A 144,179-nucleotide genomic window follows, 5' to 3' on the forward strand; every position below is an offset into this window, starting at 1 on the left:
ACCTTCCTCAGTTTGGCAGCATTGCGTTACAACTTCCTTGGTTTACCACAGGACATGGACAGCACAAGAATGACAGGTGTGGGCTCCTCCGACCTTGGTGGAGACGACTATGGCTTGGTGTTGGATATGGGATTGGAAGACCACGATCTGGTGGGAGGAGTAACGGCAAATCTTGGAGGTATCAGATTTCAAGGTGGAAGGGATCAGCTCTTCTTCTAATACTATTCCTTCATTTGTTTGGATACAACACAGGATGATCAAAGTAACTAATGTTTAGATGTAGTGTTCATGATCTGGAAGGTTCATCGATGATTTGTATACAGAAGATTTGACATTGTTTGTACATCTCAGTAATGTATTTTTCAGAAGATTATGGCATAGTTGCATAAAATCTCTGGAGATCGATCTACAATGGCCTAAAAGTATCTGCAATCCTCCAAAATTTTAGATAATGTTTAGACAACCAGATTAAGAGATAAAAGTTGCCTTCTAAAAGGATCCAATGCTGTGGAATTGTAGCGTGCCTGCAAGAAAAAGAAACAAATCCAACGTAATGAAGGACGGAAGAAACAAATTAAGAACAAAAACAGTAAGTCATTATGAGGAATAAGATTTGTGATCTAAAGTATGCAGTTTATGGATACCTTAAGAAAAAAGTGGAACAAAATAACTGCATAAATGTTTAGAAATTAATATTTGGCATTCATTAACTCTAGTTCTTTCCTCGCATTACTTCATTAAATCACTACTCAATTTAGTAACAGCTCCTTGAGTTGTTTCTACATGTGAATCTCATGCCTTATGTTAAGTGGCTATGTGGCCAAGAGGAAGATGGGAATATGTCAAGGAACTATAATTAAGTTCTTTTTATTACAATCGAAAGCTGAAAGAAAGTAAACAATCAATGTATATGAAAAAGTAGGTTTCATCCCATTTTGTTCACCAAAATATATCTCGGATTGAGGCATCTAATAGTGAGATATGCTTGAAACATATTAAGTCCGTTTGAATTGTCTTAAAATATTGAAGTATTCACAATAGAAAATGTGACTGCCAAAATTAGATGTGTCCTAGTATCTAATTTCACAAAAGAATAGAATGATCAAAGAAGCCTTTTAGGAACATGATTGCGTGGATCCAAGTAATGTAATTGGAAAATAGAATACACTGATATGGGCATTAGAACCTCTGAGACACATGCATCTAATGTAGAAAGAAGAAACATGAACTGCATCTATCTTAGTTTAAGCTATGGGTTCTCATGCTTTCTCCCTCTTTCTACGTGTTTGTTGGAGAGCGAAACTAACACATTCTAAAGCTTCATCTGTCTTTCACTAGTTAACCTGAAAGTATACATGTCTATCAACTGTGAATGATGACGACATAATAATCAAATTATATGAATCAAATGGAGTGCAACAAAAATAAATTCATCCTTAGATTCATTATTTTATCTAAAACGGCATATCACATCCAGTGAGAGGTGTCTTTATGGCTTTCTTGTAAGATTAACTTTTAGAAGGACCACATCAATGATGCAAATGGTATATGCACCATTTTTTCTTTCTGCGGAAAAGAGTTTTTTATCCATTGAATCCTGAAATATCATGTTTTTCTAACTGATCTGCACTCGGTCACAATGGATGATGCTGTACCTGTCTTCTTAACAGCGCTGTCCTTCTTCTTACGTGCCTTTGTTGTTTTATTGCATCCAGTATAATCAATGCAGTAGTCCTTGTTTCCTCTTCAAGGACCACTCTCAATTATATAGACCGAATGGTCATTGTTGATCACTCGTTAGCTTGCTTCATTTGAGGGCCATCGCAATTGTTTTTCCTTTCGGTTTTTATCCATTTTCCAAGCCAATTTAATCAGGACTTCAACATGTAGTGCAGGAGATCAGTGTTTCCGGTAAAATAAATAAATTGATTAAGAAAATCTTATTTCTCCTCTTTGTCATTTTAAATAATTCACTTTTATTATAAAAATAATTTTTAATAAATACAGTAGAGTAATTTTGCAGTTAGGGGTTGTTAGGGCATATTTCTTTTGTACTATAGCGTCATAGTTATGTCCTGCAATAATTTGGGTAAAGCCATTTGTATGTTTATGCCTATGCAATATTGATTGGTTCACATAACTAAAAAAAAAAAACAAAATAGTAAGGAATTATGTTACTATTTCTCCTTTCACTATTGTCAACTTTGTTTAAAGAATATCTTTTTAAAGCTTTCGTTTTTATAAGTGCTTTAATTTTGCTAACGAGAATCACTATAATTATTATGATATGACTTGATGGGATAATTATCTATTATATTTCTTAAATGTGAATCATCGGGACTAGTTTCAAGTTCAAGTCCCGAGCAATCTTTATGAAAACTAGAAAAAGAAAGATTTTTTATATTTTAAAATATTTCATTTATATTTTTTTGACTCAACATGCTTCAATTAAAGTTAATAATAATACAATCTTACAAGTCAATCCATATCTTATTTCACATTTAATGTGAGATTCAACTGAGGTGTGATAATGTTATGTCGATGTTCTAAAAAATTATGTCATTAAATCTCAGAAAAATAAATTCAACTAGAGCATAGACGATATCCTAATAGAGACAATGGAGAAATAGAATGTCAACAAACTTGCTCAATGGCTACTCTAAAGTTTGTTGAGAAGATGTGAGTAAAATCTATGAGATAATTTAGTGGTTTAATTTAGTCATACATTGGAACTGTGAGGTGCTTGCTAAAAGGTGCACAAATTAAAGTAAAAAATGTATAAAATGAGGTTCGAGTATTTATCACATTAAAAGGATAGTACCAGACTTAGACATGTTCACGATTAGTCAATTTCATTCATTTATTTTGTGAAAGGAAGTGTTTAGACAGTTTTGTATTGTAGTTATTAATAGGATATATATATATATATATATATATATATATATATATATATATATATATATATATATGTATGTATATGTATATATGTATATATGTATATATATATATATATATGTATATATATATATATGTAAATATGTATATATATATATATGTATATATATGTATATATATTTGTGTGTGTAAATATTATAAAGTTGCAAGTATATGAAGGATGTCTATACAAATAAAAAATTATTAGTCACACCTTCAGCATAGCTTATTAGCCGCATGTAAGCTAATTAAGTGCAAAATAACCAAAAATAAGAAAAGAATGTAAGAATTAAAAAAAAACTATATATATATATATATATATATATATATATATATATATATATATATATATACTCCATAATTGCATGATTAAAAAAATATTTGAATTATATTTTTATTTAAAAATTTGTTGAATCTGTCATTATGAATATTTTTTGTTAGACGTTCTGTTTGTCAAGGTAAAAAAAAAAAAATTACCCTTATCAGACAATATATATAATGTATGTATTGATGTCCGAGAAAGAATAATATAATGACAACACGACCTATTCACGATCCTAGATAAGAAGGTTTACGTTTGGCTGCTGTGAGATCCGCTTGCGAAGCTTCAAGTTGCGGTATCGAGGAAGCATTATAGTCGGGGGGGGCACGTTGATGTGATGTTGCCACAGAAGTGCAGACACACTGTAGGACTCCCGTAAAGAAGCACCAGTAATGACAATACTTGGCCCATCTTTATGACACACTTAGGTGGTCAATGGAACACTGAATAGGCCATGCCTGAGGTTGATAACCAAGTTAATGACGCTATATATGGGCCTCCTCCTTTGGTAAAAGAGTGGCTGCTACTTGGGATGTGATAGTAGTGGATGCTGTTGTAGATGCTCGCTTGATGTAACTGTGGATGTTCAGACATCCTTTTCTGACTAACAGCAAAAGCTTCATGGAGGAGCTTGCACTAATCATGGTAGAAGAGAGATTTGCGGTACCAGCGCATATGGAGGTCAGAAAAAGGTGGAGGGAGTTGTGATCCCAGCCATCGAAACTTTTCCTTCGCTATATCTTCTCCAAAAGAAGCTTTTCCTTCTCTGCTCGCCTTCATTGTTTCATTTTGCACGGCAACAACCTCTCGACGTGGATACTCCAACTCTTGACGTGACGATGCAAAAAAGCTTTAGTTTCATTGCCATTTAAATTTTAGATATGGTTGGCTGCGTAGCTAAAGAAAGTTTAGTAATTGTTGATTTGTGGCCAAAACATATATAGGATCATATACACATGCTTTGTATGTATGCTTTTCTATTCTTGATCTTAAGTAATCAATTGTTTTGGGTTTGAGGGGAGGATTGATAGCTTGGATGGTCACATTCCAAAATCTTTAGGAATAGTGTTAAATTTTAATTGCTCACATCAAATGTGAATGCTATGTGGATGACTAACTCTTAAGATTCCAAATTTAGTTGCTAGTATCTATTATATGTTTTTGTTGAGATATCCTAATCATATTACACAATTAATAGATGGCATGTTTAGTATAACAAAAGGATATATTTATTAAATAGCTAGTACTGAAGAATAACTACTTGCAGATCGAAAAATACTAAAAGTAAAAAATATATATCTTCCTTTAAATAAAAAGATGTATGCTTAATTAGTTAAAGAGTTGGGAGAGAGAGAATTTGTTTCATGTTATTCTAATTATTATACTTGTTTTACAAGATAAAAATAATCATTTTGTGATTGAAAATGATTTTGGGCATTACAAGTTTCTCTTGTTCCTTTGAGTACCTACTTGTTTCATCTGATGCTACTCAATTATTATACTAGGTTTATCAGCAGTTTGCCAGGGTATAAAATTTCTTCTTGGCACAACTCAATATTTGCTAAGATTTAGTCTTTATTTTAGTTTTAAAAAACAGTAATAATTAGAAGAAGTTCATTGAGTACTTGATATCAAGGATGTTATTATGCACTCTCTTATTCACAAGTTAGGTCATTTAAGAAAGAAATTAGGACAGAACTTGCATTTAAAAAAAGTAAAAAATGAAGACAACTCAAAAGCATTTGCACATGATTATTTTCCTTGATATAACTAAACACTAGTTTCTTCCTTAGGGTTGCTAATAAGAAAGAAAAAAAGAAGGATGAAGCTTAGACAAGAAATAATCTAGCTTTTTACAATGAAAACAAATTTCCTTACTCAGTTAGACGAAAATAATCTATTTTGGTATTAAGTTATGGGGTGATGTGAGAAGGGTTTTGAATGATGTGGAATAAGATGTTATTAACTGTTTACTCAACCATGCATAATTGATATGGCCCATGGGCTCTCTTCCTTTTCCACCTAATGAAGGCTTGGGCATCCAACACCTCTGAACTCTTTGTTGAGGGTTGACTTTGACAGCATAAAGCAAATGAGACCGATGGCAAAACGTTAGGGTTTCTGACCTAATCACCCTTTTCCAATTTTGGAATTAGTAATACAATCTCTACTTGTTACCAAGTGTAACATCATAAAAGATAATTAAATTTTATAAGTGTTAGGGAAAAAAACCAAGATTTGGACATAGTTATTACAGTTTTATCAAATAAAAGAGAATGAGAATAGGCAAAGAGAAAAATATAAAATATAATATCTTTGTAAACTTAAGATTCAAATTAATTATATATATACTTTTAAAATTAATCTTTATCGAATTATAAAATATACTAAGTTTACTATTACTAAAAGGAAGAAAATATCCTAACTCATTAATTTTAAATAAAAAACTAAATTTCTAAAAATTATAGGAACATAGTATATATTCTCAAGATCTATTAGATAATTCGTTTCTATGTGTAAGTGATAAGTTCTTAGTATTTTCACTTTTGATGATTTCTTAAAATGATAAATCCTTCATATTTTTTTGATATTTTAGTTGAAAGGAATCCTTAGATATTATTGATAATATGAGTTGAAGCACTAAAATTAATCTGTCAAAGTATTAGAAGAAACTTTTGTAGTATATAATTGGAAACATATAAAGATTAGGTTTATACATTTCTTTTCAAACCAAGCCTTCCTTTTAATGTAATCTTTATTCACATATCATTTTATTTATCACAAAAGTAGCATTTTACTACGAAAGCTTCTTTTTTTTTCATGAGTTTGCTTAGCACTTTTAGATCTAGTTGATTTATTTGTTAGATGCTGCTTCAACTTTTTTTTCTTGTTACTAAGTCTTTGACCAGTAACCAAAAAGTTTTTTACTTTAATCTTAATTCTTCTTAAACACATATTACTTAACTCATTTAAGCCTTATTTATCCTTATCTATATTGTAGTGGATCTTAAATGAGTTAAACTAAGAACAAAGAGAAATAAGAATGAGTTGCACAAGAAAAGATATCAACTATATGAGGCTTGATATCATTGAAGAGATGTGTGAGGCTTGTAATGTTTGTCTCTTAAACCCATGAAAAGAAGAAAGTGTTGTAACAGGATAGTTGGTCTTTGCCTATTGAAGGAAGACGAGTATTGGAAGCCGGTGGCCTCGAGTGAAGAGGAATTGAGAGTGGATATAGGTCATAACGACTGAACCACTATAAATCTACTTTATATTTTTTTTTAGCTTTTTATTTTCATTGCAAACTGATTTCTTACTTTTACTATGCTTAAGAATGCGTTTTTAAGTTAACATCTTTCCGATATCGATTTTCATCGTACGAAGTTTCAAACCGACATAATTTTTCGTAAGTAATAATTCACACCCCTTCTTAGTGCCGACTCGATCCTAACAATTGGTATTAGAGCTAGGCTACTCTCAGTTGGTATCAGAGCTACATATCTCTCCGTTGGATTAACACCTAAGAAAGATAGCTTTTTTTGGCTTTCAAGAGAGTCTTTCTATCACTCGTCCTCTCATGCTCAATGGGACGAACTACATTTATTGGAAAACTCGGATGAGAGTTTTCTTACTTTCTTTGAACTTTGATTTATGAAATATCGTTAAACTTGATTTTCAAACCCTCTTTAAACCTATGAATGAATGGAATGACTTTGAGAAAAAATTATTTTCTTGAAATGTGAAAGCTATAAATGCTTTATTTTGCACTTTAGATAAAAACGAGTTTAATCATATTTCGACTTGCGAAACTATACATGAGATTTGACACACTCTTGAAATCACACACAAAGGCACTAGTAGAGCTAAAGATTCGAAAATTAATCTTTTGATGCATGATTTTGAATTCTTCCGAATGAAGCTAAGCAAAACTATCATTGACATGTACACCCATTTTACGGATGTCATCAATAGTTTGAAAGCACTTAGTAAATATTTTTCTAATTTTAAATTTGTTAACAAAATACTAAGATCCCTTTCAAAGAGTTACGATCCGAAAGTAATTGCAATACAAGAGACAAAGAACTTAAATAATTTTCCATTGGAAGAACATATTAGTTCATTGATGACATATGAAATGATGTGTAAGACATATGATGAACATGATGGACTTGGGAATAACCTTCCAAAGAACAGGAAAGAATTTACACTTAGAACAAAAGAAGGCCAATCGAGCAAAAGCTCAAGTGATGATAACTTTGAACTCCTAACAACAAAGGTTAAAAAGCTTATAAAACAAGAATCAAAAAATAAAAATAAACTTAAAAAGAAGAGGTTGCCAAAGAAGAAGAAGACACTCAAGGAGACTTGGGACAAATCGAGTACATCAGAAGACGAGAAGCAAAACAACAAAGATAAAGTGGCGATCTTAGCTTTGATGACTCTCGACCATGAGGTAAACAACTCAAATGAATCTTCTTTACTTTACTATGAAATTACTTAATGCTTTTCATGAGTTATTTTTTAATTAGTATAAAATATATATAAAAAAAGAGGGATCTGTTAGAACCCTAGCAGATTCTAAGCTTGGGATTGATCTCTTTAGGCGATCGGCCCCCTTGGAACTCTATATGGGTTCTCTCCTCTAAGTTGCTGCTCAAAGACTGCTAAAAAGATTTATTTATTCCTTATGAAAAGAGGATGAATACATGACTATTTATAGGGCTTCTAAACCCTAACTCCTAATAGGACTTTTACTAAAGACTCATACTTCTAACCAACTCATAATAAGACTCCTACTCTAAGAAGCAACATCCCAACTAACCCTAACCCTACCCGGCCTTTTCACCTCTTTAATAAGGGTTGGCTAGGTAGGTTTTACATGAATGCCCCTTTCAATAAAATTCAATTAGGACTCTCCTAACTAGAGTCCTAACAGACCCGCCCTCTTCAAATCAGCCTTGTCCTCGAGGCTGACGATCCATGAATTATGGGAATTTGATATTCAAGTCATCATAGTTCTCCCAAGTGGCATCTTCTGCTAGTAGGTTCGCCCACTGTATTAGCACTTCAGTAGTGGGTTGTCGTCGTCGAGTCATGATCCGTCGATCAATAATGACACTCAGTTGGGTCTGGATTCCTCCTTGGGTAGTCATATTTGGTAGATGGCTTTGGGTTGTCTCGTTTTGTCCCAACTTGAGCTTGAAACATGACATATGGAAGATTGGATGGATTTGGGAGCTAGGAGTAAGTCCAATCTGTATGCTACTGCTCCGATACGCTCCAAAATTTGGTAGGGTCGATAGAACCAAGGTGAAAGCTTCATAGATACTCTGGTCTGGATTGATGTTTGCTTGTATGGCTGGAGCCGTAGGAAGACCCAATCTCCTACTGAAAATTCTCTTTCGCCTTTGTGTTGATCATATTACTGTTTCATTCTTACTTGGGCTGTAGTGAGATTATCTTTTAGTAACTTCAGCATTTTGTCTTTGTCCTATAGTTCCCGATCTACTTGTTCCACTTTAGAGATGCTCAACACATATTTTGGGATCACAAGGGGAGGTCGGCTATACATAGCCTCATAGGGAGTACATTTTGTAGATGAATGATAAGTTGTATTATACCACCACTCGGCCCAGGGAAGCCGCTTTGTCCACTCTTTTGGCCAGTCACTAGTGAAGCATTTGAGGTATGTCTCCAAGCACCTATTCACCACTTCAGTCTGGCCGTCGATTTGTGGGTGATATGCCATACTCATTTTCAATTTAGTGCCCTACATCCGGAATACTCACTTACAGTAGATCTTGGCATCCTATGTAATTTTATAATATTCTCCATAAATATTCGAGTAATACTAGAAGCAGTGTAGGGATTATGAACAACGCAAAAGTGAGCATACTTTGTAAGGCGATCAACCACAACAAGAATTATACTTTTTCCTTGTGATGAGGGAAGCCCTTCGATAAAGTCCATTGATATATTAGTCCATATTGAGTCTAGGATGGGTAGAGGTTGCAGCTTTTTGGGGCTTGCCACTGTCTCACCTTTATGTCGTTGACATACATCATATTATGCCACAAATTTAACAATAATATTTTTCATCCCTACCTAATAAAAATTTTGCTTAATTCTCTTATAGGTTCTAAGGAACCTAGAGTGCCCGGCCGTAGGTGTGGAATGCATCTCTTAAAGGATGGTCTTTATGCAAGTAGAATTTAGCATAAGCACAATACGTTCCTTATAGTGCAATTCTTTTGAGTCCCAACCGTAATGAGCCACGGAGCTTGGTGCGTCCTCCAATTTTTTTTTATCTTACTAGTCTCCAGATCTTTCTGCCATTCCCTCTTAATATCCTCAAGGAAGTAGCTGGTCGGAAGTGAAATGACCAAAAATTTAACTTGCTTCGATAGCCGTGACAGCACATATGCAATAACATTCTCTTTCCTCTTTTTATAAGTTATTTCATAATCATATCCAAGAAGTTTTATTACCTATTTTTACTGCTCAGGGAAAGATATCTTCTGCTCTAAGAAATATTTTAGGCTTTTATAGTCGATCTTGATTTGAAAGCATCGCCCGATCAAGTACGGTCTCCATTTGGTCTCCGCATGCATAATCGCGAGCATCTCCTTGTCATAAATAGTCATCTTCAGATGGGAAGGAGATAATGCCTTACTAGTATAAGCGAGGGGGTGGCCATCTTGAATTAGTACAGCACTAATTCTGACTCCGGAGGTATCGACTTCAATAACAAAAGTCTTGCCGAAGTCGGGTAGCGTTAGTATGGGCGTTGTCGTCATTATGGCTTTAAGTTCGTCAAAGGCGGTGGTAGCTTTATTTGACTATTGGAAAGCATCTTTTTTCAGCAAGAAAGTAAGGGGTGCACTGATCTTTCCATAGTTTTTCACGAACTTGTGGTAGTAGCCTATTAAACCGAGAAAGCCGCATAGCGATTTTATGTTCCTCGGGGTCAGCTAGTTTTGCATTGCTTCAATTTTGGAGGGGTCCACCGCCACACTTTTCTCTAATATGATATGCCTAAGATATTTCACCTTCTGTTGAAGAAAGCTGCACTTTAATTTTTTGACAAAAAAAACATGTTCTCGTAAAATCGTTAAAACAAGTCGTAAGTGCTGAAAATTGTTAGGATCAGGGTTGGCACTAGGGGGGGGGGGGGTGTATGAATTAGTGCAGTGGATACAAATTACATCTTCAAAAACTTCGTTGCGATAAAACCATTTCCGACAAAAAATCGATTTTGGAAACTTAACTTGAAAGCGTACGTAAATGTATTGAAGGCTTTTTCAAATCGATGATATCTTGACCCTCTTATTATCACATTCTGATTCATTTCTAATCTTTTTTTTTTTGTAAACTTGTCCTTGCTATTCCTGTCCTTGATCTCCAGAAATTCTTTTGATCATCAGAACAATTTCATACATCAAAAATCTTCTCCAATTGCATTATCTATTTTTTCTGCTACCAATGTATTAGGTTCAACATGCTTCTACTGCGCCACTCTGATTTAATATCTCCGATCAACCCTTTTATCGCACTTCATTAATCAAAAGCAGATGAAGTAGGAGGACTAAATGTCCTCGTCATCCTAGATTCCTAAAATGCATAAAAAAAATTTCCACTAATCACTATAGTTCACTAGACCTCAATATATTTTACATGTCAACATATCAAATATTTCAGTGATCCTCAAACCATGCTATGATACCACTCTGTCTCGCCCCCCTGAATTTAATTTTCATTCAGGAGGTGTGAACCTAACTCAAAATTGATAATATTATAATTCAACAAACAATCCAGGATCCAATCACACATTTGAGGTCACTAAGAAAAACATTCAAGTCATTCACCTTTACAATCCACAATTCACAAAAGCAGTGCAGTTTGTAATCATACATCATATCACTGTTGAATCTCGGATTTTGATGATGAAGTCAATTGTCATTTGTTATCTAATCTATGTGTTGAGATAAGTGTGCAGGATTAACTACGATGAGAGTAAGACAAGCAGCAGGAGTTGCGCCGGAGTCAAGATCATGATCACGTTGGGAGTTCGAGAGTTCGACGGAAGTTCGGACGGTCGTCGGAGGTTCAGAGAGAACAGATCCGAGAAGTCCAGAAGCTTGCCAAGCGAAGCTCGTCGGAACTCGCCAAGTGGATCGTCGCAAAGTCCAGGAGTATGCCGGATGTCCGCAGAAGGATCACCGAGGGTTATCGGTTGATCGACGGAAGTTGGCAGGAAACTCGCCGGAAGAAGCGATTGACGCATCGGAGCAAAGCTGCAGAAGTTGTCTTAGAGTTAATCGTAGTTAGCATGATGATTAAGCATGAAAATGGGAGGTGATCCCATTAGCTTAATCTTGGGGCAAATGGGCCCCTGAAAAGATTCAAAGTGGGCCGAATGGAGTGAACCATTCGGACCCTGATTGCACCAGGAGGTGCAACCGCCCCAGCCAGGAGGTGCAACCGCCTGGGCTGTGGGGTTGGGAGGTGCAACCGCCCCAGCCAGGAGGTGCAACCGCCTGGGCTGTGGGGTTGGGAGGTGCAACCGCCCCAGCCAGGAGGTGCAACCGCCAGGGCTGCGAGGCTGGGAGGTGCAACCGCCCCAGCCAAGAGGTTGCACCGCCAGAGCTCAAGTTCCGAGCTCTGCCAGGCGATGCAACCACAGAGCTCAGTCTTCGAGCTCTGGCAGAGTGGTGCATCAGCCTGAGCTCAGTCTCGAGCTTTGCCAGGTGATGCATTCACCAAGCTCAGTCTTCGAGCTCTGGCAGAGAGGTGGATCAGCCTGAGCTCAGTTTCGAGCTCTGGCAGGTGATGCAACCACCGAGCTCAGATTTCGAGCTCTGCCAGGTGATGCAACCACCAAGCTCAGTCTTCGAGCTCTGCCAGGTGATGCAACCATCGAGCTCAGTCTTCGAGCTCTGGCAGAGAGAAGCAATCGGCAGAGCTCAGTCTTCGAGCTCTGCCAGGCGGTGCCACCTCTCCAGTCGAGAGGTGCAACCGCCTGATCCCAGAATTCTGGGATTTGATCGATTTGATCGTTTTGAGCTCGAATTTTGAATTGGGCTGGGGCCTATAAATACCCCACCCATTCAGCACTGAAAAGATACAGACCTATACCGAAATCGTGATCTTTTCTGTGATTCTAAAGAGCTCAAAAGTGTTGTAAAGCCTTTAAGTCTCCTCCTTCTGTTCTTCAAGTTTTTGATTGTAAAGTGAGGAGAGAAAGGTCTGTAAAGGTTGTCTCCTAAGCCTGTCAAAAGGAGAGAAATTGTAAGAGGGAAGTTTGGCCTTCGCCCATTGAAGGAAGGCACCTAGTTGACGTCGGCAACCTCATCGGTGGAGGAAGCCAAAAGTGGAGTAGGTCAAGGCTGACCGAACCACTCTAAATCTCTGGTTTGCGTTTATTTTCGAGCACTTTATCATTACCGCAAACCTCCCTCATCACTACTGCTCTCTGCGCTTTCACGAACAAGTTCTAAGTGCTGTTCTTCCAAATCTGCATTCAGACGTAAACTCGTATTTTCATACATTACAGTTTACGTTTACGTTTGATTCTGCAGAACTGTTTTCCGTGCTTTTACGAACGAGCTTCTTTGTAGTTTACGCTTACATTTTAATCCTATTAATAACTGCAATCTGTCCTCTACGATTTTACGAACGAGTTTCAACATTTAGACGTAAAACTGCATTCAGACGTAAATCGGCTTTCTTCGCTCAATCATCAGATTTCAGTTCACGTTTACGTCTTGATTTCAACTGCATACTGCCTTCTGCGAGTATACAAACGAGTTTCAAAGTTTAGACGTAAATCTGCGTCTAGACGTAAAACTGCGTTTAGACGTAAATCTGCGTTTAGACGTAAAACTGCGTTTAGACGTAAAACTGCGTTTAGACGTAAAACTGCATTTAGACGTAAATCTGCGTTTAGACGTAAAATTGCGTTTAGACGTAAAACTGCGTTTAGACGTAAATCTGCGTTTAGACGTAAATCTGCATTTAGACGCAAAACTGCGCTTAGACGCAAAACTGCGCTTAGACGCAAAACTGCGCTTAAACGCAATCTGCGCTTAGACGCAAACTGCACTTAGATACAAACTGAGAATTTGCATTTGCATCATAATAGTTTTTGAACGAACGCAGCTTTTGGTTTTTAAATTATTATAAGATTTCCGCTGCACTAATGTTGAATCTCATATTTTGATGATGAAACTACTTGATATATGTTTATGATTTAATCTGCGTTTTGAGTGACGCAGGATGCTTCGATCAGGATGAGACAATTAAAGCAGGAAAATCATGTTGTGCCGAAGGAACATGTCAGAAGATTGGACGTCGGGCCGGTGGATCGGTCGGCGTTTCGACAGAAGGCTTCGGGCCGTGGACTCGGGCATCGGGCCAAGAAGAGCGGGTATTGTGCCAAGGATATCGGAGTTGCGGAGTCAACTGGCCGATTGGGCAATAGGCTGCAGGAGAGGACGATGCGCCGAAGAATCGGACGAAGCGTCGAGAGACCAATGACATGTCGGACAACTTGGTTAATTGCTTAGGATTAATTGTCTCGATCGAAGTTTTGTTTTGTTGTGCAGGATTAACTACGATGAGAGTAAGACAAGCAGCAGGAATTGCGCCGGAGTCAAGATCATGATCACGTTGGGAGTTCGAGAGTTCGACGGAAGTTCGGACGGTCGTCGGAGGTTCAGAGAGAACAGATCCGAGAAGTCCAGAAGCTTGCCAAGCGAAGCTCGTCGGAACTCGCCAAGTGGATCGTCGCAGTCCAGGAGTATGCCGGATGTCCGCAGAAGGATCACCGAGGGTTATCGGTTGATCGACGGAAGTTGGCCGGAAACTCGCCGGAAGAAGCGATTGACGCATCGGAGCAAGCTGCAGAAGTTGTCTTAGAGATAATCGTAGTTAGCACGATGATTAAGCATGAAAATGGGAGGTGATCCCATTAGCTTAATCTTGGGGCAATTGGGCCCCTGAAAAGATTCAAAGTGGGTCGAATGGAGTGAACCATTCGGACCCTGATTGCACCAGGAGGTGCAACCGCCCCAGCCAGGAGGTGCAACCGCCTGGGCTGAGGGGTTGAGAGGTGCAACCGCCCCAGCCAGGAGGTGCAACCGCCTGGGCTGAGGGGTTGAGAGGTGCAACCGCCCCAGCCAGGAGGTGCAACCGCCTGGGCTGAGGGGCTGGGAGGTGCAACCGCCCCAGCCAGGAGGTGCAACCGCCAGGGCTGCACGGCTGGGAGGTGCAACCGCTCCAGCCAAGAGGTTGCACCGCCAGAGCTCAAGTTCCGAGCTCTGCCAGGCGATGCAACCACAGAGCTCAGTCTTCGAGCTCTGGCAGAGTGGTGCATCAGCCTGAGCTCAGTCTCGAGCTTTGCCAGGTGATGAATTCACCAAGCTCAGTCTTCGAGCTATGGCAGAATGGTGCATCAGCTTGAGCTCAGTTTGGAGCTCTGCCAAGTGATGCAACCACCGAGCTCAGATTTCGAGCTCTGCCAGGTGATGCAACCACCAAGCTCAGTCTTCGAGCTCTGCCAGGTGATGCTACCATCGAGCTCAGTCTTCGAGCTCTGGCAGAGAAGAAGCAATCGGCAGAGCTCAGTCTTCGAGCTCTGCCAGGCGGTGCCACCTCTCCAGTCGAGAGGTGCAACCGCCTGATCCCAGAAATTCTGGGATTAGATCGATTTGATCGTTTTGAGCTCGAATTTTGAATTGGGTTGGGGGCCTATAAATACCCCACCCATTCAGCACTGAAAAGACACAGACCTATACCGAAATTGTGATCTTTTCTGTGATTCTAAAGAGCTCAAAAGTGTTGTAAAGCCTTGAGTCTCCTCCTTCTGTTCTTCAAGTTTTCAACTGTAAAGTGAGGAGAGAAAGGTCTGTAAAGGTTGTCTCCTAAGCCTGTCAAAAGGAGAGAAATTGTAAGAGGGAAGTTTGGCCTTCGCCCATTGAAGGAAGGCAGCTAGTTGACGTCGGCAACCTCATCGGTGGAGGAAGCCAAAAGTGGAGTAGGTCAAGGCTGACCGAACCACTCTAAATCTCTGGTTTGCGTTTAATTTCGAGCACTTTATCATTACTGCAAACCTCCCTCATCACTACTGCTCTCTGCGCTTTCACGAACAAGTTCTAAGTGCTGTTCTTCCAAATCTGGATTCAGACGTAAACTCGTATTTTCATACATTACAGTTTACGTTTACGTTTGATTCTGCAGAACTGTTTTCCGCGCTTTTACGAACGAGCTTCCTTGCAGTTTACGCTTACATTTTAATCCTATTAATAACTGCAATCTGTCCTCTACGATTTTACGAACGAGTTTCAACATTTAGACGTAAAACTGCATTCAAACGTAAATCGGCTTTCTTCGCTCAATCATCAGATTTTAGTTCACGTTTACGTCTTGGTTTCAACTGCATACTGCCTTCTGCGAGTATACAAACGAGTTTCAAAGTTTAGACGTAAATCTGCGTCTAACTGCGTTTAGACGTAAATCTGCGTTTAGACGTAAAACTGCGTTTAGACGTAAAACTGCGTTTAGACGTAAATCTGCGTTTAGACGTAAAACTGCGTTTAGACGTAAATCTGCGTTTAGACGTAAATCTGCATTTAGACGTAAATCTGAGTTTAGACGCAAAACTGCGCTTAGACGCAAAACTGCGCTTAGACGCAAAACTGCGCTTAAACGCAATCTGCGCTTAGACGCAAACTGCACTTAGATACAAACTGAGAATTTGCTTTTGCATCATAATAGTTTTTGAACGAACGCAGCTTTTGGTTTTTAAATTATTATAAGATTTCCGCTGCACTAATTCACCCCCCCCCCTCTTAGTGCTCTTGATCCTAACAATTGGTATCAGAGCGGGGTTTTTCTCATTTCGGATTTACACCCGAGAGAAATGACTTTTCAAGAGGGCTGTTCGGTCTTTCGTCCACCGTTCTTTAACGGATTGGACTACACTTATTGGAAAACTCGAATGAGAGTTTTCTTAATTTCTCTAAATCTGGATTTATGGAATATCATTGAAAACGGTTTTCAACTTCCCTCCAAACCGATGAACGAATGGTCGGTTTTGGAGAAGAAGAATTTTTCTTTAAACGCAAAGGCTATGAATGCCTTATTTTGCGCATTGGACAAAAATGAGTTCAATCGGATTTCTACGTGTGAAACAGCTTTCGATATTTGGCGCACTCTTGAAATCACGCACGAGGGAACTAGTAGAGTCAAAGACTCGAAAGTTAATATTCTACTGCTTGATTTCGAGCTTTTTCATATGAAACCAAGCGAAACCGTTGTTGACATGTACACCCGTTTTACGGATGTCGTCAATGGTTTAAAATCACTTGGTAAAAGCTTTTCGGATTTTGAACTCGTTAACAAAGTTTTGCGCTCACTTTCTAAAACTTGGGATTCAAAAGTAACTGCTATTCAAGAATCGAAAAACTTGAACCATTTTCCACTTGAAGAACTAATTGGTTCATTGATCACATATGAAATGACGTGCAATGCACGTGAAGAACTTGAGAACCACCTTCCAAAGAACAGGAAGGATTTGGAACTTTGGACAAATGAATGCCACTTGAGCGATGACTCAAGTGATGAGGACAATGATGAACAAACCAACCTTCCAAAGAACAGGAAGGATTTGGGACATAGATCATTTGAAGACCACTCGAGCATAAGCTCAAGTGATGGTGAACTTAAAATGAAACGAAAATTAAAAAGCAAAAGGAATGGAACTACTTGCTTTAAACGCAAGAAGAAGAACAAAAATTGGGATGAATCGAGCTCCTCCGAAGAAGAGAAAGTCAACAAAAGCAAGGCGGCAAACTATGCCTTAACAGCCTACAATGATGAGGTAATCGAAATCCCCCTAATTTACTTCGAAATTACATGATGCTTTTCATGATGCACTTTTCTTTTTCTTTAAATTTTGTTGAAAATTATATTTTTAATAATTTAACCATGAAAATGCAAAAATATGATCATGCTTGTAATCTTGAAAATGATAATGAAAATTGCATGTCTTATGTTAATGCAAGATAGAAATCTAATGATTTTACACCTAGTGAGATTAATCTTATGTGCTTGAGAAGCAAGAATGTATATTTTGATGATTTTCATATTGCTTTTCAATGACGATACATGGCCTTTGTCTGGAAGGCTTGATATTTTTTGTCTTTGTTTATTAAATATAATGTATGGTTTTGACATAAAAATAAAGATTTGAGCATGCTATTATAAAGTCAATCATAAATTAAAACTAAAGAAGTTTTAGGCATTTATAAGAATCATTCAAAATTATGTTCAATGAAACCTTGCTTAATGTTGCAATGAAAATATTAAAGTTATACTTGATGATTTCAGATTTGACAAATGCTACACTTTAAATATGAATCATTCTTCAATCAGATTAAATGCTTCAATCATTTTCTATCTCTAAGAGTTCTCGATTTTGGTGAAATACAAGTGATAAATTCATTTATGATATCTTGTAAATCACTTGAATTATGAATGAGTTTTTCTTTTTTATGATGTGATGTATTGCATATGATGTAAATCATGATTTAAAGTGCTATGAGTGCCAAGTTACACATTTTGAGAAAAAAATTGTTATATTGAAATATTAATGTAATTATGAATGGTGATATGATATCATGCATGTAATACTTCAATTTATGATAATGATGCATGCTATGATAAAATATTCATGATGAAAAATTATCTTGACATTCATAACTTGATTATTCATCATTTGTCATGATTTTGAAATCGTTGTAAAAGGAAAAGAGAACTACAAAACTGTATTCTCTCTTTCTTTTTTTTACAATGACAAAGGGGGAGATAGCTAGCTTGTACAAGTCAAGAAGATGCAAAAACTTGATTTGCTAGCTTACCTATTTTAAGAAGCAAAGATTGCTAACTTGCTTATTTCAAGAAGAAAAATTGTCTTCTTGAACATCACTATCTTGAATATCTCAAGAAGCAAAACTTGCAATTTGCACATTGCAATAGGAAGCAAGAATCATGAGCTTACACAAGAAATTTATCTTGCATTTGCTTTCGAAATTTTTGCTAGCTTATATATTGTGAAACTTGTATATCGTAAAAATTGCTAGCTTGTTGGTCTAAAGAGAAGCAAAAAGTTGCTATCTCAAAAGAAGCAAATGTGCTATCTTGCCTATCTCAAGAGGCAAAAATGCTAACTTGTGCATCTAGCAAAGTGAGCAAAATTTTCAAGAAGCAAGAGTTGCCTTCTTGAACATCTCTAATTTGCTAGCTTGCATGATGTAGAACTTGCTATCTTGAACATTACCAAAAGTGCTATCTTATATGCTATAAAACTTGCATATCTAAAACTTGATAGCATGAATGTTCTAAGCATGATGTAACACTTGCTAAATCTTCTAGCTCCAAGATTGCATGATGATAAAACTTGATACTATGATTTTCATGCAATGAGTTGAACCAATATCACACACACTTGATTGTAGTACTTCTCCTTTTTGTTGATGACAAAGGGGGAGAAGTATGTTGATGACATAACATGTGATGCATAAGTTTATGCATAAGTTCATGTTGACGTGTTGCAAGTATTCATGATGAATATTGCAATGACTTGAATTCAGTTTGAATTCAAGGTTCTATCAATATGGCATATTGATAGGGGGAGTTTGTTTAAACTCCGGGAGTTAAGTTTAACTCCGTCATCAAGTGGTTGTCATCATCAAAAAGGGGGAGATTGTTGAATCTCATATTTTGATGATGAAACTACTTGATATATGTTTATGATTTAATCTGCGTTTTGAGTGACGCAGGATGCTTCGATCAGGATGAGACAATTAAAGCAGGAAAATCATGTTGTGCCGAAGGAACATGTCAGAAGATTGGACGTCGGGCCGGTGGATCGGTCGGCGTTTCGACAGAAGGCTTCGGGCCGTGGACTCGGGCATCGGGCCAAGAAGAGCGGGTATTGTGCCAAGGATATCGGAGTTGCGGAGTCAACTGGCCGATTGGGCAATAGGCTGCAGGAGAGGACGATGCGCCGAAGAATCGGACGAAGCGTCGAGAGACCAATGACATGTCGGACAACTTGGTTAATTGCTTAGGATTAATTGTCTCGATCGAAGTTTTGTTTTGTTGTGCAGGATTAACTACGATGAGAGTAAGACAAGCAGCAGGAATTGCGCCGGAGTCAAGATCATGATCACGTTGGGAGTTCGAGAGTTCGACGGAAGTTCGGACGGTCGTCGGAGGTTCAGAGAGAACAGATCCGAGAAGTCCAGAAGCTTGCCAAGCGAAGCTCGTCGGAACTCGCCAAGTGGATCGTCGCAGTCCAGGAGTATGCCGGATGTCCGCAGAAGGATCACCGAGGGTTATCGGTTGATCGACGGAAGTTGGCCGGAAACTCGTCGGAAGAAGCGATTGACGCATCGGAGCAAGCTGCAGAAGTTGTCTTAGAGATAATCGTAGTTAGCACGATGATTAAGCATGAAAATGGGAGGTGATCCCATTAGCTTAATCTTGGGGCAATTGGGCCCCTGAAAAGATTCAAAGTGGGTCGAATGGAGTGAACCATTCGGACCCTGATTGCACCAGGAGGTGCAACCGCCCCAGCCAGGAGGTGCAACCGCCTGGGCTGAGGGGTTGAGAGGTGCAACCGCCCCAGCCAGGAGGTGCAACCGCCTGGGCTGAGGGGCTGGGAGGTGCAACCGCCCCAGCTAGGAGGTGCAACCGCCAGGGCTGCACGGCTGGGAGGTGCAACCGCTCCAGCCAAGAGGTTGCACCGCCAGAGCTCAAGTTCCGAGCTCTGCCAGGCGATGCAACCACAGAGCTCAGTCTTCGAGCTCTGGCAGAGTGGTGCATCAGCCTGAGCTCAGTCTCGAGCTTTGCCAGGTGATGAATTCACCAAGCTCAGTCTTCGAGCTATGGCAGAATGGTGCATCAGCTTGAGCTCAGTTTGGAGCTCTGCCAAGTGATGCAACCACCGAGCTCAGATTTCGAGCTCTGCCAGGTGATGCAACCACCAAGCTCAGTCTTCGAGCTCTGCCAGGTGATGCTACCATCGAGCTCAGTCTTCGAGCTCTGGCAGAGAAGAAGCAATCGGCAGAGCTCAGTCTTCGAGCTCTGCCAGGCGGTGCCACCTCTCCAGTCGAGAGGTGCAACCGCCTGATCCCAGAAATTCTGGGATTAGATCGATTTGATCGTTTTGAGCTCGAATTTTGAATTGGGTTGGGGGCCTATAAATACCCCACCCATTCAGCACTGAAAAGACACAGACCTATACCGAAATTGTGATCTTTTCTGTGATTCTAAAGAGCTCAAAAGTGTTGTAAAGCCTTGAGTCTCCTCCTTCTGTTCTTCAAGTTTTCAACTGTAAAGTGAGGAGAGAAAGGTCTGTAAAGGTTGTCTCCTAAGCCTGTCAAAAGTAGAGAAATTGTAAGAGGGAAGTTTGGCCTTCGCCCATTGAAGGAAGGCAGCTAGTTGACGTCGGCAACCTCATCGGTGGAGGAAGCCAAAAGTGGAGTAGGTCAAGGCTGACCGAACCACTCTAAATCTCTGGTTTGCGTTTAATTTCGAGCACTTTATCATTACTGCAAACCTCCCTCATCACTACTGCTCTCTGCGCTTTCACGAACAAGTTCTAAGTGCTGTTCTTCCAAATCTGGATTCAGACGTAAACTCGTATTTTCATACATTACAGTTTACGTTTACGTTTGATTCTGCAGAACTGTTTTCCGCGCTTTTACGAACGAGCTTCCTTGCAGTTTACGCTTACATTTTAATCCTATTAATAACTGCAATCTGTCCTCTACGATTTTACGAACGAGTTTCAACATTTAGACGTAAAACTGCATTCAAACGTAAATCGGCTTTCTTCGCTCAATCATCAAATTTCAGTTCACGTTTACGTCTTGGTTTCAACTGCATACTGCCTTCTGCGAGTATACAAACGAGTTTCAAAGTTTAGACGTAAATCTGCGTCTAACTGCGTTTAGACGTAAATCTGCGTTTAGACGTAAAACTGCGTTTAGACGTAAAACTGCGTTTAGACGTAAAACTGCGTTTAGACGTAAATCTGCGTTTAGACGTAAAACTGCGTTTAGACGTAAATCTGCGTTTAGACGTAAATCTGCATTTAGACGTAAATCTGAGTTTAGACGCAAAACTGCGCTTAGACGCAAAACTGCGCTTAGACGCAAAACTGCGCTTAAACGCAATCTGCGCTTAGACGCAAACTGCACTTAGATACAAACTGAGAATTTGCTTTTGCATCATAATAGTTTTTGAACGAACGCAGCTTTTGGTTTTTAAATTATTATAAGATTTCCGCTGCACTAATTCACCCCCCCCCCTCTTAGTGCTCTTGATCCTAACAATTGGTATCAGAGCGGGGTTTTTCTCATTTCGGATTTACACCCGAGAGAAATGACTTTTCAAGAGGGCTGTTCGGTCTTTCGTCCACCGTTCTTTAACGGATTGGACTACACTTATTGGAAAACTCGAATGAGAGTTTTCTTAATTTCTCTAAATCTGGATTTATGGAATATCATTGAAAACGGTTTTCAACTTCCCTCCAAACCGATGAACGAATGGTCGGTTTTGGAGAAGAAGAATTTTTCTTTAAACGCAAAGGCTATGAATGCCTTATTTTGCGCATTGGACAAAAATGAGTTCAATCGGATTTCTACGTGTGAAACAGCTTTCGATATTTGGCGCACTCTTGAAATCACGCACGAGGGAACTAGTAGAGTCAAAGACTCGAAAGTTAATATTCTACTGCTTGATTTCGAGCTTTTTCATATGAAACCAAGCGAAACCGTTGTTGACATGTACACCCGTTTTACGGATGTCGTCAATGGTTTAAAATCACTTGGTAAAAGCTTTTCGGATTTTGAACTCGTTAACAAAGTTTTGCGCTCACTTTCTAAAACTTGGGATTCAAAAGTAACTGCTATTCAAGAATCGAAAAACTTGAACCATTTTCCACTTGAAGAACTAATTGGTTCATTGATCACATATGAAATGACGTGCAATGCACGTGAAGAACTTGAGAACCACCTTCCAAAGAACAGGAAGGATTTGGAACTTTGGACAAATGAATGCCACTTGAGCGATGACTCAAGTGATGAGGACAATGATGAACAAACCAACCTTCCAAAGAACAGGAAGGATTTGGGACATAGATCATTTGAAGACCACTCGAGCATAAGCTCAAGTGATGGTGAACTTAAAATGAAACGAAAATTAAAAAGCAAAAGGAATGGAACTACTTGCTTTAAACGCAAGAAGAAGAACAAAAATTGGGATGAATCGAGCTCCTCCGAAGAAGACAAAGTCAACAAAAGCAAGGCGGCAAACTATGCCTTAACAGCCTACAATGATGAGGTAATCGAAATCCCCCTAATTTACTTCGAAATTACATGATGCTTTTCATGATGCACTTTTCTTTTTCTTTAAATTTTGTTGAAAATTATATTTTTAATAATTTAACCATGAAAATGCAAAAATATGATCATGCTTGTAATCTTGAAAATGATAATGAAAATTGCATGTCTTATGTTAATGCAAGATAGAAATCTAATGATTTTACACCTAGTGAGATTAATCTTATGTGCTTGAGAAGCAAGAATGTATATTTTGATGATTTTCATATTGCTTTTCAATGACGATACATGGCCTTTGTCTGGAAGGCTTGATATTTTTTGTCTTTGTTTATTAAATATAATGTATGGTTTTGACATAAAAATAAAGATTTGAGCATGCTATTATAAAGTCAATCATAAATTAAAACTAAAGAAGTTTTAGGCATTTATAAGAATCATTCAAAATTATGTTCAATGAAACCTTGCTTAATGTTGCAATGAAAATATTAAAGTTATACTTGATGATTTCAGATTTGACAAATGCTACACTTTAAATATGAATCATTCTTCAATCAGATTAAATGCTTCAATCATTTTCTATCTCTAAGAGTTCTCGATTTTGGTGAAATACAAGTGATAAATTCATTTATGATATCTTGTAAATCACTTGAATTATGAATGAGTTTTTCTTTTTTATGATGTGATGTATTGCATATGATGTAAATCATGATTTAAAGTGCTATGAGTGCCAAGTTACACATTTTGAGAAAAAAATTGTTATATTGAAATATTAATGTAATTATGAATGGTGATATGATATCATGCATGTAATACTTCAATTTATGATAATGATGCATGCTATGATAAAATATTCATGATGAAAAATTATCTTGACATTCATAACTTGATTATTCATCATTTGTCATGATTTTGAAATCGTTGTAAAAGGAAAAGAGAACTACAAAACTGTATTCTCTCTTTCTTTTTTTTACAATGACAAAGGGGGAGATAGCTAGCTTGTACAAGTCAAGAAGATGCAAAAACTTGATTTGCTAGCTTACCTATTTTAAGAAGCAAAGATTGCTAACTTGCTTATTTCAAGAAGAAAAATTGTCTTCTTGAACATCACTATCTTGAATATCTCAAGAAGCAAAACTTGCAATTTGCACATTGCAATAGGAAGCAAGAATCATGAGCTTACACAAGAAATTTATCTTGCATTTGCTTTCGAAATTTTTGCTAGCTTATATATTGTGAAACTTGTATATCGTAAAAATTGCTAGCTTGTTGGTCTAAAGAGAAGCAAAAAGTTGCTATCTCAAAAGAAGCAAATGTGCTATCTTGCCTATCTCAAGAGGCAAAAATGCTAACTTGTGCATCTAGCAAAGTGAGCAAAATTTTCAAGAAGCAAGAGTTGCCTTCTTGAACATCTCTAATTTGCTAGCTTGCATGATGTAGAACTTGCTATCTTGAACATTACCAAAAGTGCTATCTTATATGCTATAAAACTTGCATATCTAAAACTTGATAGCATGAATGTTCTAAGCATGATGTAACACTTGCTAAATCTTCTAGCTCCAAGATTGCATGATGATAAAACTTGATACTATGATTTTCATGCAATGAGTTGAACCAATATCACACACACTTGATTGTAGTACTTCTCCTTTTTGTTGATGACAAAGGGGGAGAAGTATGTTGATGACATAACATGTGATGCATAAGTTTATGCATAAGTTCATGTTGACGTGTTGCAAGTATTCATGATGAATATTGCAATGACTTGAATTCAGTTTGAATTCAAGGTTCTATCAATATGGCATATTGATAGGGGGAGTTTGTTTAAACTCCGGGAGTTAAGTTTAACTCCGTCATCAAGTGGTTGTCATCATCAAAAAGGGGGAGATTGTTGAATCTCATATTTTGATGATGAAACTACTTGATATATGTTTATGATTTAATCTGCGTTTTGAGTGACGCAGGATGCTTCGATCAGGATGAGACAATTAAAGCAGGAAAATCATGTTGTGCCGAAGGAACATGTCAGAAGATTGGACGTCGGGCCGGTGGATCGGTCGGCGTTTCGACAGAAGGCTTCGGGCCGTGGACTCGGGCATCGGGCCAAGAAGAGCGGGTATTGTGCCAAGGATATCGGAGTTGCGGAGTCAACTGGCCGATTGGGCAATAGGCTGCAGGAGAGGACGATGCGCCGAAGAATCGGACGAAGCGTCGAGAGACCAATGACATGTCGGACAACTTGGTTAATTGCTTAGGATTAATTGTCTCGATCGAAGTTTTGTTTTGTTGTGCAGGATTAACTACGATGAGAGTAAGACAAGCAGCAGGAATTGCGCCGGAGTCAAGATCATGATCACGTTGGGAGTTCGAGAGTTCGACGGAAGTTCGGACGGTCGTCGGAGGTTCAGAGAGAACAGATCCGAGAAGTCCAGAAGCTTGCCAAGCGAAGCTCGTCGGAACTCGCCAAGTGGATCGTCGCAGTCCAGGAGTATGCCGGATGTCCGCAGAAGGATCACCGAGGGTTATCGGTTGATCGACGGAAGTTGGCCGGAAACTCGTCGGAAGAAGCGATTGACGCATCAGAGCAAGCTGCAGAAGTTGTCTTAGAGATAATCGTAGTTAGCACGATGATTAAGCATGAAAATGGGAGGTGATCCCATTAGCTTAATCTTGGGGCAATTGGGCCCCTGAAAAGATTCAAAGTGGGTCGAATGGAGTGAACCATTCGGACCCTGATTGCACCAGGAGGTGCAACCGCCCCAGCCAGGAGGTGCAACCGCCTGGGCTGAGGGGTTGAGAGGTGCAACCGCCCCAGCCAGGAGGTGCAACCGCCTGGGCTGAGGGGCTGGGAGGTGCAACCGCCCCAGCCAGGAGGTGCAACCGCCAGGGCTGCACGGCTGGGAGGTGCAACCGCTCCAGCCAAGAGGTTGCACCGCCAGAGCTCAAGTTCCGAGCTCTGCCAGGCGATGCAACCACAGAGCTCAGTCTTCGAGCTCTGGCAGAGTGGTGCATCAGCCTGAGCTCAGTCTCGAGCTTTGCCAGGTGATGAATTCACCAAGCTCAGTCTTCGAGCTATGGCAGAATGGTGCATCAGCTTGAGCTCAGTTTGGAGCTCTGCCAAGTGATGCAACCACCGAGCTCAGATTTCGAGCTCTGCCAGGTGATGCAACCACCAAGCTCAGTCTTCGAGCTCTGCCAGGTGATGCTACCATCGAGCTCAGTCTTCGAGCTCTGGCAGAGAAGAAGCAATCGGCAGAGCTCAGTCTTCGAGCTCTGCCAGGCGGTGCCACCTCTCCAGTCGAGAGGTGCAACCGCCTGATCCCAGAAATTCTGGGATTAGATCGATTTGATCGTTTTGAGCTCGAATTTTGAATTGGGTTGGGGGCCTATAAATACCCCACCCATTCAGCACTGAAAAGACACAGACCTATACCGAAATTGTGATCTTTTCTGTGATTCTAAAGAGCTCAAAAGTGTTGTAAAGCCTTGAGTCTCCTCCTTCTGTTCTTCAAGTTTTCAACTGTAAAGTGAGGAGAGAAAGGTCTGTAAAGGTTGTCTCCTAAGCCTGTCAAAAGGAGAGAAATTGTAAGAGGGAAGTTTGGCCTTCGCCCATTGAAGGAAGGCAGCTAGTTGACGTCGGCAACCTCATCGGTGGAGGAAGCCAAAAGTGGAGTAGGTCAAGGCTGACCGAACCACTCTAAATCTCTGGTTTGCGTTTAATTTCGAGCACTTTATCATTACTGCAAACCTCCCTCATCACTACTGCTCTCTGCGCTTTCACGAACAAGTTCTAAGTGCTGTTCTTCCAAATCTGGATTCAGACGTAAACTCGTATTTTCATACATTACAGTTTACGTTTACGTTTGATTCTGCAGAACTGTTTTCCGCGCTTTTACGAACGAGCTTCCTTGCAGTTTACGCTTACATTTTAATCCTATTAATAACTGCAATCTGTCCTCTACGATTTTACGAACGAGTTTCAACATTTAGACGTAAAACTGCATTCAAACGTAAATCGGCTTTCTTCGCTCAATCATCAGATTTCAGTTCACGTTTACGTCTTGGTTTCAACTGCATACTGCCTTCTGCGAGTATACAAACGAGTTTCAAAGTTTAGACGTAAATCTGCGTCTAACTGCGTTTAGACGTAAATCTGCGTTTAGACGTAAAACTGCGTTTAGACGTAAAACTGCGTTTAGACGTAAATCTGCGTTTAGACGTAAAACTGCGTTTAGACGTAAATCTGCGTTTAGACGTAAATCTGCGTTTAGACGTAAATCTGCATTTAGACGCAAATCTGAGTTTAGACGCAAAACTGCGCTTAGACGCAAAACTGCGCTTAGACGCAAAACTGCGCTTAAACGCAATCTGCGCTTAGACGCAAACTGCACTTAGATACAAACTGAGAATTTGCTTTTGCATCATAATAGTTTTTGAACGAACGCAGCTTTTGGTTTTTAAATTATTATAAGATTTCCGCTGCACTAATTCACCCCCCCCCCTCTTAGTGCTCTTGATCCTAACAACTAATTCACCCCCCCCCCCTCTTAGTACTCTTGATCCTAACAATTGGTATCAGAGCAAGGTTAACTCTCTAAAGGATTAAAACCCAAGAGAGATGGCATACGCCGGAAACCAAGAGGGGCATTCGATTACACGTCCACCCATGTTCAGTGGAACGGACTACACTTACTGGAAGACCCGAATGAGGATCTTTCTTATTTCTATGGATTTTGAACTATGGAACCTTGTTGAAAATGGATTTTCAAAATCTTCTCTTCCAATGATCGATTGGAACGATTTGGAAAAGAAGGCTTTCGCTCTTAATGCAAAGGCTATGAATGCCTTATTTTGCGCACTTGATAAAAACGAGTTTAATCGTGTTTCAACTTGCGAAACTGCTTTTGATATTTGGCACACACTTGAAGTGACCCACGAGGGCACAAGTAGAGTGAAAGAGTCAAAAATCAATCTGTTGCTACATTCTTTTGAACTTTTTCGAATGAAACCGAGTGAAACCATTGGCGATATGTTTACCCGTTTCACGGATGTCGTCAACGGTCTAAAAGGACTCGGAAAGAGCTTTTCGGATTTTGAGCTTGTTAATAAGATACTAAGATCCCTTCCTAAGAGTTGGGATCCTAAAGTCACCGCCATTCAAGAGGCAAAAGATCTGCGAAATTTCCCTCTTGAAGAACTAATCGGGTCATTAATGACCTACGAAATGACTTGCAAAGCTCATGAAGAGCAAGAAGACATCCTTCCAAAGAACAGGAAGGATATGGCACTTAAAACTTCTGAATGCCACTTGAGAGAAAACTCAAGTGATGAGGACTGTGATGATGACTTGGCACTTTTGACAAGAAAGTTTAAAAAATTCTTCAAAAGAAACAAGTTTAAAAACGATGTGAAAAATAAACTTGAACCTAAGAAGGACCAAGTGATCTGCTATGAATGTAAAAAGCCGGGACATTACAAAAGTGATTGTCCCCAAGTCAAGAAAAGAACAACAAAGAAGAAGGCGCTCCAAGCAACATGGGATGATTCGAGCGCATCTGAGGAAGAAGAATCCAACACCGAGCAAGTTGCTCATTACGCCTTTATGACCATCGAAGAGGAGGTAACGGATTTATTAGATGCTGATTTATCTTTCGATGAATTATTAAATGCCTTCCATGATTTATTTGATGAATGCAAAGTTATAAATAGAAAATACAAGTTGCTAAAAAGGGTACATGATAATCTTACTTGTGAGTTTGATAAGTTAAAAGTCGAACATCATGATAGTTTAAACTCATGTATCAAATGTCATGATTTAGAAACTATACAAAAAGAAAACTTGCTGCTTAAGGACACCTTGAAGAAATTCGAGGTTGGTAGCAAGTCATTAAACATGATCCTTACAAACAAGGGTCATGCTCCCAAAAGAAGTGGGATTGGATTTGTGAGGAGTCCTCACCGAAATCCAACTACCTTTGTAAAAGGCCCCATCTTACACGTTCAACACCAAACCAAGTGCAACTTTTGTTGCAAATCTGGACACAAGACACATTGTTGTCCATTCAAGAAAATAAGTCCAAACAAATTGATTTGGGTTCCTAAAGGAACCATGATAAACTCTATGCAACATGATAGAAAATGTAGATCTATTTATGAGGCACCCAAAAGCAAATGGGTTCCTAAAGATCATCCGTTCCTATAAAAACATTAAAAGTCTAGGCCGGAGCAAGAAATAATGTTCTGCTCCTTGACTCTCAATGGTCATAAACCAAGAATCAAAAAGGAACTCGCAATGCTTAAGTAACAAGTGGAAGCTATGAAATCACAAATACGATACAATTAGAAACATATGATATCCAAATTCACATACCCCCCTGATCTTCAAAACTTGTTCATCTACGAATTAATTCTTGTAGAAACTAAACATGTCATGATCTTAAAAGGGACACCAAACAAACATTCGTATGCACGTTAAAAAATCTATCTTACAAAGAGCTTCTACCTTAAATAAAAACTCATACGAAATCATGTAACAAACATCAATTGCTCTGAAACTCTCCTCAAGGCAAAGGCTCCCTAATCAAATCATCCTAAGTGATCACCTGCTGCAGGCGGTGGCACCTCTCCAGCTGGCGGTTGCACCTCCAGCCATCACGGGTTGCCAGAGGTTGCACCGCTCCAGCCAGAGGTGCAACCGCCAGCAGCTCTGCCCTTTAAAATCACGCTAGGGCCGGCTGAGGAACCGACCCCAACTCACCCCCATTTCCTCCTCTACTCTTCCAAGTCTCCTCCATTCCCATTTCACTCCTCTAAGCCTTCCAAATACCTCTTATTTCGGAGCAAAACATCAAGAATCCTTCCTTCTCTTGAAGATTTCACAAAGGTACTCTCTAAGAAGCTCTTAAATTCTATTTTGTTCTTCATTTACTTTAGCTCATCATCATCCCTCTAAAACAGCAGTAGTAATGGGATCTAGAAGATCCTCAAGGGACAAGGGAAAGAGGAGAGTAGTAGAAGAGTTTGATCTCACTCTTTTTGATTCCAAAAACCATGCTGAAAAATTTCTCTCCTTCGAACTAAGAAGCATCAATAAGGGAAAATACGTAGATCTGAATGAACTAAGAGATGTAGAGACTATCCATTGGTTTGCAAACCTAAATCTACTTCCCATTTTGCAGATCAACGAACCCATTTATCCTAGACTAGTTAGATTATTTTACAACAACATGCAAAAAGATGATGAAGAAAGGATATCAACCTATCTCTTAGGACAACACATTTCAATCACTGATAGATTCATTTGTGATATAATAGGTATTCCCATGAAAAGCATAGGACTTTACTTTAAAGGATCATGGGATGAAAAAACTATTGAAACATCCTACGTTGAAGCCTTAGGAACAATCCTTGCCAATCCTAACGTAGAATCTATTCCTAAAAGTTGTGAACATCTAATGCCCTTTAACACTAAGATACTTCATCATATCATGACTAGTATAATTCTTCCTAAGCAATACCATCATGATGAAGTGAGTCAATTGGAATTAGGAATTATGTACCTAATTATGAAAGAACGTGACATTTGTCTTGGCTATCTGATCCAACAAAACATGTTGGAATTATCTACGAAAGATATGATGCTCCCATATGGTGGAATTATTACTAGAATAATGAAAGCTTACGACATTCAAATACCACTAGAAGAAGAAGTAATGAAATCAGATAGATTCAGCATAATAAACAAAAATCTACTTCACCGACTAAGATGTCACTATAGAAACGGTAACTGGGTTAGAATGCCTAGAAGAACTGATCCCCCTCAGCCTGAACCTGAACCTGAACCAGAGCCGGAAACCCCAGTCTTTAGGAGTACCCACTCTCCTCCGATCTGTCCCTTTGAGGAAACACATCCGGTTGAGCAAACTCACACATCATCCATCGAAGATATCGGGATTCGGATGGACCAATTTGAGCAACGACAATAACGGCTTGAACTTCGACAAGATCAAATCCTAACCGAGCTACAACAAATCCATCGACAATTTGACTCTTTACTTAGGCACTTTAATCTTCCACCTCATGAATAAGCTTGTATAAACATCTGATGTTTTTGAAATGACATGTTGTAAACTCCTTATGTTATTCATGAAGGACTTTGTCTTTATGGTTACCTGATATGCTGTACATATGTTACCCTGATATGGTTATCTTTGTCTGTGTAAGCATATTTGCAAACATCTCTTGTTGTTTATCTCCGTTTTTGCACTGAAACGGTTTAAAAGCCTATGCCTTGAAAATATGAAGCAACATACCAATGTAAGTTGATAAGTCAGCAGTATGACATTGATATGGTTGCTATTGTTAATATGATTGCTATCATGCCATGTATCAAACAAAAATTTGCATCATACGAGCTGATATCTTACCATGTGATGCTACACTTGCTGAAATAAAAATCCTGCTATGCAATATGATATAATGCTGCACTTGAAATAATTGTGTTACTACATCAAAATTATTTTTCGAATGTTATTACTATTACATGCCTTGACAACGCTTGATCAAATAACATGTTATGTGACAAATATTTTTAACCAAATGCATGTAAGAAGTTCATTTTTCGGGTTGTATGCTAAAAATGGGATGTTCCCGTACACTCTTATGAAAACTCTTTGGAAAATGACTTTCCTCCGTCAAGCAAAAACAATAAAGAGATATATGTGTCATGACTTCCTTTATATGCTTGATAATGCTATCATGCTTTTTGTTAATGACAAAGGGGGAGAAAAATATGAATTGATAAATACTATGTCATAGCTGAACTGCCATAATCATATCTATGTCATAGTTGCAAATACTTGAGTGATGCTATAAACAATGATATGCCATCCTTGCATCACCAAGAGATATGTGAACATGTACTATAGTTTGCATCATATCGTGATTTGATATTGTGAAGAAAATGCAAACTTACTAGAAAATCTCAAATGTGAGCATCATGTAAAAAGTCCTTCGTTGCTTTATATGATTACATGATGAATGGTTACAAACACTATCATACAAACTTGATGATGTATGTCATGCCTTGACATAATTCTTGAAGAGATACATCATGATAGGCATCATGATGGGAGCATTGATAAGTTTAATTGATCTAACTTATCAATACGTCACTTGAATTCTTAGGTCTTGAATTCAAGGTTGACTTATCTCAACTATGGCATATAGATAGGGGGAGTTAAGGACAACTCCTTTATCAATTGATTGTCATCATCAAAAAGGGGGAGATTGTTGAATCTCGGATTTTGATGATGAAGTCAATTGTCATTTGTTATCTAATCTATGTGTTGAGATAAGTGTGCAGGATTAACTACGATGAGAGTAAGACAAGCAGCAGGAGTTGCGCCGGAGTCAAGATCATGATCACGTTGGGAGTTCGAGAGTTCGACGGAAGTTCGGACGGTCGTCGGAGGTTCAGAGAGAACAGATCCGAGAAGTCCAGAAGCTTGCCAAGCGAAGCTCGTCGGAACTCGCCAAGTGGATCGTCGCAAAGTCCAGGAGTATGCCGGATGTCCGCAGAAGGATCACCGAGGGTTATCGGTTGATCGACGGAAGTTGGCAGGAAACTCGCCGGAAGAAGCGATTGACGCATCGGAGCAAAGCTGCAGAAGTTGTCTTAGAGTTAATCGTAGTTAGCATGATGATTAAGCATGAAAATGGGAGGTGATCCCATTAGCTTAATCTTGGGGCAAATGGGCCCCTGAAAAGATTCAAAGTGGGCCGAATGGAGTGAACCATTCGGACCCTGATTGCACCAGGAGGTGCAACCGCCCCAGCCAGGAGGTGCAACCGCCTGGGCTGTGGGGTTGGGAGGTGCAACCGCCCCAGCCAGGAGGTGCAACCGCCAGGGCTGCGAGGCTGGGAGGTGCAACCGCCCCAGCCAAGAGGTTGCACCGCCAGAGCTCAAGTTCCGAGCTCTGCCAGGCGATGCAACCACAGAGCTCAGTCTTCGAGCTCTGGCAGAGTGGTGCATCAGCCTGAGCTCAGTCTCGAGCTTTGCCAGGTGATGCATTCACCAAGCTCAGTCTTCGAGCTCTGGCAGAGAGGTGGATCAGCCTGAGCTCAGTTTCGAGCTCTGGCAGGTGATGCAACCACCGAGCTCAGATTTCGAGCTCTGCCAGGTGATGCAACCACCAAGCTCAGTCTTCGAGCTCTGCCAGGTGATACAACCATCGAGCTCAGTCTTCGAGCTCTGGCAGAGAGAAGCAATCGGCAGAGCTCAGTCTTCGAGCTCTGCCAGGCGGTGCCACCTCTCCAGTCGAGAGGTGCAACCGCCTGATCCCAGAATTCTGGGATTTGATCGATTTGATCGTTTTGAGCTCGAATTTTGAATTGGGTTGGGGCCTATAAATACCCCACCCATTCAGCACTGAAAAGATACAGACCTATACCGAAATCGTGATCTTTTCTGTGATTCTAAAGAGCTCAAAAGTGTTGTAAAGCCTTTAAGTCTCCTCCTTCTGTTCTTCAAGTTTTTGATTGTAAAGTGAGGAGAGAAAGGTCTGTAAAGGTTGTCTCCTAAGCCTGTCAAAAGGAGAGAAATTGTAAGAGGGAAGTTTGGCCTTCGCCCATTGAAGGAAGGCACCTAGTTGACGTCGGCAACCTCATCGGTGGAGGAAGCCAAAAGTGGAGTAGGTCAAGGCTGACCGAACCACTCTAAATCTCTGGTTTGCGTTTATTTTCGAGCACTTTATCATTACTGCAAACCTCCCTCATCACTACTGCTCTCTGCGCTTTCACGAACAAGTTCTAAGTGCTGTTCTTCCAAATCTGCATTCAGACGTAAACTCGTATTTTCATACATTACAGTTTACGTTTACGTTTGATTCTGCAGAACTGTTTTCCGTGCTTTTACGAACGAGCTTCTTTGCAGTTTACGCTTACATTTTAATCCTATTAATAACTGCAATCTGTCCTCTACGATTTTACGAACGAGTTTCAACATTTAGACGTAAAACTGCATTCAGACGTAAATCGGCTTTCTTCGCTCAATCATCAGATTTCAGTTCACGTTTACGTCTTGATTTCAACTGCATACTGCCTTCTGCGAGTATACAAACGAGTTTCAAAGTTTAGACGTAAATCTGCGTCTAGACGTAAAACTGCGTTTAGACGTAAATCTGCGTTTAGACGTAAAACTGCGTTTAGACGTAAAACTGCGTTTAGACGTAAAACTGCGTTTAGACGTAAAACTGCATTTAGACGTAAAACTGCGTTTAGACGTAAATCTGCGTTTAGACGTAAATCTGCATTTAGACGCAAAACTGCGCTTAGACGCAAAACTGCGCTTAGACGCAAAACTGCGCTTAAACGCAATCTGCGCTTAGACGCAAACTGCACTTAGATACAAACTGAGAATTTGTGTTTGCATCATAATAGTTTTTGAACGAACGCAGCTTTTGGTTTTTAAATTATTATAAGATTTCCGCTGCACTAATTCACCCCCCCCCCCTCTTAGTGCTCTTGATCCTAACAATCACTAGATGATTCTTAAAATCCAAAGGCAACTTAACTAAACCATAACCACATCATAAATCCATAGTTGTGAGAATATATACATTTACAAAACCAACATGTACCACATGTTTATATCATTCATTATATAAATTTAACTTAACATTCCTAAAATCATAACATAAGAGGTACTTTTCAAATATTTACAGGATACATCAATCTAGATTCGTCATTGATACACACAAAAGGAACTTATACAACATCAACATATCAAGTACGAAAGATTTGCCCCAAAATCTTCTAGCTTCCCATTGCCTCAACCCAAACTATATATTTTAGCGAGCGATAAGCTATCCTGAAAAATTTATAAATCAACGGGGTGAACATATAAAGCTCAGCAAGCAACTAACATATCCATAGCGAAGACGACAATTTTTTCAAACAAATAAGGTATCAAAAATACAAAGCAGAGATACAAGATGAAACAGAAGCATGTGTTGTTTGAATGCAGAATTTTGATGTCATTTCGTTCGAAGCATGTTTTGTTCATATAATCGAGGAAGGGTAATTGGAGCATATCATTGATATAAGGAGCATATCCATGACATTTGATAATTTCAAGGTATAATAAAGACTTATAACATTTCGGAAATATATCAAAGAACAAAAAATGAATAGAAGCTCAAATGTCACATGACGATGCATTCATTTCATTCTTATCCAAAGCATGCATAGAAACATAGCCAAAGCTTTGGATATCATATCAAACACATAGAAGGTGAAGTGGGATCATAACATAATATGGTCATTCATTTCTGAATGACCACCAAACATAAGTCTCCCACGTTTGGGAGCTTCATCCACTCACGTCTGAGTGAAGTCATAGGGGTCCGGCAAAGCATCGTGGACTCTAAGCATAACTCCCTTTACCATTTTTGGCAAAGGTTCACATATTTCCCACAAACACCAGAGTACAAAGGGACAGTATGAATAATGAAATTAGCAAATATCGGAAGAATATGCGGAACAACGAAATGTACATATGTCTTTCGAGTCAACACGATACAAACATAATCTTTCATAAATGTAATCAGATTTGAAAGGAAACAAAAGCAAGAGCATACAAGGATTTCAAGAAATCACATATAGCTCAATTGAGATAAAAAAGTTAGATGAATTCAATGTCCAAAGAAATGAAACTGGAAGAGGCACATATCGAAAGCAAATGCGGAACAATGGGATGCATGTGTCGAATCATTACGATGCAAACATGAACTTTAGATGATATCTGCAGATGTACAAATAAATAAAGGACAAAAGTATACAGGAATTTCAGGTAATAATGTAAAGCTTAACTGAAGTAAGAGTTTTTTGCCGAAATCGACTTCCAAAGAGAAGAAACAAGAAAAGCTGAAATCGACCAAAGCTCGATTCTGGCAGAATTTGATAGGAACATTGTATGAACTATTCAGATGACTAATTATATTCCAATTTATACAAAATAGGGGTCATTAGAAAGCTTTGTTAATATAGTATTAGGCAAATTAATTTTTACAAGAATTGGAATTTACAATAGGGAGTTACAGATAATTTCGTATCGAAAGGTCTGAAAATATTAGCTATGTTTTACTGAATCCATAGGGTTGATAAAAGCAGATGTTTTAGTTTGCAATTGTGCTCCAAAAATTTCAAATGAGGTATATACAGAAAGAATTTGGAGTCTAGCTTCGAATAAATCATACTTTGTATGAATCTGAGTTCACAGCAGAAAGTTATAAGCAGTTAAGCAACAAGAGGTCAGAAATTTTAGTCCCTGTTTTGCAGAATCTATAGGGTTAATTTAAATAGAAGTCTTAGTAGGCATTTAAACTCCAAATCATTCAATCTTAGTATCAAAATAAAGATTCTTTTGTCTACTTTCAAATGGAATAGTTTTGTCTAAATCATAGATTATTACAAAATGTTATGACCGAAACATTGCATAGAGGTCAGATTACCGAAAAATTACAGATTCATGGCTTTGTATCAAAATGAAAGGTCTAGTTCTCTATTGAAATCTCTCAAATTTTGCAGAATAAAAATGGAAACAGAGACTAAGGTTACTGTGGGATGTGCTTAGTATACTTGCCTTAAAATTATTTGAATCCCAAATGTAGAAAATGGATGAAAAACCTCAAGCTCTTCTTCTTCCCTTCTCTTCTCAAACTCACGTTAGCTGCAACTCTTCAGGTTTGTTTTCTTTAACCTTTCATCTAGTTCTTTTTTTTTTTTGGGTTTTGGCTAATGCAAAAGTTGCAAGGTGTCATGCATGCATGAAAGGGGCTTGGTGTCATCTTTAAAGTAAACATAAGTAGCACATTTAGGTTAGTTAGTGACACATGTCCAATATTTTTTTTAAACTTAAATCTGAATCTTTCATAAATTATATCAAACTTCTAATATTTACTCATAGGTCTCTAGCCATAAACTTTTAATATAATATCATTTAATATAAAATAATTATTAAATAATCCTTATTTTTACAAACAAACCTGGTACTAAATTTTAAAAAATGGGGGATGTTACAATAGGCTTCAAGTTGATTCAAACTTGGAGCCTAAAAAGGTCTCATCCTAGGTTTTCTGGGTACTGGCGGTACCATTGCCGTTCTTGGATGGTACTATCATCGTAGGATCTGCTACTAGGTGGTACTACCATCGAACAGGGTGGTGCCACCGCTGGCAGCATTACTATCGGTGGTACCACCGCCCAGCCTGATCGGTGCCACCACCGGCCAGTGTTTCAGCACCCTGGTTGGGCCTTGAATTCGGTCCAAACCAGCCCAACTTCGGGCCCAATTAGTTTCTAACAAAGTTTATGAGATTATCTCCTAATCTCAACTCTAATTATGTGCTAACTATGATTTCTAAGATATATTTTAAGCAAAATAAGTCTGGTTTTATCCGGTGAGCTTTCGGCGATCTTTCGACGAACTTCTGATGATCTCTTGGCAAAGTTCCAACGGACTCCCGGTAAGCTCCTGGACTTCATGACGATCTTCTTGGCGAGTTCCGATGAGCTTCTTTGGCAAGCTCCAAGACTTCCTGGTCAATTCCGGTAGAACTACCGACGAACATCCGGACTTTCGACGAACTCTCGAACTCACAACGAAATCGTGTTCTAGACTTTGGGACTTCATTTTGCTTTATGCCTTATTATCATCATTAATCCTGCACACATAAAAACATACTTCAATCTAGCCAATTATTACAAAGCATGAGTCATGTCATCCGGCATGTCATTGGTCCATCGATGTTTCGTTCGATTCTTCAGCGTATCGTCCTCTCTCGTGACCTATTGCCCAATCGATTCTTTAGCGCATCGTCCTCTCTTGTGGCCTATTGCCCAATAGGCTAATTGACCTCCACAACTCCAATATCCTTGGTGCAATATTTGCTCTTCTTGGCCCGATGCCCAAATCTATGGCCCGAAGCCTTCTATCGATACGTCGACCGATCCAACGTCTAATCTTTAGACATGTTTTCCTCCGGCCCAACATGATTCTTCCTGTTTTAATTATCTCTCCCTGATCGAAGCATCCTATGTTACTCAAAATGTAGCTCAAATCATAAATACTATCAATTGGTTTCATCATCAAAATCCGAGATTCAACACCTATGACCAGGATTATTTATGGTTTGTCTTTAATGGTGAATCAATCTCATTATCATGATCTCATCATAATCCGATTCTCTTTGTATAGATCCATGGACATTACAATATATATACACAATAAGTAATATAAAATGAGAAAATACCATAATAATAATAAGTAGAAAGACTGTGTATCAAGTCACACATGCCATCACTCACGTGATTGGCTTGCAAGGCACCTATGACTAGCATGATTTAGGCTTGGAGCATTGAAACATAATAAAGTATATCCTTAAGTACTTGAGAAGGATTAAGGGTCTTTGATTGGTAAATGGAGGAAGTAGCCTCAGGGTTGAGGGCTACACAAACTTAAACTTTTAGTTTAATATCGATGATAGCAAGTCTAATTCAGGGTGTGTGTTCATCTTGAATGGAGGAGCAGAATGCTGAAAGAGTTCCAAGCAATACACTTTTGCTGACTTGACCAAAGAGACAGAGTATATTGCTATGGTAAAGGCAACAAAGGAGGGATTTTGGATGAAAAAGTTCATCACAAATCTGAGAGCTGTGCCGAGCTAAGTACATATACAATCTCTAGGATATTATATAGATGAGGGACTATAAATACACGATAACTAAGGATAGATATGTTCAATGGATTGGATTCCTCTATATCGTTTGGGGACTACGACATAGTGCCATAGTACGTTCGTAGTCGATGAGTCGAGTGAATTATTATGGAGATAATAATTTACTGAACTAGAAAGAGTTTTGACAAGTATGACTCACGACCAGCTCGATATTGGGCCTAGAGGGTCACACACATATGACAGGTATTGCGATGAGTAGAGGTTCGGACATGAGATATCCGCAAGAGCCCCTATCTTATTGGGTATCCAATAAGCCCCTGAATTATTGGATCCTATGGATGAGATCCAATAAGAGCCAATGAGATATTATTGAATAGAGATCCACTAATCTAATAGGCTTGGCTAGTTGGAAGGAGATCTAGTACCCAATAGGGTAGAATCCATTAGGGTTAAATTGGTAGGGGGCCTCTATAAATAGGAGGAAACCAAAGGTTTATAGGCTAGAGCTTCTCTTGGTTGTCATCTTCTATTCTCCTCTCCCTTACTCCTCCTCGGATAGCAGGCTTGGAGATTTGAGAAGCATCATCAGAGCCCTACTATGTGGATCACTATTAGAGAGGAGGGCGCTTGACTTCCTTCATCCTTTCTTACAAATCTGCAGGGATTCAGGGATATACGAACTCCCTAGGTAAAACATAATATTTCATATACATAGTTTTTTATTTTACTGATTTTGCGCACCAATCTTCGCATGACGATGAACATATCATTGGAAATTTAGGGATTTTTGTTTTCTTTTCTTCCATTATGCATGTGATGTCAGCCCTAGATTTCCCTATAGATCAGCTTGATACTTGCTCTTGACACTTATAGCATGTGTTATATCAGGCTTGGTACATAGAATGTCATACATGATAGACCTTGTTGTTGAGGCATAGGGTATCATATCCATGTCTACCGTTTCTTTAGGAGTCTTTGGGAACATACTCCTAGAAAGCGATATCTCATGTCTCATTGTTATGAGATCTCTTCAAATTTTTCATGTCAAACCTTTTGACAATGGTGTCTATGTACCTAGACTAGCACAAGCCAAACATCATCGTAGACCTATCTCTATAGATTTGAATCCCCAAGATATAAGATACTTCCCCTAAGTCCTTCATGGAGAAGTGTCTAGATAACCAAATGTGGAGAGCATTCCTATATCATTCCCAATGATTAGGATGTCATCCACATATAACACCAAGAAGGTGATAGCGCTCCCACTTACCTTCTTGTACATGCAAGGCTCATCGTCATTCATAACGAAGTCATAAGATTTGATCGTCTCATCAAATCTTATGTTCCAACTTCGGGAAGCTTGCTTCAGTTCCTAGATGGACCTAAGCAACCTACACACTTTATCTGGACTGTTCTTGGACACGAATCCCTCAAGTTGTATCATATACACCTCCTCATTGAGGTTGCCATTGAGGAATGCAGTTTTCACATCTATCTGCCAGACCTCATAATTATTATGTACTATAATAGCTAATAGAATTATGAAGGATTTTCGCATAGCTATGGGTGAGAAGGTTTCATCATAGTTAACACCTTGCCTTTGACGATACCCCTTACCCACTAGCCTTGCTTTATAGGTATTCATCTTTCCATCTACTCAGATCTTCTTCTTGAAGATCCACTTGCAACCAATAGGTACAATACCCTCGGGTGTATCAACTAGGTTCCAAACCTTGTTAGAGTATAAGGAATCCATGTTAGAATTTATGGCTTCTTACCACTTCCCAAAGTCTATACTTATAATAGCCTCCTTGTAGGTTTGAGGATCAATATCCTCAATATCCTCACCTTTGATATATCCTACATATCTCTTAGGAGGATGGGGTACTGTACCAGACCTACGTAAAGTCAGAACCTATGTGCTAGGTACCTGAACAGACTTGGGCTATATATGTTAGGAATGAGTCGGCACTAAGGAGGGGGGGGGAGGGGGAATTAGTACAGTAGCAAAAATTATGTCGTTTTAAAAATCTCATTGCGATTAAACCCATTTCGAAAGATATTAACTTAAAAGCATATGGAAGAGTGTAGTGGATGTAAAGCAAGTAAAGAAGGGCAGTTTGCAGTAAATGTAAATTGCAAGAAGTAAATGCAAACCGAGTTATAGTGGTTCGGTCGTCATGACCTACATTCACTCCAACGATTCCTCTTCCATCGAGGCCACTAGTATCCATTAACGATCTTCCTTTAATAGGTGAAGATCAACCTCCTTCTTACAACTCTATTCTCCTTTTGCAGGCTCGGGAGAGAACCTTTACACCCCTTTTTTACAAAGCTTCTCTCAAACTCTCCCTTAGAATGGTCTCTAAACTTTAGGAGAAGGGACTCTATACTTTACAAGGGTTTTCAAATCTAGAAACATAAAGATTTTGTTCACTTTTCTTACTACTCCATGCAGGAATAGCTAGGGTATTTATAGACACCAAATGGCTTCAAAAATAGAGCCAAAATTTAAATCCCTCAAAATTTCAAGGTACATGCGGTACCACTACCTGCAGCCTGACACTGGGTGATACCACCACCCAGTCTGACAGTATCACCATCTAGAAGACTGTGTCTAGGCAGTACTACCACCCAGACTGACAATACCATCACCTGACATAGTCTCGGAGACTGTGCCACGACGATTTCACTTGTTTGGTCACTGTTTGAGCTTTTCTCTTGACCTAACACAGCCCAAACTTGGGCCCAACTATCCTCTAATTGGGTTGGACCAATTCCAATCCCAATTATATCCTAACTATGAATTTTAAGACATTTACTAAGCTAAACAAAGTTCGTAAGTCTAGGTTTCTTCCGGCGAGCTTCCAGCAATCTTCCGGCAAACTTCCGACGATCTCTCGGTAATGTACTAGCGGACTCTCGGCAAGCTCTTGGACTTCACGATGATCTTCTTAGCAAGTTTTGATGAGCTTCTTTGGTAAGCTCCTGGAATTCTCAATCAATTCCGGTAGAGCTTCCGATAAACGTTTGGACTTCTGACGAACTCTCGAACTCCCAACGAAATCGTGTTCTTGACTCCAAGACTTCATTTTGCTTTATGCCTTGTTATCATAGTTAATCATACACACATAAAACATACTTCGATCTAGACAATTATTACTAAACATTAATCATGTTGTCTGGCATTGCATTGGTCCATCGACGCTTCGTCCGATTCTTCGGCGCAACGTCGTCTCTTGCGGTCTATTGCCCAATCGTCCAGTTGACCTCCGCAACTCTGATATCCTTGATGCAATATCTGCTCTTCTTGGCCTGATGCCCGAAACCATGACCTAAAGCCTTCTGTCGATACGTCAACCGATCCTCTAGTGCGACGTCCAATCTTCTGACGTGTTTTTCTTTGACCCAACATGATTCTTTCTGCTTTAATTGTCTCTCCCTGATCGAAACTTCTTACGTCACTCAAAACATAGATTAAATCATAAATACTATTAATTAGTTTTATTATCAAAATTCGAGATTCAATAGTGGAGTAGTGCTTGAGCTAGATTTTCTAACCTCTCTCAACTCTATCATGCTCCCATTGCTCCGCCAAGAATGTGTTCCTTCTCAAAGAACACTGCTCTCTTGGCTATATAGACCTTTTGGTCCTTGGGGTGATAGAAATAATACCCACAAGTTTCCTTGGGGTATCCCGGGAACTTGCACCACTCTATCTTGGATTCCAACTTGTCGGGGTTATCTCTCTTAACATGGGCAAGGCAGCCTCCAAATCTTAATAACCTTAAGATCAGACTTCTTTCCTTTCCATATCTCATATGGTGTTGAATCTCAGATTTTGATGATGAAATCAATTGATGAGTTTGTGATCTAATTTGCGTTTTGAGTGACGTAAGACTAGCTTCAATCAGGGTGAGATAATTAAAACATGAAAATCATGTTGGGCCAGAATGGAACATGTCAAAAGATTAGACGTTGAGCCGGAGGATTGGTCGACGTATCAATAGATAGCTTCGGGACATGGGTTCGAGCATTGGGCTAAGAAGAGTGGAAATTGCACTAAGAAAATCGGAGTTGTGGAGGTCAACTAGTTGATTGGGCAATAGGCCACAAGAAAGGATGATGCACCGAAGAATTGGACGAAGCACCGATGAACCATTGACATGCCGGATAAAGGATTCATGCTTTATAATCATTTGTCTAAGATTAAAGTAGTTTAGAGGGCTAATTGAGTTAGGGTCCAATTGGGCCTAAATTAGGACTAATTTGGGCTCATAGGAGGCCCATTCAGTGACCCAAAAGTTGGGTCAAGCCGTGGCACCGCCAGAACAGGCGGTGGAACTACTTGTGAGTTGGGAAACTCAAAAAACTCAGTCTCCGAGACTGTCAGGCGATGGTACCACCTAGTGATAGTGTGTCAAGCGATGGTACCGCCAGACTAGGCGATGGTACTGCCCAATGTCAAGCTGTAGGCGGTGGTACCGCCCGTACCCCGAAATCTCGGGGATTTGAATTTTGGGCTCTAAATTTGAATCCATTTGGGGCCTATAAATACCCCACTCTTTCCTACTTGGAAAAACAAGAAACTAAGTTAAAAAGGGGGAAAGAATCCTTGAGTAAAAATTATAATCTCTCTTGAAGAGTAGAATTCCTTCTTCCTAGTATTTAGAAAGTTCTTCTAAAGGGAGAAGAGAGGTCTAGGCCTAAAAGAAAGGTGTAAAGGTTATGTTGATCAAGAGCACTAAGAGGGAGGGGTGAATTAGTGCAGCGGAAAACCTTCTACGAAAAATAAAAACTGCGTTCGTTCGTTAAAAGTGATTTTGGTAAGAAAGCTGATTCATAAATCACTTTAACTTTTGTTTAAGCGAGATGCAACAAAGATATAAATGCAGTTTGCAGTTATGATTCTAATCAGATAGTAGGCGCAAACTGAAATATGATATTCGTACGAAAAAACATATTTACGTCTAAATGCTGATTCGTAAATCACTTGATTAAGAGAGATACAGTTTAAGCAAGGATATAAAGGCAGTTTGCAGTTATGATAGAAATCAAAATGTAAACGCAAACAGAAATATGATGATCGTACGATAAAACTGATTTACGTCTAAATGCCGATTCAGAAAGTGCAAAGCTTGAAACCCGATCGTATATACGCAGAGAACAATAAGCTTTAGAGGAGGTTTGCAGTAAAGATAATATGCTCAAAGTAAATGCAAACCGAGATTTAGAGTGGTTCGGTCAATCTTGACCTACTCCACTTTTGGCTTCCTCCACCGACGAGGTCACCGACGTCAACTAGAGGCCTTCCTTCAATAGGCGAAGGCCAACCACCCTTTTACAGTTTCACTCCTTTTGACGGGCTTAGGAGACAACCCTTAAAGAATTTTCTCTCCTCTCTTTAAAGCTCAGAACTTGGAAGAAAAGATGGAGAAGAACTTTTGGCCTTTACAACAATTTTGAGCACTAAAAATCACAGAACAAGATTAGGATTTCGGTGTGTGTTCAGTTCCCTTTTAGTGCTGAATGGGTGGGGTATTTATAGGCCCCAACCCAGTTCAAATTTGGAGCTCAAAACTGTCAATTCCCGGAATTATGGGATCTAGCGGTTGCACCTCCTGACTGGAGCGGTTGCACCGCCTAGCAGAGCTCGAAGACTGAGCCTCTAGGCGGTGCCACCTCCTGTCAGGGGCGGTTGCACCTCCTGCCAGAGCTCGAAGACCGAGCTCAAGCGGTGCCACCTCCTGACTGAGGCGGTTGCACCGCTCAGCCAGAGCTCGGAGACCGAGCCCAAGCGGTGCCACCTCCTGTCAAGGGAGGTTGCACCGCCCAGTCTCGCTCGGAGACTTAGCCCAGGCGGTGCCACCTCCTGGCTGGGGCGGTTGCACCGCCCAGTCTCACTCGGAGACTTAGCCCAGGCGGTGCCACCTCCTAGCTTGGGCGGTTCAACCGCCTGGCAGAAATCAGGCTCCGAATGGGTTGATCCATTCGGCCCAATTTGGGTTTTTCAAGGGCCCAATTGCCCCAAGATTAAGTTAATGGGATCACCTCCCATTTCCAACTTAATCATTGTACTAACTACGATATTTCCTAAGACATTTACTGCAACTTGCTCCGGTGCGTCAATCGCTTCTTCCGGCGAGCTTCCGGCGAACTTCCGTCGATCATCCGATGAACCCTCGGTGATGCTCCTGCGGACTTCCGAAAAACTCCTGGACTTGCGACGATCTACTTGGCGAGTTCCGACGAGCTTCTTTTGCAAGCTCATGGACTTCTCGGATTTGTTCCCGCAGAACCTCCGACGACTGTCCGAATTTTCGTCGAACTCTCGAACTCCCAACGTGATCATTGTCTTGACTCCGACGCAACTCCTGCTGCATATCTTTCTTTCATCGTAGTTAATCCTGCACACTTATCTCAACATATAGATTAGATAACAAATGACAATTGACTTCATCATCAAAATCCGAGATCCAATAATCTCCCCCTTTTTGATGATGACAATCAATTGATAATGGATTTAATCTTAACTCCCCCTATCTATATGCCATACTTGAGATAAGTCATTCTTGAATTCAAACCCTTTGAATTCAAGTGACATATTGATAAGTTAAAATCATTTAAACTTATCAATACTCCCATCATGATTCCCATCATGATGTATCTCTCTGAAGATGATGTCAAGGCTTGACATTCATTTTCAAATTTTACATTACAAGTTTGAATGATGGTAATAGTAGCAATTCATCATATATCAACATGTAAAACTACGAAGTAAGATTTTGATATCATTACATGATGCACACATTTCAAATGTTTTAGCAATTATAGCATTTCATCACATGGTAAGATATCAATACGTAAAATTATGATGCAAGTTTTTTGATATCTTGACACGATACAAACAAGGCATAATGCAAATCATAGCAATCATAGCATCTATTCATATATCTCTTGGTGATGCAAGCATGGCATTAATACTCATATATTTCTCCCCCTTTGTCATCAACAAAAAGCATGGTAGTTGTGATACCAGGAGAACAATATAAGCAAATTTTGAGCATAAGTGTGATAGTCGTTCATGTCTTTACTAGGTTCAAGTTATTTTCCAATAGTAAGTGATAGGAAATCAATTGTACAAGCATATAAAGGAAAGCATGATATGTAGATCGCTTTGAATACTTCTTCCTTTTTATTTGTTATAATCTTTTTGCATGAAGGAGGAAGGCCATTTGTGATACCAGCTATTTGTGAGTTTACTTTGAGTGAAGTTAAAACCGATGAGAGATTAAATCATGAAGTTAAAGTCGATGAGAGATTGAATCATGCTTCATTTTTATAGGTATCAAGATATGTATGTGAAACAAATCTTTGCAAGTAAAAACACTCTCATCCATATTTCAAGATGGAATTCATAAGCAGGAATCATTTCATCAAATCCATTTTAGAAAAATATTTTTCATATAATAAGTGTATGAGAAAATCTAATTTTTAGGATACCAATTGTTAAGCGAATCCGAAAATGAAATTAACACTTTCATGCAGACAAGACTATGCTATACAATTATGAAGACAAAACATGCTTATTGTTATGGAAATTTTTGTATTCAACACATAATTCCCAACATGTTATTTAGGCATGTGATGACAATCAAGTGATTTGATCATTCAATAAAGTCCGAAAAATAATTTTAACTAGTTTATGTGTTCGGACACATCAACGTTCCTAATTCTCTTCTTATGAAATCAAATTGTTCTTCACTTAGAGGTTTTGTAAAAATATCAGCTAGTTGATGTTTAGTATCAATGAATTCTATGATTACATCATGATTAGTAACATGATCTCATATAAAGTGATGTCTAATATCAATATGTTTTGTTCTTGAGTGTTGTATAGGATTTTTCGTTAAGCATATTGCACTTGTGTTATCACATTTAATGGGAATATTTTTAAGATGAATTTTATAATCTTCTAAGGTGTTTTTCATCCATACAACTTGTCCACAGCATGCACTTGCTGCAATATATTCAGCTTCGGTTATTGATAGTGCAACCGAGTTTTGTTTCTTAGATGACCAGGAAACAAGGGCATGTCCTAAAAATTAACATGTTCCTGATGTGCTTTTTCTATCTAGTCTACATCCAACAAAGTCCGCATCAGCATAAGCAATTAACTCAAGATTCTCTGATTTTGGGTATCATAATCCTAGATTTGTGGTACCATTAAGATATCTAAGTATTCTTTTAACTGCTTTGAGATGAGATATCTTAGGGTTTGATTGAAATCTAGCACAATGTCCTACACTGAACATGATATCTGGTCTAGTTGGAGTGAGGTAAAGTAAACTTCCTATCATACCCCTATAAGTTTTTTGATCGAAGCTTTCTCCACTTTCATCAATTTCCAACTTAGTGGAGGTGCTCATAGGAGTGTTAATAGCTTTTGAGTTATTCATATTAAACTTTTTTAGCAAATTCATAGCATATTTAGTTTAACTAATAAAGATGCCATTGCTTAGTTGTTTGATTTATAAGCCTAAGAAGAATGTTAATTCTCCCATTAAACTCATTTCGAATTCAAGACTCATAGTTTTAGCAAAAGATTCACAAAGAGATTCATTCGTAGAACCAAAGATAATATCATCAACATAAATCTGAACAATGCGAAAATTATTTTCAAAATTCTAGATGAACAATGTAGTATCAACCTTGCCTTTTATGAAATTATTTTCAATAAGAAAAGAACTAAATCTCTCATACCAAGCCCTCGGAGCTTGTTTTAAACCATAGAGAGATTTAGTTAATCTAAACACATGATTAGGGAGACTATTATTTTCAAATCTAGGAGGTTGTTCAACATAGACTTCTTCGGAAATAAAGCCATTAAGAAAAGCGCTTTTAACATCCATTTGAAATAACTTAAAATTATTGCTACTAGCGTAGGCAAGGAGCATCCTTATGGCTTCTAATCAAGCCACAAGAGCGAAGGTTTCTTCGTAATCGATACCTTCTTCTTAGTTGAAACCTTTGGCCACTAATCTAGCCTTGTTTCTAACCACGATACCATATTCATCTTGCTTGTTTCTAAAAACCCATTTAGTACCAATAACTAAATGGTCATTTGGCCTAGGAACAAGCTTCCACACCTCATTTCTCTCAAATTGATTTAATTCATCTTGGATTGCGATAATCCATGAATCATCTTTCATGGCTTCATCAACACATTTGGGTTCAATTTGGGAGAGAAAAGCGGCGTTGGCACAAAAAATTTTAAGAGAAGATCATGTTTGAACCCCCTTTGATGTGTCTCCTAAGAATAGCTCCTTAGGATGAGCATCTACATACTTCCAATCCTTGGGTAAGGATGTTTCGGAAGTGGATGCATCCAAGTTGCTAGTTGGAGATGGGGTTTCATTTAAATTCAAGGAATCAAAATTAACATCATCATCAAAATCGTTTTTCCTGATTTTGAAAATCTCATTGAAAACAACATGAATGGATTCATCAATAATTAAAGTTCTTTTATTAAAATACGAAAGGCTTTAGAAACCGAATAATAACCAAGAAAGATTCCTTCATCGTATTTAGCATCAAATTTGCTAGTCATAGGTGCCCAGCAAGCCAATAACGTGAGTGATGGCACGTGTGACTTGATACAGAATCTTTTTGCTTATTATATTTTGGCGTATATCACTTTATAACTATTGCATAAATGCATATATATATTGTGATGTCCTTGGATTTGTGCAATGGGAATCAGATCGTGATGAGATCACGATAATGAGATCGATTCACCTTTAAACACATATCCTAAATAATCCCGGTCATAGGTTACTCGAGAGGGACATCGTGATAACCGGATAGACTACTGTGCTGTATACCCGTCCATATGATGGATGCAGCTAGTCTCATAGCTGCTTGTGTAGGGACACTAGGGATACAGTACAGGTGCTCATTGGAGAATGAGTTCACTGATTGATCCGCTTACGGAATGCTGGATGGTTGATGATGCCTTATTGTCAGACAGCGATTCCGTAGTCCTAGTGGTGTATTTTGTCCTTAGACTTGAGACAACAAGGATGTCCTGTATGAGTGCTCCACTCTTTGATACCAGACTTATAGGTTTGGTTGTCCCAGATCTAGTACAGTAGGTCATTGGGAGTGGTAGTCGACCTTATGAGGGCTATTGAGTATCGACAGAGGATCATCCACTCTCGACGTCATGAGAGGAATATCCCATGTGTTCTTGCTCAGACAAATCCCTGGCCAGAGTCATTTGGGTTGAGAGAGAAAGAGTTCTCTGGGAGAATCTGATTAGAGCGAGACTTGAGTAAAAACCGTATGGGTCTGACAGCACCATGCTCGATATACGGTCTCTGGGATATTAGATGGATGAGGGACTATAGGTACATGGTAACTGAGGATAGACAGGTCCAATGGATTGGATTCCCCTGTATCGTTTGGGGACTACGGCGTAGTGGCCTAGTACGTCCGTAGTCGATGAGTCGAGTGAATTATTACAAAGATAATAGTTCACTGAGTTAGAAGGAGTTCTAACAGGTATGACTCACAGCCAGCTCGATATTGGGCCTAGAGGGTCACACACATATGGTAGGCATTGCGATGAGTAGAGGTTCGGATATGAGATATCCGACGGAGCCCTTGTCTTATTGGATGCAGATCCAATACCCACTAGGGAAGGACCCATTAGGGTTTGACATGGGATCTCTATAAATAGGAGGGATTCACATCCTCATAGGCTAGAGTCTTTGCTTGCCCTTCCTGTTCTCCTCTCCCTCTCTACCTCAGAGTAGGCCTGGAGTTTTGAGGAGCGTCGTCGCAACCCTGTTGTGTGGATCACCGCTAGAGAGGAGGACGCTTGACCTCCTTCACCCTCTCCTAAGGATCTGCAAGGAAACAGGGATATACGATCTCCCTAGGTAACACAATCTCTATACGTAGTTTCATGTTTTGCGGATTTTTACGCACCAATCTTCGCACGACGACGAACATCTTTTTGGGAATCGGGGATTTTGTTTTCTTGTTCTTCCGCTGCGCATGTGATGTCGCCCCCATGATTTCCCAACAGTGGTATCAGAGCCAGGTTGTTCGTGCGAATGATTGGTTTTGAACTGCATGTGTTGTGTTTAGGAAGAATTTTGACGTCAAAATCGTTGACTCAAAAACAAGGAAGGGCAGCAACAGTTGCTGCCCTCGATCTGCGTGCATGCAGCGCAACCGAAGGCAGGCAGCATAGCGTTGGCGCATGCGTAAGCGCTGTGCCTGCAGCAGCCAGCCGGCGGCCTGCAAGGAAGCGGCGGAGTTTGCCGCCGCAGGGCAGCGGCGCCTGCCGTCGCTGCTCCCGCGGGCGAAACCCCCCCCCCCCCCCCCCCCCCCCACAGGGGCGGCCGCTTCTCCCGCGGGGTGAGGCGCCGCAGGGTAGCGGCGCTTGCCGCCGCTGCTCCCGCGGGCGAAACCCTCCCCCCCACAGGGGCGGCCGCCCGGCGGGACAGCACCGCCTGCGGGCGTTGCCCCGCCGGCAGAACCGCCCGCGGAGGCGGCGACGCCCGCGGGGGAGCCCACCTTCAGCGGCAGCACCGCCAGCGGGCGTGCCACCTGCAAGCGAGGGCAGTGCCCTCATTCATCGCACAGGCCGCCGCCAGCAGGGTGGCGGCGGCGGCGACAACAGCAAAGGATAGTAGGGCATTAGGGTTTTCTGGGCAAAAGATAGTTTTGCCCCTCGGAATTTGAGAAATTCCAGTTTCTGTCTTTTGTCCAAAATTATGAAAATACCCTTAGGAATTGAGAAATTCCCTACATGTCCCTGATTTCAGAAAAATATTAATTAATTAAAAGGTTTAGTTGATTATTATTTTTATTATTATCTAGTAGTCCTACATGATGATGATTATTTATACATGTGATGTATGATGTGTGGACGGATGATCATGGACCGTGTGATGTGTGTACTTATGATTATTATTATTGAGGTCTACGAACCTCCATTTTATTTCTCGTTTATTGTCGGGCCTGCGTGCCTATGATTAAGTTGTAATCACATGAGGAGGCGCAGCGGGAGCGTGGATGCGATAGCGGGACCCACGAGACGGACGATCATGATGCATGGAGATGCATTAAGATGTCGACGGAACCGACGAGGACGAGATGGACGATCACAGGGCATGGAGATGCACCGTTGCACACATAGATCTTGATGTGAGTGATTAGGCCTACTGGCTCGGGCCTAATCATATTAGGTTGTGGTTCATGATCATCTGATGTGATTGCTTATACACATACTAGATATGTATATATATTTGCATGCGATGTAGATATATATTAAATATGTATATGTGTGACATGTCATATTAGGAGACCAAATTATAGAAACATCTCTCGAAAATATTAAGTCGGTAAACGTGAGGCAATTAGATTGACCCACGTGGCCTTCCATCGTTATGAGTAGGAACCGATTCCCGGTGTAGGTTGAGTTGGTCGAGTCCCTCGAGACTCACCTATATCGCGATTCGCTATCTTGCTTACTACATAGAGATGTCACCGGTGACCTGAGGGCATGGTATGCGTGGTCGAGTCCCTCGAGGGTATATCATCAAATCAGACTCATCTTGTAACGAAGGTGTTGACTTAACCGAGCATCATGGTTGGTTGAGTCCCTCGAGGCCATGGTGATTCAGAGGCCGAACAGGACGGGAATCACAAGGAGTTGTGATCGACAAGAGTTGCCTACCTTTTAGGCTTAGTGTGATTGGTCGAGTCCCTCGAGGTTACACTAAGACGCTGATTGGATCCTGATCCCCACTAGAAGTCTGCCGGAGACTTCCGTTTCACGTGCTGAGGGTGTCGCATGACTCGTTAGTAAAATAGTGGGAGCATATTAAGATAGAAGTCCATATCTTGATAGTTTATTTCTTGCAAAATCTGCTTGTTATTCATTTCTGCTACATCTTTATTTTCAGAAAATGTCGCTTTCAAATCCCTTACGTGGCATACTTGATGTCAACCGCCTCACTGGTCCAAATTATACGGATTGGCTCCGTAACTTGAGAATTGTTCTCACAGCGGAGAAAATCGTGTACGTCCTTGATACAGTGATACCTACGCTCGAAGAAGGGGCAAGCGAGGATGAGATCGCTCGCTACGTGAAGTACATTGATGACTCCACTCTTGCTCAGTGCTATATGTTGGGCTCTATGACTCCAGAGTTACAGAGACAACATGAAAAGATGGATGCCAGATCCATTCTCCTATATGTCCGCAAATTGTTTGAGGAATAGGGAAGGACTCAACGATATGAGATATCCAAGAGCCTTTTCTGCGCTAGGATGACTGAGGGGACACCGGTTCAGAACCATGTCCTAAAGATGATTGAGTGGATAGAGAAACTCACAGGTCTAGGAATGGTCCTAGAGGATAACTTGTGTGTGGACATTATGCTTCAGTCCCTACCAGATTTCTTTTCACAGTTCATAATGAATTTTAATATGAACAAGCTTGAGGTGACTCTCCCAGAGCTCCTCAATATGTTGAGGGAGGCAGAGAGTACTATTAAGAAAGAGAAGCCAGTTCTCTACACTAGTGAGACCAAAAAGAAAAGGAAAGCAGAAAGGTCCCTTAAGAAGGGAAAGGGCAAGGGCAAACAAGGTAAAGCAAAGGTTGCTAAGAAAGACCCAGCAAAGGACAAAGGCCGGTGCTTCCACTATGGTAAAGATAGGCATTGGAAGAGAAACTGCAAAGAGTACCTTGCAGAAAGGGAGAAACAAAAGCTTGATGAAGCTTCAGGTACATTCATGATCAGTCTCCATTTGTCAGACTCTTATGATAACACATGGGTATTGGATACCGGTAGTGCTTATCATATATGTAATTCGTTGCAGGTTCTAGCAAGGCCTAGGAGACTAGAGAGAGGCGAGATGGACCTCAAGATGGGTAATGGAGCAAAAGTTGCTGTATTAGCTGTTGGCGAGGTCGCCCTACATCTGCCTAGTGGAGCTTTTATTGCATTAGATGCATGTTATTTTGTTCCTTCTATTATCAAAAACATTATCTCCATTTCATGTTTAACAGTTAGTGGATATAAATTTGTTTTTGAGAACAATGGTTGTTCGATATTATTAGATGATAATATCATCATAAAAGGAACATTGCATATTGGTTTATTTATGTTAGACACCACTCCATATATCATGAATGTAAATGTGTCAAGAAGGAAACGAGATGAGTTGAACAGTGCATACCTGTGGCATTGTAGGCTAGGTCACATCCATGAAAGAAGGATTCAAAAGTTGCTAAATGATGGATATCTAGATCCATTCGACTATGTGTCATATGCAACTTGTGAGCCTTGCATTCGTGGAAAACTGACCAAATCTCCATTTAGTAGAACTGGAGAGAGAGCCAATAAGTTGTTGGAACTCATACATAGTGATGTATGTGGACCCATGTCAACTCATGCCATTGGAGGTTACTCCTACTTCATTACATTTACTGATGATTTCTCAAGGTATGGATATATGTACTTAATGAAGTACAAGTCCGAGGCCTTTGAGAAATTCAGAGAGTATAAGAATGAGGTGGAGAACCAGACTGGAAAGAGTATCAAAACTCTTCGATCAGATCGAGGAGGTGAATACTTAAGTACAGAGTTTACTCAGTTCCTCAAGGACCATGGGATATTATCCCAATGGACACCTCCTTATACACCTCAGCTCAATGGTGTCTCTGAAAGGAGAAATCGTACATTATTAGATATGGTACGGTCCATGATGAGTTTCGCTGACCTACCCATCTCATTCTGGGGATATGCCCTAGAAACCGCAGCTTACCTTGTGAACAGAGTTCCAACTAAGTCGGTAGTGTCTACACCATATGAGATATGGAAAGGGAAGAAGCATGATCTTAAGGTTGTTAAGATTTGGGGCTGCCCTGCCTATGTTAGAAGACACAACCTCGATAAGTTAGAATCAAGGACAGAGCGATGCAAATTTGTGGGATACCCAAGGAAACTTGTGGGTATTATTTCTATCATCTCGAGGACCAAAAGGTCTTTGTAGCTAAGAGAGCAGTGTTCCTTGAGAAGGAACACATTCTTGACGGAGACAGTGGGAGAATGATAGAATTGAGCGAGGTTGGAGAACCAAGCTCAAGCACCACTCTACAGCCCGAGTCTGTTCAGGTACCTAATACACAAGTATCAACTTTACGCAGGTCTGATAGAGTATCCCATCCTCCTGAGAGATATGTGGGACATATTAGAGCAGAGGATGTAGAGGATATTGATCCTCAGACCTACGAGGAAGCTATTATGAGTATAGACTCCGGGAAGTGGAAAGAAGCCATAAATTCTGAGATGGATTCTATGTACTCCAATAAGGTTTGGAACCTAGTTGATGCGCCTGAAGGTATTGTACCCATCGGTTGTAAGTGGATCTTTAAGAAAAAGATCGGAGTAGATGGAAAGGTAGAGACCTATAAAGCAAGGCTTGTGGCTAAAGGGTATCGTCAAAGGCAAGGTGTTGACTACGACGAAACCTTCTCACCCGTAGCAATGCTAAAATCCATCAGAATTCTATTGGCTATTGCAGCACACTATGATTATGAGATCTGGCAGATGGATGTGAAAATCGCATTCCTCAACGGGAACCTCGAGGAGGAGGTGTATATGATGCAACCTGAGGGATTCGTGTCCAAGAACTGCCTAGATAAGGTGTGTAGGTTGCTTAGATCCATTTATGGACTAAAGAAAGCTTCCCGAAGTTGGAACATAAGATTTGATGAGGCAATCAGATCTTATGACTTCGTTAAGAACGAAGATGAGCCTTGTGTATACAGAAAGGTAAGTGGGAGCGCTATCACCTTTTTGGTGTTATATGTGGATGACATCCTCATCATTGGGAATGATGTAGGAATGCTATCCATAGTAAAGGCTTGGTTATCTAGACACTTCTCCATGAAGGACTTAGGGGAAGCATCCTATATTTTGGGGATTAGAATCTATAGAGATAGATCCAATAGGATGCTTGGCTTGTCCCAGTCCAAGTACATAGAAACCATTATCAAAAGGTTTGGCATGAAAAATTCCAAGAGAGGTCTCATACCGATGAGACATGGGATATCGCTTTCTACAAGTATGTCCCCAAAGACTCCAGAAGAAAGGGCGAACATGAATATGATACCTTATGCCTCAGTAATAGGGTCTATCATGTATGCCATGCTATGTACTAGGCCTGATATAGCGCATGCTTTGAGTGTCACGAGCAGGTATCAGGCGGATCCAGGCTTGGAGCACTGGAAAGCAGTAAAGTGTATCCTTAAGTACTTGAGAAGGACTAAGGATCTTTTACTAGTATATGGAGGTAATAGCCTTAAGGTTGAAGGCTTCATTGACTCAAGTTTTCAGTCTGATGTCGATGATAGCAAGTCGAATTCAGGGTATGTGTACACCTTGAATGGAGGAGCAGTGTGCTGGAAGAGTTCCAAGCAAGATACCACTGCTGACTCGACCACAGAGGCGGAGTACATTGCTGCATCAGATGCAGCAAAGGAGGGAGTCTGGGTGAAGATGTTCATCACAGATTTGGGAGTCGTTCCGAATAGCGAGAAGTCGACTTCCTTATATTGTGACAACTATGGGGCGATTACTCAAATAAGGGAACCCGAGTCTCATCAGAAGTGTTCTGAGGAGGTTCCAGCTTATCAGAGAGATCGTAACCCGAGGAGATGTAGCAATGGAAAGAGTTCCATCCGAAGATAACATTGCAGATCCAATGACAAAGCCGTTGTCTCAGATTGTCTTTGAGCGTCACAGGAGTCTGATGCGGATCAGACACATAGGTGATTGGCTTTAGGTCAAGTGGGAGATTGCTAGTCATAGGTGCCCAGCAAGCCAATCACGTGAGTGATGGCACGTGTGACTTGATACAGAATCTTTTTGCTTATTATATTTTGGCGTATATCACTTTATAACTATTGCATAAATGCATATATATATATTGTGATGTCCTTGGATTTGTGCAATGGGAATCGGATCGTGATGAGATCACGATAATGAGATCGATTCACCTTTAAACACATATCCTAAATAATCCCTGTCATAGGTTACTCGAGAGGGACATCGTGATAACCGGATAGACTGCTGTGCTGTATACCCGTCCATATGATGGATGCAGCTGGTCTCAAAGCTGCTCATGTAGGGACACTAGGGATACAGTACAGGTGCTCATTGGAGAATTAGTTCACTGATTGATCCACTTACGGAATGCTGGATGGTTGATGATGCCTTATTGTCAGACAGCGATTCCGTAGTCCTAGTGGTGTATTTGGTCCTTAGACTTGAGACACCAAGGATGTCCTGTATGAGTGCTCCACTCTTTGATACCAGACTTATAGGTTTGGCTGTCCCAGATCTAGTACAGTTGGTCATTGGGAGTGGTAGTCGACCTTACGAGGGCTATTGAGTGTCGACAGAGGATCATCCACTCTCGGCGTCATGAGAGGAATATCCCATGTGTTCTTGCTCAGACAAATCCCTGGCTAGGGTCATTCGGGTTGAGAGAGAAAGAGTTCTCCGGGAGAATCCGATTAGAGCGAGACTTGAGTAGAAACCGTATAGGTCTGACAGCACCATGCTCGATATACGGTCTCTGGGATATTAGATGGATGAAGGACTATAGGTACATGGTAACTGAGGACATACAAGTCCAATGGATTGGATTCCCCTGTATCGTTTGGGGACTACGGCGTAGTGGCCTAGAGGGTCACACAGATATGGTAGGCATTGCGATGAGTAGAGGTTCGGATATGAGATATCCGACGGAGCCCTTGTCTTATTGGATGTAGATCCAATACCCACTAGGGAAGGACCCATTAGGGTTTGACACTGGATCTCTATAAATAGGAGGGATTCACAACCTCATAGGCTAGAGTCTTTGCTTGCCCTTCCTATTCTCCTCTCCCTCTCCACCTCAGAGTAGGCCTGGAGTTTTGAGGAGCGTCGTCACAACCCTACTGTATGGATCACCGCTAGAGAGGAGGACGCTTGACCTCCTTCACCCTCTCCTAAGGATCTGCAAGGAAACAGGGATATACGATCTCCCTAGGTAACACAATCTCTATACGCAGTTTCATGTTTTGCGGATTTTTGCGCACCAATCTTCGCACGACGACGAACATCTTTTTGGGAATCGGGGATTTTGTTTTCTTGTTCTTCCGCTGCGCATGTGATGTCGCCCTCATGATTTCCCAACAAAATTTTCCTAAGTTATCCTTTTCATTCAAGATAAAACACTTACACCCAAAGACTTTAAAATATGAAACATTGAGGTTTTTGTTGTTCCATAACTCATACAGAGTTTTGGTGAGTAAGGGTCTTACTAGAACTCTATTCAAAATATAGCATGTAGTGTTTACGACTTCGGCCCAAAAATATTTGGGTAGGCTATGTTCATTCAACATGGTTCTTGCCATTTCTTGTAAATTTTAATCTTTTCTTTCTACTACTCCATTTTGTTGAGGATTTCTTGGAGTAGAGAAATTATGGTTGTATCCATTGAGTTGACAAAATTCTTGGAAATCATGGTTTTGAAATTCACCACCATGATCACTTCTAATTGACGAAATCATAGAACCCTTCTCATTTTGAACAAGTTTACAAAACTTGGTAAAATATCTAAAGCATTCATTTTTCTGTTTTAAGAAGTAAGTCCATGTGTATCTGCTATAGTCATCGACAATGACGAAGGCATATTTGCTACCTCCTAGGCTTGATGTAGAGATTGGTCCGAACAAGTCCATATGGATCAATTGTAAGGGCCTAGAGGTGCTTATTTGATTCTTAGATTTGAAACTACCCTTAATTTGTTTACCTAATTGGCAAGCAACACATACATTATCTTTGATGAACTTGATATGAGGAATTCCTCTTACAAGTTCTTTAGATGATATTTGAGTGATTAGTTTCATGCTAGCATGACCTAATCTTCTATGCCATAGGCAAGCATCCTCATTCAAAACCGAAAAACACATTTCATTACACAAATCATTGATGTCAATAGTGTATACGTTATTTTGTTTTAATGCAATCATAGACGTGTGTTTGTGTGGTTTTTCAATGATGCAAGCATTAGATTCGAATCTGACAATATATCCTTTATCACATAATTGACTAATGCTCAAGAGGTTATGTTTTAAACCATCAACTAATAAAACATCTTCAATAAAGAAGTTGGATTTGTTACCTATGGTTCCTTTGCCAATGATTTTACCCTTGTTGTTGTCTCCGAAGGTGACATAGCCTTCGTCTATGCTAGTGAGCTTAGAGAATTGAGATGGATCTCCAGTCATGAATATCGAGAATCCAAAGAGCAGGATATTATTTCTTGCTCCCAACTTAAGATGTTTTATATCTTTATAAGAAAGGATGATCTTTAGGTACCCATTTGCTTTTGGGTGCCTCAAAAATATTTCTACATTGTTTATCATGTTGCATAGAATTTATCATGGTTCCTTTAGGAACCCAAATTAATTTGTTCGGACTAATTTTCTTGAATGGACAATAATACATTTTGTGCCCAAGTTTGCAACAAAAGTTGCATTTGCTTTGGTGTCGAACATGTAAGATGGGGCCTTTTATGAAGGTGGTTGGACTTTGGTGAGGACTTCTCATAAATCCGATTCCACTTCTTTTGGGAACGTGACCCTTGTTTGCAAGGATCATGTTCAAGGACTTGCTACCAACCTCGAATTTCTTCAAGGTGTCCTTAAGTAGGAAGTTTTCCTTTTAGAGAGTTTCTAGATCATGGCATGAACCTAAACTATCATGATATTCAGCTTTTAACTTATCGAAATTACAAGTAAGACTATCATGCTCCTTTTTTAGCAATTTGTATTTTCTACTAATAATCTTGCATTCATCAAATAAGTCATGGAAGGCATTTAATAATTCATCAAATGATAAATCTGCATCCATTGAATTTGTTACCTCCTCTCCGATGGCCATTAAGGCGTAATGAGCAACTTGCTCGGTGTTGGACTCCTCTTCTTCGGATGCGCTCGAGTTATCCAATGTTGCTTTGAGCGCCTTCTTCTTTGATGTTCTCTTTTTGACTTGGGGATAATCACTCTTGTAGTGTCCCGGCTTTTTGCACTCATAGCAAATAACTTGGTCCTTCTTGGGTTCAAGTTTATTTTTTGTGTCATTCTTAAACTTGTATCTTTTAATGAATTTTTTAAATTTTCTTGTTAGAAGTGCCAAGTCATCGTCACAGTCCTCATCACTTGAGTTTTCTCTCAAGTGGTCTTCTAAAGTTCTAAGTGCCATATCCTTCCTGTTCTTTGGAAGGATGTCTTCTTGCTCTTCATGAGCTTTGCAAGTCATCTCGTAGGTCATTAATGACCCGATTAGTTCTTCAAGAGGGAAGTTGTTTAGATCTTTTGCCTCTTGAATAGCAGTGACTTTAGGATCCCAACTCTTAGGAAGGGATCTTAGAATCTTATTTTCAAGCTCAAAATCCGAAAAACTTTTTCCGAGTCCTTTTAGACCGTTGACGACATCCGTGAAACGGGTAAATATGTCGCCAATAGTCTCACTCGGTTTCATCCGGAAAAGTTCAAAAGAATGTAACAAAAGATTGATTTTTGACTCTTTCACTCTACTTGTGCCTTCGTGAGTCACTTTGAGTGTGTGCCAAATATCAAATGCGATTTCACAAACCGAAACACGGTTGAACTCGTTTTTATCTATTGAGAATCTCAGATTTTGATGATAAAATCAATTGATGGGTTAATTGATCTAATCCATATTATTGAGTTAAGTGTGTAGGATTAACTATGATAACCAGAAAACACAAAGCAAGAATACCAAAGTCAAGTTCGATGGACGTTTAAGAGTCCAAAGAATCGTCGGAGATGCTGCCGGAACTAACCGAGAAGAAATCGGGAACCTGTCGAAATTTTCGGAAGTTCGTCGAAGAGATCGTCGGAGGTTCACGGAGATCACCGAGAAGGCTAGGCTACTCGTTAAAGTCATCACAAGATCGGGAGCTTGCTGGGAGTCCGTCGGAAGAAGTTCATCGGAAAGCTCGTCGGAAAAAGACTCGACATTCGCGGTTGAAAACTTGCTTAGGATATTTTTAGTTATGTAGTTCACATGTAATTAGGATTAGGATTAAGAGATAATCCTATATCCTGGTTAGGGGCCAACTGGGCCAAAATTAGACTTGGTTTGGGCTAAATTTGAAGCCCAACCTGTGAACCGAAGGGTCTAGTGGTGGCACCGCCAGACTGGGCGGTTGCACCGCCCAGCACTGTCAGTGTCTGACACTGACAGGCGGTGGCACCGCCAGTGACATGCAGTGGCACCGCCAGCATCGGGAACCCAAAGAGAATTCAAATTTTGGAGCCCAAATTTGAATCCTCTTGAGGCCTATAAATACCCCTCAAATCTCAGCTGAGATTAGAACTTTTTGAGAAGCAATTAATTGAGAGAAAGGTCTTAGAAAAGTCCTTGCTAGTCTTGTTTTCAATTTGCTAGTGTTCACCTCCTTCTTTCTTGCTGAAAATCTGTAAGAGAGTGAACCGCTTGTAAAAAGTTGTAAGAGGGGTATTTACCCTTCCCCTTTAAGAGATTTGCTAGTGGAAGGTGGGAGCCTCATCGAAGAGGGGCCTCACAAGTGGATGTAGGTCATTTGACCGAACCACTGTAAAATCGGCGTGATCTCTGGTTTGCATTTACTTATTGTCATTTATATTACTGCAAACCATTTGCACTTTAATGCTCTACTTCTTTGTCTCTGTCTTACTTATCCCTTCAAGTTAAAACGCAATCGAAACGGTTTCAAATTGTTTAAATCGTTGCTTTTATCGTACGAAGGTTCCGAAAGTGTTTAAATTGTCAAAAGTTTATCGCACTTTACCGCTATACTAATTCACCCCCCCCCTCTTAGTGTCGCTCCGATCCTAACAATTGATATTAGAGCTAGGCTCACTCTCATTTGGTTTGATACCCAAGAGAGATGGCTTACTCCGGCATACATGAGGGTCATTCTATCACACGTCCATCCTTGTTTAATGGGTCGGATTATACTTATTGGAAGACTCGTATGAGGATCTTCCTCATTTCTATGGATTTCAAACTTTGGACTATTATTGAAAACATATTTCAAAAATCTTCTCTTCCGATGAGCGAATGGAATGAATCGGAGAAGAAGGTTTTTGCTTTAGACGCAAAGGCTATGAATGCCTTGTTTTGTGCATTAGACAAAAATGAATTTAATCGTGTTTCAATTTATGATTTGGCTTTTGATATTTGGAGAACTCTTGAGGTCACTCATGAAGGCACTAGCCGAGTGAAAGAGTCCAAAATCAACATCCTTGTGCACTCTTACGAACTTTTCCGAATGAAACCAAGTGAGTCCATCGGAGACATGTACACCCGGTTCACGGATGTCATCAATGGACTTAAAGCTCTTGGTAAAGATTTTACTAACTTTAAACTAGTAACTAAAATCTTAAGATCCCTCCCTAAAAGTTGGGATCCAAAAGTTACGACAATTCAAGAGGTCAAAGACCTTAAAACATTCCCTCTTGAAGAACTTATTGGGTCTCTAATGACCTACGAAATGACATGTCAAGCTCATGACGAGCTTGAGAACCCCCTTCCAAAAGAACAGGAAGGATATGGCACTCACATCACAAGAAGACCACTTGAAAGGAACATCAAGTGATAAGGACAGTGACAATGACATTGCACTTTTGACTCAAAAATTTTAAAAATATTTAAGAAAGAACAAATTTAAAAATAATACAAAAAATAAATTTGAACACAAGAAGGACCAAGTAATTTGCTATGAGTGCAAAAAACCGGGACACTACAAGAACGATTGTCCTCAAGCCAAAAAGAGAACATCAAAGAAGAAGGCGCTCAAGGCAACGTGGAATGATTCAAGCGCGTCTGAAGAAGAGGAGTCTAACACCGAGCAAGTTGCTCATTACGCCCTAATGGTTATCGGAGAAGAGGTAACGGATTTAATTAATGCAGATTTACCTTATCATGAATTATTAAATGCTTTCCATGAGTTATTTGATGAATGTAAGACAATTAGTAGAAAATATAAATTGCTAAAAAAGGAGCATGATAGTCTCATTTATGATATCGATAAATCAAAAACTGAATATCATGATAGTTTAGCTCCATGTATAAAATGCCATGATCTAGAATCTCTCCAAAAGGAGAACTTGCTACTTAAGGACACCTTGAAGAAATTCGAGGTTGGTAGCAAATCTTTGAACATGATCCTTACAAATAAGGGTCACGTTCCTAAATGAAGTGGAATCGGATTTTGTGAGAAGTCTCACCAAAATCCAACCACTTTCATTAAAGGCCCCGTCTTACATGTTCGGCACCAAAGCAATTGCAACTTTTGTTACAAATATGGACGTAAAACTTATAAATGTCCATTCAAGAAAATTAGTCCGAATAAACTAATTTTGGTTCCTAAAGGAACCATGATCAATTCTATGCAATATGATGAACAAGTTTTTAAGACACCCAAAAGAAAATGGGTACCTAAAAATAATCCCTTCTTGTAGAAACATACACCATCATAAGCTAGGAGCAAGAGATGATATCTAGATAGTGGATGCTCAAGACATATGACTGGACATCCATCAAATTTTTCTATGCTCACTAGCAAAGAAGAATGGTATGTCACATTCGGAGACAACAACCAAGGCAAAATCATTGGCAAGGGAACCATAGGTAACAAATTAAAATTTTCTATTGATGATGTCTTACTAGTTGATGGATTGAAACATAATCTCTTGAGTGTTAGTCAATTATGCGATAAAGGTTATATTGTTAGATTTGAATCAAATGTGTGTATTATTGAAAAACCAAACCATAACATAACTATGATTGCATTAAAACAAAATAATATCTATACCATCAACCTTGATGAACTAAGTAATGAAATGTGCTTCTCCGCTTTAAATGATGATGCTTGGCTTTGGCATAGGAGACTAGGCCATGCAAGCATGAAACTAATATCTAAGATCTCATCTAGAGAATTAGTGCAAGGAATTCCAAATATAAAGTTTATTAAGGACAAAGTATGCGATGCATGTCAACTAGGTAAACAAATAAAAACTAGTTTCAAATCAAAAACTCAAATTAGCACCACTAGACAATTACAATTGATTCATTTGGACTTATTTGGACTAATTGACACGACAAGTCTAGGAGGAAGCAAATATGCATTTGAAATTGTGGATGACTATACTAGATACACTTGCACCTATTTCTTAGCTCACAAAAGTGATTGTTTCAAGTGTTTCTCTAAATTTTGTAAACTCACTCAAAACGAAAAAGGTTTCATGATTTCATCAATTCGGAGTGATCACGGTGGCGAATTTCAAAACCGTGACTTTCAAAATTTTTGTGAAGTTAATGGATACAATCACAACTTCTCCACTCCGAGGAATCCCCAACAAAATGGAGTAGTTGAAAGAAAAAATAGAAACCTACAAGAAATGGCAAGAATGATGTTAAATGTGTTGAATCTCGTATTTTGATGATGAAACCAATTGATAATTATATTTATGTTTAACTGCATTTTGAGTGATGCAGGTCTATTCGATCAGGATTCTATTCGATCAGGATTAGACATTTAACGCAGGAGGAATTGACGTTGCGCCGGAGGAGATCACATCAAGATATTAGACGGCAGAAGGCTTCGGACATCGGGCATCGGGCCAAGGAGAGCGAAATTACGCCGAGGATATTGGGGTTGCGGAGGTCAACCGCTGATTGGGCAACAAGCTGCAAGAGAGGACGATGCACCGAAGAATCGGACGAAGCACCAACCAATGACGTGCCGGGCAACAGAATGTCAATTGGCGTTGTAATAATTGTCTAGATCGGAGTAGAGTTTTAGCTTGTGTGTGCAGGTTTAACTACGATAAGAATGAAGACATAAAGCAAAACAAAGTGTCGGAGTCAAGCACGAAGGATTCATTGCGAGTTCAAGAGTTCGACGGAAGTCCGAAGGTTCATCGGGAATGCTGCCGGAACTAGCCGAGAATGAGTAGGGAGCTTGCCGAAGGGTTTTTCGGAAGCTAACTGGAAGGTTCGTTTGAAGTTCGCGGAGCTCGTCGAGAAAGATCGGAGCTTGCTGAAGAAGCTCGTTGGAACTCGTCAAGATCAAATCGTGAAGTCTAGGAGCTTGCCGGGAGTCCGCAGAATGGTTTCCGAGAGTTTATCGGAAAACCGTCGGAAGTTCGTCGGAAGCTCGCCGGAAAAAGTCTTGACTTACGGACTTTGTAATAGCTTAGAAAATATCTTTAAATTCGTAGTTAGCATTTTAATTAAGGTTATGATTAGGTGTTAATCTTATAACCCAAGTAGGGGCCAATTGGGCCCAAGTTCGGACTGGTTTGGGCCAAGTTTGGAGCCCAACCAGTGAGCTGAATTGGCCTAGGCGGTGGCACCGCCCAACACCCGAGAGCTGGGTGGTGGCACCGCTTGACTGGGCGGTGGCACCGCCCAGCACTGTCAATGTCTGATAGTGACAGGCGGTGGCACCGCCACTGATAGGCGGTGGCACCGCCAGCATCGGGAACATACGAGAATTCAAATTTTTGAAGCCCAAATTTAAATTCTCTTGAGGCCTATAAATACCCCTGAAGTCTCAACTGAGAACACAACTTTTTGAGCAGCAATTGTTTGAGAGAAAGGTCTTAGAAAAGTCTTTGCTAGTCTTGTTTTCAATTTGCTAGTGTTCACCTCCTTCTTTCTTGCTAAAAATCTGTAAGAGAGTGAACCGCTTGTAAAAGGTTGTAAGAGGGGTATTTACCCTTCTCTTTCAAGAGATTTGCTGGTGGAAGGTGGGAGCCTCATCGAAGAGGGGCCTCGCAAGTGGATGTAGGTCACTTGACCGAACCACTTTAAAAACGGCGTAATCTCTGGTTTGCATTTCATTACTGCTATTTACATTACTGCAAACCCTCTTACTTGCTTTATTTCCTCATTACATTTACTGCACAACTTTGCAAATACGCTTTCAAGTTAAGCACTTCCGATTCCGATTTTTATCGTATGAAAGATTTGTCGGAACCAACGTTTTAAGCCGCTGCACTAATTCACCTCCCCCCCCTCTTAGTGCCGCTCCAATCCTAACAATTGGTATTAGAGCCCGATATTTCTCATTTCGAATTTACACCCGAGAGAAATGGCTCTTCATGGCTTTCAAGAGGCCTTATCGGTTTTTCGTCCACCGTTGTTTAACGGATTGAACTACACTTATTGGAAAACTCGAATGAGACTTTTCTTGATTTCTATGAATTTGGATTTGTGGAATATTGTTGAAAACGGTTTTCAACTTCCCTCTAAACCGATGAACGAATGGTCGGATTTGGAGAAGAAGTATTTTTCTTTAAACGCAAAGGCTATGAATGCCTTATTTTGCGCTTTGGACAAAAATGAGTTCAATCAGATTTTTATGTGCGAAACGGCTTTTGATATTTGGCGTACACTTGAAATCACGCACGAGGGAACTAGTAGAGTTAAAGACTCTAAAGTTAACATTTTAATGCATGATTTCGAGCTTTTTCGAATGAAGCCGAGCGAAACCATTGTTGACATGTACACCCGTTTTACGAATGTCGTCAATGGTTTACAAGCTCTTGGCAAATGTTTCTCGAATTTTGAACTTGTTAGTAAAGTTTTACGATCACTTTCTAAAGCTTGGTAATCAAAAGTAACAGTAATACAAGAAACAAAACATTTAAATATTTTTCCACTTGAAGAACTTATCGGCTCATTGATGACATATGAAATGGTGTGCAATGCACATGATGAACACAATGAACACTTGAACCACCTTCCAAAGAACAGGAAGGATTTGGAACTCCGGACAAATGGATACCACTTGAGCAATGACTCAAGTGATGAGGACAATGATGAATTTAAATTTCGAATACTAAATCTGAATAAGTTTATTAAACAAAAATCTAAAATAAACAATGAACTTGAATGGAGGAAGAGGCCAAAGAAGAGGAAGGCAACCAAGGATGAATCAATAACTTCCAAAGGTGAAACGGTGAATTGGGCTTTGACGGGCTTCGACTACAAGGTAAGTAACTCAACTCTCTTGAATTATTTTGAAATTACTTGATGTTTTCCATGATGTATTTTCTCTTTTCTTTTGAATAATTATTTTTCTTGAAAATTGTATGTTTTATGTTAATAGAATAAAATGTTACATTTAAATAATCATATATATGTGCTTGAGAAGCAAGAATGTGTATTTTGATGATTTCCATATTAATTTTCAATGATGATGCATGGTTTTTATATGGGAGGCTTGATGATATTTTTTTTAAACCTTGTGTTTGGTTTTCAAACATGATGTATGTTTTTGACATAAGAACAAAACTTGAGCATGCTAATATAAAGTCAATCACATAAATTAAAACTAAAGAAGTTTTAGTTATCTATAAGAATCATTCAAAATTATGTTTAATGAAAACATTGCATAATGATGTAATGAAAATATTAAACATTTTGAAACCATGTTTTAGTGTCATGCATAATGATCATGCTTAATAAATTTCAAAATTATGCATATGAATCTTGTGATTTATGGATTATTGATTTTTACCATAATGAAAGTGGCTTATTAATCTTTGTTGTAATAAATCTTACACTTTCGGTTTCAAACATTATACATGTTTTTATTTGGTATAAGTGAAATAAAATCATATGAATTGAAACAACTAAAAAGAGGAAAATATTTTTTCCTTGAAAAATTATTTTTCTCTATCCTATTGATCTTGATGTTTATTATGATAAATCTATGTATACCATTTTGAATCTCTTGAAAGTAATGTTGATATTTTGATGATTTTGATGATTTAAATTTGAAATGAGTTTTATCAAAATCATGATATTGATTTCTTGGAATAACATGAGATTACCTTTGATGATCATTTTGATTCATGGAATTTTGGATTCATGACTTGGTCTTACATTTGTTTATGAGATGGTTGAAATCTTTGTACGTTTGAATTCTTCCCTTCTCCTTTCAATTTATGCATGTTATATGTTAAAGATTTAAAACTATGTTTTGGTATCATGCATATCTAAGAAATATTGATGTGACAAATTGAATAAGTTGAAAATGAATGATGGTTTTTCTCTTGAATATAACTTGTGATATTTTTTTATATAAATCATCATTTTGATTTCACGACATTCAATACATGAGATTTTATTATAAATCAAAATTTCTCATTAATCTATCTTCTATGATTTTACTTGATATTCTCTTGAGAGGAGATTTTCTAAATGAATCATGATTTTTCCTTGTGAGTTCTTGGAGTTATTACTTGATTTTTCTTTTAAAACAAGATCTCTTCTTTGTACTCCTATGATTTTTCTTGATATTTTATTTAAAGAAGATATTTACTATATGAGTCATGTCTTTTGGTATTCAAATGATTTTATCCTTCATGACATGATTTCTTTGTATTTATGGCTTGCATGGCTTGAAATGTTTTGGTATGATGCATGCAATGATGAAATATTCATAAAGTTAAAATGATGTATGCAATACTTATGATAATGATGTACATGATGTATTTATTGCATATGATGTGTATCATGAATGCTTTAAATGATGAATGTTTTGTATCATGATCAACATGTTGATAAATGCTTGAAAATTTTAATGTTTGAGTATCATGTATGATATGATTATTAATGATGATTGATTTATTTTTCGGTATCGTGCATGAAAAATAAGGTTATTGAAATTGTTTATGTTTTAATTTGAATATATAATGATGCACAAATAAGAATGATACTTACCTTTGTCATAATATGAAAATTGATATAAGGGTCTTCCCTTCTTTTTGACAATGATAAAGGGGGAGCAAGAATTTCTAGCGTGGACATCATGAAAAGAGGCAAACTAACTAGCTTGCTATTAGGACTCTAGCTAGGAGAGTCCTAATTGAGAGGAACATTCATGTAAAATTGTTAGAACTTTAGCTAGGAGAGTCCTAATTGAGAGGGACATTCTGTTTGGACTCTAGCTAGGAGAGTCCTAATTGAGAGGGACATTCATGTAGGAGATTTTTTCTTAGAGAAGAATTAGGAGTTGTAAGGGAATAGGAGTCTTGAGTAGGAGTCTTATTAGGAGTTGGTTAGAAGTAAGAGTTTTAAGTAGGAGTCCTATTAGGAGTTAGGGTTTAGAAGCCCTATAAATAGCCATGTATTTCTCCTCTTTTCATAAGCAATAGATGAATCTTTTCTGCAGCCTTTGAGCAACAACTTGGAGGGAGGAACCCCTATAGAGTTACAAGGAGGCCGATCCCCTAAAGAGATCAACCCCAAGTTTAGAATCTACAAGGGTTCTAACACCTGGTATCGGAGCAGCGTTCTTGGCATCTCGCTGCCCTTCCACAGCCATCCATTAACCCTCCACAACCGTCCAAAGCAATTCCCACAATTGCTTAAAAGATCATCGCCGAATTCCGCCATCATCTCCACCACCACGGATCATCATTTGATCTCCCCGTGAATTGCAACAGGTTCTGGTTTTCTACCTTACTGCTGCTGCAATTTAGTTATCTTTATTTGAAAATCTCAAAAAAAATTATTCCTATATTGCTGCATAAACTTTTCGTCATAAAGTTTTCATCTCTACGACGAAAGATACATTGCAGAATTCCAACCGTATAGCACTGTCTGTTTGATCTTGCTACTATGTTTTTTCTATCCAAATCTCCACAAAATTTTACGACATCTTTGACACTTCCTAACAGCAGATTTCCCTTTGGTTTTGTCAAAAAATTCTCAATATAAACTATTGATATTTTATATCTAATCTGCTATACTTGAAAATCTGCACCGTAAAATTTCAGCCGCATAGCACTGATTGTTTGATCTTGATACTACGTTGTTTCTATCCAAATCTCTACGAAATTTTTATGATAGCTTTGACACTTCCTAATAGTGGATTTCCCTTTGGTTTCATAAAAAAATTCTCAATATAAATTTCTGATATTTTACGTCCAATCTGCTATACTTAAAAATCTATGCTGCAGAAAATTTCAGCCGCATATTGTTGCCTTAACCCATCTATTTGCAATCTTTTTTGAATGAAATTTCTTATACACTTTATAGATCATCTTAGCTTCCATCTACGATTGATCAATTAAGGAATTCATCTCTAAAACTGATTTTTGTGTTGCTATAAATTTTCATCGTAAACTGCTGAAATTTTTCGATGAGAATTCTGCTATCGCAACTTGCACCAATTTCCTTGTTGTTATACTGCCGAAATTTTCTTGATTAAATTAGTCTATAAACTGTGATTTTGCTATCAATTCCCTCCTCAATTCTCTCAAGTTTTTGGTGGAAATTACGTTGAGAAACCGCTGTTTCTTCGACGACAATTCTGCTCTTACAAGACAGCACATACTTGCTGCAACTTCCACTGATTTCTCTCAAACCTTTGCTGCCATCTACCACAGATCCAAAACTTTCATCCACAGCCCTAAAACTCCACCAAACCACACCCTCAAACTGCACCCAAAACAGCCACAAAACAAGCCTAAATCGTAGCCTACATCCACCGATCCACCAACCCTTTCGACCATCACGACTCTCAACCTATACATGCCTTTAACCTGACAACAAAAGAGAGATCTTAACATTATAGATTTGGAGGCATATACTATGGCATCTAAGGAGGCAATCGATGCTAAATTCGAAGCCTTGGAGACACGAATTGAGGATAAGATTCGGACGCTCTTTACCGAACTCAGATTGGGCTGACTACTAAGCCCAAAAAAATCATATCACGGAAAGAGCTTTGCCCAATCGCACCAGGCCCGAAGAGATGAGTTCCAAGGGAGGGGAGGCTCTATGATCGATCCCAACTATCTACGCATAAGGGTGGACTTCCCTAGATGGGAAGAAGGAGACCCGATTGGTTGGATCTTGCACGCGGAGCGATATTTTCGGTACCACAAAACCGCAGATGCATCTATGGTGAAAATTGTAGCTATACATCTTGAAGGGGATGCTATACAGTGGTTTGACTGGTTTGAACATACTTATGGAGTCCTTTCATGGCAACAATTCAAAGAAGGACTGCTGATCCGCTTCAGACCAACCGATTATGAGAATATTGACGGACAACTAGCAAAGATCCGACAAACCTCCACCATTCAGGAGTACCAAACTAGGTTTGAAAGGTTATCTAATCAAACTCTTGATTGGTCTCAAAAATAGCTATTAAGGACCTTTATTGAGGGCTTGAAGCCGGAGATCCGAGGAGAAGTTAAAGCGCGACAACTGTACACGCTTATGGCAGCCATCTCTTTCGCACGACATCAAGAGGAGCAATTGAACTATGAAGCTCGAAGGACTAGGGTCACTCCTCAACCAGTAATATTGAAGCCCTTAGCCCCCCCTACTGTTGACCGAGTCCCTGCACCAAAAAGGTTGACAAGAGAAGAGCTTCAGGAGCGATCTACGAAGGGGTTATGTTGGCATTGCGACGAGCCGTGGAGCCATGAGCATCGCTGTAGTAAAGGGAGACTTTTTATCATTGAACCAGTAGAAGAAGAGGTCACTGAACATCCAGAAGAGAGCATTGAACATAAAGAAGAAGATGCAGAAGAAGAGCCACAACCGACCAAAGTTACGGTACATGCACTAGCCGGTTACTCAAACCCGCAAATGCTGAAAGTTGGAGGCCTTCTCAAACAACAACTGATCACTGTTTTCATCGACACGGGCAGCACTAATAATATCCTAAATAGTAAGGTTGCTATCCGAATGACATTACCTATCGAGAATCATTTCAGGTTTGATGTTAAGGTCACCGACAGATGGATTTTGAAGTGTGATCGTAGGCGCCCGCAGGAGAAACTATTGCCGCAGAACCAAGAGATAATTGCAGATTTCTTCCTTCTCCCTCTTGATGATCATGAGGACATGCTCATAATTAAATGGTTGACAACATTAGGTGATTTTTCTTGAAATTTTATGAAACTAATTATGAAATTTTACAGTAAGGAGAAACAGGTGATACTGCACGGGAAACGTGGGGGCGACGTAACGATGATTTGCACACAACAAATGAAGAAGGTTTTGCATAAAGCATACAGTGGCTTTTTAGTACAACTTGAGCAGCAAACTAAGGGAGAGCCAACAAAATTGGAAGATCCAAATCTACTTCCTTTGCTTGCTGAATTTTCATATATATTTGACGAACTACGCAACCTACCTCTTACCCGTCGGCATGATCATTGTATAACGATTCTTCCAGGCCAATCTCCAGCAAATGCTCAGCCATATCAGTATCCACATCTCCAGAAGGATGAAATAGAAAGGATTGTAAAAGAGATGCTCAAAACAAGAGTTATTCGGCCATGTTGTAGCCCCTACTCTTCACCAGTGCTCCTCATACGAAAGAAGGATGGAATATGGCGATTATGTGTTGATTACCAAACTCTCAATGGCATAACCATCAAGGATAAATACCTTATTCTAGTAGTAGATGAGTTGCAAGATGAAAGGGAGCACAAATCTTCACAAAGCTGGACCTTCGATCCGGGTATCATCAAATACGAGTATGCGAAGAAGACATACCGAAAACCACCTTTTGAACACACAATAACCACTATGAATTTTTGCTTTCTTCAAAAGAAGGTAGAATATCTTGGGCATATCATATCAGAGGAAGGTGTGGCAGTAGACCCCTTCAAAATTGGAGCAATGCAAAATTGGCTGACCCTAAGGAACATAAAATTGCTACATGGCTTTCTGGGTTTAACAGGCTACTACTACAAGTTCGTGAAAAACTATGGAGAGATCAGTGCACCACTTACTTCCTTTCTAAAAAAAGATGTCTTCCAATGGTCGGACAAAGCCTCCGTTGCCTTCGACAAACTTAAGGCAGCCATGACGACGACGCCGTTGCTAACACTACCAGATTTCAACCGACCCTTCATTATTGAGGCCGACGCATCTGGAGTCGAAATTGGATCAATTCTCATGCAAGATGGTCAACCACTCGCATACACTAGCAAGGCATTATCTTCCTCCCATCAAAATAAGTCAACATATGATAAGGAGATGCTTGCCATTGTGCGCGCAGCAACGAGGTGGAGACCCTACTTGATTGGTCGATGATTTCAAATTAAAACCGACCATAAAAGCCTCAAGTACTTTTTGGAGCGAAAGATATCATCCCCTGAGCAGCAAAACTGGGTAACAAAACTTCTTGTATATGATTATGAAATAACTTACAAAAAGGGGAAAGGGAATGTTCTTGCATATACGCTTTCGCAACTACCCGAGCAAGCTGAAGTTTTGGCCATTTCACTTCCGACCAGTGACTTCCTTGAGGATATTAAGATGGAATGGCAGGAAGATTCAGAGACTAGTAAGATTATAAAAAAACTAGAGGAAGCACCAAGCTCCGTAGCTCATTACAATTGAGACTCAAAAGAATTACACTATAAGAGTACTAAATTGAAAAGGAGTATGGCATATCACTCACAAACCGACGGCCAGATAGAAGTTGTAAATAGGTGCTTGGAGATAGCCCAAAGCCACCCACCAAATATGACTACCCAAGGAGGACTTCAGACTCAGTCAAGTGCCATTATTGATCGATGGATTATGACTCGACGACGACGATCCTCTACGGAATTGCTAATACAGTGGGCAAACCTACTAACAGAAGATGCCACTTTGGAGAACTATGATGACTTGAAGATCAAATTCCCAAAATTCATGAATCGTCAGCCTCGAGGACAAGGCTGATTTGAAGAGGGCGGGTTTGTTAGGACTCTAGCTAGGAGAGTCCTAATTAAGAGGGACATTCATGTAAAACTGTTATGACTTTAGCTAGGAGAGTCCTAATTGAGAGGGACATTCATGTAGGAGGTTTTTTCTTAGAGAAGAATTAGGAGTTGTAAGGGAATAGGAGTCTTGAGTAGGAGTCATATTAGGAGTTGGTTAGAAGTAAGAGTCTTAAGTAGGAGTCCTATTAGGAGTTAGGGTTTAGAAGCCCTATAAATAGCCATGTATTCCTCCTCTTTTCATAAGCAATAGATGAATCTTTTCTGCAGCCTTTGAGCAGCAACTTGGAGGGAGGAACCCTTATAGAGTTCCAAGGAGGCCGATCCCCTAAAGAGATCAACCCCAAGTTTAGAATCTGCAAGGGTTTTAACACTTGCACAATTCAAGATGAAAGCAAAAATTGCACTTCTCAAAAGAGAAGATTCAAATGTAATATTTGCCAAATTGTTTGCTTGCCTCATGTAAAACATTATCTCTTGCTAGTTTGGCATTTTTGCTAGCTTGTATGTTGCAAAACTTGATCACTTTTTCAAACATTTTGCTAGCTTACACTTTGCAAAGAAAGCAAAAATGACACTTCTAGAAGAAAGAGCTTATTATTTTGAAACAAAGATTACAAAAGTGCTATCTTGCCTATCTCATGAAGCAAAACTTGCAAATTGCACATTGCAATAGGAAGCAAGAATTATGAGCTTACACAAGAAAGCTATCTTGCATTTGCTTTCGAAATTTTTGCTAGCTTGTATATTGTGAAACTTACATATCGTAAAAATTGCTAGCTTGTAGTCTAAAGAGAAGCAAAAAGTTGCTATCTCAAAAGAAGCAAATGTGCTATCTTTCCTATCTTAAGAGGCAAAAATGCTAACTTGCACATCTAGCAAAACCTGACAAATTTGCATATTTCAAGAAGCAAGAGTTGCTTTCTTGAACATCTCAATATTGTTAGCTTGCATGATGTAGAACTTACTATCTTGAACATTACCAAAAGTGCTATCTTGTATGCTGTAAAACTTGCATATCTAAAACTTGATAGCTTGAATGTCCTAAGCATGATGCATTACTTGCTAAATTTTCTAGCTTCAGAACTGCATGATGATAAAACTTAATATTATGTTTTTCATGCAATGAGTTGAACTTATATTACAAACACAAAGAATAGTTGTACTTCTCCTTTTTGTTGATGACAAAGGGGGAGAAGTATGTTGATGACATGATATGCATAAGTCTATGCATGAGTTCATAATGACATGTTGCAAGTATTCATGATGAATATTGCAATGACTTGAATTCAGTTTGAATTCAAGGTTCTATCAATATGGCATATTGATAGGGGGAGTTTGTTTAAACTCCGGGAGTCAAGTTTAACTCCATCATCAATTGGTTGTCATCATCAAAAAGGGGGAGATTGTTGAATCTCGTATTTTGATGATGAAACCAATTGATAATTATGTTTATGTTTAACTGCATTTTGAGTGATGCAGGTCTACTCGATCAGGATTAGACAGTTAACGAAGGAGGAATTGACATTGCACCGGAGGAGATCACAACAAGATATTGGACGACAGAAGGCTTCGGACGTCGGGCATCGGGCCAAGGAGAGCGAAATTACGCCAAGGATATCGGGGTTGCGGAGGTCAACCGCTGATTGGGCAACAAGCTGCAAGAGAGGACGATGCACCGAAGAATCGGACGAAGCACCAACTAATGACGTGCCGGGCAACAGAATGTCAATTGGCGTTGTAATAATTGTCTAGATCAAAGTAGAGTTTTAGCTTGTGTGTGCAGGATTAACTATGATAACGACGAAGACATAAAGCAAAACAAAGTGTCGGAGTCAAGCACGAAGGATTCATTGCGAGTTCAAGAGTTCGACGGAAGTCCGAAGGTTCGTCGGGAATGCTGCCGGAACTAGCCGAGAATGAGTAGGGAGCTTGCCGAAGGGTTTTTCGGAAGCTCGCCGGAAGGTTCGTTGGAAGTTCGCGGAGCTCGCCGAGAAAGATCGGAGCTTACCGAAGAAGCTCGTTGGAACTCGTCAAGATCAAATCGTGAAGTCTAGGAGCTTGCCGGGAGTCCGCAGAATGGTTTCCGAGAGTTTATCGGAAAACCGTCGGAAGTTCGCCGGAAGCTCGCCGGAAAAAGTCTTGACTTACGGACTTTGTAATAGCTTAGAAAATGTCTTTAAATTCATAGTTAGCATATTAATTAGGGTTAGGATTAGGTGTTAATCTTATAACCCAAGTAGGGGCCAATTGGGCCCGAGTTCGGACTGGTTTGGGCCAAGTTTGGAGCCCAACCAGTGAGCTGAATTGGCCTAGGCGGTGGCACCGCCCAGCACCCGAGAGCTGGGCGGTGGCACCACTTGACTGGGCGGTGGCATCGCCCAGCACTGTCAATGTCGGACAGTGACAGGCGGTGGCACCACCAACATCGGGAATATAAGAGAATTCAAATTTTTGGAGCCCAAATTTAAATCCTCTTGAGGCCTATAAATACCCCTCAAGTCTCAGTTAAGAACACAACTTTTTGAGCATCAATTGTTTGAGAGAAAGGTCTTAGAAAAGTCTTTGCTAGTCTTGTTTTCAATTTGCTAGTGTTCACCTCCTTCTTTCTAGCTAAAAATCTGTAAGAGAGTGAACCGCTTGTAAAAGGTTGTAAGAGGGGTATTTACCCTTCCCTTTCAAGAGATTTGCTAGTGGAAGGTGGGAGCCTCATCGAAGAGGGGCCTCGCAAGTGGATGTAGGTCACTTGACCGAACCACTTTAAAAACGGTGTAATCTTTGGTTTGCATTTCATTACTGCTATTTACATTACTGCAAACACTCTTACTTGCTTTATTTCCTCATTACATTTACTGCACAACTTTGCGAATACGCTTTCAAGTTAAGCACTTCCGATTCCGATTTTTATCGTACGAAAGATTTGTCGAAACCAACGTTTTAAGCCGCTGCACTAATTCACCCCCCCTCTTAGTACCGCTCCGATCCTAACAAAATGAACATAGTCTATCCAATTATTTTTGGGCCGAAGCTGTAAATACGACTTGCTACATCATGAATAGGGTCCTAATAAGACCATCTCTATCAAAAACTCCCTATGAATTATGGAATAACAAAAAACCAAATATTTCCTATTTTAAAGTTTTCGGTTGTAAATGCTGTTGAATCTCGTATTTTGATGATGAAACCACTTGACATGTGTTTATAATTTAAATTGCATTTTGAGTGATGCAGGTCTTTTCAATCAGGATTAGACAATTAAGGCAGGAGGAATTGACGTTGCGCCGGAGGAGATCACGTTAGGATATTGGATGGCAGAAGGCTTCGGACGTCGGGCATCGGGTCAAGAGCGGAATTGCGCCAAGGATATCGGCATTGCGGAGGTCAACCATCGATTGGGCAACAAGCCGCAAGAGAGGACGATGCGTCGAAGAATCGGATGAAGCGCTAACCAATGACGTGTCGGGCAACAGAATGTCAATTTGCTTTATAATAATTGTCTAGATCGGAGTAGAGTTTTTGCTTGTGTGTGCATGATTAACTACGATAACGATGAAGACATAAAATAAAACAAAGTGTCGGAGTCAAGCATGAAGGATTCATTGCGAGTTCAAGAGTTCGACGAAAGTCCGAAGGTTCGTCTGGAATGCTGCCGGAACTAGCCGAGAATGAGTAGGGAGCTTGCCGAAGGGTTTTTCGGAAGCTCGCCGGAAGGTTCATTGGAAGTTCGCGGAGCTCGCCGAGAAAGATAGGAGCTTGCCGAAGAAGCTCGTTGGAACTCGTCAAGATCAGATCGTGAAGTCTAGGAGCTTGCCGGGAGTCCGCAGAATGGTTTCCGAGAGTTTATCGGAAAACCGTCGGAAGTTCGCCGGAAGCTCGTTGGAAAAAGTCTTGATTTATGGACTTTGTAATAGCTTAGAAAATGTCTTTAAATTCTGAGTTAGCACGTTAATTTGGGTTAGGATTAGGTGTTAATCTTATAACCAAAGTAGGGGCCAATTTGGCCCGAGTTCGGACTGGTTTGGGCCAAGTTTGGAGCCCAACCAGTGAGCTGAATTGGCCTAGGCGGTGGTACTACCCAGCACCCGAGAGCTGGGCGGTGACACCTCCTAGGCTGGGCGGTTGCACCGCCCAGCACCCGAGCGCTGGGCGGTGGCACCGCTTGGCTAGGCGGTGGCACCGCCAACATCGGGAACATAAGAGAATTTAAATTTTTGGAGCCCAAATTTGAATCCTCTTGAGGCCTATAAATACCCCTCAAGTCTCAATTGAGAAAACAACTTTTTGAGCAGCAAGTGTTTGAGAGAAAGGTCTTAGAAAAGTCCTAGCTAATCTTGTTTTCATTTTGCTAGTGTTCACCTCCTTCTTTCTTGCTTAAAATTTGTAAGAGAGTGAACCGCTTGTAAAGAGTTGTAAGAGGGGTATTTACCCTTCCCTTTCAAGAGATTTGCTAGTGGAAGGTGGGAGCCTCATCGAAGAGGGGCCTCGCAAGTGGATGTAGGTCATTTGACTGAACCACTTTAAAATCGGCGTAATCTCCGGTTTGCGTTTATGTTTATGCATTTATCTTTCTGCAAACCTTTACTTTGCTAAGTTCACTGCCCTCATCTTATTACGTACGCTTTCAACGCAATTGAAACGGTTTCAAATGAAACATTATTTTTATCATACGAAAGATTTTCTAAAACCGAAGTTTTAATCCGCTGCACTAATTCACCCCCCCGCTCTTAGTGCCGCTCCGATCCTAACAATTGGTATCAGAGCCCGGTATTTCTCATTTCGGATTTACACCCGAGAGAAATGGCTCTTCATGGCTTTCAAGAGGGCTTTTCGGTTGTTCGTCCACCGTTGTTTAATGGATTGGACTACACTTATTGGAAAACTCGAATGAGAGATTTCTTGATTTCTTTGAATTTGGATATATGGAATATTGTTGAAAATGGTTTTCAACTTCCCTCTAAACCGATGAATGAATGGTCGGATTTGGAGAAGAAATATTTTTCTTTAAACGCAAAGGCTATGAATGCCTTATTTTACGCTTTGCACAAAAATGAGTTCAATCGGATTTCTACGTGCGAAACGGCTTTCGATATTTGGCGAACACTTGAAATCACGCACGAGGGAACTAGTAGAGTCAAAGACTCGAACGTTAACATTTTATTGCATGATTTTGAGCTTTTTCAAATGCAACCAAGCGAGACTATAGGCGACATGTACACCCGTTTCACGGTTGTCGTCAATAATCTAAGAGTTCTTGGTAAATCTTTTTCGAATTTTGATCTCGTAAGCAAGATCTTAAGATCCCTTCCAAAAAGGTGGGATTCTAAAATAACCGCAATACATGAAACAAAAGATTTAAATATTTTTCCACTTGAAGAACTAATTGGTTTGTTAATGACATATGAAATGTTGCACAATGCACATGATGAACAAAATCACCTTCCAAAGAACAGGAAGGATTTGGAACCCTAGACAAATGAATACCACTTGAGTAATTACTCAAGTGATGAGGACAATGATGAACTTGAACTTCAAACACTAAATCTTAATAAGTTTATTAAACAAAAATCTAAAATAAAGAATGAACTTGAACAGAGGGAGAGGCCAAAGAAGAGGAAGGCAACGAAGGACGAATCAAGAACTTCCAAAGGTGAAACGGAGAATTGGGCTTTGACGGACTTCGACTACAAGGTAAGTAACTCAACTCTCTTGAATTGTTTTGAAATTACTTGATGTTTTCCATGATGTATTTTCTCTTTTCTTTTGAATAATTATTTTTCTTGAAAATTGTATGTTTTATGTTAATAGAATAAAATGTTACATTTAAATAATCATATATATGTGCTTGAGAAGCAAGAATGTGTATTTTGATGATTTTCATATTAACTTTCAATGATGATGCATGGTTTTTATATGGAAGGCTTGATGATATTTTTTTTAAACCTTGTCTTTGGTTTTCAAACATGATGTATGTTTTTGACATAAGAACAAAACTTGAGCATGCTAATATAAAGTCAATCACATAAATTAAAACTAAAGAAGTTTTAGTTATCTATAAGAATCATTCAAAATTATGTTCAATGAAACCATTGCATAATGATGTAATGAAAATATTAAACATTTTGAAACCATGTTTTAGTGTTATGCATAATGATCATGCTTAATAAATTTCAAAATTATGCATATGAATCTTGTGATTTATGGATTATTGATTTTTACCATAATGAAAGTGGCTTATTAATCTTTGTTGTAATAAATCTTACACTTTCGGTTTTAAACATTATACATGTTTTTATTTGGTATAAGTGAAATAAAATCATATGAATTGAAACAACTAAAAAAAGGAAAATATTTTTTCCTTGAAAATTTATTTTTCTCTATCCTATTGATCTTGATGTTTATTATGATAAATCTATGTATACCATTTTGAATCTCTTGAAAGTAATGTTGATATTTTGATGATTTTGATGATTTAAATTTGAAATGAGTTTTATCAAAATCATGATATTGATTTCTTGGAATAACATGAGATTACCTTTGATGATCATTTTGATTCATGGAATTTTGGATTCATGACTTGGTCTTACATTTGTTTATGAGATAGTTGAAATCTTTGTACGTTTGAATTCTTCCCTTCTTCTTTCAATTTATGCATGTTATATGTTAAAGATTTAAAACCATGTTTTGGTATCATGCATATCTAAGAAATATTGATGTGACAAATTGAATAAGTTGAAAATGAATGATGAATTTTCTCTTGAATATAACTTGTGATATTTTTTATATAAATCATCATTTTGATTTCTCGACATTCAATACATGAGAGTTTATTATAAATCAAAATTTCTCATTAATATATCTTCTACGATTTTACTTGATATTCTCTTGAGAGGAGATTTTCTAAATGAATCATGATTTTTCCTTGTGAGTTCTTGGAGTTATTACTTGATTTTTCTTTTAAAACAAGATCTCTTCTTTGTACTCCTATGATTTTTCTTGATATTTTATTTAAAGAAGATATTTACTATATGAATCATGTCTTTTGGTATTCAAATGATTTTATCCTTCATGACATGATTTCTTTGTATTTATGGCTTGCATGACTTGAAATGTTTTGGTATAATGCATGCAATGATGAAATATTCATAAAGTTAAAATGATGTATGCAATACTTATTATAATGATGTACATGATGTATTTATTGCATATGATGTGTATCATGAATGCTTTAAATGATGAATGTTTGGTATCATGATCAATATGTTGATAAATGCTTAAAAATTTTAATGTTTGAGTATCATGTATGATATGCTTATTAATGATGATTGATTTATTTTTCGGTATCGTGCAGGAAAAATAAGGTTATTGAAATTGTGTATGATTTAATTTGAATATATAATGATGCACAAATAAGAATGATACTTACCTTTGTCATAATATGAAAATTGATATAAGGGTCTTCCCTTCTTTTTGACAATGACAAAGGGGGAGCAAGAATTTCTAGCGTGGACATCATGAAAAGAGGCAAACTAACTAGCTTGCACAATTCAAGATGAAAGCAAAAATTGCACTTCTCAAAAGAGAAGATGCAAATGTAACATTTGCCAAATTGTTTGCTTGCCTCATGTAAAACATTATCTCTTGCTAGTTTGGCATTTTTGCTAGCTTGTATGTTGCTAAACTTGATCACTTTTTCAAACATTTTGCTAGCTTACATTTTGCAAATAAAGCAAAAATGGCACTTCTAGATGAAAGAGCTTGTTATTTTGAACATCACAAGCTTGCCTATCTTAAGAAACAAAAATTGCAAAAGTGCTATCTTGCCTATCTCAAGAAGCAAAACTTGCAACTTGCACATTGCAATAGGAAGCAAGAATTATGAGCTTACACAAGAAAGCTATCTTGCATTTGCTTTCGAAATTTTTGCTAGCTTGTATATTGTGAAACTTACATATCGTAAAAATTGCTAGCTTGTAGTCTAAAGAGAAGCAAAAAGTTGCTATCTCAAAAGAAGTAAATGTGCTATCTTTCCTATCATAAGAGGCAAAAATGCTAACTTGCACATCTAGCAAAACTTGACAAATTTGCATATTTCAAGAAGCAAGAGTTGCTTTCTTGAACATCTCAATATTGCTAGCTTGCATGATGTAGAACTTACTATCTTGAACATTACCAAAAGTGCTATCTTGTATGCTGTAAAACTTGCATATCTAAAACTTGATAGCTTGAATGTCCTAAGCATGATGCATTACTTGCTAAATTTTCTAGCTTCAAAACTGCATGATGATAAAACTTAATATTATGTCTTTTCATGCAATGAGTTGAACTTATATTACAAACACAAAGAATAGTTGTACTTCTCCTTTTTGTTGATGACAAAGGGGGAGAAGTATGATGACATGACATGTTATGCATAAGTTTATGATGACATGTTGCTTGGATTCTTGAATCTAAGAGTTTCTATCAATTAGCCATATTGATAGGGGGAGTTTGTTTAAACTCTGGGAGTTAAGGTTAACTCCGTCATCAAGTTGTTGTCATCATCAAAAAGGGGGAGATTGTTGAATCTCATATTTTGATGATGAAACCACTTGACATGTGTTTATAATTTAAACTGCATTTTGAGTGATGCAGGTCTACTCGATCAGGATTAGACAATTAAGGCAGGAGGAATTGACGTTGCACCGGAGGAGATCACGTTAGGATATTGGATGGCAGAAGGCTTCGGACGTCGGGCATCGGGTCAAGAGCGGAATTACGCCAAGGATATCGGCGTTGCGGAGGTCAACCGCCGATTGGGCAACAAGCCGCAAGAGAGGACGATGCCCCGAAGAATCGGACGAAGCGCCAACCAATGACGTGCCGGGCAACAGAATGTCAATTCGCTTTATAATAATTGTCTAGATCGGAGTAGAGTTTTTGCTTGTGTGTGCAGGATTAACTATGATAACGACGAAGACATAAAACAAAACAAAGTGTCGGAGTCAAGCACGAAGGATTCATTGCGAGTTCAAGAGTTCGACGAAAGTCCGAAGGTTCGTCGGGAATGCTGCCGGAACTAGCCGAGAATGAGTAGGGAGCTTGCCGAAGGGTTTTTCGGAAGCTCGCCGGAAGGTTCGTTGGAAGTTCGCGGAGCTCGCCGAGAAAGATCGGAGCTTACCGAAGAAGCTCGTTGGAACTCGTCAAGATCAAATCGTGAAGTCTAGGAGCTTGCCGGGAGTCCGTAGAATGGTTTCCGAGAGTTTATCGGAAAACCGTCGGAAGTTCGCCGGAAGCTCGCTGGAAAAAGTCTTGATTTACGGACTTTGTAATAGCTTAGAAAATGTCTTTAAATTCATAGTTAGCACATTAATTAGGGTTAGGATTAGGTGTTAATATTATAACCAAAGTAGGGGCCAATTGGGCCCGAGTTCGGACTGGTTTGGGCCAAGTTTGGAGCCCAACCAGTGAGCTAAATTGGCCTAGGCGGTGGCACCACCCAGCACCCGAGAGCTGGGCGGTGACACCTCCTGGGCTAGGCAGTTGTACCGCCCAGCACCCGAGCGCTGGGCGGTGGCACCGCTAGCATCGGGAACATAAGAGAATTCAAATTTTTGGAGCCCAAATTTGAATCCTCTTGAGGCCTTTAAATACCCCTCAAGTCTCAACTGAGAAAACAACTTTTTGAGTAGCAAGTGTTTGAGAGAAAGGTCTTAGAAAAGTCCTAGCTAATCTTGTTTTCATCTTGCTAGTGTTCACCTCCTTCTTTCTTGCTGAAAATTTGTAAGAGAGTGAACCGCTTGTAAAGAGTTGTAAGAGGGGTATTTACCCTTCCCTTTCAAGAGATTTGCTAGTGGAAGGTGGGAGCCTCATCGAAGAGGGGCCTCGCAAGTGGATGTAGGTCATTTGACCGAACCACTTTAAAATCGGCGTAATCTCCGGTTTGAGTTTATGTTTATGCATTTATCTTTCTGCAAACCTTTACTTTGCTAAGTTCACTGCCCTCATCTTATTACGTACGCTTTCAACGCAATTGAAACGGTTTCAAACGAAACATTATTTTTATCGTACGAAAGATTTTCTAAAACCGAAGTTTTAATCTGCTGCACTAATTCACCCCCCCCCCCCCCCCCTCTTAGTGCCGCTCCGATCCTAACAAATGCTTTATTTTGAATGAAAAGGATACCTTAGGAAAATTTGATGCTAAATCCGATGAAGGCATCTTTCTTGGTTACTCTTCCGTTTCTAAGGCTTTTTGGATTTTTAACAAAAGAACCTTAGTAATTGAAGAGTCTATTCATGTAGTTTTTAATGAAATTTCTAATTTAAAGAAAAATGATTTTGATGATGATCTTGGTTTTGATAATTTGAATTTAAATGAACCACCTCCTCAAAATAGCAACTTGGATGCACCTTCTTCCGAAATTTCCTTACCCAAGGAATGGAAGTATATAGATGCTCATCCAAAGGAGCTAATTCTAGGAGATACATCAAAAAGGGTTCAAATTCGTTCCTCTTTCAAGAATTTTTGTGCTAATGCCGCCTTCCTTTCTCAAATCGAACATAAATGCATTGACGAAGCCATAAAAGATGATTTTTGGGTTATTGCAATGCAAGAGGAATTGAATCAATTTGAGAGGAATAAGGTATGGAAGCTTGTTCCTAGACCTAGTGACCATTTAGTCATTGGTACTAAATGGGTCTTTAGAAACAAGTAAGACAAAAATGATATCGTGGTTAGAAACAAGGCTAGATTAGTGGCCAAAGGTTTCAACCAAGAAGAAGGTATCGATTATGAAGAAACCTTCGCTCCCATGGCTCGATTAGAAGCCATAAGGATGCTCCTTGCCTATGCTAGTAGTAATAATTTTAAACTATTTCAAATTGATGTCAAAAATGCTTTCTTGAATGGTTTTATTTCCGAAGAACTATATGTCGAACAACCTCCTGGATTTGAAAATTCTCTTCTTCCTAATCATGTATTCAAATTGACTAAAGCTCTCTATGGCTTGAAACAAGCTCCTAGAGCTTGGTATGAAAGGCTTAGTTCCTTTCTTATTTTAAATAATTTTACCAAAGGCAAGGTTGATACTACATTGTTTATTAAACATTTTGAAAATAATTTTCTTATTGTGCAAATTTATGTTGACGATATTATTTTTGGCTCTTCGGATGAATCACTATGTGAATCATTTGCCAAATGTATGAGTCATGAATTTGAAATGAGTTTAATGGGTAAATTAACTTTCTTTTTAGGATTACAAATCAAACAACTTAGTGATGGTATATTTCTTAACCAATCTAAATATACATTAGAACTGTTAAAATGATTTAACATGGATAATTCAAAAGCAATAAACACCCCTATGAGTATCGCGACTAAGTTAGATATGGATGAAAATAGTAAAAATTTCGATCAAAAAACATATAGGGGAATGATAGGTAGTCTGCTCTACCTCACCGCGACTAGACCGGATATTATGTTTAGTGTAGGACTTTATGCTAGGTTTCAATCAAATCCTAAATTATCTCATCTTAAAAGTGTTAAAAGAATATTTAGGTATCTTAAAGGAACTCCAAATCTAGGATTGTGGTATCCAAAATCTGAAAAATTCGATTTAATAGCTTATGCAGATGCCGATTTTGGCGGATGCAGGATAGATAGAAAAAGTACATCCGGAACATGCCAATTTTTAGGACATACACTTGTTTCTTAGACTTCCAAGAAACAAAATTCAATTGCACTATCTACGGCGGAAGCCGAATACATTGCTGCAAGTTCATGCTGTGCACAAGTTGTTTGGATGAAAAATACATTAGAAGACTATGGAATTCACTTTAAAAATATTCCCATAAAATGTGATAATACTAGTGCCATATGTCTTACTAAAAATCCAATTCAGCACTCTAGAACTAAGCACATCGACGTTAGGCATCATTTTATACGCGATCATGTCCTTATCAATGATGCTGTTCTAGAATTCATTGACACAAAGCATCAATTAGCAGATATATTTATAAAAGCTTTGAATGAAGACCAATTTGAATTCATTAGAAGGGAATTAGGTATGTTAAATTGTCCCTAAGAATAAACTTGTTTGAATGGATTTTCCGTAAAGTTTTTCATCCTCTCTCCGTTCCTCGGTGAATCTAATCCTTCTCTTTCGATTCTAAATGACATGTTAAATTATCTTATCCTATCTTGAGTCAAACACCGCTCTCATCTGATCAATATTAATGATTTTATGACATTTTGTGAATCTCGAAATTGATTTTGATGGCTTGATTATGACTTTCAAGTTGACGATTTGAATTTGAATGAGTTTGTATTCGAATTATGATCTTGACTTATTGGAGTTACTACTTGAATTTTTTTTTAATCACAATCTACTCCTTGTACACCTACAATTTTTGTTATTTATAGAAAGAAGAGATTTGATAAAGTGGATGAATGCTGAATTTTCCTTTAAGATGAACTCTGCGTAGATATTTTAGCATACTTAATTTTGAATGATAAATTTTTGTATGATCAATGCTGAATTCCTGATGTTAAAATCACAAATTATGTGCTTCAAGTCTCATTCCCTTTTTGTTGATGACAAAGGGGGAGAAGTGATGACTAAGTGATGACTTATACCATTTCGATAGCATGACTTAATGAAAATGCCTTATACGCATCGATAACATGACTAATATGAATTACAAAAGCTTGTGTGATATGAATGTCTTATATACCTTGCAAAATCTTTGAGAATATCGCAAGATTGATTGATCATATTGAAAGCATTCCTTACATTTATATCATGAAATTCATGTTGAAAATCTTTATCTCCTGTCGTAGTAAAAATTGTCTCTTATCATTCGACTTGAAAATGATTTTCATCGAAGTTTCGCATTTACTTATGGTTAAAACTTATCGGTTTATGCTTGAATTCAATGGGATGGAATTCAAGTGTTTTTATCTTCTCATAATATGACATATAGATAGGGGGAGTTATGTTTAACTCCGTCATCAATTGATTGTCATCATCAAAAAGGGGGAGATTGTTGAATCTCGAATTTTTATGATAAAATCAATTGATGGGTTAATTGATCTAATCCATATTATTGAGTTTAGTGTGCAGGATTAACTACGATAACCAGAAAACACAAAGCAAGAATACCGGAGTCAAGTTCGATGGACGTTTAAGAGTCCGAAGAATCGTCGGAGATGCTGCCGGAACCAACCGAGAAGAAATCGGGAACCTGTCGGAATTTTTGGAAGTTCACCGAAGAGACCGTCGGAGGTTCACGGAGATCATTGAGAAGGCTCGGCTACTCGTTAAAGTCATCACAAGATCAGGAGCTTGCTGGGAGTCCGTCGGAAGAAGTTCGACATTCGCGGTAGAAAACTTGCTTAGGATGTTTTTAGTTATGTAGTTCACTTGTAATTAGGATTAGGATTAAGAGATAATTCTATATCCTGGTTAGGGGCCAACTGGGCCAAAATTAGACTTCGTTTGGGCTAAATTTGAAGCCCAACCAGTGAACCGAAGGGTCTAGCGGTGGCACTGCCAGACTGGGCGGTTGCACCGCCCAGCACTGTCAGTGTCTGACAATGACAGGCGGTGGCACCGCCACTAACAGGCGGTGGCACCGCGGAACCCAAAGAGAATTCAAATTTTGGAGCCCAAATTTGAATCCTATTGAGGCCTATAAATACCCCTCAAATCTCAACTGAGATTATAACTTTTTGAGAAGCAATTGATTGAGAGAAAGGTCTTAGAAAAGTTTTTGCTAGTCTTGTTTTCAATTTACTAGTGTTCACCTCCTTCTTTCTTGCTGAAAATCTGTAAGAGAGTGAACCGCTTGTAAAAAGTTGTAAGAGGGGTATTTACCCTTCCCCTTCAAGAGATTTGCTAGTGGAAGGTGGGAGCCTCATCGAAGAGGGGCCTCGCAAGTGGATGTAGGTTATTTGATCGAACTACTGTAAAATCGGCGTGATCTCTGGTTTGCATTTACTTATTGTCATTTATATTACTGCAAACCATTTGCACTTTAATACTCTACTTCTTTGTCTCTGTCTTACTTATCCCTTCAAGTTAAAACGCAATCGAAACGGTTTGAAATTGTTTAAATCGTTGCTTCTATCGTACGAAGGTTCCGAAAGTGTTTAAATTGTCAAAAGTTTATCGCACTTTACCGTTGCACTAATTCACCCCCCCCCCTCTTAGTGCCGCTCCGATCCTAACATTATCAAGTGCACAAAATAAGGCATTCATAGCCTTTGCATTAAGAGCAAAAGCCTTCTTCTCCAATTCATTCCAATCGATCATTGGAAGAGAAGACTTCGAAAATCCATTTTCGACAAGATTCCAATGTTCAAAATCCATAGAAATAAGAAAGATCCTCATTCGGGTCTTCCAATAGGTATAGTCCGTCCCATTGAACATGGGTGGACGTGTAATAGAATGGCCCTCTTGGTTTCCGGCGTATGCCATCTCTCTTAGGTTTTAATCCGTTTGAGAGTTAACCCCGCTCTGATACCAATTGTTAGGATCAAGAGCACTAAGGGGGGGGGGGGGGGGGGGGGGTGAATTAGTGCAGCGGAAAACCTTCTATGAAAAATAAAAACTGCATTCGTTCGTTAAAAGTGATTTTGGTAAGAAAGACGATTCGTAAATCACTTTAACTTTTGCTTAAGCGAGATGCAGCAAAGATTTAAATGCAGTTTGCAGTTATGATTCTAATCAGATAGTAGGCGCAAACTGAAATATGATATTCGTACGAAAAAATTGATTTACGTCTAAATGCTGATTCGTAAATCACTTGATTAAGCGAGATACAGTTTAAGCAAGGATATAAAGGCAGTTTGCAGTTATGATAGAAATCAAAACGTAAACGCAAACAGAAATATGATGATCGTATGATAAAACTGATTTACGTCTAAACGCCGATACAGAAAGTGCAAAGCTTGAAACCCGATCGTATATTCGCAGAAAGCAGTAAGTTTTAGAGGAGGTTTGCAGTAAAGATAATATGCTCAAAGTAAATGCAAACCGAGATTTAGAGTGGTTCGGTCAATCTTGACCTACTCCACTTTTGGCTTCCTCCACCGATGAGGTCACCGACGTCAACTAGAGGCCTTCCTTCAATAGGCGAAGAACTTTTGGCCTTTACAACAATTTTGAGCTATAAAAATCACAGAACAAGATCAGGATTTCATTGTGTGTTCAGTGCCCTTTTAGTGCTGAATGGGTGGGGTATTTATAGGCCCCAACCCAGTTTGAATTTGTAGCTCAAAACTATCAATTCCCGGAATTATGGGATCTGGCGGTTGCACCTCCTGACTGGAGCAGTTGCACCGCCTGGTAGAGCTCGAAGACTGAGCCTCTAGGTGGTGCCACCTCCTGTCAGGGGCGGTTGCACCTCCTGCCAGAGCTCGAAGACCGAGCTCAAGCGGTGCCACCTCTTGACTGAGGTGGTTGCACCGCTCAGCCAGAGCTCAGAGATCGAGCCCAGGTGGTGCCACCTCCTGTCAGGGGAGGTTGCACCGCCCAATCTCACTCGGAGACTGAGCCCAGGCGGTGCCACCTCCTGGCTGGGGCGGTTGCACCGCCCAGTCTCGCTCGGAGACTTAGCCCAAGCGGTGCCACCTCCTAGCTTGGGCGGTTCAACTGCCTGGCAGAAATCAGGCTCCGAATGGGTTGATCCATTCGGCCCAATTTGAGTTTTTCAGGGGCCCAATTGCCCCAAGATTAAGTTAATGGGATCACCTCCCATTTCCAACTTAATCATTGTGCTAACTACGATATTTCCTAAGACATTTACTCTAACTTGCTCCGGTGTGTCAATCGCTTCTTCCGGCGAACTTCCGTCGATCATCCGATGAACCCTCGGTGATGCTCCTACGGACTTTCGGAAAACTCCTGGACTTGCGACGATCCACTTGGTGAGTTTCGACGAGCTTCTTTGGCAAGCTCATGGACTTCTCGGATTTATTCCCGTAGAACCTCCGACGACTGTCCGAACTTCCGTCGAACTCTCGAACTCCCAATGTGATCATTGTCTTGACTCCGGCACAACTCCTACTGCATATCTTACTTTCATCGTAGTTAATCCTGCACACTTATCTCAACATATAGATTAGATAACAAATGATAATTGACTTCATCATCAAAATCCGAGATTCAATAGGTTCTCTCTTGAGCTATCAAAAGGAGAATAGAGTTATAAAATGGTAGTTGATTTTCGTCCATTGAAGGAAGATCGATAGTGAAAGTCAGTGGCCTCGACGGAAGAGGAATCGGGAGTGGATGTAGGTCACAATGACCGAACCACTATAAAACTCGGTTTGCATTTTTATTTATTCAATTTACCTTTATAGCAAACTATCTTACTTGCTTTACTTTCTCATTACATGCTTCCGTACGCTTTCAAGTTAAATACATTTCCGATATCGATTTTATCGAAATGAAGATTTTCAAAACCATCCTCTTTATCTACTACACTAACTCACCCACTCATCCCACCCCCCCACATCTTAGTGTCGATTCGATCCTAACAGTGTAGATACTACTAACTTCGTTAAAATACTATTTAGAAGGTAAGCTGCGATCTGTAGGACGTATCCCTAGAATGAGATAGGTAAGTTGGAAAACTCAAAAAACTCGGCCTTTGAGGCTATCAAGTAGTGTTACCACTATACTGGGTGTTGGTACCACCCAGCAACAATATGTCAGGCGATGGTATCGCTTGTACCCCGAAATCTTGGGTATTTGAATTTTGGGCCCCAAATTTGAATCCATTTGGAGCCTATAAATACCCCACTTTTTCCTACTTGAAAAAGCAATAAAGTATGTTAAAAAGGGGGAAAGAATCCTTGAGTAAAAATTGTAATATCTCTTGAAGAGTAGAGTCCCTTCTTCCTAGTATTTAGAAAGTTCTTCTAAAGGGAGAAGAGAGGTCTAGGCCTAAATGAGAGATGTAAAGGTTCTCTCTTGAGCCTATTTAAAAGAGAATAGAGTTGTAAAAGAACAGTTGATCGTTGCCCATTGAAGGAAGATTGGTAGTGAAAGCCGGTGGCCACAACGGAAGAGGAATCAGGAGTGGATGTAGGTCACAATGATCGAACCACTACAAACTTTCTTACTTGCTTTACTTTCTCATTACATGCTTCCAAACGCTTTCAAGTTAAATACATTTCCGATATCAGTTTTATCGAAACAAAGATTTTCAAAATCGACTTTTTTATCTACTGCACTAATTCACCCTCCTCTTAGTGTCGACTATATCTTAACAGTTGGTATCAAAGCCATATTTTTTCTCGTTTAGTTTAACAACTAAGAGAAATTGCTCTTTTCGTATTTTAAGAGGGACTTTCTATCATTCATCCTCCTATGTTCAATGGGATGGACTACACAAAATAGAAAACTCTAATAAGAGTTTTTTTTGCTTTCTATTGATTTAAATTTATGGAATATTATCAAAAACATATTTCAAAAGTCTTCTTTGTTAAATCTCATATTTTAATGATGAAATCAATTGGTAAATTGTTGGATCTAATCTATATGTTGAGATAAGTGTGTAGGATTAACTACAATAGTGGTGAGACATGAAGTAAATGTTGGGCCGGAGTCAAGATCGAGACTTCGTTGGGAGTTTGAGAGTTCGTCGGAAGTTCGGATGTTCGTTGAAAGTTCTGTCGAAATTGATTGAGAAGTCCAGGAGCTTGCCAAAGAAGCTCGTCGGAACTTACCAAGAAGATCGTCGTAAAGTCCAAGAGCTTATAGGGAGTCCATTGGAACATTGCCGAAAGATCATTGGAAGTTTGCCGTAAGATCGTTGGAAGCTCGTCGGAAGAACAATTGACATACCAGACTAAGATCATTTAGTTAATGTTTTAAATTATCGTAGTTAGACCTTAAGTTGAGTTAGGATTGGGAGGTAATCCCACTAACTTAATTAGGGGCCAACTGGGCCCTTAACAGGGTTGAATTGGGCCAATTGAACAACCCATTCAACACCTGAAGTCACGGACAATGGTGGCACCGCTAGGGCTGGCGGTGACACCGCTTGGTGACTCAATCTCTCAGGTGGTGTGGGTGGTGATACCACCCAGATTAGGCAGTGGTACCATCGGCAATTAATGCTACCAAACGGTGGTACCATCAGAGCTTGGTCTCTAAGCTTTGTTAGGCAGTGGTACCGCCCAATAATGGCGGTGGTACCGCTAGTTCCTCGAAATCCAGGGATATGACACTTGTTGGCTCCAATTCTGAAGCCATCGGGGCCTATAAATACCTCACCCTTTTCTGCATGAAAGGGTAACAAAAGTGCAATCAAAGTGTTAAAAAATCCTAAGTGTTCAAGTGTTGAAAGTGTTGTAAAAGTGAGAAGAGTCCTCCTCATCCCTCTTCATAGCTTTGTAATCATTCAAGAGAGGTGTGAGGCTTGTAAGGGTTATCTCCTAAACCCGTAAAAAGGAGAAAGCACTATAAAGAGGTGGTTGGTCTTTGCCTATTAAAGGAAGATCATTAGTGGGTGTCGGTGACCTCGACGGAGGAGGAATCGGAAGTGGACGTAGGTCACAACGACCGAACCACTATAAATTTTGGTTTGCATTTCTATTATTGTCATTTACTTTGCAATTGCTTCACTTCCTCCTTACTTGGCTTTCACTACCCTTGCGAACAAACATGCTTTCAAGCTATCTTCCAAGATCATTCTTTTAACGTGCAAAGTTTTTTTTAATTGACTCTTTTATCTATTGCACTAATTCACCCCCCCTTTTAGTGCCGACTCGATCCTAACAATTGGTATCAGAGCTTGGTTACTCTCAATTTGGTTTAAAATCCAAGAGAGATAACTTTTGCTGATAATCAAGTGGGTCATTCAATTACACATCCAGTCATGTTCAATGGGACGGATTACACATATTGGAAGACTAGAATGAGGATCTTTCTAATTTCAATAGATTTTAAGTTATAAAACCTTATGGAAAATGACTTTTAAAAGTCTTTTCTTCCAATAAATGATTGGAATAAGTTGGAGAAGAAGACTTTCGCTTTAAATGCCAAGGCTATGAATGCCTTGTTTTGTGCTTTAGATAAATACGAGTTCAATTGAATGTCTATTTTTGAAACGGCTTTTGATATTTGGCACACACTCTAAATCACTCAAAAAGGTGCTAGTAGAGTAAAGGAGTCAAAGATAAATCTTTTAGTTCATACTTATGAATTGTTTCGGATGAATCTAAGTGAAACTATTGTCATCATGTACACCCGTTTTACGAATGTCGTCAATAGTTTAAAAGCTCTTGGCAAGTTTTTCGAACTTTGAACTTGTTAATAAAATCTTGAGATCCCTTCTAAAGAGTTGGGACCCTAAAGTAACGGCTATTCAAGAGGCTAAGGATTTAAATAACTTTCCTTTTGAAGAACTTATTGGGTCACTAATGACCTATAAGATGACTTGCAACACTCATGAAGAGCTTGAGAACAACCTTCCAAAGAATAGAAAGGATATGGCACTAAGAACTCATGAAGACCACTTGAAAGAAAATTCAAGTGATGAGGACTATGATTATGACTTAGCACTCTTGACAAGAATTTTTAAAAAATTCAACTAAAAATAAAAATAAAATTTAAAAATGATACTAAAAATAAAATTGAACCAAAAAAGGAACAAGTTATATGCTACGAATGCAAGAAGCCGGAAAATTTCAAAAGCGAATGTCCCCAAGCAAAGAAGAAGCAATCAAAGAAGAAGGAGGCTCTTAAAACAACATGGGATGACTCAATTGCATCCAAAGAAGAGGAGCTAACCAATACTGAGCAAGTTGCTCACTATGCACTAATGGCTATCGGAGATGAGGTAAGTAGTTCATCATATGCAAATTTATCTTCTGATGAATTACTAAGTGTTTTTCATGATTTATTTGATTAATATAAATTAGTTAGTAAAAAATATAAATTATTGAAAAAAGAGCATGCTTCTCTTGTTAGTGATTTTGATAGATTAAAAATTGAGCATGATGAGAGTTTAGCTCCTTGCACAAAATATGATGAATTAGAAATGCTTAAAAAGGAGAATTTGCAACTACATGAAACCTTAGAAAATTTTGAAATAGGTAGTAAATCCTTAAACATGATTCTTGCAAGTAAGAATCATGTTCATAGAAGAGATGGAATCGGTTTTGTGAGTAACACTTATAAAAATCCAACTATCTTTTTTAAAGGCGCAACTTTGCATGTTTCACCTAGAAATAAATGTAACTTTTATTGCAAATTTAGACAAGTTGCTTATCAATGTCTGTTTAAGAGATGTAGTCTACACAAATTGACTTGGGTTCCTAAAAAAACTGTAAAGAACTCTATACAAATTGATAAGTTAAGTCGATCAATTTTTGAGGCACGCAAGGTCAAATGGGTACCTAAAAATCATCCTTTTTTTGTAGAAATGTTTATCGTCACAAGCTAGGAGCAAGAGATGGTACCTTGATAGTAGATGCTCAAGGCACTTGACCGGAGATCCATCTCAATTCTCTAAGCTCACTAACCTAGACGAAATGTATGTTACCTTCGGAGACAACAACAAGGGTAAAATCATTGACAAAGGAACCATAGGTAACAAATCTAACTTTTTGATGAAAGATGTGTTATTAGTTGATGGCTTAAAGTATAATCTTTTGAGCATTAGTTAATTATGTGATAAAGGATATGCCATTAGATTTGAATCCTTGCATTATTGAACAATCACACAAAAACACCTCTATGATTATCCTAAAACATAATAATGTGTACACTATTGTCATTGATAATCTTTGTAATGAAATGTGTTTTTCAATTTTGAATGACGATGCTTGGCTTTGGCATAGGAGATTAGGTCATTCTAGCATGAAACTAATCTCTCAAATCTTATCTAAAGAACTTATAAGAGGTATTCCTAACATTAAGTTTGTTAAAGATAATATATGATGCATGTCAACTAGGAAAACAAATGAAATATAGTTTTAAACCAAATAATCAAATAAGCATCTCTAGACCATTGCAATTGATCCATATGGATTTGTTTAGACCAATTAATACATCAAGATTAGGAGGTACCAAATACGCCTTTGTCATTATCGACTATTATAGTAGATACACTTGGACATACTTCTTAGCACACAAAAGTGATTGCTTTAGGTATTTTTCTAAGTTTTGTAAACTTGTTCAAAATGAAAAAGGCTTTATTATTTCATCAATTCGGAGTGACCACGATGGTGAATTTTAAAACCATGATTTCTAATTTTTTTTGTGAATCTAATCGATACAACCATAATTTATCTACTCTGATAAATCCTCAACAAAATGTAGTAGAAAGAAAAAATAGAAATTGAAAAGAAATGGCTAGAACCATGTTAAACGAATATAGGCTACCCAAATATTTTTGGGCCGAAACCGTTAATACGGCATAGTATGTCATGAATAGGATTCTAGTAAGACCATTACTTTCTAAAACTCTTTATGAATTGTGGAATAACAAAAAACCCAACGTTTCATATTTTAAAGTATTTGGTTGTAATTGATTTATTTTGAATGAAAAAGATACCTTAGAAAAGTTTGATGCAAAATCCGATGAAGGGATTTTTCTTGGGTATTCTACTATTTCTAAAGACTTTCGTATCTTTAACAAAAGAACTTTGGTTATAGAAGAGTCTATTCATGTTGTCTTTAATGAAGTTTTTGAATTTTAAAAAAATGAGTTTGATGATGATCTTAATTTTGATGCTTTGAATTTAAATGAACCCTCTCCTCCAACTAGCAAGTTAGATACATCTTCTTTCGAAACATCCTTACCCAAGGAATGGAAGTATGTAGATGCTAATCCGAAGGAGCTTATCGTAGGAGATACATCAAAAGGGGTTCAAACTCGTTCTTTTTATAAAAAAATTTGTGCCAATGCCGCTTTTCGTTCTCAGATTGAACCTAAATGTATTGAAAAGGCCTTGAAAGATGATTCATGGGTTATCGCAATGCAAGAAGAATTGAACTAATTTGAGAGAAATGAGGTGTGGAAGCTTATTTTGAGGCCAAATGACCATTTAGTTATTAGTACTAAATGGGTCATTAGAAACAATCAAGATGAATTTGGTATCATGGTTAGAAACAATGTTAGATTAATGGCCAAGGGTTTTAACCAAGAAGAAAGTATCAATTATGAAGAAACCTTCACTCTTGTGGCACGATTAGAAGCCATAAGGATGCTCCTTGCCTATGCTAGTAGTAATAATTTTAAGTTATTTCAAATGGATGTTAAAAGTGCATTTCTTAATGGCTTTATTTTCGAAGATGTTTATGTAGAAACCTCCCATATTTGAGAATGATAATTTTTCGAATCATGTGTTTAAATTTACTAAAGCTCTCTATGGATTAAAATAAGCCCCAAGGGCTTTTTATGAGAGACTTAGCTCTTTTCTTATCCAAAATAATTTTTCTAAAGACAAGGTCGATACTACATTATTTATTAAAAATTTTAAAAATATTTTTCTTGTTATTCAAATTTATGTTCATGATATTATTTTTGGTTCTGGATGCCAGTGGCCTCGACGGAAGAGAAATCAGAGGAGTGGATGTAGGTCACGATGACCGAACCACTATAAATCGGTTTGCATTTCTGTTTTGCTATTTATCTTAACTGTAAACTGGATTCTTTGCTTTACATCAACTACAATTCCGTATGCTTTCAATTTAAAGATCTTTCCAAAATGGTTTTCGTTAAAATCAGATTTTATCATACGATGGTTTTTTAAATCGACGTAATTTTTACCGCTGCATTAATTCACCCCCCCTCTTAGTGCCGGCTCTTGATCCTAACAATTGGAATTAGAGCCTCATTATTTCTCATTTGGTTTAACACCGAAGAGAAATAGCTCTTTTTGACTTTCAAGAGGGACTTTCTCTCATTCATCCTTTCTTTTTTAATGGGACGGACTACACTTATTGGAAAACTCGAACGAGAGTTTTCGTGCTTTCGATTGATTTAAATTTATGGAATATAGTCGAAAACAAATTTTAAAGGTCTTCTCTTCCAATGAACGATTGGAATGATTTGGAGAAGAAGACATTTTCTTTAAATGCTAGAGCTATGAATGCTCTATTTTGTGCCTTAGACAAAAACAAATTTAATCAGGTTTTTTTGTGCAAAACGTCTTTCGATATTTGGCACATTCTTGAAACCACACACGAAAGCACTAGTAGATTAAAAGTTTCAAAGATTAATCTTTTAATGCATGATTTTGAATTGTTTCATATGAAACCAAGCGAAACCATTGTTAACATGTACACCCATTTTATGGATGTTGTCAATGGTTTAAAAGCACTTGATAGAAGTTTTTCGGATTTTGAACTTGTAAATAAGATTTTACGATCTTTTTCTAAAACTTGGGACTCTAAAGTAACGACCATACAAGAGACCAAGGATTTGAACCGTTTTCCACTCAAAGAACTTAAAGGTTCATTAATGGCATATGAAATGGTGCATAATGTACAAAACAAACTTGAGAACATCTTTCCAAAGAACAGGAAGGATTCCAGACTTAGAACAATCGAAGACCACACGAGCATAAGCTCAAGTGATGGTGAACTTGAACTCCTTACTATGAAATTTAAAAAGTTCATGAAACAAAAATTGAAGAACGCAAATATGTTAGGATCGAGAGCACTAAGAGGGGGGGGTGAATTAGTGCAGCGAAAATCTTTCAGCGATTTAAAAATGAAAGCTGCGTTCGTCCGATAAAAACGATTTCGATGTAAAAGCCGATTCTAAGATTACTTAAGATTAAGCGCAGTTTACGTCTAAGCACAGTTTACGTCTAAACTGAGTTTGCGTCTAAATACAGTTTGCGTCTAAACGCAGTTTTGCGTCTAAACACAGTTTTACGTCTAAACGCAGTTTTGCGTCTAAACTCAGTTTACGTCTAAACGCAGTTTTATGTCTAAACGCAGTTTGCGTCTAAAAGTAGTTTACGTCTAAAACACAGTTTTATGTCTAAACACAGTTTGCGCAGTTTGCGTCTAAACACAATTTTGCATCTAAACTCAGTTTACGTCTAAACGCAGTTTTACGTCTAAACGCAGTTTGCGTCTAAACGCAGTTTTACGTCTAAACGCAGTTTGCGTCTAAACGCAGTTTTACGTCTAAACGTAGTTTTACGTTTAAAAGAAGTTTACGTCTAAAACACAGTTTTATGTTTAAACACAGTTTGTGCAGTTTACGTTTAAACGCAGTTTTACGTCTAAACGCAGTTTGCGTCTAAACGCAGTTTTACGTCTAAACGTAGTTTGCGTCTAAAACAGTTTCAAAGGGATCTAAACTTAGAAGCTAGTTCATAAAAAGCGCAGAAGACAGTTTTGCAAAATCAAAACACAAACGTAAGCTGATCGTACGAAAAAACATAACTTTATGTCTGAATGTAGATTCGAAAAGATCAGCACTTAGAACTTGTTCGTAAAGGCGCAGAGAGCAGCAGTTATGTAGGAGGTTTGCAGTAATGATAAGGTACTCGAAATAAAAGCAAACCAGAGATTTAGAGTGGTTCGGTTTGTCTTGACCTACTCCACTTTTGGCTTCCTCCTCCGACGAGGTCACCGACGTCAACTAGCTGCCTTCCTTCAATGGGCGAAGGCCAACTGCCCTTTTACAGTTTCACTCCTTTTGATGGGCTCAGGAGACAACCCTTACAGAACCTTTCTCTCCTCACTTTTATAATTCAGAAGCTTAAAGAACAGAAGGAGGAGACTTAAAGGCTTTACAACAATTTTGAGCTCTTAGAATCACAGAAAGAATCAAGATTTCGATGTAGGTCTGTGTAATTTCTGTGCTGAATGGGTGGGGTATTTATAGGCCCCAACCTAGTTCAAATTTGGAGCTCAAAACGATCAAATCCCGGAATTCCGGGATCAGGCGGTTGCACCTCCTGACTGGAGAGGTTGCATCGCCTGGCAGAGCTCGGAGACTGAGCCCAAGCGGTTGCACCTCTCTGTTAGGGGCAGTTGCACCTCTCTGCCAGAGCTCGAAGACCGAGCTCAAGCGGTGCTACCTCTCTGTCAGGGAGGTTGCACCGCCCAGTCTAGCTCGAAGACTGAGCTCAGGCGGTTGCACCTCCTGGCTGGGGCGGTTGCACTGCCCAGTCTCGCTGGGAGACTTAGCCCAGGCGGTGCCACCTCCTGGCCTAGGCGGTTGCACCTCCTGGTGTAATCGGGGTCCGAATGGTTAGCTCCATTCGGCCCAATTTCAATCTTTTCAGGGGCCCAATTGCCCCTAGATTAAGCTAATGGGATCACCTCCCATTTTCCAACTTAATCAACGTGCTAACTACAATTAAATCTAAGACAATTTCTGCAGCTTTGCTCCGATGCGTCAATCGCTTCTTCCGGCGAGTTTCCGGCGAACTTCCGTCGATCATCCGATGAACCCTCGGTGATTCTTTTGCGGACTTCCGGCAAACACCTGGACTTTGCGACGATCCACTTGGCGAGTTCCGACGAGCTTCACTTGGCAAGCTTCTGGACTTCTCGGATCTGTTCTCGCAGAACCTCCGACGACCGTCCGAACTTCCGTCGAACTCTCGAACTCCCAACGTGATCATGATCTTGACTCCGGCGCAACTCCTCCTGCTTGTCTAACTTTCATCGTAGTTAATCCTGCACACTTATCTCAACACATAGATTAGACAACAAATGACAATTGACTTCATCATCAAAATCCGAGATTCAACAATCTCCCCCTTTTTGATGATGACAATCAATTGATAATGGAGTTATCCTTAACTCCCCCTATCTATATGCCATAGTTGAGATAAGTCAACCTTAAATTCAAGACCTAAGAATTCAAGTGATGTATTGATAAGTTAGATAAGTTAAACTTATCAATACTCCCATCATGATACCCATCATGATGTATCTCTTCAAGAATGATGTCAAGGCTTGACATCATCATCAAGTTTGTCTGATTGTGTTTGTAACTATTCATCACGTAATTGAATATTATCATATAAAGCTGCGAAGGACTATTACATGATGCACACATTTGAGATTTTCTAGCAAGTTTGCATTTACTTCACAAGATAGGATATCAACTCAAGACATAATACAAACTATAGCACATGTTCATATATCTCTTGGTGATGCAAGGATGGCATAACCATAACATTGTTTATAGCATCACTCAAGTATTTGCAACTATGACATAGACATGATCATGGCAGTGTTTATCAATTCATATGTTTCTCCCCCTTTGTCATCAACAAAAAGCATGGTAATTGTGATACCAGGAAAACAATATTAGCAAGCTTATAGAGGAATTTTACATAGATTGCTTTGAAAACTTCTTCCCCTTTTTGTTATAATCCATTTTACCTGCAAAGATATTACAGGATGAAATACATACACAGGAATCACTTTATCAGATTTATTTCAGAAACTTATGAAAGTGTACGAATAAATCTATTTTATAGCATTCGAAGAAATAAGATGCATTTGGACAGGATTTTGTTACAGATTTTCACATATAAACATGGCAATCAAGTGATCTGATCATTCAATATAGTCCAAAAAATAAGTTTATTTATTCGGACACATCAACATTCCTAATTCTCTTTTAATGAAATCAAATTGTTCTTCACTTAGAGGTTTTGTAAAAATGTCAGCCAGTTGATGTTTGGTATCAATGAACTCTATGGTTACGTCATGATTAGTGACATGATCTCGTATAAAGTGATGTCTAATATCAATATGTTTTGTTCTTGAGTGTTGTATAGGATTTTTAGTTAAGCATATTGCACTCGTGTTATCACATTTAATGGGAATATCTTTAAGATTAACTTTGTAATCTTCTAAAGTGTTTTTCATCCATACAACTTGTGCACAGCATGCACTTGCTGCAATATATTCAGCTTCGGTTGTTGATAGAGCAACCGAGCTTTGTTTCATAGATGACCAGGATACAAGGGCATGTCCTAAAAATTGACATGATCCTGATGTGCTTTTTCTATCTAGTCTATAGCCAGCGAAGTCCGCATCAGCATAAGCTGTTAACTCAAAATTTTCTGATTTTGGGTACCATAATCCTAGATTTGTGGTTCCATTCAGATATCTAAGTATTCTTTTGACTGCTTTGAGATGAGATATCTTAGGGTTTGATTGAAATCTAGCACAAAGTTCTACACTGAACATGATGTCTGGTCAGGTGGCAGTGAGGTAAAGTAAACTTCCTATCATACCCCTATAAGTCTTTTGATTAAAGCTTTCTCCACTTTCATCAATTGCTAACTTAGTGGAGGTGCTCATAGGGGTGTTAATAGCCTTTGAGTTGTTCATATTAAACTTTTTAAATAAATTCATAGCATATTTTGTTTGACTAATAAAGATGCCATTGCTTAATTGTTTGATTTGTAAACCTAAGAAGAATGTTAATTCTCCCATTAAGCTCATTTCGAATTCAAGACTCATGGTTCTAGCAAAAGATTCATAGAGAGATTCATTTGTAGAGCCAAAGATAATATCATCAACATAAATCTGAACAATGAGAAAATTATTTTCAAAATTCTTGATAAATAATGTAGTATCAACCTTGCCTTTTGTGAAATTATTTTCGATAAGAAAAGAACTAAGTCTCTCATACCAAGCCCTTGGGGCTTGCTTTAAACCATAGAGAGCTTTAGTTAATCTAAACACATGATTAGGGAGGCTATCATTTTCAAAACCAGGAGGTTGTTCAACATAAACTTCTTCGGAGATAAAGCCATTTAGAAAAGCGCTTTTAACATCCATTTGAAACAACTTAAAATTATTACAGCTAGCGTAGGCAAGGAGCATCCTTATGGCTTCCAATCGAGCCACAGGAGCGAAGGTTTCTTCGTAATCGATATCTTCTTCTTGGTTGAAACCTTTGGCCACTAATCTAGCCTTGTTTCTAACCACGATACCATTTTCATTTTGCTTGTTTTTGAAGACCCATTTAATACCAATAACTAAATGGTCATTTGGCCTAGGAAGAAACTTCCACACTTTATTTCTCTCAAATTGATTTAATTCATCTTGCATTGCGATAATCCATGAATCATCTTTCATGGCTTCATCAATGCATTTGGGTTCAATTTGGGAGAGAAAGGTGGCATTCGCACAAAAGGTTTTAAGAGAAGATCGTGTTTGAACCCCCTTTGACGTGTCTCCTAGGATTAGCTCCTTAGGGTGAGCATCTACATACTTCCAATCCTTGGGTAAGGATATTTCGGAAGTGGATGCATCCAGGTTGTTAGTTGGAGAAGGGGTTTCATTTAAATTCAAGGAATCAAAATTAACATCTTCATCAAGATCATTTTTCGTGATTTCAGAAATCTCATTGAAAACAACATGAATGGATTCTTCAATAATTACAGTTCTTTTATTGAAGATACGAAAGGCTTTAGAAACTGTAGAATAACCAAGAAAGATTCCTTCATCGGATTTAGCATCAAATTTTCCTAAGTTGTCTTTTTCATTCAAGATAAAACACTTACACCCAAAGACTTTAAAATATGAAACGTTGGGTTTTTTATTGTTCCATAACTCATAGGGAGTTTTTGTTAGTAGAGGTCTCACTAGAACTCTATTTAAAATGTAGCATGTAGTATTTACGGCTTCGGCCCAAAAATATTTGGGTAGGTTGTGTTCATTCAACATGGTTCTTGCCATTTCTTGTAAATTTCGATTTTTTCTTTCTACAACTCCATTTTGTTGAGGGTTTCTAGGAGTAGAGAAATTATGGTTGTATCCATTGAGTTCACAAAATTCTTGGAAATCATGGTTTTGAAATTCACCACCATGATCACTTCTAATTGATGAAATCATAGAACCTTTCTCATTCTGAACGAGTTTGCAAAACTTGGTAAAAGATCTAAAGCATTCACTTTTCTGTTTTAAGAAGTAAGTCCATGTGTATCTGCTATAGTCATCCACGATGACGAAAGCGTATTTGCTACCTCCTAGGCTTGATGTGGAGATGGGTCCGAACAAGTCCATATGGATCAATTGTAAGGGCCTAGAGATGCTTATTTGATTTTTAGATTTGAAGCTACTCTTAATTTGTTTACCTAATTGGCAAGCATCACATACATTATCTTTGATGAACTTGATATGAGGAATTCCTCTTACAAGTTCTTTGGATGATATTTGAGTGATTAGCTTCATGCTAGCATGACCTAATCTTCTGTGCCATATCCAAGCATTCTCATTTAAAGCAGAAAAACATATTTCATTACATAAATCATTGATGTCAATAGTGTATACGTTATTTTGTTTTAATGCAATCATAGATATGTTTTTGTGTGGTTTTTCAATGATACAAACATTAGATTCAAATCTGATAATATATCCTTTATCACACAATTGACTAATGCTCAAGAGGTTATGTTTTAGACCATCAACTAGCAAAACATCTTCAATAGATAAGTTGGATTTGTTACCTATGGTTCCTTTGCCAATGATTTTACCCTTGTTGTTGTCTCCGAAGGTGACATATCCTTCGTTTATGCTAGTGAGCTTAGAGAATTGGGATGGATCTCCGGTCATATGCCTTGAGCATCCACTATCAAGGTACCATCTCTTGCTCCTAGCTTGCGATGGTTTAGTTTTCTACAAGAAAGGATGATGTTTAGGTACCCATTTGCTTTTGGGTTCCTCACAAATAGTTCTACATTTTCTATCATATTGCATAGAATTTGTCATGGTTCCTTTAGGAACCCAAATCAATTTGTTTGGACTAATTATCCTGAATGGACAATAATGCGTCCTGTGTCCAAACTTGCAACAAAAGTTGCATTTGCTTTGATGTCTAACATGTAAGATGGGGCCTTTTACGAAGGTAGTTGGATTTTGGTGAGGACTCCTCATAAATCCAATCCCACTTCTTTTGGGAACATGACCCTTGTTTGTAAGGATCATGTTTAATGACTTGCTACCAACCTCGAATTTCTTCAAGGTGTCCTTAAGTAGCAAGTTTTCTTTTTGAAAAGTTTCTAGATCATGGCATTTTATGCATGAGTTTAAACTATCACTATGTTCAGCATTTAACTTATCAAACTTGTAAATAAGACTATCATACTCCTTTTTTAGCAATTTGTATTTACCACTAATAGTCTTACACTCATCAAACAATTCATGGAAAGCATTTAATAATTCATCGAATGATAAATCTGCATCTAATGAATTTGTTACCTCGTCTTCGATGGCCATTAGGGCGTAATGAGCAACTTGCTCGGTGTTGGTCTCCTCTTCTTCGGACGCGCTCGAGTCATCCCATGTTGCTTGAAGCGCCTTCTTCTTTGATGTTCTTCTTTTGACTTGGGGACAATCACTCTTGTAGTGTCCCGGCTTTTTGCATTCATAGCAGATCACTTGGTCCTTCTTGGGTTCAAGTTTATTTTTCGCATCATTCTTAAACTTGTTTCTTTTAAAGAACTTTTTAAACTTTCTTGTTAAAAGTGCCAAGTCCTCATCACTTGAGTTTTCTCTCAAGTGGCATTCAGAAGTTTTGAGTGCCATATCCTTCCTGTTCTTTGGAAGGATGTCTTCTTGCTCTTCATGAGCTTTACAAGTCATTTCGTAGGTCATTAATGACCCGATTAATTCTTCAAGAGGGAAGTTGCGCAGATCTTTTGCCTCTTGAATAGCAGTGACTTTAGGATCCCAACTCTTAGGAAGGGATCTTAGTATCTTATTTATGAGTTCAAAATCCGAAAAACTTTTTCCGAGTCCTTTTAGACCGTTGACGACATCTGTGAAACGGGTAAACATGTCGCCAATGGTTTCACTCGGTTTCATTCGAAAAAGTTCAAAAGAATGCAACAACAGATTGATTTTTGACTCTTTCACTCTACTTGTGCCCTCGTGGGTCACTTCAAGTGTGTGCCAAATATCAAATGCAGTTTCGCAAGTTGAAACACGATTAAACTCGTTTTTATCAAGTGCGCAAAATAAGGCATTCATAGCCTTTGCATTAAGAGCGAAAGCCTTCTTTTCCAATTCATTCCAATCGATCATTGGAAGAGAAGACTTTGAAAATCCGTTTTCAATAAGGTTCCACAGTTCAAAATCCATAGAAATAAGAATGATCCTCATTCGGGTCTTCCAGTAGGTGTAGTCCGTCCCACTGAACATGGGTGGACGTGTAATAGAATGCCCCTCTTGGTTTCCGACGTATGCCATCTCTCTTGGGTTTTAATCCGTTAGAGAGTTAACCTCGCTCTGATACCAATTGTTAGGATCGAGAGCACTAAGAGGGGGGGGGTGAATTAGTGCAGCGGAAATCTTTCAGCGATTTAAAAACGAAAGCTGCGTTCGTCCGATAAAAACGATTTCGATGTAAAAGTCGATTCTAAGATTACTTAAGATTAAGCGCAGTTTATGTCTAAGCACAGTTTACGTCTAAACTGAGTTTGCGTCTAAACGTAATTTTGCGTCTAAACACAGTTTTACGTCTAAACGCAGTTTTGCGTCTAAACTCAATTTACGTCTAAACGCAGTTTTACGTCTAAACGCAGTTTGCGTCTAAAAGTAGTTTACGTCTAAAACACAGTTTTATGTCCAAACACAGTTTACGCAGTTTGCGTCTAAACACAGTTTTGCGTCTAAACTCAGTTTACATCTAAACGCAGTTTTACGTCTAAATGCAGTTTGCGTCTAAACGCAGTTTTACGTCTAAACGTAGTTTTACGTTTAAAAGAAGTTTACGTCTAAAACACAGTTTTATGTTTAAACACAGTTTGCGCAGTTTACGTTTAAACGCAGTTTTACGTATAAACGCAGTTTGCGTCTAAACACAGTTTTACTTCTAAATGTAGTTTGCGTCTAAAATAGTTTCAAAGGGATCTAAACTTAGAAGCTAGTTCATAAAAAGCGCAGAAGACAATTTTGCAGAATCAAAACACAAACGTAAGTTGATCGTATGAAAAAACACAGATTTACGTCTGAATGCAGATTCGCAAAGATCAGCACTTAGAACTTATTCGTAAAGGCGCAGAGAGCAGTAGTTATGTAGGAGGTTTGCAGTAATGATAAGGTACTCGAAATAAAAGCAAACCAGAGATTTAGAGTGGTTCGGTCAGTCTTGACCTACTCTACTTTTGGCTTCCTCCTCCGACGAGGTCACCGACATCAACTAGCTGCCTTCCTTCAATGGGCGAAGGCCAACTGCCCTTTTACAGTTTCACTCCTTTTGATGGGCTTAGGAGACAACCCTTATAGAACCTTTCTCTCCTCACTTTTACAATTCAGAAGCTTAAAGAACAAAAGGAGGAGACTTAAAGGCTTTACAACAATTTTGAGCTCTTAGAATCACATAAAGAATCAAGATTTCGGTGTAGGTCTGTGTAATTTCTGTGCTAAATGGGTGGGGTATTTATAGGCCCCAACCCAGTTCAAAGTTGGAGCTAAAAACGATCAAATCCCGGAATTCCGGGATCAGGCAGTTGCACCTCCTGACTGGAGAGGTTGCACCGCCTGGCAGAGCTCGGAGACTGAGCCTAGGCGGTTGCACCTCTCTGCCAAAGGGCCGGTTGCACCTCTCTGCCAAAGCTCGAAGACCGAGCTCAGGCGGTGCTACCTCTCTGTCAGGGAGGTTGCACCGCCCAGTCTAGCTCGAAGACTGAGCTCATGCGGTTGCACCTCCTGGCTGGGGCGGTTGCACCTCCTGGCTGGGGCGGTTGCACCGCCCAGTCTCGCTGGGAGACTTAGCCCAGGCGGTGCCACCTCCTGGCCTAGGCGGTTGCACCTCCTGGTGCAATCAGGGTCCGAATGGTTAGCTCCATTCGGCCCAATTTCAATCTTTTCAGGGGCCCAATTGCCCCAAGATTAAGCTAATGGGATCACCTCCCATTTTCCAACTTAATCAACGTGCTAACTACGATTAAGTCAAAGACAATTTCTGCAGCTTTGCTCCGATGCGTCAATCGCTTCTTCCGGCGAGTTTCCGGCGAACTTCCGTCGATCATCCGATGAACCCTCGGTGATTCTTCTGCGGACTTCCGGCAAACTCCTGGACTTTGCGACGATCCACTTGGCGAGTTCCGACGAGCTTCGCTTGGCAAGCTTTTGGACTTCTCGGATCTGTTCTCGCAGAACCTCCAACGACATTTCGAACTTCCGTCGAACTCTCGAACTCCCAACGTGATCATGATCTTGACTCCGGCGCAACTCCTGCTGCTTGTCTAACTTTCATAGATTAGACACTTATCTCAACACATAGATTAGACAACAAATGACAATTGACTTCATCATCAAAATCCAAGATTCAACAAAATAAACTTAAGAAGAATGCAACTACTTGCTATGAACGTAAGAAGAAGGAAGCAATCTTGGACAAAACGAGCTCATCAAAAGATAAGGAGAAAATCAACAAAGGCGAGATGACAAACTACGCCTTATTGGCTTTCGACGATGAGGTAATCAAAATCCCCTTAGTTTATTTCAAAATTACATGTTGCTTTTCATGAGATATTTTTAATTTAGTTTAATTATTTTTCTTGAAAATTACATGTTTAATAATGTAATGAAAATGCTAAAAAATTGGGATCATGCTAGTAATTTTGAAAACGATAATGAAAATTGCATGTTTTATGATGAAGTAAAATGTTGGATTTAAATCTAATGATAATCCTATGTATGTTTTTAAGAAGCATTAATGTGTATCATATTGATTTCCATATTGTTTCTCGATTTTGATTGAAGATGCTCTATGATTAATGATATCATGCCTAAAGTAATGATGTATAATGATCATGCTTAATAAATTTATATTTCAAAATTATGCATGATGATTTTTGTGATCTATGGATTATCGATCTTTGCCGTAATGAAAGTGCTTTTTCGGTCTTAAATGATGATGCATGTCTTAATTTGATATAAATGACAAATGCATGCCTATATGAAATAATGTAAGTATCATGCTTGATGATTTTATATTTAATTAAGCTTATATGAAATAATGATTTGAAGAAACGATGATTTGATCTTGATGATTTCCATAATGATATTTGCTATTTCGATTTTAAACTATGATAAATGTTTTCATACGAAAAACTTGATCATGCTTATATGAAATCAATCACTTAAAATGAAACACATAAAAAAGGAAAATATATTATCATTAGAATTAAAATAATGAATCTATTTATGTTATGAATTTTGTGAACCATGAAATTGATTTGATGATTTAAATTTGAATAATATTTTTTATCCAAATCATGATCTTGATTCCTTGATATTTCCAAATTAAGATTTATTATGAATCAAGATTTTTCATTAATCGTTCTCCTATTATTCTACTTGCGATTTTCTTAAGAGGCGATTTTCTAAATGATTTTTCTTGTGAGTTCTTGGATTTATTACTTGAGATTTTTTTTAATCAAGATCTTGGTTTTTGAACTCCCATATTTCTTCTTGTTGTTTACTAAAGAGAAAATTTTCCAAAATTAATCATGATTTTTTGGAATTATAATTTTTATGATTCATAATGAATTGAGAGATTTTATATGCATGAATTAATATCTTGTTCTCCTACAAGATTGAATGAATTTTATCTATATCATGATTTCCTAAGAATTCTTTTCATTATTTATTTAAGAGGAGATTTGTTAAAATGGATCATGGTTTCTCTTGATTTCTTGATTTTTAGACTTGATCTTTCATTTTTTATGATTGAAATAATGATTGAAACATTGATGATATGAATGCATGAAATACTCATGATATTTTTTTGATGCTCTAAAATGATATAAATTTGCTAGCTTATGAGTATCATGTATGATATGATGATTGATTTATTTTTAGTATCATGCATAGAGTAAGGATGATATGTAAAGTTTTAAAATTGTATATGTTGTAAATTGAAACTATAATAATGCACAAACATATTGAAATAATGATTGAAATATTAATGTAATTATGAATGATGATTTGATATTATGTATGTAATACTTCAACTTATGATAATGATGCATGCAATGATAAAATGTTCGTGATGAAAAATTGTTTTGACATTCATAACTTGATTTTTCATCTTTGATTATTCATCTTTTGTCATGATTTGAAAATATTTGCAAAAGGGAAAAAGAGATACAAAATTGTACTCTTCCCTTCTTTTTGACAATGACAAAAGGGGAGATAGCTTGCATAAGTCAAAAAGATGCAAAAACTTGCTTACTTGCTTGCACATCTAAAGAGAAGATGCAAACGTACTTCCATTAGCTTGCTTCATATAAAACATTGTATCTTGGTAGCTTGTTATCTTACATTATTTTTCAAAAACTTGCTAGCCTTCATACTTCAAAGAGAAGTAACACTTGCCAAATTGCTAGCTTGATTGTTGTAAAATAATGTAAAATTTTGATAGCTTGCACTTTGCAAAGGAAGCAAAAATGGCACTTCTCAAAAGCGAAGAAAGAGCTTGCTATCTTGAACATTACTATCTTACCAATCTCAAGAAGCAAAACTTGCAACTTACATATTGCAGTAGGAAGCAAGAATCGCTAGCTTACACACTTCAACAAGAAAGCTATCTTGCATTTGCTTTCGAAATTTTTGCTAGCTTGTATGTTGTAAACTTGCTATCTTACTACCTTACATATCTAAAATATGATAGCTTATATGATGTAACACTTGCTAAATTTTCTAGCTTATAAATTGCATTATGATAAAACTTGATATTATGTTTTTCATATAATGATTTGAACTTATATCTCAAACACTTGATAGTTGGAACTTCTCATTTTTGTTGATGACAAAGGGGGAGAAGTATGATGTTATGCATAAGTTTTATGATAACATGTTGCTTGGATTTTTGAATCCAAAAGTTCTATCAATATGACATATTGATAGGAGGAGTTTGTTTAAACTCCGGGAGTTAAGGTTAACTCCATTATTAATTGGTTGTCATCATAAAAAAGGGAGAGATTGTTGAATCTCATATTTTGATGATAAAACCAATTGATAAGTGTTTATGATTTGATCTACATTTTGAGTGACGCAGGATGCTTCATTCAGGATGAGACAATTAAAGCAAGAAGAATCATGTTGGGCTGGAGGAAAACGTGTCAGAAGATTAGACGTCAGGCCTGAGGATCAATCGATGTATCGACAGAATGCTTCGGGCCATGGATTCGGGCATCGGGCCAAGAAGAGTGGATATTGCACCAAGGATATCAGAGTTGCGAAGGTTAACTGGCCTATTGGGTAATAGGCTGCAAGAGATGACGATACGTCGAAGAATCGGACGAAGCATTGATGGACCAATGACATACCAGACGACATGATTCATGTTTAGTAAAAATTGTCTAGATCGAAGTATGGTTTTACATATGCAAGATTAACTACACTAATAAGGCATGAAGCAAAATGAAGTCCCAGAGTAAAGAACGCGATTTCGTTTGGAGTTTGAGAGTTCATCGGAAGTCTGGACGTTCATCGGAAGTTCTACCGAAAAGTCTCGGAGCTTGCCAAAGAAGCTCGTTGGAACTCATCAAAGAAGATCGTCGTGAAGTCTAGGAGCTTGCCAGGAGTCTGGAACATTGTCAAAAGATCGTCAGAAGTTTGCTGGAAGATCGCTGAAAGTTCGCTGGAAGAAACCAAGACCTAAGGATTTGTTTAGCTTAGTGTATGCCTTAAGTTTCATAGTTAGCATATAATTGGGTTTAGATTTAGGCCAACCCAATTAGGGGCCAATTGGGCTCATGTAAGGACTATGTTGGGCCTAATGAAAGGCCCAAACAGTTACCCAAGAAGTGACACCATCGTGGCACAATCTCCGAGACTATGTCAGGCAGTGGTATTACCAGTCTGGGTGATGGTATCGTCAGTCTAGGTGGTGGTATCGCCCAGTGACTGGTTGCCAGGCAATGGTACCACCTAGCTTAGTGTCAATGTTAGACTGACACTAGCGGTGGTACTACCCATACCTAGGAAACCCGGGATAAGATGTTTTTAGGCTCCAAGATTAAATCAATCATTTGCTAAAAGTGTGAGTCTTGAATTTGAAATGAGTTTGATAGGGGAATTAACCTTCTTTTTGAGCTTACAAATCAAACAACTAAGTAATGGTATATTTCTTAGTCAAACAAAATATGCTTTAGATTTGCTAAAAAGGTTTAATATGGATAGCTCAAAGGCTATCAACACTCCTATGAGCACCTCCACTAAGTTAGAAATTGATGAAAGTGGAGAAAGCTTTGATCAAAAAGCTTATAGGGGTATGATAGGAAGTTTACTTTACCTCACTGCAACTAGACCGGATATCATGTTTAGTATAGGACTTTGTGCTAGGTTTCAATCTAATCATAAGATATCTCACTTTAAGTAGTTAAGAGAATTCTTAGATATCTTAAAGGTACTACTAATCTAAGATTATGGTATCCAAAATCCGAGAACTTTGAACTGATTGCATATGTTGATACAGATTTTGGTGGATGTAGATTAGATAGAAAAACCACATCCGAAACATGTTAATTTTTAGGACATGCACTTGTTTCTTGGTCTTCCAAGAAATAAAATTTGGTTGCGCTATCTACAACCAAAGCCGAGTACATAGTAGCTAGTGCATGTTGTGCACAAGTTGTATGGATGAAAAACACTTTACAAGACTTTAAGATTCATCTTAAAAATATTCCTATAAAATGTGATAACACAAGTGCAATATGTTTAACAAAAAATCCTATTCAACACTTTAGAAAAAAATATATTGATATTAGGTATCACTTTATATGAGATCATGTTAATAATCATGATGTAATCTTAGAGTTTATTAATATGAAATATCAATTAGTCGATATTTTTACAAAGCCCTTAAGTGAGAAAAAATTTGACTTTCTTTGAAGAGAATTAGGAATGTTTATTTGTCCGAATGCATGAATTTGTTAAATTTCGTTTTCAGACTTTCTTGATTCTTTGATCACTCACTTAAATTCTGTGCTAAAAATTTTATGATGTGAATTTTACATGATGATAAGGTTGTATGCTTCAATAACATGTTTACTTTGATGTTGGAAATTTTGTGCTTTGATGCTAAAAGTTTCTATGATGATGAGTATGTTATCATACAATGATGTAATATCATGTTTACTTTGATGATTATGATTTTTAGTGAATATTGAGAAGTTTTAATTATACATTGGATTCTTAATCTTTGAGTACTACAAAACACTAAATATATTACGTCATGCAAGTAGTGATGAAAAGCTATGATAAAATATTTTATAAATGCATGAAGTATTTATACATAACTTGATATTTGATTCATGAAAATCATTGACAAATGCATCTCTCGGATTTATCTCTTGTGAATTTTTATTGAGAAATGGATTTGATGTGATGATCCTCTCATTATGAAGGCTTATTCACGAAATTTCTTTTGTCCTTCATATGATGATTCTTTCACATGAATTCTTTCTTAATGAAGGAAGAATTTTTATGATTCTTTGTTATGAGATGAACACTTGCAAGAATGAGGATTTGATTTCACATCAATATCTTGATCCTTGTGAAAATTGAAGTATAATTTAATGAAACTCTTTTATCATTTTTAACTTCATTCAAAGTTGGTTCTCAATGGATTTTTCTCCTTACTCTCCTTCTTCATGCAAAGTTTTGATGAAAAATAAAAAGAGAGAAGTTGATGGAAGCTATCTCTTTAATAATTATAGCTTTTAATGTTGAGAACTTTTGAATAATACAATATCTTGAATGCTTGAAATATGATTGGTATGAATTTTTTTTACAATTTGAAATGTGATATGAATTTTTACCACACTTACATTGTTGAATTGTTCTCCTTTTTGTTGATGACAAATGAGGAGAAATAATGCCAAAATATGATAAATTGATGACAAATATATGCAATGTATTTCATCATATATACTTGAAATGTTTGTTTGGTAAAATTTCTTCATTATGATAAGATATCTAAAGCTTAACTTACAATTTTACAATTGATATCTTACCATAGAATGATGAATTGCTATCTTTGTCATCTTTCATATTTGAAATATCAAACTTAACTTGACATCATTTTGAGAATGTTAGATCATGATATGAATCATAATGTGTGTATTGATAAGTTTAAATGAACTTAACTTATCAATTTGTTTCTTGAATTCAAAGGCTTTGAATTCAAAAATGTCTTTTCTCAATATTGGTATATAGATATGGGGAGTTAAGGTTAACTACATCATTAATTGATTGTCATCATAAAAAAGGGGGACATTGTTGAATCTCGGATTTTGATGATGAAATCAATTGTAAGTTGTTTGATCTAATCTATATGTTGAGAAAAGTATACAGGATTAACTACGATGGCAGTAAGACATAAAGCAAGTGTTGTGTCGGAGTCAAGATCGAGATCTCATTGGGAGTTTGAGAGTTGGATGGAAGTCCGGACATTCGTCGAAAGTTCTACGGGAACCAACCGAGAAGTCCAAGAGCTTGCCATAGAAGCTCGTCGGAACTTGCCAAGAAGATCGTCGTAAAGTCTAGGAGCTTACCGGGAGTCCACCGAAACATTACCGAGAGTTCGTCGGATGTTCGCCGGAAGTACGCTAGAAGCTCACCGGAAGAGCAATTGACGCACCGGAACAAGAAGCATTGTAAATTGTGTCTTAATTATCATAGTTAGAGCATAAATTAAGTTAGGATTGGGAGGTAATGTTAGGACTCTAGCTTGGAGAGTCCTAATTGAGAGGGACATTCATGTAAAACTGTTAGGACTCTAGCTAGGAGAGTCCTAATTGAGAGGGACATTCTGTTAGGACTCTAGCTAGGAGAGTCCTAATTGAGAGGGGCATTCAAGTATGAGGTGTTTTCTTAGAGAAGAATTAGGAGTTGTAAGGGAATAGGAGTCTTGACTATGAGTCCTACTAGGAGTTGGTTAGAAGTAAGAGTCTTAAGTAGGAGTCCTATTATGAGTTAGGGTTTAGAAGCCCTATAAATAGCCATGTATTCCTTCTCTTTTCATAAGCAATAGATGAATCTTTTTTGCAGCCTTTGAGCAGCAACTTGGAGGGAGGAACCCCTATAGAGTTCCAAGGAGGCCGATCCCCTAAAGAGATCAACCCCAAGTTTAGAATCTGCAAGGGTTCTAACACCCGGTATCAGAGCAGCGTTCTTGGCGTCTCGCTGCCCTTCCACAGCCATCCATCAACCCTCTACAACCATCCAAAGCAATTCCCACAATTGCTTAAAAGATCGTCACCGAATTCCGTCATCATCTCCACCACCACGGATCATCCTTTGATCTCCCCGTGAATTGCAACAGGTTCTGGTTTCCTACCTTACTGCTGCTGCAATTTAGTTATCCTTATTCGAAAATCCAAAAAAAAAAAAAAAAAAATCGTTCCTATATTGCTGCATAAACTTTTCGTCACAAAGTTTTCATCTCTACGACGAAAGATACATTGCAGAATTCCAACCGCATAGCACCATCTGTTTGATCTTGCTACTCTGCTTTTTCTATCCAAATTTCTACGAAAGTTTTATGACATCTTTGAACTTCATAACAGTGGATTTCCCTTTGGTTTCATCAAAAAATTCTCAATATAAACTACTGATCTTTTATGTCCAATCTGCTGCACTTGAATTGCAGAATTCAAGCCACATAGCACCATCTGTTTGATCTTGCTACTATGCTTTTTCTATCCAAATTTCTATGAAATTTTTATGACATCTTTGACACTTCCTAACAGTAGATTTCCCTTTGGTTTCATCGAAAAATTCTCAATATAAACTACTGATCTTTTATGTCCAATCTGCTGCACTTGAAAATCTATGCTGCAGAAAATTTCAGCTGCATATCGTTGCCTTAACCCATCTATTTGCAATCTTTTTGAATGAAATTTCTTATACACTTAATAGATCATCTTGGCTTCCATCTAAGATTGATCTATTAAGAAATTTATCTCTAAAAACAATTTTATGTTGCTGCAAATTTTCATCGTAACCCGCTGAAATTTTTTCGACGATAATTCTGTAATTGCAACTTGCACCAATTTCCTTGCTGTTATACTGCCGAAATTTTCTTGATTAAATTAGATATCCTTTCTGTCATATAAACTGTGATTTTGCTATCAATTCCCTCCTCAATTCTCCCAAGTTTTTGGTGGAAATTACGTCGAGAAACCGTTGTTTCTTCGACGACAATTCTACTCTTACAAGACAGCACATACTTGCTGCAACTTCCACGGATTTCTGTCAAACCTTTGCTATCATCTACCATAGATCCAAAACTTTCATCCACAGCCCTAAAACTCTACTAAACCACACCCTCAAACTGCACCCAAAACAGCCACAAAACAAGCCTAAACCGCAGCCTACATCCACCAATCCACCAACACTTTCGACCATCACTTCCCTCAACCTATACATGCCTTTAACCCAATAGCAAAAGAGAGATCTTAACATCATTGATTTGGGGCCATATACTATGGCATCTAAGGAGGCAATCAATGCTAAATTCGAAGCCTTGGAGGTGCGAATGGAGGATAAGATTCGGACGCTCTTTAACGAACTCAGATTGGGCCGACCACTAAGCCCGAAAAAATCATATCAAGGAGAGAGCTTTGCCCAATCACACCAAGCCCGAAGAGATGACTTCCAAGGGAGGAGAGGCTCTATGATCGATCCCAACTATCCATGCATAAGGGTGGACTTCCCTAGATGGGAAGAAGGAGACCCGATTGGTTGGATCTCGCGGGCGGAGCGATATTTTCAGTACCACAAAACCGCGGATGTATCTATGGTGAAAATTGCAGCTATACATCTTGAAGGGGATGCTATACAGTGGTTTGACTAGTTTGAACATACTTATGGAGTCCTTTCATGGCAACAATTCAAAGAAGGACTGCTGATCCGCTTCAGACCAACCGATTACGAGAATATTGATGGACAACTAGCAAAGATCCGACAAACTTCCACCATTCAGGGGTACCAAACCAGGTTTGAAAGGTTATCTAATCAAACTCATGATTGGTCTCAAAAACAGCTATTGAGGATCTTCATTGAGGGCTTGAAGCCGGAGATCCGAAGAGAAGTTAAAGCGCGACAACCGTATACGCTTATGGCAGCCATCTCTTTCGCACGACATCAAGAGGAGCAATTGAACCATGAAGCTCGGAGGACTAGGGTTGCTCCTCAACCAGTAATATTGAAGCCCTCAGCCCCCCCTACTATTGATGAAGTCCCTACACCAAAGAGGTTAACAAGAGAAGAGCTTCGGGAGCGATATGCGAAGGGGTTATGTTGGCATTGTGATGAGCCGAGGAGCCGTGAGCATCGTTGTAGTAAAGGGGGACTTCTTATGATTGAACCGATAGAAGAAGAGGTCATTGAACATTCAGAAGAGAGCCTTGAACATGAAGAAAAAGATGCAGAAAAAGAGCCACAACCGACCGAAGTTACGGTACAAACACTAGCTGGCTATTCAAACCCGCAAACGATGAAAGTTGGAGGCCTTCACAAACAACAACCAATCACTGTTCTCATCGACACGGGCAGTACTACTAACTTCCTAAATAGTAAGCTTGCTGTTCGGATATCATTACCTATCGAGAATCGCTGCAGGTTTGATGTTAAGGTCACCGACGTACGGATTTTGAATTGTGATCATAGGCGCTTGCAGGAGAAACTATTGCTGCAGGACCAAGAGATAATTGCAGATTTCTTCCTTCTCCCTCTTAACAATCATGAGGCCATGCTCAGAATTAAATGGTTGACGATATTAGGTGATATTTCTTGGAATTTTATGAAACTAATTATGAAATTTTACAGTAAGGAGAAACAGGTGACATTGCACGGGAAACGTGGGGGCGACATAACAACGATTTGCACACAAAAAATGGAGAATGTTTTTCATAAAGCATGTAGCGGCTTTTTGGTACAACTTGAGCAGCAAACTGAGGGAGAGCCAACAGAATTTGAAGATCCAAATCTACTTCCTTTGCTTGCTGAATTTTCAAATATATTTGACGAACTGCGCAACCTACCTCTTACTTGTTGGCATGATCATTGTATAATGATTCTTCCAGGCAAATCTTCAGCAAATGCTCAGCCATATCAGTATCCACATCTCCAGAAGGATGAAATAGAAAGGATTATAAAAGAGATGCTCGAAACAGGAGTTATTCGGCCAAGTTGCAACCTCTACTCTTCCCCGGTGCTACTTGTACGCAAGAAGGACGGAACAAGGCAAATATGTGTTGATTACCGAGCTCTCAATGGCATAATCATCAAGGACAAATACTTTATTCCAATAGTAGATGAATTGCTAGATGAAAGGGAGCACAAATCTTTACAAAGCTGGACCTTTGATCCGGGTATCATCAAATACGAGCTTGCGAAGAAGACATACGAAAAACCACCTTTTGAACACAAAACAACCACGAATTTTTGCTTTCTTCAACAAAAGGTGGAATATCTTGGGCATATCATATCAGATGAAGGTGTGGCAGTGGACCCCTTCAAAATTGGAGCAATGCAAAACTGGTCGACCTCGAGAAACATAAAATTGCTACATGGCTTTCTGGGTTTAACAGGCTACTACCGCAAATTCGTGAAAAACTATGGAAAGATCAGTGCACCACTTACTTCCTTACTAGAAAAAGATGTCTTCCAATGGTTGGACAGAGCCTCCGCTGCCTTCGACAAACTTAAGGCAGCTATGACGACGATGCCGGTGCTAACACTACCAGATTTCAACCGACCCTTCATTATTGAGGCCGACACATCTGGAGTCAGAATTGGAGCCATTCTCATACAAGATGGTCGACCACTCGCATACACTAGCTGTTAGGATCAAGAGCACTAAGAGGGGGGGGGTGAATTAGTGCAGCGGAAATCTTATAATAAATTAAAAACCAAAAGCTACGTTCGTTCAAAAACTTTTATGATGCAAAAGCAAATTCTCAGTTTGTATCTAAGTGCAGTTTGCGTCTAAGCGCAGATTGCGTTTAAGCGCAGTTTTGCGTCTAAACTCAGATTTACGTCTAAATGCAGATTTATGTCTAAACGCAGATTTACGTCTAAACGCAGTTTTACGTCTAAACGCAGTTTTACGTCTAAACGCAGATTTACGTCTAAACGCAGTTTTACGTCTAAACGCAGTTTTACGTCTAAACGCAGATTTACGTCTAAACGCAGTTTTACGTCTAGACGCAGATTTACGTCTAAACTTTGAAACTCGTTTGTATACTCGCAGAAGGCAGTATGCAGTTGAAAACGTGAACTGAAATCTGATGATTGAGCGAGGAAAGCCGATTTACGTCTGAATGCAGTTTTACGTCTAAATGTTGAAACTCGTTCGTAAAATCGTAGAGGACAGATTGCAGTTATTAATAGGATTAAAATGTAAGCGTAAACTGCAAAGAAGCTCGTTCGTAAAAGCACGGAAAACAGTTCTGCAGAATCAAGCGTAAACGTAAACTGTAATGTATGAAAATACGAGTTTACGTCTGAATGCAGATTTGGAAGAACAACACTTAGAACTTGTTCGTGAAAGCGCAGAGAGCAGTAGTGATGAGGGAGGTTTGCAGTAATGATAAAGTGCTCGAAAATAAACGCAAACCAGAGATTTAGAGTGGTTCGGTCAGCCTTGACCTACTCCACTTTTGGCTTCCTCCACCGATGAGGTTGCCGACGTCAACTAGGTGCCTTCCTTCAATGGGCGAAGGCCAAACTTCCCTCTTACAGTTTCTCTCCTTTTAGCAGGCTTAGGAGACAACCTTTACAGACCTTTCTCTCCTCACTTTACAATTGAAAACTTGAAGAACAGAAGGAGGAGACTTAAAGGCTTTACAACACTTTTGAGCTCTTTAGAATCACAGAAAAGATCACAATTTCGGTATAGGTCTGTATCTTTTCAGTGCTGAATGGGTGGGGTATTTATAGGCCCCAACCCAATTCAAAATTCGAGCTCAAAACGATCAAATCGATCAAATCCCAGAATTCTGGGATCAGGCGGTTGCACCTCTCGACTGGAGAGGTGGCACCGCCTGGCAGAGCTCGAAGACTGAGCTCTGCCGATTGCTTCTCTCTGCCAGAGCTCGAAGACTGAGCTCGATGGTTGCATCACCTGGCAGAGCTCGAAGACTGAGCTTGGTGATTGCATCACCTGGCAGAGCTCGAAACAGAGCTCGGTGGTTGCATCACCTGGCAGAGCTCCAAGCTTAGCTCAGGCTGATCCACCTCTCTGCCAGAGCTCGAAGACTGAGCTTGGTGAATGCATCACCTGGCAGAGCTCGAGACTGAGCTCAGGCTGATGCACCACTCTGCCAGAGCTCGAAGACTGAGCTCTGTGGTTGCATCGCCTGGCAGAGCTCGGAACTTGAGCTCTGGCGGTGCAACCTCTTGGCTGGGGCGGTTGCACCTCCCAGCCTTGCAGCCCTGGCGGTTGCACCTCCTGGCTGGGGCGGTTGCACCTCCCAGCCCCACAGCCCAGGCGGTTGCACCTCCTGGCTGGGGCGGTTGCACCTCCCAACCCCACAGCCCAGGCGGTTGCACCTCCTGGCTGGGGCGGTTGCACCTCCTGGTGCAATCAGGGTCCGAATGGTTCACTCCATTCGGCCCACTTTGAATCTTTTCAGGGGCCCAATTGCCCCAAGATTAAGCTAATGGGATCACCTCCCATTTTCATGCTTAATCATCATGCTAACTACGATTAACTCTAAGACAACTTCTGCAGCTTTGCTCCGATGCGTCAATCGCTTCTTCCGGCGAGTTTCCGGCCAACTTCCGTCGATCAACCGATAACCCTCGGTGATCCTTCTGCGGACATCCGGCATACTCCTGGACTTTGCGACGATCCACTTGGCGAGTTCCGACGAGCTTCGCTTGGCAAGCTTCTGGACTTCTCGGATCTGTTCTCTCTGAACCTCCGACGACCGTCCGAACTTCCGTCGAACTCTCGAACTCCCAACGTGATCATGATCTTGACTCCGGCGCAACTCCTGCTGCTTGTCTTACTCTCATCGTAGTTAATCCTGCACACTTATCTCAACACATAGATTAGATAACAAATGACAATTGACTTCATCATCAAAATCCGAGATTCAACAATCTCCCCCTTTTTGATGATGACAATCAATTGATAAAGGAGTTGTCCTTAACTCCCCCTATCTATATGCCATAGTTGAGATAAGTCAACCTTGAATTCAAGACCTAAGAATTCAAGTGACGTATTGATAAGTTAGATCAGTTAAACTTATCAATGCTCCCATCATGATGCCTATCATGATGTATCTCTTCACGAATTATGTCAAGGCATGACATACATCATCAAGTTTGTATTATTGTGTTTGTAACCATTCATCATGTAATCATATAAAGCAACGAAGGACTTTTTACATGATGCTCACATTTGAGATTTTCTAGCAAGTTTGCATTTTCTATTGAATATCAAATCAAGATATGATGCAAACTATAGCACATGTTCACATATCTCTTGGTGATGCAAGGATGGCATAACATTGTTTATAGCATCACTCAAGTATTTGCAACTATGACATAGATATGATTATGGCAGTTCAGCTATGACATCGTGTTTATCAATTCATATGTTTATCAATTCATATGTTTCTCCCCCTTTGTCATCAACAAAAAGCATGATAGCATTATCAAGCATATAAAGAAAGTCATGACACATATATCTCTTTTTGCTTGATGGAGGAAAGTCATTTTCCAAAGAGTTTTCATAAGAGTGTACGGGAACATCCCATTTTTAGCATACAACCCGAAAAATGAACTTCTTACATGCATTTGGTTAAAAATATTTGTCACATAATTTGCAACATGTTATTTGATCAAGCGTTGTCAAGGCATGTAATAGTAATAGCATCCGGAAAATAATTTTAAGTATTCAGACACATCAACATTCCTAATTCTCTTCTTATGTAATCAAATTGTTCTTCACATAGGGGTTTTGTGAAGATATCAGCTAGTTGATGTTTGGTATCAATAAACTCTATGGTTACATCATGATTAGTGACATGATCTCGTATAAAGTGATGTCTAATATCAATGCGTTTTGTTCTTGAGTGTTGTATAGGATTTTTAGTTAAGCATATTGCACTCGTGTTATCACATTTAATGGGAATATCTTTAAGATTCACTTTGTAATCTTCTAAAGTGTTTTTCATCCATACAACTTGCGCACAGCATGCACTTGCTGCAATGTATTCAGCTTCGGTTGTTGATAGGGCAACCGAGTTTTGTTTCTTAGATGACCAGGATACAAGGGCATGTCCTAAAAATTGACATGATCCTGATGTGCTTTTTCTGTCTAGTTTACAGCCAGCGAAGTCCGCATCAGCATAGGCTGTTAATTCAAAATTTTCTGATTTTGGGTACCATAATCCTAGATTGGTAGTTCCATTAAGATATCTGAGTATTCTTTTGACTGCTTTGAGATGAGATATCTTAGGGTCTGATTGAAATCTAGCACAAAGTCCTACACTGAACATGATGTCTGGTCTGGTGGCAGTGAGGTAAAGTAAACTTCCTATCATACCCCTATAGGTTTTTTGATCGAAGCTTTCTCCATTCTCATCAATTTCTAACTTAGTAGAGGTGCTCATAGGGGTGTCAATGGCTTTTGAATCATTCATTTTGAACTTCTTTAGCAAACTCTCAGCATATTTGGTTTGACTAATAAAGATGCCATTGCTTAGTTGTTTGATTTGTAGGCCTAAGAAGAATGTTAACTCTCCCATTAGACTCATTTCGAATTCATGACTCATAGTTTTCGCAAAGGATTCACAAAGAGATTCATTTGTAGAACCAAAGATAATGTCATCAACATAAATCTGAACAATGAGAAAATCATTTTCAAAATTCTTGATAAATAATGTAGTATCAACCTTGCCTTTTATGAAATTATTTTCAATGAGAAAAGAGCTAAGTCTCTCATACCAAGCCCTTGGGGCTTGTTTTAAACCATAGAGAGCTTTAGTTAATCTAAACACATGATTAGGGTAGCCATTATTTTCAAATCCAGGAGGTTGTTCAACATAAACTTCTTCGGAAATGAAACCATTTAGAAAAGCGCTTTTAACATCCATTTGAAATAACTTAAAATTATTGCAACTAGCGTAGGCAAGGAGCATCCTTATGGCTTCCAATCGAGCCACAGGTGCGAAGGTTTCTTCGTAATCGATACCTTCTTCTTGGTTGAAACCTTTGGCCACTAATCTAGCCTTGTTTCTAACCACGATACCATTTTCATCTTGCTTGTTTCTAAAGACCCATTTAGTACCAATTACTAAATGGTCATTTGGTCTAGGAACAAGCGTCCACACCTCATTTCTCTCAAATTGATTTAATTCATCTTGCATTGCGATAATCCATGAATCATCTTTCATGGCTTCATCAACACATTTGGGTTCAATTTGGGAGAGAAAAGCGGCGTTGGCACAAAAGTTTTTAAAAGAAGATCGTGTTTGAACCCCCTTTGATGTGTCTCCTAGGATTAGCTCCTTAGGATGAGCATCTATATACTTCCAATCCTTGGGTAAGGATGTTTTGGAAGTGGATGCAACCAAGTTGCTAGTTGGAGACGGGGTTTCGTTTAAATTCAAGGAATCAAAATTAATATCATTATCAAGATCATTTTTCTTAATTTCTGAAATCTCATTGAAAACAACATGGATGGATTCTTCAATAATTAAGGTTCTTTTATTGAAGATGCGAAAAGCTTTAGAAATCGAAGAATAACCAAGAAAGATTCCTTCATCAGATTTAGCATCGAATTTTCCTAAGTTATCCTTTTCATTCAAGATAAAACACTTACACCCAAAGACTTTAAAATATGAGACATTGGGTTTTTTGTTATTCCATAACTCATAAGGAGTTTTGGTGAGTAAGGGTCTTACTAGGACTCTATTTAAAATATAACATGCAGTGTTTACAGCTTCGGCCCAAAAATATTTGGGTAGGCTATGTTCATTCAACATGGTTCTTGCCATTTCTTGCAAATTTCGATTTTTTCTTTCTACTACCCCATTTTGTTGAGGATTTCTTGGAGTAGAGAAGTTATGGTTGTATCCGTTGAGTTCACAGAATTCTTGGAAGTCTTGGTTTTGAAATTCTCCACCGTGATCACTTCTAATTGACGAAATCATAGATTCCTTCTCATTTTGAACAAGTTTACAAAACTTGGTAAAATGTCTAAAGCATTCATTTTTTTGTTTTAAGAAGTAGGTCCATGTATATCTGCTGTAGTCATCAATAATGACAAAGGCGTATTTGCTACCTCCTAGACTCGATGTAGAGATTGGTCCGAACAAGTCCATATGGATCAATTGTAAGGGCCTAGAGGTGCTTATTTGATTCTTAGCTTTGAAGCTACCCCTAATTTGCTTACCTAATTGGCAAGCATCACATACATTATCTTTGATGAACTTGATATGAGGAATTCCTCTTACAAGTTCTCTAGATGATACTTGATTGATTAGTTTCATGCTAGCATGACCTAATCTTCTATGCCATAGCCAAGCATCCTCATTCATAACGGCAAAGCACATTTCATCACATAAGTCATTGATGTCAATAGTGTATACGTTGTTTTGTTTTAATGCAATCATAGATACATTTTTGTGTGGTTTTTCAATGATGCAGGCATTAGATTCAAATCTTATAATATATCCTTTATCACATAATTGACTAATGCTCAAGAGGTTATGTTTTAAACCATCAACTAGTAAAACATCTTCAATAGAGAGGTTGGATTTGTTACCTATGGTTCCTTTGCCAATGATTTTACCCTTGTTGTTGTCTCCGAAGGTGACATATCCTTCGTTTATGCTAGAGAGCTTAGAGAATTGAGATGGATCTCCGGTCATATGCCTTGAGCATCCACTATCAAGGTACCATTTCTTGCTCCTAGCTTGCGATTGTTTAGTTTTCTACAAGAAAGGATGACGTTTAGGTACCCATTTGCTTTTGGGTGCCTCATAAATAGATCTACATTTTCTATCATGTTGCATAGAGTTTATCATGGTTCCTTTAGGAATCCAAACTAATTTGTTTGGACTTATTTTCTTGAATGGACAACAATGTGTCTTGTGTCCAGATTTGCAACAAAAGTTGCACTTGGTTTGGTTTTGAACATGTAAGATGGGGCCTTTTACAAAGGTAGTTGGATTTCGGTGAGGACTCCTCACAAATCCAATCCCACTTCTTTTGGGAGCATGACCCTTGTTTGTAAGGATCATGTTTAATGACTTGCTACCAACCTCGAATTTCTTCAAGGTGTCCTTAAGTAGCAAGTTTTCTTTTTGTATAGTTTCTAAATCATGACATTTGATACATGAGTTTAAACTATCATGATGTTCGACTTTTAACTTATCAAACTCACAAGTAAGATTATCATGTACCCTTTTTAGCAACTTGTATTTTCTATTTATAACTTTGCATTCATCAAATAAATCATGGAAGGCATTTAATAATTCATCGAAAGATAAATCAGCATCTAATAAATCCGTTACCTCCTCTTCGATGGCCATAAAGGCGTAATGAGCAACTTGCTCGGTGTTGGATTCTTCTTCCTCAGATGCGCTCGAATCATCCCATGTTGCTTGGAGCGCCTTCTTCTTTGTTGTTCTTTTCTTGACTTGGGGACAATCACTTTTGTAATGTCCCGGCTTTTTACATTCATAGCAGATTACTTGGTCCTTCTTAGGTTCAAGTTTATTTTTCACATCGTTTTTAAACTTGTTTCTTTTGAAGAATTTTTTAAACTTTCTTGTCAAAAGTGCCAAGTCATCATCACAGTCCTCATCACTTGAGTTTTCTCTCAAGTGGCATTCAGAAGTTTTAAGTGCCATATCCTTCCTGTTCTTTGGAAGGATGTCTTCTTGCTCTTCATGAGCTTTGCAAGTCATTTCGTAGGTCATTAATGACCCGATTAGTTCTTCAAGAGGGAAATTTCGCAGATCTTTTGCCTCTTGAATGGCGGTGACTTTAGGATCCCAACTCTTAGGAAGGGATCTTAGTATCTTATTAACAAGCTCAAAATCCGAAAAGCTCTTTCCGAGTCCTTTTAGACCGTTGACGACATCCGTGAAACGGGTAAACATGTCGCCAATGGTTTCACTCGGTTTCATTCGAAAAAGTTCAAAAGAATGCAGCAACAGATTGATTTTTGACTCTTTCACTCTACTTGTGCCCTCGTGGGTCACTTCAAGTGTGTGCCAAATATCAAAAGCAGTTTCGCAAGTTGAAACACGATTAAATTCGTTTTTATCTAGTGCGCAAAATAAGGCATTCATAGCCTTTGCATTAAGAGCGAAAGCCTTCTTCTCCAAATCGTTCCAATCGATCATTGGAAGAGAAGATTTTGAAAATCCATTTTCAACAAGGTTCCATAGTTCAAAATCCATAGAAATAAGAAAGATCCTCATTCGGGTCTTCCAGTAAGTGTAGTCCGTTCCACTGAACATGGGTGGACGTGTAATCGAATGCCCCTCTTGGTTTCCGGCGTATGCCATCTCTCTTGGGTTTTAATCCTTTAGAGAGTTAACCTTGCTCTGATACCAATTGTTAGGATCAAGAGCACTAAGAGGGGGGGGGTGAATTAGTGCAGCGGAAATCTTATAATAAATTAAAAACCAAAAGCTGCGTTCGTTCAAAAACTTTTATGATGCAAAAGCAAATTCTCAGTTTGTATCTAAGTGCAGTTTGCGTCTAAGCGCAGATTGCGTTTAAGCGCAGTTTTGCGTCTAAACTCAGATTTACGTCTAAATGCAGATTTACGTCTAAACGCAGATTTACGTCTAAACGCAGTTTTACGTCTAAACGCAGTTTTACGTCTAAACGCAGATTTACGTCTAAACGCAGTTTTACGTCTAAACGCAGTTTTACGTCTAAACGCAGATTTACGTCTAAACGCAGTTTTACGTCTAGACGCAGATTTACGTCTAAACTTTGAAACTCGTTTGTATACTCGCAGAAGGCAGTATGCAGTTGAAAACGTGAACTGAAATCTGATGATTGAGCGAGGAAAGCCGATTTACGTCTGAATGCAGTTTTACGTCTAAATGTTGAAACTCGTTCGTAAAATCGTAGAGGACAGATTGCAGTTATTAATAGGATTAAAATGTAAGCGTAAACTGCAAAGAAGCTCGTTCGTAAAAGCACGGAAAACAGTTCTGCAGAATCAAGCGTAAACGTAAACTGTAATGTATGAAAATACGAGTTTACGTCTGAATGCAGATTTGGAAGAACAACACTTAGAACTTGTTCGTGAAAGCGCAGAGAGCAGTAGTGATGAGGGAGGTTTGCAGTAATGATAAAGTGCTCGAAAATAAACGCAAACCAGAGATTTAGAGTGGTTCGGTCAGCCTTGACCTACTCCACTTTTGGCTTCCTCCACCGATGAGGTTGCCGACGTCAACTAGGTGCCTTCCTTCAATGGGCGAAGGCCAAACTTCCCTCTTACAGTTTCTCTCCTTTTAGCAGGCTTAGGAGACAACCTTTACAGACCTTTCTCTCCTCACTTTACAATTGAAAACTTGAAGAACAGAAGGAGGAGACTTAAAGGCTTTACAACACTTTTGAGCTCTTTAGAATCACAGAAAAGATCACAATTTCGGTATAGGTCTGTATCTTTTCAGTGCTGAATGGGTGGGGTATTTATAGGCCCCAACCCAATTCAAAATTCGAGCTCAAAACGATCAAATCGATCAAATCCCAGAATTCTGGGATCAGGCGGTTGCACCTCTCGACTGGAGAGGTGGCACCGCCTGGCAGAGCTCGAAGACTGAGCTCTGCCGATTGCTTCTCTCTGCCAGAGCTCGAAGACTGAGCTCGATGGTTGCATCACCTGGTAGAGCTCGAAGACTGAGCTTGGTGATTGCATCACCTGGCAGAGCTCGAAACAGAGCTCGGTGGTTGCATCACCTGGTAGAGCTCCAAGCTGAGCTCAGGCTGATCCACCTCTCTGCCAGAGCTCGAAGACTGAGCTTGGTGAATGCATCACCTGGCAGAGCTCGAGACTGAGCTCAGGCTGATGCACCACTCTGCCAGAGCTCGAAGACTGAGCTCTGTGGTTGCATCGCCTGGCAGAGCTCGGAACTTGAGCTCTGGCGGTGCAACCTCTTGGCTGGGGCGGTTGCACCTCCCAGCCTTGCAGCCCTGGCGGTTGCACCTCCTGGCTGGGGCGGTTGCACCTCCCAGCCCCACAGCCCAGGCGGTTGCACCTCCTGGCTGGGGCGGTTGCACCTCCCAACCCCACAGCCCAGGCGGTTGCACCTCCTGGCTGGGGCGGTTGCACCTCCTGGTGCAATCAGGGTCCGAATGGTTCACTCCATTCGGCCCACTTTGAATCTTTTCAGGGGCCCAATTGCCCCAAGATTAAGCTAATGGGATCACCTCCCATTTTCATGCTTAATCATCATGCTAACTACGATTAACTCTAAGACAACTTCTGCAGCTTTGCTCCGATGCGTCAATCGCTTCTTCCGGCGAGTTTCCGGCCAACTTCCGTCGATCAACCGATAACCCTCGGTGATCCTTCTGCGGACATCCGGCATACTCCTGGACTTTGCGACGATCCACTTGGCGAGTTCCGACGAGCTTCGCTTGGCAAGCTTCTGGACTTCTCGGATCTGTTCTCTCTGAACCTCCGACGACCGTCCGAACTTCCGTCGAACTCTCGAACTCCCAACGTGATCATGATCTTGACTCCGGCGCAACTCCTGCTGCTTGTCTTACTCTCATCGTAGTTAATCCTGCACACTTATCTCAACACATAGATTAGATAACAAATGACAATTGACTTCATCATCAAAATCCGAGATTCAACACTAGCAAGGCATTATCTCCCTCCGATCAAAATATGTCAACATATGATAAGGAGATGCTCGCCATTGTGCGCGCAGCAACGAGGTGGAGATTGTACTTGATTAGGCGATACTTTTAAATCAAGACCAACCATAAAAGCCTAAAATATCTCTTGGAGCAGAAGATATCTTCCCCCGAGCAGCAAAAATGGGTAACAAAACTTCTTGGATTTGATTTTGAAATAACTTACAAAAAAGGGAAAGAGAATGTTCTTGCAGATGCGCTTTCGTAACTACCCGAGCAAGTTGAAGTTTCGACCGTTTCACTTCCGACCAGCGACTTCCTTAAGGATATTAAGATGGAATGGCAGGAATATTCAGATACTAGTAAGATTATAAAAAAATTGGAGGAAGCACTAAGCCCCATGGCTCATTACAATCGGGACTCAAAAGAATTATGCTATAAGGGACGCATTGTGCTTGTGACAAATTATACTTGCATCTTCAAGAGCAGATTTTGGACAAAGTTATTCCATATGCAGGGTACTAAATTGAAAAGGAGTACGACATATCACCCACAAACCAACAGCCAGACGAAAGTTTTAAATAGGTGCTTGGAGACAGCCCAAAGCCACCCACCAAATATGACTACCCAAAGAGAACTCTAGACCCAGCCAAGTGCCATTATTGATCGACGGATCGTGACTCGACGACGACGACCCATTAAAGGAGTGCTAATAAAGTGGGCGAATCTACCAATAGAAGATGCCGCTTGGGAGAACTATGATGACTTGAAGATCAAATTCCCAGAATTCACGAATCATCAGCCTCGAGGACAAGGCTGATTTGAAGAGGGCGGGTCTGTTAGGACTCTAGCTTGGAGAGTCCTAATTGAGAGGGACATTCATGTAAAACTGTTAGGACTCTAGCTAGGAGAGTCCTAATTGAGAGGGACATTCTGTTAGGACTCTAGCTAGGAGAGTCCTAATTGAGAGGGGCATTCAAGTATGAGGTGTTTTCTTATAGAAGAATTAGGAGTTGTAAGGGAATAGGAGTCTTGACTATGAGTCCTACTAGGAGTTGGTTAGAAGTAAGAGTCTTAAGTAGGAGTCCTATTAGGAGTTAGGGTTTAGAAGCCCTATAAATAGCCATGTATTCCTTCTCTTTTCATAAGCAATAGATGAATCTTTTTTGCAGCCTTTGAGCAGCAACTTGGAGGGAGGAACCCCTATAGAGTTCCAAGGAGGCCGATCCCCTAAAGAGATCAACCCCAAGTTTAGAATCTGCAAGGGTTCTAACAGGTAATCCCACTAACTTAATTATGGGCCAACTGAGCCCTTAATAGGGCTGAATTGGGCTGAATTGAGCACCCAATTCAGCCCCTGAAAACATGGCCGGCAGTGGCACTGCTTGGAAAGCAGTGCCCCTGGATTCTTGGGCAGTGGTACCACCGAGAATGGGCGGTGGTACCACCGGCAGTAGTGCTGCCAGCGGTGGTACCACCCCTGTTCGATGGCGGTACCACCCAGGGTCATATCAGCGGCAATAGTACTGCCTAGTAACGGTGATGGTACCGCTAGTACCCCGGATTCCGGGGATGTGATACTTTTTGGCTCCAATTTTGAAGCCATTGGGGCTTATAAAAACCTCACCCTTTTCTGCATGAAAGGGCATGAAACCTATTGATATAATCTTGAGTTCTTGAGCCTTAAAATGTTGTAAAAGTTAGAGTTCTCCTCCTTCATCTCTTAAGCCTTGTAACCATCCAGGAAAGATGAGTGAGACTTGTAAGGGTTCATCTCCTAAACCCGGGAAAAGGAGAAAGTGCTATAAAGAGATGTTCGGTCTTCACCTATTGAAGGAAGGCTTTTAGTGGATGCTAGAGACCTCATCGGAGGAGGAATCTGAAAGTGGATATAGGTCACGTTGACCGAATCACTCTAAGTCTTGTTTGCATTTCATTTTGAGCGATCTTTTTTAATTGCAAATCATTTCATAGCAAAGAGCTTCTTCTCCTCATTTTGCTTTCACTACACTTATGCTTTCAAGTAAACACCTTCCGAGATCGGCTTTAATCGTACGAAGACTTTACGAAACTGATGCTTTTCATTTATGCAATTTACACTACTATAAATCACCTTGGTTTTCTTTTGCACTTTCACGAAAGCTTTCAAATTCAAATTTTTTCGAAATAGATTGAATCGAAACCATTCTCGACGGAATCAGTTTTAATCAAAATAAGTTTTTTGAAATTGTAAAAGTTTTCTGCTACATTAATTCACCCCCCTCATAGTGCTACTCTTGATTCTAGTAGCGGGTGACAACATTCCGATTAGGCAATACTCCGAAGAATAGGATGATTCGCCGAAGGATCGGACGAAGTGCTGAAAGAACCAATGATATGCCAAACAATAGATGATTTGTGCTTTGTAATAGTTTATCTAGATTGAGTTAGTCGTAATTGAGTTGGTTTAGAATGTAATTAAGCTGACTCAATTAAGAGCCAACTGAGCCCAAATTGGGGCTATTTTGGGCTAAGAGAAAGGCCTATTTAGTGACCTAAAAGTTGGGTCAGGTAGTGGCACTACCGGTCCAAGCGGAGACATAGTATCCGAGACTTTGTCAGGTGGTAGTACCGGTAGACTGGGCGGTGGTACCGCCTAGTGTCAAGCGATGGTACCTCCCAAACATAGTCTCCCAAACTGTGTCAAGTAGTGGTACTGCCTAGACATAGTCTCCCAAAATATATTAGGCAGTGGTACTGCCAAACTGGGTGGTGGTATGTTAGGACTCTAGCTAGGAGAGTCCTAATTGAGAGGGACATTCTGTTAGGACTTTGTTAGGACTCTAGCTAGGAGAGCCCTAATTGAGAGGGACATTCTGTTAAGACTCTAGCTAGGAGAGTCCTAATTGAGAGGGACATTCATGTAGGAGGTTTTTTCTTAGAGAAGAATTAGGAGTTATAAGGGAATAGGAGTCTTGAGTAGGAGTCCTATTAGGAGTTGGTTAGAAGTAAGAGTCTTAAGTAGGAGTCCTATTAAGAGTTAGGGTTTATAAGCCCTATAAATAGCCATGTATTCCTTCTCTTTTGATAAGAAATATATGAATATTTTCTGCAGCCTTTGAGCAGCAACTTGGAGGGAGAAACCCCTATAGAGTTCCAAGGAGGCCGATCCCCTAAAGAGATCAACCCCAAGTTTAAAATCTGCAAGGGTTCCAATACCTGGTATCAGAGCAGCGTTCTTGTCATCTCGCTGCCCTTCCACTACCATCCATCAACCCTCCACAACCGCCCAAAGCAATTCCCACAATTGTTTAAAAGATCGTCGCCAAATTCCACCGTCATCTCCACCACTGCAGATCATCCTTTGATCTCCCCATGAATTGCAATAGGTTCTGGTTTCCTACCTTACTGTTGCTGCAATTTAGTTATCCCTATTCAAAAATCCAAAAAAAAAAAAAATTCGTTCCTATATTGCTGCAAATTTTCATCGTATGTTGCTGAAATTTTTCAGCGAGAATTCTGCTATCGCAACTTACACCAATTTTCTTGCTGTTACTGCCAAAATTTTCTTGATTAAATTGGAAATCCTTGTTGTCATATAAACTGAGATATTGCTGTCAATTCCCTCCTCAAATCTCTCAATTTTTTTATGGAGATTTCGTCGAGAAACCACTGTTTCTTCGACGATAATTCTGCTCTTACAAGACAACACAATTCTGCAGCAAACTTTCACTGATCTCTATCAAACCTATACATGCCTTTAACCCATCAACAAAAGAGAGATCTTAACATCACACATTTGGAGTCATATACTATGGCATCTGAGGAGGCAATCAATGCTAAATTTGAAGCCTTTAAGGCACGAATGGAGGATAAGATTCGGACTCTTCTTACCGAATTCAGTTTGGGCCGACCACCAAGCCCGAAGAAATCACATCAAGGAGAGAGCTCTAACCAATCACATCATGCCCAAAGAGATGACTTCCATGAGAGGGGAAGCTCTATGACTGACCCCAACTATTCGTGCATGAGAGTGGACTTCCCTAGATGGGAAGAAGGAGACCTAATTGGTTGGATCTCACGCGCGGAGCGATATTTTCGGTACCATAAAACTGTGGATGCATCCATTGTGGAAATTGCAGCTATACATCTTGAAGGGGATGCCATACAATGGTTTGACTAGTTTGAACACACTTATGGAGTCCTTTCATGGCGACAATTCAAAAAAGGACTACTGATCCGCTTCGGACCAACTTATTACGAGAACATTGACGGACAACTAGCAAAGATCCGACAAACCTCTACCATTCAGGAGTACCAAACCAGGTTTGAAAGATTATCTAATCAAACTTGTGATTGGTCTGAAAAACAACTATTGGGGACTTTTATTGGGGGCTTAAAGTCGGAGATCCAGGGAGAAGTTAAGGCGCGACAACCATACACGCTTATGGTAGCCATATCTTTCGCACGACTTCAAGAGGAGCGATTGAACCATGAAACCCGGAGGACTAGGATCACTCCATGACCTACAATACTAAAGCCCTCAGCCCTCCCTACTATCAATCGAGTCCCTGCACCGAAAAGGTTAACAAGAGAAGAACTTCGGGAGCAATCTGCGAAGGGGTTATGTTGGCATTGTGACGAGCTGTGGAGCCGCGAGCATCGCTGTAAAAAAGGTAGACTTCTTATGATTGAACCAGTAGAAGAAGAGGTCATTGAACATCTAGAAGAGAGCCTTGAACATGAAGAAGAAGATATAGAAGAAGAGCCACAGCTGACCGACATTACGGTACACGCACTAGCCGGCTACTCAAATCCGCAAACGATGAAAGTTGGAGGCCTTCTCAAACAACAGCCGATCACTGTTCTCATTGACACGGGTAGCACTAATAACTTCCTAAATAGTAAGGTTGCTGCTCGGATGACACTGCATATTGAAGGTTACAGCAAGTTCGATGTAAAGGTTGCCGACGGCAGAATCCTAAAGTGCGACCAAAGATGCCCGCAAGTGAAACTATTACTGCAAGACCAAGAAATTATCACTGATTTCTTCCTCCTACCAATCGATGACTATGAGGCAGTGCTTGGTATAGAATGGCTGATTACACTAGGTGATGTCTCTTGGAACTTTTCTAAATTAATTATGAAATTCTACTGTAAGGGCAAACAGATCATCCTACGCGGGAAGCGCGGAAGCAACGTTACCACTGTTTCGACCCAACGAATGGAGAAAGTTTTGCACAAAGTAAATGGTGGCTTTTTGATACATCTCCAACCACAACTAGAAGAGAAGAAAATAGAAATTGAAGTTCAAAATCTTGCCCAATTGCTTACTGAATTTGCGGACATATTTGCTGAACCGCGCGATCTTCCTCCTTCTCGGCAACATGACCATCGAATTCCAATCCTTCCGGGCAAGCCACCAGCGAACACTCGACTGTACAAATATCCTCACCTCCAGAAAGATGAAATTGAAAAGATCGTAAAGGAGATGCTTGAAACAGGGGTGATTCTGCCAAGTTGCAGCCCCTATTCCTCACCGGTGCTACTTGTACGCAAGAAGGACGGAACTTGGCGGATGTGCATCGACTACCGAGCTTTAAATAGCATCACCGTCAAGGACAAATACCCAATACCAGTGGTGGATGAACTTCTTGATGAATTGAAAGGAGCTCGAGTCTTCACGAAGTTGGACCTCCGATCCGGTTACCACCAAATTCGGGTATGTGACGATGACATTCCAAAAACTGCATTTCACACACATGATGGCCATTATGAATTCTTGGTAATGCCTTTTGGACTCACTAATGTTCCTTCAACCTTTCAAAGTCTCATGAATGATATATTTCGGAGCTTTCTTCATAAATTTATGTTGGTATTTTTCGATGATATTCTCGTTTACAACCCTTCTCTTAAGACTCACTTTCAGTATTTACAGATTGTTTTAACGATCCTTCGGGAGAATACTCTTTTTGTTAAGCAACTAAAGTGCAGCTTTCTCCAGTAAAAAGTAGAGTACCTTGGGCATATAATATCAAAAGAAGGAGTGGCGGTAGACCCAACAAAAATTGAGGCAATGCAAGGCTGGCCGAAACCTACAAATGTGAAATTACTACGGGGGTTCCTTAGACTAACGGGCTATTATCGAAAATTTGTAAAGGACTATGGGAAGATCAGTGCACCACTCACTTCTTTACTAAAAAAAGATGCTTTCCAATGGTCAGACAAAGCCTCTGCTGCCTTCGACAAACTTAAAGCAGCCATGACAACAACACCAGTGCTTGCGCTACCAGATTTCAATAGACCCTTCATCATTGAGGCCGACGCATCTGGAGTCGGAATTGGAGTCGTTCTCATGCAAAATGGTCGACCACTTGCATACACTAGCAAGGCATTATCTCCCTCCCATCAAAACATGTCAGTATATGATAAGGAGATGCTTGCCATTGTACATGCAGTAACGAGGTGGAGACCCTACTTGATCGGCCGACGATTTAAAATTAAAACTGACCATAAAAGCCTCAAGTACTTTTTGGAGCAAAAGATATCATCCCCTGAGCAGCAAAAATGGGTAACCAAACTTCTTGGATTTGATTATGAAATTATTTACAAAAAGGGGAAAGAAAACATTGTTGCAGATGCACTCTCACGGCTACCTGAACAAGCTAAGGTTTCAGCCATCTCCCTTCCTACCACCGGTCTCCTCGAGGACATTAGGGAAGAATAGAAGTAGGATCCAGAGATCAGCAACATCATAAAAAAATTGGAAGAGGATCCAAGTGCAATAGCCCACTACACTTGGGATTCGAGGGATTTACGCTACAAAGGTCGCATTGTGCTTATACCTGACTCCCCTTGCATCGCAATCATCTTGCATGAAATGCACTCTATACCTTCAGCAGGGCACTCTGGATTCCTAAGGACCTACAAAAGAGTGAAGCAAATTTTTTATTGGAGAGGGATGAAAAAAATTATTGCTGAATATGTGGCACAATGTGATGTATGTCAACAGCACAAGGGTGAAACTGTGGCAAATCCAGGGAAGCTACAACCACTACCTATACCAGACTCAGTGTGGACTGACATCTCCATGGACTTTATTGAAGGGCTGCCATCTTCCAAAGGTAAAAGCATGATTCTCGTGGTGGTTGATCGACTTACAAAATATACTCATTTTTGTGTTGTGAGAAATCCCTACATTGCTGCTAGTATTGCCCAGATTTTCATAGAAAATATTGTTAAACTACATGGGATGCCAAGGTCCATCGTAAGTGATCGTGACAGAATCTTCACTAGTAAATTTTGGACCGAGTTATTTCAGTTACAAGGCATCAAACTCAAGATGAGCACAACGTATCATCCACAAACTGACGGCCAAACAGAGGTGCTAAAAAGGTGCTTAGAGACGTACCTCCGGTGTTTCGCTAGCGACCGACCAAAAGAGTGGGCGAAATGGCTTCTTTAGGCCGAATGGTGGTATAATGCTACATATCATTCATCTACAAAATGTGCCCCTTATGAAGCATTGTATGGTCGACCAGCCCCTGTGATTCCAAAGTATGTAATTGGCTCGGCCAAGGTAGATCAGGTTGACCAAGAATTGATTGATAGGGACAAACTCTTATAACTGTTAAAAGATAATCTCTCTACCGCTCAAGCCAGAATGAAGCAGCAAGCCGGCACACGACGAAGTGAAAGAGAATTTTCAATGGGAGATTGGGTTTATCATCGCCTACAACCATACAAGCAACTCTCTATCAAAACTCGAGCCTCCATGAAGCTATCCCCACGTTTTTATGGGCCCTATCAGATCACAGAGCGTATTGGAGCCATGGCGTACAGACTTAAATTACCTGAGGATGCCAAAATTCACCATGTCTTACACGTATCATGCCTAAAGCCCAAGTTGGGAGAACACGAGTCACCCCAGATCTAACTGTCCAACGCAACTGAGGATAGAGTTATTCAAGCCCAACCACAAGCCATCCTCGATCGTAGGATCGTGATGCATCGCCGATATCCCTCTACTGAAGTACTAGTGCATTGGAATAATCTACCACTTGAAGACGCCACATGGGAACCATATGAGGAGCTGAAGACCCGGTTCCTTGAGTTCATAGAATCTCAGCCTTGAGGACAATGCTGATTTGAAGAGGGCGGGTCTGTTAGGACTCTAGCTAGGAGAGTCCTAATTGAGAGGGGCATTCTGTTAGGACTCTAGCTAGGAGAGTCCTAATTGAGAGAGACATTCATGTAGGAGGTTTTTTCTTAGAGAAGAATTAGGAGTTGTAAGGGAATAGGAGTCTTGAGTAGGAGTCCTATTAGGAGTTGGTTAGAAGTAAGAGTCTTAAGTAGGACTCCTATTAGGAGTTAGGGTTTATAAGCCCTATAAATAGCCATGTATTCCTTCTCTTTTGATAAGCAATAGATGAATCTTTTCTGCAGCCTTTGAGCGGCAACTTGGAGGGAGGAACCCCTATAGAGTTCCAAGGAGGCTGATCCCCTAAAGAGATCAACCCCAAGTTTAGAATCTGCATGGGTTCTAACATGGTACCGCCCAATGTCAGTGTTGTAGGTGGTGGTACCGCTAGGACCCAAGAAACCTGGGATGAGACTTTTTTTTTGCTCCAATTTTGAAGTCGTTTGGGGTCTATAAATACCCTAACTATTCCTGCATTGATATGCAAGAATTGAGCATAAAATTGAGTTGAAAAGGGGGAAAGAATACTTGAGAAAATTTATGAATCTCTCTTAGGATTTAGAGTCCCTTCTTCCTAGTATTTAGAAAGTTCTTCTAAAGGGAGAAGTGAGGTCTAAGAAAGAGAGGTTGTAAGGGTTATCTCCTAAACTCGTGAAAAGGAGAAAGAGTATAAAATGGTAGTTTATCTTTGCCCATTGAAGGAAGATCATTAGTGGAAGCCGATAGCCTCGAGTTAAGAGAAATCGAGAGTGGATATAGGCTACGATGACCGAACCACTATAAATCCGATTTGCATTTTCTTTAAGCTCTTTACTTTCATATTATAAATTGATTTACTTACTCATGAATGCTTTCACTATGCTTACGAATGCTTTCAAGTCAAGCATCTTTTTTATATTGGTTTAATCGTATGAAGATTTTTAAACCGATGAATTTTATGATAGTACTAATTCACAACCCCCCCGCCCCCCCTCTTAGTGCCAACTCGATCCTAACAGTTAGTATCAAAGCCACATTTTTTTTCTTATTTGGTTTAACACCCAAGAGAAATTACTCTTTTTGACTTTCAAGAGGGTCACTCTATCATTCATCTTCCTATGTTCAATGGGACGGACTACACTTATTGGAAAACTCGGATAAGAGTTTTCTTGATTTGATTGAACCTCGATTTTTGGAATATCATTGAAAATATATTTCAAAAGTCTTTTCTTCCGATGAATGATTAGAATAATTTGGAGAAGAAGACTTTCTCTTTGAATGCCAAAGCTATGAATGCTTTGTTTTGTGCTTTGGATAAAAATGAATTCAATCAAGTTTTTATTTGCGAAATAGCTTATGAGATTTGGCACACTCTTGAAATCATACACGAAGGCACTAGTAGAGTTAAAGATTCAAAAATTAATCTTTTGATGCATGAATTCAAATTATTTCGTATGAAGCCAAGCGAAACTATTGTTGACATGTACACCCATTTTACGGTTGTCATCAATAGTTTAAAAGCTCTTGGTAAATATTTTTTAAATTTTAAACTTATTAATAAAGTTTTACGATCTCTTTCTAAAAATTGAGATTTGAAAGTAACGACAATACAAGAATCAAAGAACTTGAACCATTTTCTAATTGAAGAACTTATTGGGTCATTGATTACCTATGAAATAATGTGCAAGGCACATGATGAACTTGATAAACATGAGAACAACCTTCCAAAGAATGGGAAGGACTTGGCACTTAGAACAAAAGAAGACCACTTCAGCGAAAGCTCAAGTGATTATGACATAGAACAAAAGATGATTTTCAGGTCATCCTCTAGGGCCATCCCTAGACCTGTGAGTTTCTCTATCCACTCAATCATCTTTAAGACATGGTTCTAAACCAATGTCCCATCGGTCATCCTAGTACGAAAGAGACTCTTGGATATCTCATATCGCTGAGTCCTTCCCTATTCCTCAAACAATTTGCAGAGATGTAGGAGAATGGATATGACATCCATCTTTTCATGTTGTCTCTGTAACTCGGGAGTCATAGAGCTCAACATGTAAAACTGAGCAAGAGTGGAATCATCTATGTACTTCACATAGCAAGCGATCTTATCCTCACTTGCCCCTTCTTCGGGCATAGGCATCACTGTATCAAGGCATGCGCAATCTTCTCCAACATGAGAATGATTCTTAGGTTATGGAGCTAATCCGTATAATTTAGATTAGTAAGGTGGTTGACATTAAGTATATCATGTAAAAGATTTGAAAGTGATATATTTCTAATAAGTAGGAGATATAGCATAAATGAATAATATGTAGATTTTGTAAAAAAATAAACAATCAAGATATGAACTTCTATCTTGACATGCTCCCACTATTTTTCTAGCGAGTCATGTAACAGCCTTAGCATGTGAAAGGAAAGTCTCCAACAGACTTCTAGTGAGGATAGGGATCTAATCGGTGTCTTAATGTAACCTCGAGGGACTCGACTAATCACACTAAGCTCAAAAGGTAGGCAACTCTTGCCGATCACAACTCTTTTTTATTCCCATCTTATTCGTCCTCTGAACTACCATGGCCTCGAGGGACTTGACCAACCATAATGTTCGGTTAAGTCAACACCATCATTACAAGATGAGTCTGATTCGATAATATACCCTTGAGGGACTTGACCAAGCATACCATATTCTCAAGTCACCGGTGATATCTCTATATTGTAGGCAAGATAGCGAATTACAATATATGTGAGTCTTAAGAGACTCGACCGACTCAACCTACATCGAGAATCAGTTCCTACCTATAATGATGGAAGGCCACATGGGTTAATCTAATTGTCTCACGTTTACTGACTTAATATTATCGAGAGAAGAGATTCTGATTTGGTCTCCTATAACATGTCATACACATACATATTTAATATATATCTACATTGCATGCAAATATATATACATATCTAGTAGGGGTACATGTTAGGACCGAAATCGATACTAAGAGGGGGTGGGGTGAATTAGTGCTTTCGATAAAAACGTCGATTTTGGAATATCTTCATTCGACGAAAACGATAATGAAAGCATGCTTGACTTAGAGTAAGTGAACTAAGCAATTAACTCGGAATGTAATAGCAATGAAACATATAAAAAGAGTGCAAATTGGATTTATAGTGGTTTGGTCATTATGACCTACATCCATTTCCGATTCTCTTTCATCGAGGCCACCGGCAATCACTAATGATCTTTCCTCAATGGGAGAAGACCAACTACCCTCTTATAACTCTTTCTCCTTTTTACAGGTTTAGGAGACAACCTTTACAAGCCTCACACCTCTTTTAGAATGATCACAAATCTAAAGGAGGAGGACACTTAGCACTTTTTCAAGACTTTTACAACTCAAAATCTAAAGAGTTTTGTTCATACTTTTCATGCTCTTTCATGCAGGAAAGAGTGGGGTATTTATAGGCCCCAATAGCTTAAAAAATGAAGTCAAAAAGTGTTTCATCCTGAGTTTTGGGGTACTGATAGTACCACTGCCATTATTGGGTGGTACCATCACCTACAGACTGACACTGGGTGGTACGACTGCTTGACAAAGCCTCGAAGACTGGGATCTAGTGGTACCACCACTTGATAGGGTAGTATCATCGCTTGATAAGGCGATACCATCACTTGGCAGCATTAACTATCGATGGTACCACCACCTAGTCTGGGCGGTACCATCACCCAGACTCTTTAGGAGATTAAGCCTCAGGCGATGCCACCTCCAATCCTGGCAGTGCCACCATCTGGGCCAACTAAGGATCTCTAAATGGGCTAAAAAAAAGTCTAATGCAGCCCTAATTTAGGCCCAATTTATCCCTAATTGAGTTAGTAGGATTTCTCATAAAACTAACCAAAATTGAAACCCTAACTACGATAATTAAGGCTAAACACTTATAATGCAAGCAATCCTAGTTGTTCGGCATGTCAATTGTTCATCTGAACTCCTAGCGAAACTTTTGGCGCACTCCCGGTGATCTTCTGGTGAGGTTTCAGTGAACTCCTAGTGAGCTTCCGATGCATCGTCCGAACCTTTGGCATATCTCTCGATTCTTTCAGCCCGATGTCTGATCTTTAACTCCGGCCCAATATTCAATTCTTCTTTAATTGTTTTACCTTTTCACGATCATAATTAGTCCTACATCACTTTTCTCAACACATAGATTATATCATTAATTCATCAATTGATTTCATCATCAAAATTTGAGATTCAACCATCTTTCCCTTTTTGATGATGGCAATCAATTGATGATAGAGTTAACCTTAACTCCTCGTATCTATATGACATATTGAGATAAGGCAAACTTGTATTAAAAAATAATCATAACTTTTGAATTCAAGTGAAACAATTTCGATCATAGTGATCAAATGCAACATATCATATCAAAATTTCATATATTGTGCATCATTATAGTTTCAAATTATCAAAATGTAATATGCATAATTTTAAAACATTCCAATTCATCATCACTTCATGCATGATACAAAAAATAAATCGACATGACTTTGGACATACATAATACTAAAGCATTCATCATTTCATGCATGATACCAAAATTAACATCATTTTGGGCATAACATAAATGATACTAAAACATTAAAATTTTAACCATTTATCACTTCATGCATGATACCAAAATTAACATTATTTGGGGCATGATACCATTCATCATTTCATGATACCAAACATTCATTATTTCTTCCCCTTTGTCATCAACAAAAAGGAGAAATGTTCAACAAATATTTGGACCATGTATGCAAGTTTTACATGACTTTAGAACATGCAAACTAACAAGTGAATTTGAGCAAAATAATAACTTTTGAGATGTGCAAGATAACAACTTTTGCTTCTTGAAATAGGCAAGTTAGCACTTTTCTTTAGATGTGCAAGCACTTTTCATTCTTCTTGAAATGTGCAAGCTAGCATTTTTGGATTTCTTAATATGCTAGCAAGTTTCTTTCTCCCCTTTGTCATAGAAAAAAAAAAAGAAGAAGAAGAAGGAAGGAATTCATTCATCACATCAAGTCATAAGTACCGAAAGTCCATGAATCAAGATTCTACTTTCATAAATAGAAAGAGGAAGGATTCATATGGAAATTATCATCTCATAAAAGATCAAGTATACCAAAAGTCCATGATAAATTTTCTACTTTCGTAAGAAGGAGGAAGGATTTAAGGAAATGATCATCACATAAAAGATCAAGTATACAAAAATCTATGAATAAAATTTCTACTTTCATAAATAGAAAGAGGAAGGATTCATATGGAAATGATTATCACATAAAAGATTAATTATGCCAAAAATCCATGAATCAAATCTCTTCTTTTATGAATTGTACAAAGAAGGAATGAAGGAAATGATCTCAATTTAAAAAGAAACTTAAGTTATAAAAAAATGAGAAATCCAGAAAAGTTATAAGAGGAACTTATGCATTTGGAAGATTTAACATATACCTAATTCTCTTCTAATAAAATCAAATTGTTCCTCATTCAAAGTTTTTATAAAAATATAAGCTAATTGATGTTTTGTGTCAATAAATTGTAAAGATATATTATGGTTATTAACATGATCACTAATAAAATGATGCTTAATATCAATATATTTAGTTCTAGAGTGTTGAATGAGATTTTTTGTAAAACATATTGCACTAGAATTATCGTATTTTATAGGGATATTTTTAAAGTAAATTTTATAATCTTCTAAAGTATTTTTCATCTATATAACTTGTACATAACATGCATGTAATACTATTTAACTCAACTTCGATTGTAAATAATACAACTGAGTTTTATTTCTTGGAATACCAAGAGACAAACGCATAACCTAAGAGTTGATATATTCCAGATATACTTTTTCTATCTATTCTAAATCCAACAAAATCTATATCGACATAAGCAATTAATTCAAAATTTTTTAGATTTTAGATACCATAAACCTATATTATGAGTTTCTTTTAGGTATCTAAAAATCCTTTTAATAGCTTTAAAGTGAGATTGCTTGGGATTAGATGAAAATTTAGCACAAAGTCCAACACTAAACATAATATATGGTATAGTTGCGGTGAGATATACTAAACTATCTATTATACTCCTATAAGACTTTTGATCAAAATTTTCTCCATAATGGTTCATATCTAACTTTATGGAAGTACTCATTGATATGTTAATAGCCTTAGATCTACCCATATTGAATTATTTTAATAGATATAAATCATATTTAGTTTGACTAACAAAAATTTCATCACTTTGTTGCTTAATTTACAATCCTAAGAAAAAGATTAATTCGCTCATTAAGCTCATTTCAAATTTTTGGCTCATACTGTTGACAAAATATTCACATAAAGACTCATTTATAGAACCAAAAGCAATATCATCAACATAATTTGAACTATAAGAAAATTATTTTTAAAATATTTAACAAATACTATGGTATCAACCTTGCCTTTCAAAAAATCATTCTTAATTAGAAAGGAACTAAGTCTCTCATACCAAGCTCTTGGGGCTTGTTTCAAACCACAAAGAGCCTTAGACAACTTAAAAATATGATTCAAAAAAATAGCGTTCTCAAATCCGAGTGATTTTTCAACATAAACTTCTTAAAAAATAAACCATTAAGAAAAGCACTTTTAACATCCATTTGAAATAACTTAAAATTATTACAACTAGCTTAGGCAAGGAGAATTCTTATGACTTTAAGTCTAGCTACACGGGCAAAAGTTTTTTCACAATCAATACATTTTTCTTAGTTGAAACCTTTGGCCACTAATCTAGCCTTGTTTAGGTAGGGAAATCTAGGGGTGGCATCACATACGCAGCAGAAGAAAAGAAAAAATAAAATCCTCAAATTTCTCAAAGATGTGTTCATCGTCATGTAAAGATTGGTGCACAAAATCCATAAAACTGAAAATCACTCGTAAGATAGTTGTGTTACCTAGGGAGATCGTATATCCTTGAATCCCTACAGATTTGTAGGAGACGATAAAGGAGGTCAAGCGTCCTCTCTAACGATGATCCACACAGTAGGAATCTTCATTCCTACTATTTGAGGAGAAGAAGGTGAGAGGAGAAAAAGATATGGCAACTAAGAAAACCTCTAGCCTATGGTGTTTGATTCCCTCCTATTTATAGAGGCCCCTTGTCAACTTAACCATAATGGATCATGCCCTATTGGGTATTTTATCTCTATCTAAATACTTAAGCCTCTTAGATCAGTTGATTTCTATCCAATAATCTCTCATTGGCTCTTATTAAATATCATCCATAGGATCCAATAATTCAGGGGCTTATTGGATATCTAATAAGATAGAAGGTTTGGTAGATATCTCATATCTAAATCTCTACTCATCGCAATATCTACCATATATGTGTGACCTTCTAGGCTCAATATCAAGCTAGTCATGAGGCATACCTATCAGAACTCTTTTTGACTCAATGAATTATTATCTTTATAATAATTTACTCGACTCATCGACTATGGACATACTAGACCACTACGCCGTAGTTCAAGACGATACAAGGGAATCCAATTTTTTAGACCTATCTATCCTTAATTATCATGTATCTATAGTCCCTCATCAATCTAATATCTCAGAGATCGTATACCGTGCATAGTACTATTAGGCCCATACAGTTTCTACTCAAATCTCGCTCTAATCAGATTCTCCCGGAGAATTCTTTCTCTCTCAATCCGAAAGACCCAGGCTAGGGATTTGTTTGAGCAAGAACATATAATACATTCCTCTCATGACACCAAGGGTGGATAATCCTCTATCAACACTCAATATCCCTCGTAAGGAAGGCCACTACTCTTGATGACTGGTTGTGCTAGATCTGGAACCTCCAGACCTATAAGTCTGGTATCAAAAAATAGAGTACTCATACAAGACATCCTTACTGTCACAAATCTAAGGACCAGATACACCACTAGAATGACGGAATCATTATCTGCCAATAAGGTATCATCAACCATCCAACATTCCCTAAGCGGATCAATCAGTGAACTCATTCTTTAATGAGCGCCTGCACTATATCCCTAGTGTCCCCACACGAGCAACTATGAGACCAATTGTATCCATCATATGGATAAGTATACAGCATACTAGTCTGTCTGATTATCTCGATGTCCCTCTCGAGTAACCTATGACCTTGATTATTTAGGATCTATATTTAAAGACGAATCGGTCTCATTATCATGATCTCATCACGATCTGATTCCCATTGCATAGATCCATGGACATCACAATATATTCATGCAATAGTAAATATAAAGTAATAAAATATCAAATACTAATAATAAGCAAAAAGATTGCGTGTCAAGTCACACGTGTCATCACTCATGTGATTGGCTTATAAGGCACTTATGACTAGTAGTTTCTAACTACAATACTAAGTTCATCTTATTTACTTTTAAAGTCTCATTCAGTACCAATTACTAAATGGTCACTAGGTCTATGAATAAGCTTTCACACCTCATTTCTCTCAAATTGATTTAACTTCTCTTGCATTGCAATAACCCATAAATCATCTTTTAGGATTTCGTCAATGTATTTTGGTTCAATTTAAGACAAGAATACTCCATTAGCACAAAAATTCTTAAATGAAGAATGAGTTTGAATACCTTTTAATGTATCTCCTATAATTAGCTCCTTAGGATGAGCATCTACATACTTCTATTCCTTAGACAAGGATACATTGGAAGAGAATGCATCCAAGTTACTTGGGTGAAGAGAGTTTTCCTTCAAATTTAAAGCATTAAAATCAAAATCATCATCAAAATTATTTTTCTTAAATTTGAAAAGCTTATTAAAGACAACATGAATAAATTCCTCTATAAATAAGCTTCTTTTATTAAAGACACAAAAAGCTTTAGAAATGGAGGAATAACTAAAAAATATGCCTTCGGATTTTGGATCAAATTTTTCTAAGGCATCCTTTTCATTTAAAATAAAACATTTACAACCAAAAACTTTAAAATATAAAATGTTAGATCTTTTATTATTCCATAATTTATAAGGAGTTGTAGAAAGTAATGGTCTTATGAGAATCCTATTCATGACATAGCATGTCATGTTAACAGCTTTGGCCCAAAAATATTTGGGTAGGCTATATTCGTTTAACATAGTTCTTACCATCTCTTTTAAGCTCTTATTTTATCTTTCAACTACTCCATTTTATTGTGGATTTCCGGGAATAGAGAAATTATGGTTGTACCCATTTGACTCATAAAAATTTTAAAAATTATGATTTTGAAACTCACCACTATGATCACTACGAATAGACGAAATCATGAAACCCTTTTCATTTTGAACTAAGTTTAAAAAATTTTAAAAAATATTTAAAACAATCATTTTTATATGCCAAGAAGTATGTCTAAGTATATCTACTATAATTATCAATAATTATAAAGGCGTATTTACTACCTACTAGACTTGTTGTATCAATTGGTCCAAATAAATCCATGTAGATCAATCGTAGTGGTCTAAAGATGCTTAATTGATTTTTTTTATTTAAAACTATTTTTTATTTATTTTCCTAGTTCACATGTAACACAAACTGTGTCTTTGATGAACTTGATATTAGGCATTCCTCTTACAAGTTCTCTAGTTAAAATTTGAGATATTAGTTTCATGCTAGTATGACCTAATCTCCTATACCAAAGCCATGCATCATCGTCTAAAGCTGAAAAACACGTTTTATTACAAAAATCATCAATATCAATAGTATACACATTATTATTTTTTAAGGCAATCATAGATCTATTTTTGTGTGATATTTTAATTAATAAAGCATTAGATTCAAATTTGATGATATATTCTTTGTCACACAATTGATTAATGCTTAGTAGATTATGTTTTAAACTACCTACTAATAACACATCTTCAAT

At 38.8% G+C, this 144,179-nt stretch overlaps 1 protein-coding gene across 1 annotated transcript in view; it reads left to right on the forward strand.

The window, feature by feature from the left end:
• LOC103972990 (protein CUP-SHAPED COTYLEDON 3-like) overlaps positions 1–403 on the forward strand; it is a 2,381-nt gene extending 1,978 nt beyond the window's left edge. The window contains exon 3 of the mRNA XM_009387421.3: positions 1–403. This exon is cut by the window's left edge and continues 219 nt beyond it. Within this exon, the coding sequence (XP_009385696.2) occupies positions 1–219 (219 nt within the window). The 3' untranslated portion in view covers positions 220–403.
• The last annotated feature ends 143,776 nt before the right edge of the window (positions 404–144,179 follow it).

This window comes from Musa acuminata, chromosome BXJ1-5 (genome assembly GCF_036884655.1).
Source record: "Musa acuminata AAA Group cultivar baxijiao chromosome BXJ1-5, Cavendish_Baxijiao_AAA, whole genome shotgun sequence".
Taxonomy (NCBI): Eukaryota; Viridiplantae; Streptophyta; class Magnoliopsida; order Zingiberales; family Musaceae; genus Musa; species Musa acuminata.